The 144179-nt window shown below is 36.8% G+C and overlaps 2 protein-coding genes and 1 long non-coding RNA gene across 6 annotated transcripts; 1 reads left to right on the forward strand and 2 right to left on the reverse strand.

Annotated features, from left to right (window-relative positions):
* Nucleotides 1–41954: 41954 nt before the first annotated feature.
* Nucleotides 41955–107936, reverse strand: LOC120298586. Of its 4 annotated transcripts, none has more exons than XR_005554145.1 (4): nucleotides 107744–107936; nucleotides 70737–70874; nucleotides 64162–64222; nucleotides 41955–44204 (listed from the first exon to the last, which is right to left on the reverse strand). It is a non-coding gene; the product is annotated as an uncharacterized LOC120298586 (long non-coding RNA). The 4 variants fall into 4 exon arrangements; XR_005554146.1 differs by lacking the exon at nucleotides 41955–44204 and adding an exon at nucleotides 57831–58031; XR_005554147.1 differs by lacking the exon at nucleotides 64162–64222.
* Nucleotides 61311–74867, forward strand: DPT (dermatopontin). The gene is made up of 4 exons (XM_039322486.1): nucleotides 61311–61683; nucleotides 65833–65958; nucleotides 72087–72194; nucleotides 73588–74867. The coding sequence occupies exons 1-4, from the start codon at nucleotides 61385–61387 to the stop codon at nucleotides 73652–73654; spliced, it is 600 nt and encodes a 199-aa protein (XP_039178420.1). The 5' UTR covers nucleotides 61311–61384; the 3' UTR covers nucleotides 73655–74867.
* Nucleotides 107937–128889: 20953 nt separating the features above from the next.
* Nucleotides 128890–134134, reverse strand: LOC120298564 (lymphotactin-like). The gene is made up of 3 exons (XM_039322441.1): nucleotides 133981–134134; nucleotides 132135–132252; nucleotides 128890–130224 (listed from the first exon to the last, which is right to left on the reverse strand). Exons 1-3 carry the CDS (start codon nucleotides 134048–134050, stop codon nucleotides 130074–130076), a joined length of 339 nt encoding a protein of 112 aa, XP_039178375.1. The 5' UTR covers nucleotides 134051–134134; the 3' UTR covers nucleotides 128890–130073.
* Between the last annotated feature and the right edge of the window lie 10045 nt (nucleotides 134135–144179).

Here is a 144179-nt window from a genome sequence, read left to right on the forward strand (position 1 = left end):
TATTTTCTCAACTTACATAGATTCAGTTACTTTGGAGCTTCCTGATTCACACTGTAACTTAAGCAATAAGTAGAAATTAAGCTCTTGAAGAAAAGCTTGAGGACATAAAAAGTGACTCTTTTTCAATTAAATAATAATACAATATTTCTGCAGACTATTTTGAATCATTTGAAAGTTAAGTTAGAAAATCATGCTGAATGCAAGATAGGTAATGAGATTTACATGCAGGGATTAAAATAATCATTTTATCTACCTGCATATCTCCTTCTGGGCAGGAGCAAATATTTAGGAGGATTGTATGGACACTTATTTAAAATCAGGAATAGGATTGCCTTTATTTAGTAATATTAGTAAATTCACTATTTTTAAGCCTAGAGAGAAACAATGAAAGAAGTTCTGCTTTTAATATAGAGTAGGGATCCCAGCAGAAATGTTTAAAAATGTATTTGATTTTCATATATCTTACAAAAATATCAGAATGATATTATTAGTATTATGATACTACCAATTTTAATTTTAAATCCTTTCTAAAACATCCTCCTCATCAGTAAATAGGATCTAAGACAACTCACTGCAGCCGACTCTTCCTGGCTGATTCATTGGGGCCATCTTGCCATGACCAACTGTTCCTGGCCAACTCATCATGGGACAACTCACTATGGCCATCTTGCCATGGGACAACTTGCTACAGGACAATTCAGCATGGGATAACTCAAGAGAGGGACAAGTGAATTTCAGCAGTCTTGTCTTGCTTTAGGTTTGAACTTTCTCAAGTTATAAGACCTTGAGGAGATGAGCTGCAATTCTATGAGGGCAATTTGGAAATAAACCTTCATTTGATTATCAATGACAGACACTTGCAGTTATAGAACTTTTATTATACATATTAGAAAACTACAACATTACATTACTTTTCAACATAATCACCATTCAATTAGAGGCACTTGTCATAACATCTTACAAGGTTTGAAATTTCTTAGTAGTGGTCACTCGGTGCCAAATCTGGACTATGGGGGGGGGGTGATCATAAACATCCCAATGGAACTGCTTCAAAAGCTGTTGGGTGCATCTAGTGATGTGCCGGCGAGCATTATCATGATAACACTACCCCGGAACTGGTGCCATAGAAAATCCCACCAAATGTGAAGATGCCAAAGAAATACTGCTAGTGAAATTCATGGAGCATGGTTCAACCATCAATTCAGAAGTCTACTGTGAAACGTTATGAACAAGCGTCGGGACATACTGACTTCCAGTGTGGTGTTGGGTCACGATAATGCTCGCCCGCACACCATTAGATGCACCCAAGAACCATTCTCAGGTAAACATTTCTGCTGAGAAATTTTTGCCTCATATTGCAAAAGTTATCATTTTTTCCTGGTACACTGTGCGTGTCAAAATTTCAGCTCAGCTTCCAACTTCCAAATTTAAAGTTTTTTTTTAACTTTTTACCTCATATATCTAAAGAAACTTCAGACTGTAAACCATTTAATTTAGAGAAAGGCCAGAAAACTGGTTTTCTGAGATTTTTCAATGCAGTACAATTTGTCATTTACCGTAACTAATCAGTTCAGTAAACTACAAACTAAGTCTTTTTGGTATTATTTTTCAATGGAAAAGAAAGCGAAGATGCATTTTACAAGATATTATCCACCAACCTAGTGCTAAAAACCAAAAACAAGCTACTTCTTCCACTTTTTATTATTATGGATTACAATTCTGAGCAAAGTGTCAGAATACTCTGAACTGATCATCTTTGAAGACTCTCTCAAGGTTCAGTTAGGATTTACAAGCCCACAGTAAACTTTGCAGATACTGTAAACATTGAAAAAAAGCTTTCTGATTTAGGCCTTATCCTAAACCAACCAGCTGTAATTTATTATGTGTCATACTGCTTGATTTGAGCATAGGAGAAGTTTTCTACTATAATGCTAAATAAAGCTTCCTATAATTAATTCTTAACTTGCCTTGTCTTACAGAAAGACCATCAAACATTACTTCCGCCTCCTATTAAATAAACCTTTGCTTGATCTATCCCTTATGGTTTAGGAGCCAAATACTTCATGAGAGAAAGAGAGGAGACTGTGGACTGACTAAATAAGTAAACACTTGTATGTTATAATGTACTATATGGAGAATGTTAAATAAATCATATCTCTATTTCTGATTCTGACATTTTGACTAGTATGATGTTATATAGTGGGGCTCAAGTGGAATAATCAATATAGAAGTTCTTCAACCTATATAAATTCTGGAATTTGTGGGTGGGATGACACACAAACATGGCTGATCTATTTACCAGAAAGAAGTGAAAGTCAATGTAACTTTTCTTCTTGATTCTTCCTGCTCTAGAATGATATACTCCAGGAAATCCATACTGGTTCTACCTTATGGATTTTTTCAGTGGTGGGATTCAGCTGGTTTGCACCACTTTGGCAGAACCGGTTGCTAATTTTTTGTTGGACTTCCGGAAGTGGCATCCACACAGAGAACCGGTTGTTCAAATATTTAAATCCCGCAACTGGATTTTTTCATAAAATATTAAAACCCAGTTGTTCTATCAGGCCTTGGGTTAGGATGGAAGTTGAGCCCCTTTGGTTTTTTAGTATTCCTTTGACTTTTTTGTGTCATGGGATTCATTTTTCAGTTACTTGTATTCCCTTTTCTTTGTTATAGTGTGTGTTGTTTTTGTTTTTAATTCTCTTTTAATCTATAACTGCCCAGCATAATTTTGAATCTGGGTGGCCTCAAAACTGAAATGTTGCATCACATTATATTAAAATTAAATCAATACATAAAATTAATACACAAATTAAATAAAACATATAATGATCAATCAATAGCAATTTCCAATTTAAATACAAATATAAGACTCAGCCTTCCATCCTTCCAAGGTCAGTAAAATGAGAACCTAGATTGTTTGGTGATTTTGTAAACTGATTTTGTAAACTGTTTAGAGAGGGCTGTAAAACACTATGAAGCTGTATATAAGTCTAAGTGCTATTGCTATATGCGTCCATATGGACCTATACCTCACTATTTGTTATTGTTGGATCAAAGTACAAATGTAAAAAAACTACATGAACAGCAATGTTCTAAAACTCTCTCAGTCTATTCTTGTAAGACCAGAAAGCCATCTAAAGTGTGATTGCTTTTAAAATATTTTTTCTGTAATGGCTCCATTTCACACAGAAAACAAGAAAGGTTTTTTTTTTTTTGATGTTGATATTTTTACCATCTATGAAGTATCTGGCTGCACACATCTATATTCTGTACAGTGATGGCCACGTAGGGTATGCAAGGTATCATTAATGTCCTCCTATTTGGGGGGTCAATTATGACAAAGGTAAAGAAAATATTTTCCTTCCTATCCTGAATATTCTAAAAGGGTGCGATTGTACATTGGAACGTTTGCAAAAATAAGTTATTGCTTCATTTTTGCTGTAGTACTGCCTGTTCTATGATGTTACTGGCAGATCAAATCTTCTGCAGAAGTATGGAAGTATGACAGTGGGTTTTTTAAAACAAATAACCAAGCAAAAAAGTGAATCTTTCAGGCTGTCCACTGAGATAGTATTTAAATTACAGGAAATGAGTCAAATGGAATTCACCCTGTTTTGACAGACTCATAGCTTACATACATGACTTTGGCATAACACTAGACAGTAGCTTCATCTTTCATCTTATTTATTTGTTTGTTTATAGTTAGTTAGTTTATATGATGCCCATCTCACTATCAGACCACTTTATAAATATACATATTGCTTTTGAAATAACAGGTGCCAAAGTCCTATGACCATATTTATTTGAGGACAGAGTTTCCAAACTAGGAGATCAAACATAATGAACATCTATAAATCACCTCTGGCAGCATGGCCATAACATGTCTTGAATATCAAGCCACACCCAAGAATCTATACTGGCAACTTCAATAGCTATCATGTTAATTGGAAATACCATTTCACTGATGACTATTGTCCAACTGGACTGCAGCAAATAAAGTTCAACTAATTTTGAACACTAAAGACAAGAGCCTATTTAAATTGGTGGCATGGAACTGCAAAACCAATTCAAACTTATGCTTCATCCTTGCTACAGACTGGAAATTTCCAATTTAAAACACAAGATGTTTTTCCATGGAATAACCTCATATGTTAAAGTATTATTCCTGATCAGGGACTAAGCTTGCATTAAGGGAGACCAGTACAGATATCCACTTGAAATAATAAAATAGCGTTTAATAGTAATAAAGTTAATATATAACTCAGTAGATAAAATTGTAAGAGTTACCAGCCAGCCTGGAAAGTTTTTCCTTGCATAAGAATTAAACTCTATTTTTTTTAAAAAAAAAATCTGCATACTCTAGTGCTAATTAATCACTTCACATTAACCCTTTCTGAACATATTAATATTTATTTAAATATTTTTCACAATAATATACCATCCTGAGAAGGAGGAGGAGGAGGAGGAGGAGGAAGAGGAGGAGGAGAAAAAGAAAGAAAAGTGAGAAAAAGTTCAAGAAAAAGGAAGAAGTAGTGACACTGTAAAACCCTGGAGAACTCAGCATTGGACAAAATGCATCAGGAATGTGCTAGAGGGTGCATAATGAAACTTTAATACTTCTAATAACCTTCTTCAAAGATAACAAAACTGATCTATTGCTTTTGCATCCTCATATTCAGTTGCTATGATCATAGTTTCAGCACAGTAAAACACAAGCTGAAGTAATGGGAGATGAGTTTTATAGATGCACTGCATCATTTCTCTTACAATTAATATCAGTACAACTCTAATTTATAGCACTGTCAGCTATAATGGCTAAGTATAAGGAAAGTAGGCAGAGTGAAGCAATAGCCTTGGACAATCTTTGTTGGGGAAATTGTGATTTCTGGTATTTCTGTCTCAGCACAGTATCATGCAAGATCGAATTGTAAGTGCCATATAACTTGATGGTGACCGAGCCTACTAACTTCAAGTTTTTTCTGGACAACCCTTATCCTATTGTCAGTATTAGAAGTGTTGACTTCCCATCTAATTGGGTTTTGTAGAGAGTCGCTTTAGTCTAGTGTTTATGGTACCAGGCTAGAAACCAGGAGACTGTGAGTTCTAGTCCCACCTTAGCAGTGGTGGGATTCAGCCGGTTCACACCACTTCGGCAGAATTGGTAGCTAATTTTTTGTTGCCCAGGCCCAGAATGGAAGTGGCAAATATTTGAATCCCAGCACTGCACCTTAGGTATGAAAGTCAGCTGGGTGACTTTAGGTCGTCACTCTCTTTCAGCCCACGATTTCAGGCTTTGGCGATAAGCTGGTTAATCAATTCTTGTTGCAACCAATGGATCAATACCTGGTTGATCTGAAAAAAGCAGATCCTACACTTGAAGGAAAAAATGCTAGGAGAAAAAAAAACCTAGTTGAGTTTTGTTCATGGAAATGAAAGCACCTTACAGAACTACCATTTAGTAAGTTTATTTATATATTTATTATACCATCTCAAACACTAAGGCAACTTAATCTTCCCAATCCTATGGACCCTGGGTGATGTACAACATGAGAAAATAAAACTGAAAATATACTATAGCAAATAAAAATGAATACATTAAATATATAATTCTATATTTAAAATGGCATCATCTAATCAGTCTGGGCCAAAGATATGATAGAAAAGTATTATTTTAATTTGCTTCTGAAGTGCAAGGTGAATCAAGGTTTCATGTATATCCAGATGAAGTGTTCTCCAAATTGGAGGTAGGGTAGTTAGGAAATCCTTATGATTTTACTTCTTTTGGTATTGAATTAGCTTTCTGGTTGGTTGTGTTTTCTTCTTATGTATGTTGTTTTATCTCTCTTAACTATAAGCTGCCAAGAATCATTAAAAAAGTCAGGCACTTTCAACATTTTATTACCGTATATTCCGGCGTATAAGACGACTTTTGAGAGCGATGAAACAGCCTCCGAACTCGGGGGTCGTCTTATACGCCGAGTCATAACGTTTATTTATTTATTTATTATTTCCGGCGTATAAGATGACGTTCTAGGCATGCGACTCGGTGTTGATCATCTTATATGCTGGAAATTACGTCATTTCCGGCGTATAAGATGATCGACACCGAGTCGCATGCCTAGAAAGTCATCTTATACGCCGGAAATAACGTTATAAACTACGTTTATTTCCGGCATATAAGATGACTTTCTAGGCATGCGACTCGGTGTCGATCATCTTATACGCCGGAAATGACGTTATTTCCGGCGTATAAGATGATCGACACCGAGTCGCATGCCTAGAAAGTCATCTTATACGCTGGAAATGATGTCATTTCCGGCGTATAAGATGATCGACGCCGAGTCGCATGCCTAGAAAGTCGTCTTATATGCGACTCGGCATCGATCGTCTTGCGACCCAGCGTCGAACTCGGGGGTCGTCTTATACGCCGGGTCGCCTAATACGCCGGCATATACGGTAATTAATTAGCCCACTTCTCTTGCCTAACCACCAAGTGGAACCATCTATTCAGATAGGAGAAGAATCATTGTAAAACCATGTTTTCAATTTCCACTGCCTCCAGTTGATCCAAAAGGATATCATGGTTGATGGCATCAAATGCTACTAAAAGGACTAAGAGGATGTGCTTCCCATATCAAAATCCCAATGAGAATAATCCACCAGAACTATCAATGTCATTTCTGCTCCTTGACCAGACTTGATTCCTGACTGAAAAGGATTCAAATAATCCATTTCTTCTATTTCCATAAAACATAGATACATTACTATTTCTACAAATCTAGCATTATTATTTTCAAAGTTATCAGCCATTCTATACTATTTCACTAATAACTGTGTTAACTTTCATATTCTATAGGTGTAAGACTAAGCAGGAATTTTTTCTCACTCTAAGACTTTACATAGCAATGCAATATTTTTCTGGAATCACTGGATATGTTCTGAGTATAAGAGAGAAATCTGATTCTTAATATCTGCCATAATAGCTAGTTAGAGCCTCCCTTTGGGAAATAGTTGAGGGTGTAGAGCTATGATTATTTCCTAGCAAGAACATTAGCCCACATCTTATAATTAGGCTATTTACTTAATATTCACAAAATTTGTCAAGTGAATTGGTCTCTTTGGGTCTTTCAAATGCATCATTTTCTGTATGTTAAATATATCACAGTGGTTTCTAAAGCTGCAATTTCTGACTAGTTTTTGAAAGAATAATTAAACAAGTCTTTTATAGTTTGGAAATGGTTCTTCTCAGTGGCATACAAGCAGTGCCATTCTTTCTTTTCCCTACATGGCCACTTTCCTGACACTTTTAACCTTGATACTGTTTCCACAAACATACAGTACATGACAACACTTCAGAATCAGAAATAGGTTGTATTTTTTTCAAGAGGCCTTGTATAGCATTCAGTGCAATGTTATTCTTATGCATTGATGTATATTTGATCATCCATATCTTAAATGTGCAGTCTTCACATATGTCTTAGCAAAACGGATTTGCAATCCGAGTCTCCTCAAACCATAAGGTCTATTATTTAATAAATAAAAAGGTAAAGGATTGGCTATACACCAAAGGCACACAGGATGCTGTTACCTTCCCACCAAAGTGATACCTATTTATCTACTTGTATTTGCATGCTTTCAAACTACTAGGTGAGCAGGAGGTTATTATTTATTATTAATGAACAATAAATAAACAACCAAACAAGCTCTCTTTACATATTTTTTCCGGTCAGTACAAAGCATATATAAGCCACGTTTCCTCCGCTACTGACTACAGGTAGTCTTCAACTTACAACCATTCCTTTAGAGACTGTTCAAAGTTATATGCCACTGAAAAAAAACTTATGACCGATTTTCACACTTACGACCTTGACAGCATCCCTGCATCACTGATTAAAATTTGGATGCTTGGCAGCTGGTACATATTTATGATGGTTGCAAGGTCCTAGGGTCATGTGATCATTTTTATGACTTTCTGACAAGCAAATCAATGGGGAAGCTAGCTTCGTTTGACAACTATATTATTAACTTATTGCAATAATTCACCTAACAACTGTGGCAAGAAAAGTTGTAAAATGGGGCAAAACTCACTTAACAACTGTCTCACTTAGCAACAGAAATTTTGGGCTCAATTGTGATCATAAGTTGAGGAATACCTGTACATTGCTATTTATACATGGAATCCAAATCCTATATGTGCCTATTCAGATATGAGGCCAACTGATGATGGCTTCTTTAAACAAATTAAAATAATAGAAGTAAAGCAGACAGGGCTGTGTGCATTTGTAGCTGTGCAGAAGTTCTGAGAGAAAAACAAAAATTCCTTCACCTCCACCATCCCCATTGGCTTGTACTGTACAAACAAACTATCATGAGTAAATATACAGTTCTGTTTTGTGGCTTATGCTATATAACAAAGTTAACTAGGACCACTCATCAATCTCATTGCCCCTAGCCATCAATCAGGAAAATAATAAACTATCAAGATCCTAGTTGCAAAAAGAATGGTCAGTCCTAAATTGCAGAGAGGATGCAATTGTCTAAGGTAAGTGGCATAGTGAGTGGGAGGGCAGGAAAAACAGGACTCTTTTTATGTGCAGTCTGGAATGTTTTTTCAGGGTTTTATAGCAGAACTGCACTGAGAAACTTTTGTCACTTGGCTGGAATTAAAACAGAGGACCAAGATGATGGGTGAGTGGATTTGATTAACACAAAACTTCACTGAGGGCAAGTTTTGGTTCTACCCTGTGCTCAGATGGAAGATATACTGAGAATTTCGGTCCCACAAACCCAGTGACACACCTTCTTAGTAGCTACCTGCATACATTGGAAGACCTGGCCTTCTGAACAAAGGAATGCCTTTAAGGAAGAACCTTATAACTCCATTGAGACTCCAAGATGTCTCAATGCTGATGCTGAAAGCTTGCCTTTACATGAAATTGAGTGGAGATTTATAGGTTGTCCTCAACTTATGACAATAATTGAGCCCACAATTGTAGTTGTAAGTCATGACAGTCATAAAGTAGGTCATCACATGATCATGTCCAATTTTATTTCTGGTGGCCATTAAGCAAACACCGCAGTCATTAAGCCAATTGGTTTTTCACCTATATGGTATTTTTTGCGGAAACCAGAAGTAAATGCTGGTTTCTGGAAAAAACATCGAAAATCATAGTCACTTGATTGCAGGAAGCTGCAAAGAGCCATAAATGCAGGGTGGTTTATAAGTGACCAAAACGTGGTGATATGATCATGGGGAGGGCAGATGTCAGCACTTTGAATCCAGGTTGTAAGAAATTTTTTCAGGATACATTATAACTTTGAATGGCCACTAAGCAATTGGTCATAAGTCAAAGAGGAACTGCATTGTGTTTTATTGTTCTCTCTAGAATTGCAAACCAATATACCAAGTAAATGGTACAATTAATCAATAAAATAAAATGTACATGAACTTATGGAACAAGAATCCCTGGAAATTATAACTCATACCCTCATCACCATATGCCTGGACTGCTACAATACGCTCTGTCTTGCAAGGTAACTGCATTTGATGTTTTTCAGTGATGGCTTATGTTTCTTGGAAGTTTATACCATGGCCCTTCAAAGGCTTCCACCATACAGAATACAGAATAATGGAGTTGGAAGGGACCTTGGAGGTCTTCTAGTCCAATGCCCTGCTCAAGTAGGAGACCCTATACTATTTCAGACACGTTGCCCAGTCTCTTCTTAAAAACCTCCAGTGATGAGGCACCCACAACTTCTGAAGGCAAGCCATTCCACTGGTTAATTGTTCTCACCAGTGCTTTTTTTTTTTTTTTAAAGGTGCTGGATCTCACACATATCATACAACCCGCCTTGCCTACCCTACAAGGTTCCATCCAAAAAAGGTGCCGGAACTCCGTTCTGGGCGTTCTATGAGAAAAAAAGCCCTGGTTCTCACTATCAGGAAATTTCTCTTTAGTTCTAGGTTGCTTCTCTCCTTAATTAGTTTCCATCCATTATTTCTGGTCTTGCCTTCTGTTGCTTTGGAAAATAGGTTGACCCCTCTTTGTGGCAGCCCCTCAAATATTGGAACACTGTTATCATTTCACCCCCTAGTCTTTCTTTTCTCTAAACTAGCAATACCCAATTCCTTTAACTGTTTTTCATATGTCTTAGTCTCCAGGCTTAATCATCTTAGTTGCTCTTCTCTGTACTCTTTCCAAAGTATCAACATCTTTTTTTATAATGGATGCAGTATTCCAGGTGGTCTTTAATAAGGTTTTATAAAGCAGTACTACTGCTTCTCATGATCTTGACTCTATCCCTCTGTTTATGCAACCAAGGATTGCATTTTTTCATTGCTGCTGCACACTGGTAGCTCATATTTAAGTGATTTTCTACTAGGACTCCAAGATCCCTCTCATAGTTACTGCTTTTGAGCCAGGTTTCACCTAATCTGTACTTGTACATTTGTGTGTGTGTGGGGGGGGTTGGCTTTTTTTTTTTTTTTTTGCTTTTCCTGCCTAAGTTCATTTTGTTGGATGAGGTCCAGTGGATCCATGATGACACTCTGGCAATTGGAATCTTTTCTGGCCAGCTTTGGAGAATGATGGGCTAGCACAATTTGTGCTTTCATGGCTGTAGTGTTTTTATAAGTTGTATGCCCATTTTGTTACAAGTTTTAATGATGTTAACTCTTAGGACTCTTTATTGGCCATCATAGGGAATAAAAGCAAAAAAACAAAAAACTAAGATTTCAATAAATCAGCTGAACTCGTCAATTTCTTCCTGGAAAAATGCAGTCATCTAATTGACCTGACATAATTTTTGTTGAATTAAGGACAATTTTCAGTCTATAAAAAGGTATGTTTAGATGCCAAAATTTGTATTGCATTAAAATTCATGTGTATAAACTCTTTCTTATTATATGCCTTCCCATACTCTTGAACATCTAAATTATGGTGTTTTAAAAGTAATTTATGCATAATAGTGGATTACTATTATTTTGTAAAATATCTGTTAAATCCTCTAAAGCTAGATGATGATGAAGCTTACTGGCCTGCCAGTCCTTATACAGACATCAGTATGTTTAAACGGAAGATTCAACAATACTTTTTAACAAAAGACACTAGTTTTGTAAATTCTACAATAATAAAAACTTGCCATCTAATCATATTAATTCATCTAAGGAGGTGTTTCTCAACCTTGATGACTTTAAGATGTGTGGACGTCAACTATGTGGTAAAGTTCACACGTCTTAAAGTTGCCAAGGTTGAGAAACAATTATCTAAGACACCCATTCCACATTTCATCTAGGCCCTCCAACAAAAAGATTGCTTTGCTATTTTACCTCAGGATTCCTGAAAATGCTAATTTAGCATGAACATAATGATGAAACTAGTAATAATGTACTATTGCATGGCATGTCTCTCTAGCATTTATTACATTCATGGTGTAATTCCATATATTTCATTTCTTAAACAGGCCAAATATTTCTTAGTTTCTGAGTCCAAAGATGTTCAACCAGTTGCTGCCTTTTTGTTATAATGATCTACAAATGAATCACCATTTAAACTGAGTGTGCAGTATCTCTCTGTACAATGAATGAATGAACGAATGAACAAATGCTGATAAGAGAACTTTGGATTCTTAGACCACAGTCTACAATACCTACATGAGGGTCTTCTGACATGGGATGGGCAATATTTCACAATAACCAAGAAGAATGTCTTTGGAAGGTAACTGGCTCCCCTTACCCAAAGGGCTTTGAACTTATAGTAAATTGGAGGAAGAGAGAGACAAGCTTTTAGAAGTTAATCCCAAGCATAAATCTCAGGACAATCAACATAGTGCTATGAAAGAAGGGGTACTCAAAACAAAACAGGAGATGTAGAAAGTAAACATGGGGTCAGTCAAAAAGGACTCCAGATGCCTATACACTAACACTCAGAGTATGAGCAAAACACAGGGTAAACTTGAAGTCCTAGGACATGAAGGCAGAAACAACATTGTTGCTATTACCGAAAGTTGGTGGAATGAAACACATGACTGGAACTTATAGCTCCAGAGATTTAAATTGTTCAAAAGAAACAAACCAAATAAAAGAGGAGGTGGAGTTGCATTATATATAAAAGATAGCTATGCCTCTATAGAAATGCAAAAAGATAAAAACCTTCTTAAATGCATGTGGGTTAATATAAAAACAATGATATTTTCATAAGTGTATACTACAGAATACCAAACCAAACAATGGAAATAGATGAACTTTTTACTAATCAGTTAGCTAAAGTGCGCAGGAAACATATTGCAATAATAATGGGGAATTTAACTATCTTGACATCCACTGGGAGACAAACTCTACCTAGTGGGACATCAAACAGGTTCCTGATAAACCTAGGAGACAACTTTGTCTCCCAAAAGATAGAGAAAGGAACTAGAGGATCAGCTGTACTGGATTTAATTTTTACTAACAGAAATGAAATGCTAGAAGGGATTAAAGTTGCAGAAACTGGGGGAGAGTGATCATGTCACATTGGAATTCAGTACAATGCAGACACAAGCAATAGAACAAAATCAAACTAGTGTCTAAGACTTTAAAAGAGTTGATTTCAACAAACTTAGAACTTGGGAAGAATTCCATGGATGAAAATCTTTCAGGGGAAATGAACTCAAGAAGCAAGGGGAACTCTGAAAAATGAGGTTATAAAAGCCCAGTCCAGCACAATATCACTGAAAAAAGAAAAATAAGAGATCCAAGAAGAAACCATCACGGTTGTATAAAGAACTCTCTGATAAAATGAAAGAAAAGAAGGACAAGTACAAAAAATGGAAAGAGGGACACATAACTAAGGCAGAAAAAAGTCAAGGAAATGATTGATCCACTAATGAGAAAAGATGGCAAGGAAATGACAGGCAGAACAGGGAGAAAGCAGAACTGCTTAATTTATTCTTTGCATCTGTCATCATGCAAAAGGAAAAAAATAGTCCAACCTCTGAAAAGCAGAACTGTAAAAGTCAGACTAGGAATACAAGCCAAAATAGGCAAGAAAATGGTAAGACAATACCTGTCCATCCTAGATAAGTTCAAATCACTAGGACCAGATAAATTACATCGCAGAGCTCCAAAGGAATTGGCAGACATGATATTGGAACCACTGAACCATATCTTTAAAAAATCCTGGAGCACTGGGGAACTACCAGAGGACAAAAAAAGAAAAAAAAATGGATCAGGGAAATACAGGTGAATCAGCCTGACTTTAGTACCTTGAAAGATCCTGGAAAAGATAATCAAGCAGCAGATCTGTGAACACCTAGTAGCAAGCAAAGCTATTACTAGAATCCAACATGAGTTTGTCAAAAACAGAGCATACCAAACAAATCTTACTGCATTCTTTGGCAAAGTGACTAAGTTAATGCAGTGGACATAATATACATGGGCTTCAGTAAGGCATTTGACAAAGTAGACCACAACCTACTTCTTGGTAAGATAGAAAAATGTGGGATAGACAGCATCACTACGGATGGATTTGTAACTGGCTGACAAACCACACTCAGTGTATAATCCTCAATGGAACTACTGTATGTCTACTTGGAGGGAAGCATGCAAGGTACTGTCTTAGGCACATTATTTTTTCAACATCTTCATAAATGTTTTTGTTTTTTTAATATATTTTATTGATTTTTGACAATAACAATCTTTGGTGCTTAGTGTTGTCTGGGTTCATATATTTGAAAAAACAATCAATAATAATTAATTTCTATAGTTCCATGATCAATATATTAATTAATAATATGTTTTCTTGATCTTCCCTTCTTCCAATGGTATTCTCCTTTGACGACATTAAATAAATATAATATTTTCAATGCATACAAGGTTGGATATAAACATTTTTTGTGTTTGTACAAATAACAATGACATCCATATATAACATCTTTTCTAATTAACTTATGTTTCAATTGTATTTGTAAAAGTCATCTTGTTAGGTCACTATGTGTCTTGTTTTCAAAATTCTTATTAAAACTTAATTTCCCTTCAGTATTCAAACCATTCTTATTAATCATAGTTTTCTCAAAGTTGATTGCCTAAATATCCAAATTTTTCATATACATACACCATCCCAATATTTTCATATTTCATATATTATAAAAATACTGTACTACTTATATATCCTATAACATCCACATATAACATCTTTTCTGAACAGCTTATATTTCAACTTTATTTGTAAAAATCTTGTTAAGTCACTATATGTCGTGTTTTCAAAATTCTTATTTGAGTTTAATTTCCCCTTGGTATTCAAATCATTCTTCTCGGTCATAATTCTCTCAAAATTAATTACCTTTAAATGACCAAACTTTCCATTCATGTACATCATCCCAATATTTTAACATTTCATATATTGTAAAAAATACTATACTCAGTGCTTTTTTTGTAAAAAAAAAAAAAAAAGGTGCCGGAACTCACACACATCATACAACTCGCCTTGCCTACCTTATAAGGTTCCATCCAAAAAAGGTGCCTGAACTCCATTCTGGGTGTTCTATGACAAAAAAAAAAAAAAAGCCCTGACTATACTACTTATATCTCTTATCCCTCTTACTATAGGGTCCCTTTATATCCAAAATTATCTATTCTTGTAACCATATTCAAACAAATATTTAATCATGTAATATTCCATCTGGTAGATCTTTTAAGTCTCACTCTAGCATTCTTCTTTTGCCAAATAGCTTTCCAAGTTAGTATATTCTGCTTGCCAGGAAGTTCCTATATTTTTACAAGTGTTGTTGGGAGTGAGAAGGACAAGTTGAATAGGATATACGCTTTTTGTCTCCCAGACTCTGATGATTTTCCTGACAGCTCTATAATCCATTTTGTTAAATCTTCTTTCTTATCCTCAAAATTTGTTTTGAATTCCTGATGGATAAAATATCTTTTCCATTTTCATTGTTGTGGTAAAATTTTGTAGATTTTTTCTGGTTGTGTTAAGTTGTAGTTCTCTTCATTTGTAACTTCCCTATTTAAGTCACTTTCTTCTAGTTTGTGTTCTGTTATCTGATTTGTTTGTTCATTCTTTATTGTCGTTTTCTGAGAATTTTTTAATTGTAAGTTTAGATCAGTGGTTCTCAACCTGTGGGTTGGGACCCCATTTGGGGTCGACCGACCATTTCACGGGGGTCACCAAACAATGCAATCCACCATTTCCCCCCCCTTTTCCTTAGCTGTGCTACTCCCTTTTATTCTATTGGCTTTTGAAAGCCAATAGAATAGACTCTCTTGAATAGAGTCTAATTCTATTGGCTTTCAAAAGCCAATAGGAATTGTCCAGGCTGTCTCTGCCCTGCTGAGCCCGCCAAAAGTCCCATTCTGCAAACGGTGCTGCACCAGTTGAGTAGTCCTCGACTTATGACCGGTTGAGTAGTCCTCGACTTACGACTGGTTGGGGGTCGCGGCATTAAAAAGGTTGAGAACCACTGGTTTAGATTGAAGATGTGCTCATTTATGTCATCAAAGTTGTTTTTGATCTCATCATGGTTTGATACTATTGTTATCTGAATCTGTCATAGCATTGCATACATTTCCTCCTAAAAAGTACTTGTCTTGCTTTGGAGTATTACTCCTGCAGATCTCTGATGTCCCAGGCTAGATCTTTCAGAAGGGTATATTAGGTGGGGTTTCCTGTCCCTTTTAGATAAATATGCAACATCCATTTTGTATCCCCCCTCCAAATAGTCTTTCACCAGTACCATAGTCTCTGCAACTAGCCTTATCAAACCAGCCAATCCCAAAATCCAAACAACCAAATCTTATATAGTTCTTATCTTTATATATGGTTTTTGTAATCCAATGAATTTCCAATTGTCAAAGCAGTATTTTATAACAATTCTTCTATTCAGGGGTCAATTATCAACCAGTCAGAGTTGCAATCCACCTTGAAGCCTTCTAGTAAATTCCCCCCTAGAAGATTAGCCAACAGTTAAAGTTTTTCTTTTTCTGCAAACAATTCTTGAGCTTAGACAACAGTTAAAGTTTTCTTTTTCTGCAGGCACTTTTTAAGCTTATAGATGGCCCAGTATGCTTTTTTTTCCTTTGTTCCCAGCTGTTTTCTATTTAGCTGAAGGTTATTAAAGTTCAAGGGAACAGGTTATTCTTTGTTTCTGGGCATCTTGCCAATTTCTGAATCAGAGTTACTGCTGTTCTATGCTCTGATTCTCCGCTAGATGTCAGTAGTTATTTATTTTCCCACTTTTTCAAATAAAAAAATATATATATATAATTTCATCGAAGCTCTTTGGGCTCTTTCATCAAAGCTCTTTAAGATTTTCTTAATTTTCAGATTTATTTAGACTATATTGTTATTAATTTCATTTCGGTATATTTCTTTCCCCCTTAGAAGTTAATTCGCCACTTCCATCTATGGAAGGGTAGGGATTTAGTCCCCTCCCTCATGTCAATGCTGCAAATACTGTACATTCTTGCTTTGACAATATGCAAAACTGTCTGGTAATTACTGGGTTAATACATAGCTTAGAGTGGGGAGGAGGGAAAGCCCGGGAAAGAAAGAGGAAGTAAACTTTTGACCTTCACACTAATTGGATAATGTGACTTGTGACTGCAAGATAAGGGAGGGGTTTAGCAAGAAAAGATTGATGCCAGCGAGAGGAAGTCAGATTCTGGCATCAATACGTCCATGATGGTGTCCGGCAATTTGTAGCTCTGTAATAAAGACTTTAGGAAACATGCCTGAAAGTTCTTTGAAGTGCTTCATTAGTCGGAACCTCTGACATCATGCCAGAATCCAACATTCTTTTCAAACGACCTGCGGTCCCGAACTCCATCAGCTGCCCTATGCTTGAGAGGAGCTGGCAAAGTTTCGGGGAAGATCTCATTATGGAGAAAGAAAGATTGCCTGAGACCAGCCCCGTGGTTGCAACAGTTTCCCCGGGGGGGGGGGGAGCGACAGCAAGCAAGCCAGGGGAGAGAGAAATTTGGCAGATTTCCCAGCTGAGAGCGAAGACTTCAAAAGCAGAATGGACAAATAACACAGTTATGGGTGAGTCGTTGGAAAGATTTCAAAACTTAGAAATGAAAAACAGAAATCAGTTCCTACAAAGTGAAACCTACAGCCCTTCTATTGCAAATGTTCCTGCCATGGGCTCCAGCCCTGAGAGAGAGAATCCCAGTCTGAATCCTCTGCAGCAAAGGGGAAATTGAGTTTCCCAGCAAGTGGCTGATCCATGTCCTCTGAACTTACCACAGCTGATAGAGGCCTTGCAATGTCTTGGGGTGGTACAGAAGCCAGGAAATCAGCAGCTGGCGGGAGAACAGCCACAGCAAGGAGGTTGGCCACAGCCCCCAAACGTGCAAGCCCTGGGCATAAATCTGCAGCCAGGTTGGGGCCTACAGCAACTGGGGTGGCCACAAGAGCAGTGGGGAGCCCAGCAGGAAGCCTGTCAGACCCTGCTTTTGCCGGCCAGAGACCCCAACCCTGAAGAGAGGGTGAGTTCCAGTCTGAGGCATCTGCAGCAATGGGTAGATGGGTTTCCCCAGCATATGAATGATCAGCAGCAGCAGAGGGCATCACCACCCCCTGCAGTCCAACAACAGAGAAGACCATTACAACCCCCACTTGCGCAGCCACCATTGGAAGGCCTACAGCAGCAGGGGGCACCATCCAACCCCGCTGGCCAGCAACAGAGGGCCCAGCAGCCATGGAACCAGCCCCAGTGGGGGTCCCAGCAGCCTGTGTTCGCACCACCCTTCAATGCAACCTTTGATGGGGACCCAGAGAAGCTGATTTTTTTTCTCAACCAAGTGCGTTTTCACTTGAAATACTGGGCCTATCTGTACCCGGAACCAGGGGCCATGGTCGATGTTATTGCGTCCAACCTAGAGGGAGAAGCATCTGAATGGCTGAACCATTTATATAGTGAGCAAGCCCCCGAATTGGAAGATCCCCACCGCTTTCTTTTAAGTCTGAGAGAACGATTTGAGGACCCATCCATTGGCCTCAAAGCAGCAGGACAAATTCACAAAATAAAACAAGCTGGGAGGCCTGCCCTGGAGTACGTGCGAGAATTCCGCAAGATAGCAGGTCAAATAGAGGGGTGGCCTGAGCAGTCCCTCGTCCATTTCTTCATTGAGGGATTAGATGATCACCTCTCTCAGGCCTGCATCTATCGAGAAATACCTGATCGGCTGCAGGAGTGGTACCAGACAGCCGTGAAGCTAGATGTTAAGCTCTCTCGCTATAAAAAGCCTCCCCCACATGAACCTGAACAGTAACCAGAGCTACCTGGACAGCAATCACCCCCATGAAAGCCTTCAACTACTGCAAGGGCTGAGAGACCCAGGCCACCTGCACGCCCTTCCTTCAAGTGTTTCCAGTGTGGACAAGGAGGACACCGAGCGGCCACCTGTCCAGTCCCCTACCCTCGACTGCAGAGCAAGCCAGGACCGGCAATGAAAAAGAAACCTGCTCAGCGGCTAACGAGAGAAAAATCCAATCGACTCACGCAAGAACCAGTTGCCCAGGTTACACCCCACACACAGGATGCCAAGACTCCAGGTGGATCTGTCCCTGCTCTTCCCTTCTTTGATAGCGACGATGAAGGAGAAACGACCCAATGGTGAGTCGACAAATCCTGCCTTTTTCACTGGCCGCCAAACTTATAATCCCTAAGTCTGGGGCACAAATAGACTTAAACATACTAATTGATTCGGGATGCACCCACTGCATTATTAGTCTGGCGTTTGCCATGAAAATGGGCATAAGGGCAAAACAGCTTTCCAAACCGATGAGATTTGAGCAAGCCGATGGCTCCCTGATGGGAGGGACTCTTATTGCACAATTAACTGAGCCTGTACGCCTAGAAATAGGTGCATACTGGGAGTTTATTCGTTTCCTGGTGGCTCCAAAAATGACCGAGGCGGTGATCCTAGGACTAGCCTGGTTGGATAAATGGAAGCTGTTTATCTGGTGGGAGAAAGGAATGAGAATTTAAAGAGACTATTTGCCGCTGAACTGGTTCTAAAGCACCCCTGCCCAGGGGAACCCTTTGTTATTCAAGCCGATGCCAGCGATGTGGCGATTGGAGCAGTGTTACTTCAAAAGAACAAAAATGGGATCCTGCAACCCTGCGCCTACACCTCTAAGAAATTCACTGAGAGTGAGCGAAGATGGGCAATCTGGGAGAAAGAGGCCTTCGTAATTAGGTGGGCGCTATTGAACTGGCTAGAAGGGAGCAAGGTGCCATTTGAGGTATGGACAGATCACAAGAACCTAGAGGCACTGAAAACTCCCCGCAAATTGTCACCAAAGCAAGTACGGTGGGCACAGTACTTTAACCGCTTCAACTTCACTCTAAAGTACATACCAGGAAGAAAGAACTTTCTAGCTGATGCGCTATCCCGGTTACCCCAGTACAAAAGCGAACGAGAGCAGGTTAACGAGGCAATTATTCCCAATCCACAAACTGTTGCTCAACTTACACCTCGCAGGGTCCCCAATTCTGATGACCCTGGAATGAACAAAATAAAATGAGAGCTCCTCACTGACCAATGGTTCAAAGATAATCAAGCGTCCCTAACATGCAGGGATGGCTTGGCTTACAAAGGGGGAAGTTATATTTGCCAGAAGTGCTCCATCTTAATGCTCTCAAACACAGCCACGATGTAAAGCAGGCTGGACACTTTGGATATTTGAAAACCCTACATCTCACCCGCCAGCAATTCTGGTGGCCGGGGCTGAAAAAGGATGTGGAAAACTATGTAAAAAGTTGTGTTGTATGTGCCACAATGAAAAGAATCCTGGGGAAAACTCCTGGGTTACTGCAACCCGTGGCAGACCCTTCTCAACCCTGGGAAGAAATAGCTATGGACTTTATAGTGGACCTACCTGAAAGTAGGGGAAATACTGTCATCTGGACTGTGATAGACCTGTTCTTGAAACAGGCTCATTTCATCGCCTGCAAAGGACTCCCATCTGCCCAACGACTGGCCAAATTGTTCCTGAAACATATCTACCGGCTGCATGGTGCCCCTAAGTGAATAATCTCAGACAGGGGGGTGCAATTCACAGTGAAGTTTTGGAGAAATTTCCCTACATGGATTGGATCATCTCAAGGGTTATCATCTGCTTTTCATCCAGCCACCAATGGGGCCACTGAAGCCGCTAACAAAATGGTGGAGCAATATCTTAGGTGCTACGTTTCTTACCAACAGACGAACTGGACTGATCTCCTCCCTTTTGCGGAGGTGGCGTACAATAATTCCGTGCACAGCAGCACCGGCTACACGCCTTTCAAAGTAGCCACAGGGAAAGAATTTAACCCAATACCTGAATATCCTCAGTTGTCCTCCGCTTCACGGACACTTGATCAATGGGTGAGAGGGTGGGAAGAAGTTTGGAAAAACACAAAAACTGCTTTAAAAAAGACTTTTGAAACTATAAAAAGCAGGCTGATAAAAAGAGGGTTCCCCAAAGAACATTCCAAGTTGGGGAAAAGGTCTATCTGTCAACTAAATATCTACGCCTCAAATTGCCCAGCAAGAAATTGGGACCAAAATTCTTGAGGCCTTTCCCCATAGTAAAGGTCATCAACCCAGTCACAGTACAACTAAAACTCCCTAAACTGTTAGGGAAAATTCACCCAGTTTTCCATTGTAGTTTGTGGAAGCCTTATCGGGGCTCCACTTTAAGACCTCCTCCAAAGAAGGCACCTGGACCCCTCGTAGTGGCAGGGCAGACCCACTATGAAGTGAAACGTATTCTTGACTCAAGAATCTTTAGAGGGAAATTACAGTACTTAGTACAATGGAAGGGATACCCATTGACTGAAGCCACCTTGGTGAAATCTAGTGAACGCTGACAGATTGATCAAAAGGTTTCATGTGAAACACCCCAGCAAACCGAAAGATAACCCTTAACATATGCTTTTGTTTACTTTACAGGATCTGTCCTTCTTGTAAGGGGGGCCGGATGTCAATGCTGCAAATACTGTATATTCTTGCTTTGACAATATGCAAAACTGTCTGGTAATTACTGAGTTAATACATAGCTTAGAGTGGGGGGGGGGGTGGAAAGCCCGGGAAAGAAAGTGGAAGTAAACTTTTGACCTTCACACTAATTGGATAATGTGACTTGTGACTGCAAGACAAAGGAGGGGTTTAGCAAGAAAAGATTGATGCCAGCGAGAGGAAGTCAGATTCTGGCATCAATACGTCCATGATGGTGACCGGCAAAATTGTAGCTCTGTAATAAAGACTTTAGGAAACATGCCTGAAAGTTCTTTGAAGTGCTTCATTAGTCGGAACCTGTGACACCTCACTTTTGGAGGATTTCTTGCCTTGGGGATCTTTTCCAGGGAATCAGTTACAAAATGGAAGAGAGAAGATCAATATTCTCACCAAGTTTCAAGCACACTGTTCACCATTGTTCTGGTTCATGGTTTTGGACTCCAGCTGCTGGTAGCTTGGGCCAGAAAGGCAGTTAGCCTTTCTCCTGTCAGGTTGGAGGGCTTCCCCCAGATTGAGCAGATCGACCGCTGTCATTCCATGATCATCGGGGTGCCTCCTCCTTTTTTGTCACCTCTCCGGGGCAACTTTTGACTCATTTAAGGTCCCCTGGCAGGGTGAAATCAGCTGTAAGGTGCAGAGCCCCGTGATCCCTCAGCTGTGTTAATACAGCACAGAACTGGAATGATATAAATAATATAGATGATAGAATAGAAGGGGAACTTATCAAATTTTCAAACAACACAAGCTATGGGGAATAGCCTAGCTAAAAGTAACACTTTAGAAGATAGGCTCAAGATCCAGAAAGATCTTACAGACTTGAACACAGGGCCCTATTCAACAAAATGCAATTCAGTGATGAGAAAAGAAAGGTTTTTGAGAAGAAAAGCCAAATGCACAAGTACAGAATAGATGCTACCTAGGTCAACAGCAGTAACTGTGAGGGGGATCTCAGAGTCCTTGTGGACAACCACTTAAGTATGAGTCAGAAATGTGCTGCAGCTGCCAAAAAAGGAAATGCAGTCCTAGATTGCATCAACAGAGGAATAGTATCAAAGATTACATGAAGACTTTTTACTACCATATACTGCTTGTTGAGACCACACTTGGAATATTACGCCCAGTTCTGGTCACTATGATAGACACAAAAAATATTGAGAGTTTAGAAAAAGTGCAGAAAAGAGCAACAAAGATTATTAGGTGGCTAGAGGCTAAAATATATGATGAATGGTTGCACATCTAGTCTAACAAAGAGAAGGACTAGGGGAGACATAATAAAAGTCTTCCAATATTTGAGGGTGCTGTCACAAAAAGAGGGGAGCAATCTATTCTTCAGAACACCTGAAGCCAAGACAAAAAAAAATAATGATTAGAGAGATCTAATCAAGAACTAAGGAAAAAATCCTTGACAGTGAGAACAATTGATCAGTGGAATGGCTCTCCTTCAAAACTGTGGATGTTCCAACACTGGAAGTTTTTAGGAAGAGATTGGATAGCCATTTGTCCTGAATGATATAGGGTCTCCTGCTTGGGCAGGGGGTTGGACTAGAACAGTGGTTCTCAACCTTTTTAATGCCGCGACCCCCAACCGGTTGTAAGTCGAGGACTACTCAACTGGTGCAGCACCGTTTGCAGAATGGGACTTTTGGTGGGCTCAGCAGGGCAGAGACAGCCTGGACAATTCCTATTGGCTTTTGAAAGCCAATAGAATTAGACTCTGTTCAAGAGAGTTTATTCTATTGGCTTTCAAAAGCCAATAGAATAAAAGGGAGTAGCACAGCTAAGGAAAAGAGGGAAAAAATGGCGGACTGCGTTGTTTAGCGACCCCCGTGAAATGGTTGTTCGACCCCAAGTGGGGTCCCGACCCACAGGTTGAGAACCACTGGACTAGAAGATCTCCAAGGTCCCTTCCAAATACTTCCAAATACTGTGCTCTGTAAATTCTGTAAAGAACTTTATTAAAATAATGGACCAGCACAAAGTAAATTCAAGGGTTCAAAACAACAATCACTGATAATTATTACCAATCTAGGGGTAGAGTTAATTGGCATACAAGTGGCAGATTTTTGTAACATTTGAGAAATAAATGTTATCATCTAGTAAATAACACAATTAAAATTTAAGCAAGAGAGGGGTGATCAACTGAATGTGGATATCCTTGTAGAGCTGGCACTAAATAAGAACGTGGGCCATGTGACACCTCCATAAAGACACCATAAAGACAATTAATTTATGATTCAGTGTACAGAAAAATGGATTGTTGAATACAGGCATGGATCTGCATCATGCCTCTGTAGAATGCATGGCCAATTTCGTTTCCTTCTATGCCAGGATACTTTCTAAGTAAATTACTTCTGGGTGCTGATTTACAAATAGTCTTACACTATTTAACTTTCCTAAAGATCTCTGTGCATATTATTACAGATATTAAAAAATCCCCTAATTTGTTGCAAATTTGCACATTTGTACACAGGAATAGAAACTATATATAGTCAGATTTTAATTGTTGCCAAATTAAATAGCTTACTTCTTATATTTATGTTAAGTAGAAAAGTTAGCCTCAGTTCAATCAACTTTATATGAAATTCCAGGGAGAACATATTTTGTTGAGTTCTTTGGATGGTAATTACATGCAATAAATAAATAAAATCAAAGGTTAATCAAGCATAATCAGTAATATAGCAAGGAACCTAAGTAGATGGCAATATATAAATGAGAAAACCACTGGAAAATATTAACTCAATATTCAGCATTGCGGCTATAAACTAAAAGGTCCTTTGACTGTATATTATATTTGCTGGTTGTTATATCAGCAATGAAATGCTACATGCATTAGAGTTACACATGAACAAAGGGACATATAGCTATACCTTTTTTTGGTAGAAGCCTTAATTTGTCTCATTCAATGAAGTTTGGTAGGTGATCATATATTTATTCAGCACAAATACATAATTTACCACTGTGGAATGTCTCCATACTTCAACCATATACCCTTAGCTAAATTGTGGCCAACGTTTCTCCAAAATTTGCCCCAAACAAATTATAAATCCATTTATCATTTGTCAGATCCAGTATAAGCTATACATTGATTCAGTTAAAAGGGATCCATAAAAACACGTCTGAGTTTACATCCTTTTTTATTTCTGAAGCCAAAGTAGTTGGAATTCAAATAAAGAATGTTTTGATTTTTTTATTTGCTTTTTTTCTATTGTTATTCCATCCAATGTAATATATTAGAGTAGGAAAAAAGAATTGGGTTAAAAATAACTTGGAATGCAAATAGAAAGCTGAATGTCTCTTAATACCATGACATGGATATTGCCAACTCAAATTAATTAATATTTCCCCCCCAAAAAAAAATTTAGCCACCATAGTGTATTAGTTAAACATTTTTGTCCAAGTGGGGAGGGCATAGCAGTGGATAGAAGAGTTGTTTATATTCACTCTCACAGATGCAAAGAAAATAGTATCATTAGACTGGCAGTTGACCTACACTTATCTGTGAAATTGTCTTACAATATCTCAAAATACAGCATTGCTACAATTATGTCGCATATAATTAGGATGGTACTGCACATTAGATAAACTGTAATCATGTTCACTGCTAGTTGCACAGAAAAATAATGCACAAATAGATAGGGAAGTGCTGAGCTTGGTTTGAGGAGTGAAAAGTCTCAACCAGTACTTGTATGGAAAGGGTTTATTTTTATTACGTATCATCAACCATTCTAGAAAAAGGATTCTGTTCACATCAGCTGCTTGAATAACAGTCTTGGCCTTTCTTTTTGGACAGCACACATGCAAAATAGGATTCAAAAATAATATGTGCTTATGTAAATGCAGACAGATTCTCTCATTTACCCCTAGAGAGAAAGAATTCTGAAAAATGTGCATTACATGTGGATTTTCTTGATATTTTTTTTCTCACAGAAACTCTTCCTATTGTGGCTGAGATGATTTCAAAGAGAAACTAAGAGACCCCATCACTATGTCATGCCTGCATTATGTCAAGAAATCCAGAATTATTCAAGCACAGAGCAAAAAAATTCTGTTTTATCAGTGCCATGATGTACTTACACATAATAGGAAATGTATTATAAAGAAACTGAGTCATCATATCATCCAGAGTGAAAGCTTAAGTATTGGAAGACTTAGCTGCTGGACATCTCAAAGTAATAAAGAGGAAAGCTCATTCTTTTGTAATAAGGAAGATTCAACAGTTCACAAAGATTGCAGTGAGTTGCTCAGGTTGCCAACTTATCCAAAAGCTGTAGAAAATCATGTAACCTCATCCATGGAAATGCCTTATGGGCAATGCATTTATAGGGATTACCTTTTTAGTCATAGAAATGCACGTTCAAAGTGGCCAGAGGTATTTTCAGTTCAATAATAAATACAAATATCCGAGATGTTTTGGGAATGAAAGGTTTGGAGCACTTCCTAGGGAAAATAGCACATTAAATTAAAAATTTTCAAATTTTATATTTGCACACAGCAATGCATTATATATGATATCAAAATCCAATGCCAGCAATCTTGTTCTTAAATTGTACCTTACATTCAAGGTCACATCTTCTCAAATCTAATATCAGAAGTAGTATTTAGGGAAAATAACTAGAGCAAGTGAAGCAATCTTCTCATACTGAAATATGATGCTTTAGCATTGGACAAATTGTTAGCATGATAGAATAAAGAAGAGGGTAAGTGGAAAACTGGAAAGATCAAAGGATCTCTTTATTATACTGTTCAAATTACTCCTGATAACACTGGAGACAACGCAAGAAAATAGAGAGACAGAAAGAAATTGCAGATTCAAATACAGAATTACTACTACTAAATAGTAGTCCTTGCAAAGTAGACGTACAGGTTTTGGTTGTTCCATGGTTGCCAGTACTAGTGGATAACCCAAGCATTCCTGTATCTGATAACAAATGTTATTTGTTCCTATGAAAGCCATCATAGCAGATTATAAATATTTTAAATACCATAAGGTCTTTATCCTAGAATGGAGTTATGTAATATATATGATTAGAGTTAATATTGCTAGATCTTGATTGTTGCTTAACTACTTTGAACTGTCCTCTATATAGTATGTTGTAATACTTGCACATTCACTCATTAGCTGTTCTGGTAGTAAAGCAAGAAATAGGAGAACATATTGATAACTTTAACATTCTTTGATCTGTAAAAAAGGTCTGACAGTTATGATGCAACCATGTAGTTCATATTCTTCTATACATGGAATTGCTTTCCAGTGTTGGGCTGCAAAACTGGAAGATACATTCTTTATTGCAAATTAATAGTTGATTCAAATTCTGAACGAGTAGCACAATACTTTTCATGACTCATGCATGGTTCACATGCGGCCTCCTGACATTTTTTCTGCAGGCCTGGAATCCTTATGTCCTATTTCATTGGTTCATACCACTTGCATTTGGCAATAAACAGTTGATTTATAGCAGTGGTTCTCAATCTGTGGGTCGGGACCCCATTTCGGGTTGAACAACCATTTCATGGGGGTCACCAAACAACGCAGTCCGCCATTTTTTCCCCCTTTTCCTTAGCTATGCTACTCCCTTTTATTCTATTGGCTTTTGAAAGCCAATAGAATAGACTCTTGAGTAGAGTCTAATTCTATTGGCTTTCAAAAGCCAATAGGAATTGTCCAGGCTGTCTCTGCCCTGCTGAGCCCGCCAAAAGTCATCTAGAATTGCTCCTCAGGGTTTATAGGGATCCAGTGTCTGTTCTGCAGCTGTATCACTGTTAATGTTCGCTCCTGGGCTTCCTGGATGGTCTAGTAACAGGACCGAGTCTTTCTGCAGCTGTTATTGTGAGTATGTACCAAGGTACGCCTGGATTTCACAGGTTGGACAAGCTCATTCTTCCAACCAAGGGGTATGTTTTTGAATTTTATTGTCTTCTTCTATTGTCTTCTTCTATAGCAGACAAGGTCTTTGGCAGAGGTCTATCAATTGTTTGTTTTTTGGACTGAACATTTATTATTGAAAGTGTGCAATTTATTATTTCTGCAGTTTTAGTGAAATCATCAGTTTTATTGGAGATAGGTTACTGCATGGATTTGTTTAACGGAATATTAGAATCGTGAGGGACCTTGGAGGTCTTCTAGTCCAATTCCCTGTTCAAGTAGGAAACCCTATAACATTTCAGACAAATTGTTGTCCAACTTCCACATCCATGGTTGTCATGGATGTAAAGGTTGCAACACAACATAATATGAGAATCTCGCCTTTAGAGGATCAGATATGAGGGTGACAGTCTTTGTTTTTTTCAAGTATTTTATTAATTTTAATGAGCTAAATCCAATGCATCTAAAGAATATGAATTTCTAAACCAATCTGTTATTATTTATAAAATTTGTAAGTAGACTGGTACTGTACTCTTAGTGGAAGATGATGTTTCCAATTTTATACTTTGTCAACAACCTCATTTTAATTGTATTACATTTATATTTTAATTATGAAAAATCTGTTCTTAAAAATTGATGTTTCCTTCTGTCTTAGGAACTCAAAACCAACAAGCCTGTTCAGGGAAAGGAATAAACGAAGGAAATAACACGAGTGTCTAGTTGCTAAGAGATAATGGCTGCTATAGCAGGAAGAATCTTTAATAGTTTTTCTGTGGCAGCACCCCCTAGAAGAGTACTATGAGTTACCAACCGTCTTTTTCATTGCTAATGATATATAACAGTTGAAGATAAAAAGTAAGCAATTCTATTTAGTAATGGATGGCCTCCCATAAACAATAGTTTAATGGGAAACAAATTATCCCCTGAACAGCTAGGAGACAGGCCAACTTAAACTGGTTGGAGAATGTTTTTAATGAATTTCCCTGAATGTTTTCAATACTAGGTGAGTAACAGCTCTAAGGAATCTCTCAGAATTGTAATGTCTCTGACTTGAGCCTTAAGACAGTACTAGTGTCTTCCAACTGGCCAGTAACCAGGGGTGGTAGGATTTATACACAGTGTTTCTCAATTTCAACAACTTTAATATGTATGGACTTCAAGTCCCAGAATTCCTTAGCCAGAAATTCTGGGAGTTGAAGTCCATATATTGTAAAGTTTTGGGGGCTGAGAAACTCTGTTCTAATATATCTGCAAAGAAGAAGGGTCTTTAACAATTTAACTAAGATGGTTTTACTTAGTTGATAACAATAAGAACTATATTAACTCAATATGAGATAGTAAATATTAAGGGAAAAAGAGAGGAAATATCTGATGTTGTAACTTGAGATTTGTGCTAAAGAGTTATGTATGTTATTGAATTATTGATTACCCAGTCACCACGTTGCTTTTTAAATGTTTAATTGTAAAATTAGAAAACTAATAACATATTATAAAAAAAACAATTTAACTTTGAACTCAGTTTGAAAGCTAACTCTGAGAATGCAAATAAAATGTTCAGGCAAGTCTAATTATTTATATGTATCAGAAAGAAAGGCAGATATTTCAGACCAATGTTTGCCATTGTGCAACCAAAAAAAAACTACTGTATTTATAGTCTGAGTAGAATATGTAATATGGAAAACACACAGCTCTTTGCAAAAGGAAGACAAGATACATCAACAACACAAGCTTGTCAACTTTCTGCATGAGCACTCAGTCATCAAAACAGGTGATGGAACCTATACTTGAGATCCAGCATGCCTTCTCATAATAATAATTATTTTTAATAAATGTTGATTATTGAAAAATGTTTTTGGGAGGTGCTAAGTGGAATTCTGCAAAAGGGGGCCTTTTATGCCTTTGCAGAAACTACATACCATAATTGGATGGCGCCAGGAAGAAGCCAAAATTGAATTACTGTAATACAATTCAATTTGAATTTAAATACAGCAATTATCAATAGATTTATTATTTCCCATGTTTTTAATCATAACATAAAATAATTTCTCCGCTGACAGTAAAATTACAATTGGGTGGCAATCTTTGGAAGGCCAAATCTTTTGGGGCTGCAGATTATAAATTCCCATACATATAAAAGCAAGATTGATATAATTTGGAATGTAACATATCCATCACGTTTAATTGAGGCTGTATGGAAAGATGCCATCAATGGAGGAGGTACATTCAATGCAAAACAGAAAAGATGTGAAACTATACTGAGATTGTGAACTTAATTTGATACTACAATATAGTTTCTGTGACTGATATCTCCTGAGGAAAGGAAGTTCCAGCCTTGGAAAAAATTCAGATACGTTTCTTCTAAGGAACAAAAGTCACTCCAAACCTCTCCAGGCCATCACTATGCTCTTTGTTCTAAACAATTTTCCTCCCATTAATTATGGTGAGAATAGAACATTAAAAAAAAGATTATAATTAGGTGCACAGCTGAATCCTTCTATAAGCATGACATTTAAAGATCAATAAAGTTGTCTATTAGAATGCTAGCTGACAAACTTGAATGGTAGAATATATTAAGCATTTTTTAAGGATATACAGATTTTCCTTCAGATGATGTTTAAACCATTCTTACAAGAGCTTTTCCAAATCTGGTGCTCTCCAAATATGTATAACAGACCCCTTCAAGATGAACTGGACTTCTGGTCACTTCATGGATTTAACAGTGCATCATTTTCATGGGCATAATATAGAAAAAAAATGCTACTATTTTCCTTTGTCACTTTCCTAACATTCAGGTAAGTCCTCAACATAAAACTGAAACAGAGCCTGTCCATTATGGTTGTATGTCATGATGGCTGTTATGTGAAATAGCTTCACTTAATGACCCACCTCCTCTGCTCTCCCTGGGTCACTAAGCAGAGCACTGGATGCCTCAGGGTGGGGAGGCCATAGGAAGCCTAGTGTTGGTTTAGAACCTCCTCTGTGCCTCCCTAGTTGCTCGCATCCCTTAGACTTCTGTGCTCTCTCCCATCCTTTGGGTCCCTGCAAGTGGGATGCGGTGGGAGAGCGAAAGGCCTATGGAGCCGTGGGGAGAGATGGGGGGAGATAGTCAGGGGGCACTGGAGCATTCTTTGTGAAGCTGTTGCAATGACCATATTTTTGGGGACCTAGACATAAGTAGCTTTTTGGGGGGGTCATTCATAACTTCAAACAGCTGTTAACTAACTGGTCATAAGTTGAGAACTATCTATACATCCAATTCTGCTTTGCTTTAAGCTGATCAGCTGCTGCCATTTATGAGGCACCCTCCAGATAGAATACAACAACTTCAATGATCCTATATTTTTACCACAGATAATACTGGAGTTGACCTTCATGCAGTTCGAGGCTTCAGGTTGGAGGCTGAAGAAGGCTATTCAGCTATGTGTGATTATCTCACTGCACAGAAAGTGCAGCCTCAAAGTTTAAATCAGATATTAGTTCTTCCACATACTTATTCAGTTTATTCAATAGTAGAAAGCAATTGCTCAAGTTGCTAAATGCAGAGATTAAAGATTAGGAAGGGGAAAATATGATTAAAGGAACTTCCCTATAAGAATTCTTCACAAAAGGTATCTTGTTTTCACTAGCTTGCCACTGCCAACATTTAACCTTATTGTTGGAGATGTTTAAGCAACTTTTGGCAACTATGGCGGGACTGAAGCCATTGCCAGTTAAGATTACCAAATAGAACAGAAGCAAAAATTCTGAAATGACATTTAAAGAAGTATTTGGGAAAATATTTGGCAGAGAACAACCAGAAATAAAATGGAACTAATGATCAGAAAATATAACACAAATAGCATTTTCCTGATATAAGTAATTACTGTATAACTGACTGACATTTTGCAGGAACGCTACTTTACAGAGCTTATTCATTTTTTTTTGTATTTTTCTGCCTTCTCCTCATAAGCCTCTAATCTCCAGTCTATATTTGAAACACCTTTAAATCAGCTGCTATACTGATTTATAATTAGCTATACTGATGTTAAAGCAGAGTTTTGTTGTGGGTGTAATCTGATATGCTCCATCAATTATATGGTCAGAACCACAATCAATGTTCTTGAAATATGATTAGTCCATCTTTTATTGGGCATTTCAAAATAATAAGACCATGCCCCCTTTCCTCCCTCCTCACCCATGTCCTTTGCTCTCCTGGATATTGTCTTCTATACCCATTCTAGTTTGGGTAATGTAGAAAAGTACAGAAATAGTGAAGAAGGAAACTTTTTATGTAAGCATCAGTTTAGCCCAGATATACAGAAGAGCCCAGATAGACAGAAGGGAGTGAGAAAATAACTCAAGATTGTCCTGTCTTGATTCTCTTTTGCATAAGAGAGGATAGAGAGAAAATAACTATTGGGGTTTTAAGATTTCATTATTACATCTTTTAACAATAAAGTAGAATTCTGGTAGTTCATGTGCTATCTGTTTTTTGACCTGATCTACCTCAAAGGGCTTATAGGCAGCCAAAAATGCTGGTTTTAAAAGCCAACTTTTCCCCTTCTTTTTGCCAACTATGAGATGTCAGGTGTTCCTCTAGTTTACTATTTCAAAAGAGGATTAAATCCATTTTCAGTAGCCTGACTTAATAGGTCCATGAGGGGCATTACACAGTGGAAAATGATTCCCTCACTCTGAATTAGGTAACTCTCCCAGGCTAGAAAGAAAAAAAAAAAAAGAGGAGACGGGTGGTAGCATCCCAAAGCAGAATATTGGTGCTTTAATGTACATACTTGTCCCACCAGATCTGTTGGGGAATTATACTTGGTAGGCCCTGGGAGGTGAACCTTCTCTGTTGTGATGCCTGCATTATGGAATCTTCTTCCCCAGGAAGTAAGGCTACTTCCATCCCTTTCCTTATTTTACAAATCCCTCAAGACCCAGCTGTGCCATCAGGAACAGGGAATCAGGACAATCCTGTGATGGCTTCCTTACTATGGCTAGCATAATCCTTTTTGCTTGTTAGTTTTTAATAGTTTTTTAGAGTCTTTAACAATGACTATTTAATGTATGTATTGGTTTTTCTTTTTAATTCACTGTTGTACACTGCTTCAGAGTCATGCTTTTCGGCAGCAATATACATATGATACATAAATAAGTAAGAAAATAAATTGGTGCATTTTCCATTAATCTTCTGCAACAGGATTGCAGTAGCTACCACAAAATAGGCTTTATATTGTATACATCTTCTTTATTTCAATTTATAAATCTTTTTTTAATGTAAAAATTAAGTTTCACGGACAGTAAATAAATAAATAAATAAATAAATAAATAAATAAATAAGCACTTATAAAAAAGTAAGTTTGTTCTAATAAAGTTTAATTTGACATGGATTCTTTGCCAGTGTAATTGGATTGGAAACTCATTGAGAAATGTTTAAGAAATATATGAACAATATTTTTGATGCTTGTTCAATATGCTTACATTTCCAAATTGCAGACCTTTTAAGTCTCTATCTACCTGATTTTTAAGTTATCTGAGCTGCCCAATAGCATTTTCATAGCATATCAAGCCATTTTTGATAACGCTCATTGAGAGAATGCATTTAAATCAGTGGTTCTCAACCTGTGGGTCGAGACCCCATTTGGGGTCAAACGACCATTTCACGGGGGTCGCCAAACAACGCAGTCCGCCATTTTGTTTTCCCTTTTCCTTAGCTGTGCTCCTCCCTTTTATTCTATTGGCTTTTGAAAGCCAATAGAATAGACTCTCTTGAATAGAGTCTAATTCTATTGGCTTTCAAAAGCAAACGGTGCTGCACCAGTTGAGTAGTCCTCGACTTACGACCGGTTGAGTGGGTCGCGGCATTAAAAAGGTTGAGAACCACTGATTTAAATGTATATATTCTCAAGTAAAAATTGAAAGAGGTGTAAAATTGCAAAATATATATGTGGACCATATTATAACTGGATAATTTGCAGGATCTCCTTTCTCTGAGAGCCTTTATCTATCTCCTTAGGTCCAATAGAAGAGGAATGCTCCATGTCCTGTCTCTCATGGAATTTCATTGAGAGGGACCTAGAGAGAAGGCCTGTTTTGCTGCAGTAGCTGCCCTCTGGAATATCCTACCAGTGAAATCCAGCTATTACTAGCATTCCAAAAAGACTTTAAAACAGGCATGACAGTTGGAGGATTAAGGGAGCCCACGAGATGGATGTTACTGTAATGCTTGTAGTTGCTCTAGTGGCCATTCTGTGTACATTCAATGCAGTTGGAATGGTGGTTTTTTGTTTGTTTGTTATTGTTATTGGCTGCTCTTGCTCTTGGTTTGTTTCTATGGAGTTTTAATTTTGTTAGCTACTCAGGTGGCTAACAAAACAAATAAATAAAATGAAAATTGTCAGGGACAAATTTTTGTCTGTTTCCCTTTTCCTACTTCCCCTCCTGGTTGTGCCATAGTTTACTTTAGGATGGTGTCCAAAAGGCAAGGTTTTTTTTTTTAAAAAAAAGCCTATAACTTTAAAACTAAAATACAACTATGAATAAACTTGCTCTCTTTTTCAAGATTTCCCAGTAGGAGGCTATTGAAACAAATGAAGTATTGCCAACTTTAAAGTGAGTACTGTAGGACTTTTCAGGAAAATTGTATGAGCATTGTAGATCTTGTGGAATTAGCATTACCTCATACTAGTAGCTTCTTCCATATTAAAATACTGATGCAGAAAGAAAGAAGGCATGTGGTTTGTTAGAAACAATCCCTTGTTTGTTTCTTTCTTTTCTTCCTTAAATAACATTGTGTGAGAACAAGGGAGGCTGATTCATGTACTCAGTTGGAGCCTTTTTAACAACAGAATGTATGGGCCAGAAAGTTCAGCATAAGGCCCTACTATACTTACTTCCTACTACATGTTATAGCCATGTAATGTTTTAGTTTCTGCTTTTTTGTACCATGACCCACGGAAACTGGAGTCTGTATGTAAATCTTACATGGTAAAATAATTCTTGGGAATATTTTTTGCAGATTGGTTTTATTGCCTTGAATGAAAAGATGTTCTGTTAATGATTTCAAATATTGAAACTAACTAGCACGTCTTTATATACTGTCATGCCTGAACCCTATTTTCTTCTAGGAAGCTCAAAATATGAGATTATACATGCTAAAATATGCCGTATACATTGACTTTCCCAGGACTTTTTTTCTCATAGATCGCCCAGAACGGAGTTCCGGCACCTTTTTTGAATGGAACCTCGTAGGGTAGGCAAGGCAGGTTGCATGACGTGTGTGAGTTCCGGCACCTTTTCTTCTTTTTTTTTTTTTTTTAGAAAAAAAGCACTGGACTTTCCTATGTTGAACTGGCTCTTAGAAGGAAAGATTTCAAAATGAAATTCCAATTCCAACTTGAAACTATTGGTGTTTTATTTGTGCTGTCAAGTAGATAGAAACATTAATAAAAAATCTGGCTGACAGGATCTAATAACAGGTTTATATATTTTTTTTCCATAGCTGTTATCCTGCAATAATGTATTTTGGTTTGGCTAACAGTTTGGTTTTCTTTAATTACTTCCTTTTAACAGCCAGTCTTATGTTACTATGCTAGTATTTGTTTTTTTCTTTTTAAATAATTTTTAATAAAGCAGCACCTTAAACTATTTTTATTTTTAAATTTTGTTCTAATTTTTATTCTTTCCAGTAACCAAGACATTAACTATTTTGTAAGCCTGCACAAACTCCATACATTTTAAACAAATATGTGGTACTACCAATTTTGCTCTATACAAATTGTTCCTTTTATTGAATCACATCTGGCCTGGAAGAAATGAGTGAGAGCAAAATGAAAACTAACTTGAAATTAATTTAGTATATATTTAGATTTAATTAAATTGAGTAGAGTTAATATGATTACTTTTATGAATCTGATAAATTTTAAGTGACACCAAGACTCATTCATGCTGTTTATATGCTGATTAAGGACAAAATATAACAAACATAACAGTGGAATATTAAAAAACATAATAGGACATAAATATTGAAAGAAGCACAGCATAAAATGTAAAATCTGAAACAGAGGTTTGAGGCCCTGAAAATATTACTTTATGATATTGCCTGATTTTTCTTAATATTGTAGCTAATTTAATATGTCAGAATCTGCCTCGAAAGAATTGGAGCAAGATTCTGAGCTTAATTCAACCAGGAGATTAAAGGCAATACTGTAGCCTAATCTTAAAATCTGTTTCTTATATAATAAGATATTTCAATCTATGTGCTAATAATTCATATTGCTCTTAGTTTCATTACATTTATTAGTATTATTTTTCTCTGCCCTAGATTGACTTTTTTATGGTCTTTATGCACCCGTATAGATAGTAATAGTTCACTCAGACTGATTTATGAGAGGTGTTAGAAATCTGACATTTTTAAAACAATAATCTGCTCTAAGTGTGTTGCTTGCTTTGTTTGTTATCTCATCTCCATGTTAAGATTTAATTCTCATCCAAGAAGCTTCTTCAGTTCATTCAGAACTGAAGACACTTCTTGGATGAGAACCAAAACGTCTTCAAGAAAAAATAAAGAGAGTCCAGTTGCGACAAGGTGATGAAATGTTTCTTTACTTTTATATAGCAGATTTTTATCTCATCTTTCTTCCAGTAGCTGGAAGCATGTAGTGCTCTCATATTCCATTTTTCTCTACATCAGTAAGCTGATGAGATATTTGGCCTGAGAGAATATGACAATCTCCAATGAGCTTCCACAGATAAGTTGGGACTTCAGTCTTGGTTGTCCTAATTCAACTTAGTGGCACTAAGCTTAGCCACTATATGCTTAAGTATCTCTCCACTCTGGCTACAGCATTTTTCTTGTCTCCGATTCAAGGTTATGTCTTCAGAAAAGAAAAGCAAGTGATCCCTGTCTCTGGATATTGATGCAAGTATCTTATTTCTTGCCCTCACTACTTATCTATTTCTTTTCTGCTGCTACTTAGAGACATGTTTTATGAAAAAGGTACCTGGCTTTAATAAAACTTTGAATAAAATAATTGTGGCTACTCTTTATTTATTTATTTATTTATTGATGAGACTTGTATACCGCTTTAAGTGCAAGCACTCTCTAAGCGGTGTATACCAGTAAGCAATGTGTGTGTATATATATATATATATATATATATATATATACATACATTGCCCCCAACAATCTGGGTCCTCATTTTACCTACCCCGGAAGGATGGAAGGCTGAGTCAACCTTGAGCCGGTGAGATTTGAACCGCTGACCTGCTGAACACAATCAGCTAAAGTGGCCTGCAGTACTGCACTCTAACTGCTGCGCCACCTCGGCTCATATACTCTTGATTTACATAAATGACATTCCATAACACCTTGGGCTTGTCAAGATTGCAGGGATCATAATTTAATGGTATCCCTTGGTGTTTATAGCTTATCTTGTCTTGATATAATAAGACCATTTATCTGCCTTGTTTCTTTGATTTTTGTCTCTATGCCTCTTTCTGAGTGCTGATAGTGTTATGTTTGGTGATCGGTGAGGCATCAATGAGGCAGAAAGTGCAACAACAACTCTTTATTAAAGGTTTTAACAGAAGCCTGGCTAACTGTCGCTCCACCCCTATTTATACACTCAGCCACTAGGTGGCGGCCAATAGGATTCAAGTATTAGTTCCTACTTTAACAAAACTTAATATGCATGTAGACAGAAAGTCTGGCCCTTAACAGACATAGTTTTATGACCATTTTTTCAACATTTCCAAATAATTTTCCTCAATACATTACACCCCTTCCCCCTAGATAGTTCATAAGGTTAATTGTTGAACATATTCCCTTAAATGTGTTGGTGGCCTTTTCGCCTGCTCCAAACGTCTCAGAACTGCTGGAGGCCTCCGGTCTGTCAGCTCGCCTGTCAGGCTTGGTAGACTGGGGCTATGGGACCTGTCCATTATAGGTAGAATCGAGTCTCTGTGGCTGGTCTTTCCTGGTAGACCTGAGCCAGTGTCCACAGGTGAAACAGAGTCCACTAGTCCAGAAAATGGAGCCCTCTGCTGGCATTGTTCATCTGTTGAAGTATCAGTATTTGGGACTGACTCACTAGATGCTAGAGTCTCGTCCCTTAGTCAGAGGGTTCCACCTTTGCTGGCAGAATCTAATGCACTATTGCAAACATGCTGCTTCTGAGTTTGACTGTCACTAAAGTCATGAGTTATTGGCTGGTTTGCTGATCTCTGCCACAGTTCGTTGATGTGCCTGCGTAGCATGTGACCGTCTTCCAGGACCACTTCATAAGAAAGTGGCCCAGTCACCTTACAAACCACAGCTACCACCCACAGTGCCCCTTGCCCCTAGTTCCGTGCCCAAACCAGGTTGCCAACTTGCAAGCACCGTGGTATCTTTGGCTGTGTTGTTTGTGATGCAACTCTATCAGGATGCAGGCGATCCAGTTTTGTGATCAAATGCCGGCCACATCTTAATTCTGCTGGGCTTCTGCCTGTGGAAATGCAGGGAGTTGTACATTGGCAAAGTAAGAAATCGGCTAGCCTATGCTGCCAGTTGCCGGTTACAATCCTTTTTAAGGACTCTTTGGTTGTCCTGACCATGCACTCTGCTTGGCCGTTTGAGGCCGGGTGAAAGGGAGCAGATGTGGCGTGCCTAATCATATTAGCCCTCAAAAAGGACTGGAATTCAGAAGCAGTAAACTGAGCCCCATTGTCAGAAACTATCATGTCGGGTAACCCATGTGTGGCAAAAATCCTGCGCAGTTCTTGGATGGTCCTGGCAGTAGTCATAGTAGGGACAGGTGCGACCTTTAACCACTTGGAGTGACTGTCCACCAAAGTGAGGAAGAGTTGCCCTTGAAAGGGCCCTGCGAAATCAATGTGGATTCTGGGCTTGTGTGGTTTCCCATCGATGGACTGGGGCTTGGGGCATCTCTGGTCTATATTGCTGATAAATGTGGCAGCTGTGAACCTGAGCTTCAATGTCTTTATCCAGCCCAGGCCACCAAAGATAACTTTGCGTGAGTGCTTTCATCCGGACTATTCCCGGATGTCCCTCATGCAGCAACTTTAAGATTCTAGCCCTCAGTGAGTTTGGGACTACCACCCGACTACCCCCTGTGAGCTGACAACTCGTCCTTCCTCCTACTGAAACTCTGAAAGTTAGGCCCGGGACTAGTTTCCAGCCATCATGTGAGTACCCAGTTCAACAAACAGCTGAGCGTCATGTCTGAAGTTATCTCGGCAGCCACGTCCCCTGCATTAAGGGGAGACTCAGACAGGACCTAGATAGCCAGGATGTGCGTGGCTGGAGGGGGTCGGGCTTTAACTGCGGCAGGGACAGTCTGCTAAGGCCGTCTATGTGGCCCATTTCCCTACCTGGTTTATGAATCAGACTGTAATTATACGCTGACATATCTCCTCAACATCTAGGAGATATGATCTGGAGTGTTTGCTTGTTCGTTGTAAACAACTCCAGGAGTGGCTTGTGGTCTGTGAAGACCTTGAAGGGCCTACCATACAAATAGTCATGAAACTTCTTTATCCCTGCCACTATGGCCAAGGCCTCTTTATCTATTTGGGCATAGTTATGCTCTGCAGAGGACAAGGTCCTTGAGTAATAGGCTATTGGAATTTGCCTTCCGTCAGCCATTAAATGATTCAGCACAGCCCCAAACCCATATGGTGATGCATCACAAGCGATACAGACAGGCAACTTTTCGTTAAAATGCATCAAAACTGAGTTTGAAGACAGCAATGATTTGACTGCTGAAAAACTCCTCTCGTGGACACTGGTCCACTTCCACTGTGCATGTTTGTCCAAGAGCAAGTGTAACAGCTGTGCCACTGCAGCCTTGTGAAGTAGAAAAACATGATAAAAATTGAGCAGTCCTAAAAAAGCTTGAAGCTCCCCTTTAGATTTAGGACTCGGGGCCTGCTGAATTGCTTTGAGCTTGGATTCAGCAGGATGAATGCCTTTGGCATCTATGCGGAATCCGAGGAACTCAGTTGAAGCTACCCCAATTTTGCATTTTTTCCATTTCAGCTTCAGCCCTGCTTCTCGGAAACGCTGAAGGGCGGCCTTGAGCCGTTCTGCCAATTTCTCGACTGATTCCCTAGCTATGAGGACATCATCAAAATATGGGCCCAAGCCTGGAATATCTTTGACCATGCACTCCATCACTCCCTGGAAAAACCCTGGGGTGACACTGACCCTGAGTTGTTACTCAAGAGTTTTAGAAATCCCTTAACATGACATTTGACGGCTTGAGCTTAACTCTTTTGCCGCTGTGACTACAAATGTGTTTGAAAGTTCCTGGAAATTATGGATAATGCTGACCCCGTATCTAGTTCCATGTTGCATGGAACTCCGTACAGCTTGACTCTGAGCCGCAACTTCTCCCTAAGTGGGCGATGGGCACCTGTTCTATGCACACTCCATCTACTGGCGCAATAGCCAACCCTGTGTTGCCCTGGGGCCCCAGTACCTTTCCGGGGAAACTCTTTTGGTGGGCTTTCTCTCTGACGACCCTGACATACAGCAGCGATGTGACCTTATTTGCCACACACCTGGCACGTTGCTGTGCGGAACCTGCATTCCATGTGTTTGTGTCGGCCTCCACACCCCGCACATCAAGAGAAGGGAACTGCCTTGTCAACTGGGCATTGTGGCCTTCTTTCTGGTGGCTGCTGTAACCGATCAATCTCTTGATCCAATTCAGAGTCTTCAATCCTCTCAGTGCCCTCCTGGTTGACGGCCTTTACACAGGGAGTGCTTCTGGAGAGCCATTAGGCCTTGACTGCTCCCTTGGTGGCTTCTTCGGCTGTGATCTCCCTTAGGGCATCTTGGAATGAAATAGACTCTTTAGCAAACAATTTCTGTTGGAGCTCCCTGCTTCTCAACCCGCACACTAAGCAATCTCGCAGTCTTTGAATTCACAGGGTCAGGCCACGTGGTGCAAGGCGGCTATGAACTTGGCAGCTGACTCGCCCAGTCTTTGGTCTCTTCGTTCGAAGGCATGCCTCCAGGTGATGACTGATAACTTCGGCTCAAAGTGTTCTTGAGCATTTTTTAAAGTTTGGAATAAGCAACAGACTCAAGCGGCACTGGAGCTATTATATTTCGGTAATTTTGAACATCACCTGGCTACAGACGCACAGCAGCGTTGCGGCCTTCAAACCATCTTCACAAACTTAGTTGACTCTCAAATAATTCTCGAGTATGATCTCCACCTCTCTGGATGTGCGACGTCGAATTCTGAGGTTTCCCGAGTTTGTCCATGGTGAGTTGTTTTGGGCGTTTTCGGCCCCACAATGCCTTATGATGCCAAGGCTTCTTTTAATCTCCCAGGAACGGTTCTTTGGGAGTGCTCTTCCTCCAGCATTTTTGTACTGTTAGGAATGGGGGGGACATGGTCCAACCAAGGCGTCTTCGCTTGGCTTACCCCCTTAGTGACTCAGCTCTTCGAGTTTGGCAGCACATCCCACCTTCGTCGCAACTGTTATGTTTGGTGATCGGTGAGGCATCAATGAGGCAGCAGGTGCAACAACAACTCTTTATTAAAGGTTTTAACAGAAGCCTGGCTAACTACCGCTCCATCCCTTTTATACATTCAGCCACTAGGCGGCAACCAATAGGATTCAAGTATTAGTTCCTGCTTTAACACGTTAATGAGCATGTAGACAGAAAGTCTGGCCCTTAACAGACATAGTCTTATGACCATTTTTTCAACATTTCCAAGTAATTCTCTTCAATACATTACAGATAGGTTTTAGTTTCTTATCTTATTAGCATAACTCTATGAAATAAGAATTATCTGGAGGCTGTTAGATGTCATGTTTGCTCTGTTTCCCTATCTGTGTGGTTGCACTTACTTAAATTACAGTTGTGGAGTAACCAAAATATTGTACTTTGAATAGTGATTGTGACCTCATTTATGGACAAAGAAAAGGGGTTTGTTGGGTTAGGAATTTTCACTGACATGTAAGCTATGTAATGTTCAAGATGGAGGTTTAGAAGAAATACTTTCCTGTGGTATATAAGAATTCTCTTGATACATTATAGGATGCATGGGCACTATAGATTCTACTCTAATCACTTGGATCTAGATATTTGAATATATTTATGGATAAAGGAATCTGAATTCCATGTTTGTGTTGACTCTTTATGGCTGGGCAATGTATTATAGCATATGATATATCAGAAAACTGAGTCAATGAACTATTATCTCAATGAGGAATTCTTGGTGCTCTCTGAGCTTGGTTATTTGCTTGCAGATGTTTCATTACTAAACTAGGCAACATCATTGATGTGAGTGAGTGTAGGATTTGCTGTCTGTTAATATATAGTAATTTATTGTGCCCGTTTTGGTGGAGGTGTGATTTTCTCCCTGGTGGCACCTTGGTTTGCCTCACTACCTACATTCAGTTTGATGAACAAAGATACCAACAAATCAGAAGAACACCCAAGGGATCATTACTCCTATAGGATCGTAGCAGAGACTGTAATGCTGTACCTAATTGGGTAATGAAACATCTGCAGGCAAGGAACTATACTCAGAGAGCACCAAGAACTCCACAGTTCAACTCTGAGCTACAATACATTTTTTTTCTATTATACCTGTTCTTGCTCAAGATGAAATGTGATAAAGACAGTTTTCAGTGTTTCTTTTGGAACTATGGTAAACACTACCCTGTCTACCTTGGACTCTTGGTGTCTTCTCACCCTTCCATTTTTCAAAGTGCTATGGTATCTTGCCACTATCGTTTGCATTTACTTTAAGCAATACTACAGTGGAGATTGTCATGAGGTAGTGTAAAATTATTTTTATGGATTTGAGAGATGAGGACAGTGGCTTAGTAGAAGAACATTCTGTATAAACATCCTTCCAGATAAATTAAACCACAAAACCACATCTAATAAACTACTATTCCTAACAATCTCATTTTTAAACAATTCTGCAAATATGAGGACTAGGATTTACTTCAAAAATATCCTCTTTTTAATTTTCACAAATATAACTCAAAAAGCACAAATATGACTCAAGAAGGACATGGCTGACATGCTAATTCCAAGCTAAAAGAAGGACTAGTTTGAATGATTTCTCAAGTCTTTTATAGCCATGCGAGTATATTGTTCCAAGTCAGTAATTTTACTGAAGTGTAGGCTCTAGGTTAAAACCAAGGAAGCATTTTCTCCCACAGATTCTCTTTATTATACAATCATTTATTTTGTAGATAATGTCCTTTGTATTTTTAGAGGTGGAAGTTGCTAAGGCAACCAAAGTAGTTGAACATTATGTTTTGCTGAGAACAATATGTGTTTAAATGTTCAGGGTTTTTTCCATTGTTCAGTGAAATAACAAGATTAGGCATACTAGAGGAGAGAATCTAGGCTGACCTTAAGAGAGAGGAAAAAAGAGAAAAGACAAACCTTCTCTATATGCTGACAGTCTCCCTGGCTATTGTCAAGGCAAATTCACAACTGATTTATGGAAGGTAATGCACAGGATAGAGAGAGCAAAATATATTTATTTTTATTGAAACATCAAGTAATACATTATTAGTAAACCTGGAGAGCAAATTTGTTGTGCTACTGCAGAGGACAAGAATAGAACCAATAAGTGGCAATGATAGGAAAGTTGATGCCAACTTTGTAATGGCATGAGTTGTTGGACAATGGGATAGATTATATGCTGGCTGGGGAATTCTGGGAAGTTGACTCACCTTAAAGTTTCTGAGAATGAGAAATGCTGCCCTAGAAAATAATAAGGATGGATATATTAAGTAGCCATTAAGCAAGGATGCTAGAGTGGAGAGAGTGTAATCTTGTTTGCCAAAGTTTTTTTGTTAGCATTTATCTGACTATTGTAAAAGGCAGTATACTTATTTTGTTTATTTATACATCCATTTATTATTTTTAGTTTATAAGGGTATTTTGGGATCTAGCCCCAGGCATTCCTCCTTTAGACCACCTATTTTTCTTGCATGTGTCACACAAGATTAAATCTGCCCCTCAACCCCATATGTTGGTCACTCTACAGCAGACATGTCAAACTTGCGACATCATGTGACGTCGTGCAATGTATCGGAGCTTTTTCCCCATTGCTGGCAATGGGGTGGGCACAGTTTCCCAGTGACGCATCTGGCCCATGGGCCGGCAGTTTGACGCCCCTGCTCTACAGAATCACCCAAGCCAAGGCTACGTGCACATGTTTTTAAAAAGCAAGATGAATTAAAGATGAAACCTCAGTTTGGGTGTAAGCAGAAACTAATTTTGAAAAGTAGAAGAGAAAAAAAATGCAGTCTCTTATTAGTTTTTCTTACTGTTTGTAATTTCATCTATGTAACTACTAGAAACAACTGTGGGTTTTGTATACATGTTTGTTTATAAGATAATGAAACATACCATCTGTCACTGTCACCGAATATCAGCTGCTACTAGTGATGTTCTCCCCATTGACAGAAAAAGATATGAAAGAATATTGATTTGTATGCCCTGAAATATTCAGCTAAGTACTTTAAAACATGCCTATAGAAAGGATCAGGCAACTACCGTGTGCCAAAATGATGAAGTGATAATCTCCCTCGTATAGAGATAATGGTATGGATTATGGCAGTAGTGTATCAGTTGATTTCTATGGCCTGCAAAAAGGTGTGTAGTCCAAAGTTTCTAGGAACCATGGGAAATATAGCTTGTAATATATCCAGCATCCCAATTTTGCTACATACTTTTATGGTTCCATTGAAAAATACTGGGAATTATAAAGATATTTCTCAGAATTCATTATTGACTTTGCATATCTGGAATTCAACCTGATGTCCGAGCAATATCTGGAATTTACTTATGTATTTATTTATTTAAATTTGTTTGCCATCCATCTCACTGCAAGGTGACTCGGCTTACATCAAAATAATACCATAACCATATTTACAAATGTATACAATCACAATAAAATTGCAACAAAATTCAGTTCAATCTGGACTCAGAGGGCTATAGCTTCTCATGAGTGATCTGCAGCCTAACTTCATGACATACTTAACAATTAACAAAAGTAAAAGCATAATCCTACTAATAATATCAAGAACATTAGAAGAATTTTACTCCCATGGAGAGCACAGGATTTGGGGGTTAGGGGATAATACACTTCTTTACTTTTGATTATTTTCTTTCCAGTGAAACTAATGCAGGAGAAATTATGTTTGATGATGCAAAGATAATGGTGTTGGACGATCAAAAGAGCTTTGGATTTTATTAAACTCCTGCCTTCCACAATATATCTATGACAGTTCCTCTAATCCACCCTCTTTTTGTTATTTCTGGTTTTTTGCTTCCAAAGCTTCAGTGCTAAAGGTCTCCAAAATTTCCTGTGAAGATAAAAGGAGAATCCAAGGTCAACTGTCTCATTCTGAATTAGGCCAATACCTCTTCAACCTTTTGGGAGACCACAGATTTGCAGCTTCAATGCAAATAAAGTGAATACATAGATTCAGGACATATCAATTTCCAAAGTACACTTAAGTTATCCACATACCATCTTTATAAAGTTGAGTTACATTGATTATACTAAAGAAGTCCTGTTATAATGTATATCCAGTGTCCACAATCTGAAGCAGAGGAACACATTCACTTCTCAAAAGGTATTGCTCCCAACTCTTCTCCAAAAGATGCCAGTAAATTGATTTTTAATAATAACAAAAGGGGGAAATACATGATATGTAATCATATTTTTTGCATTTAATTTAATTTACATTATTAAATCACATTTAGTTTTTGCTTTTGTCCTGTTTATTTTTTCCTTTTAGTAGACTCCCTGGAATGCTATTCAAAGGCTATGCATGGCTAAAGCCCAAGAAAAGTTGTGCCTTTTTGTTCTATCCTCTTGTGTCTACATACTTATAAACTTTGGACATAACAGTGTCTCTTAAAAAGTAATATGTGTTATTTATTTCAAAGTCTGGCAAACCATTCTGTTTCCTTAAAGCACCCTTCAGTTTGTTCTGCTGAAATGAGATTCTGAACCTCTGTTTTCAGTTGTTATCCTGGGGATGCCATTGACAGAACAGCTTGTTGCAACCTATGGCTGGATAGTTTGGTCTCCTCAGGCCCTGAATTGACTTTACCTACTCAGAGAGAATGTGAGTTTAAAACCATTTTTTATCCCAGTTACATTTTGGTTAATCATCAGGCCTCAGATGTCTTTGTTGTTTTTCTTTGATTATGTTTTTCAACTTGTTTTGCTTTTTTATCATAATTTTTTGTTTTACTTCTTGATGCTTTCTCATGCTTTGTCATTTAGTGCTCATTTGGTCACTTGGTCTTGACTTGCTTCTTGCTCTTGATGTTTTCTTTGTAATATGAGGATCTTGCTTTCTGCCTTATCTTTTAATATTGATTTCACTTTAGCTCTTCAGATCAATTTGCTTGATTGTCCAAGATTCACTATAGCCTTTACTCTTTAAACAGTGGAAGACAATATTTCTGTTGCTTTTGCTTACTGCTATCAATCTATAGTAGGATTTGGCATAGTCATATCAAACCATAATGATAATAATGATGATATTATCTATTCAGTTGAGTTCAGCTCCTGGCAATTCTATGGGCCAGGTCTCTCCACGTTTTCCAATCTTGTGCTATTCCTTTGAGCTTTTCTATGCTCTGGCTGGTATCAGCTTTGGTAGTGTCTAGTCACTTTGTTCTTTGACAGCCTGGTTTCCTTTTACCACTAAATCTTCCCAACATAATTGCTTTCTCCAGTGAATTCTCCCACATGACATGCCAAAGTAAGTGAGACACAGTTTCGTGATTTTGTCTTAGTGACATGTTATGTGCTCCAGTACTTGTGCTGTCCAAGGAATATACAGAAACCTTTTCCAGCACCACAGCTCAAACGAGTTGATTTTCTTCCTGTCTTGCTTTTTGAAGGTCCAACTTTCAGAATCATAGATAATGGGGAACACAATAGAATGAACTAGCCTACATTTGGTTCCCAGGCTGATATCCTTGCTTTGCCATATTCGATTCATGTTCATCATTGCTGTGTGACCCAGATGCAATCTGATATTTCATGCCCATAACTAAATCCATTGCTATGTTCTGTATCAGCTATAGATTCCAAGTTATCTTCAAGGGCAATCCCATGTAGAACACACTGCAGTATCCATATGGGAGGTGACCAGAGCATGAATGACTATGAGTAAGAACTCCTAATCTAAGAATAAGTGTAATTGCCGCAAAACATAGATTTGTGCAATGGTTCTCCTAACTGCCATCTACACTTCAAGCAGAAGACTGAGAAGATTTTTAATTGTGCACCAGTCTGTCTGGGTGAGTCCTATCTGATTACTAGTGAAGATGGTAAGGCCTCACATGCTGACCTGGCTTTATCCATTCCATTTCAGTTTTGCATGTACTCATTTAAAAGTTCATTCCATCAAATTACTGCATTTTAAAAAATAAAATTTATTTATATATTAACCATTCCCTAACCTGTACATTCTATGCATACTGGTTCATAATTTATAAATTCTGTATAGTGTTCTGTATAGTCCTGATATACTGTACGTATGAACAAAAAATGAAGCAAGGTATATATCATACATATACATGGATAGATCTGGGATCCTCACTGTAAATTTTCTAAATTTGCAGAATCTCTGCACTGCAACATTTTTACTTTTATTGTAATGCATGTAGTACAATATATATGTGTTTCCTGTTTTAGAATGATATGAAATATATTGCTGAGTTTTGACCACTGTACCTTTAAAATTTACTAGTGTAATTACAATGAGTTCTAGAATTAAACAGAGAGCTGTAAAAGATGCTGGGTCCATAGATTGTCATCCCAAGTTAGTTGAAGAATTTTGGGACACATTATGAGCATTTTGGGAGACAATTTTAATAGGCTCCATTTCAAAAATAATTTCTTTCACAAGGGGATGTCTAGTAAAAGCATGACCCACCCATGATTTCTAGAATATGTTCTATATTTTAATTTGGAACTAAATTGTCACTATGTCAGTTGTTTTGTCAGTATTCTCATGACGTTTTAACTCAAGTTGATATGGCTGTTAATTGCCACCAAGGGGTAAGATTTGTCTTCATAGGTCAGGGATTGGCTTTCTTGGAACATTTAGCTTCTTGCCAATCATCTTTCTAATCCCTAAGAATGCCACTGGTCTTAGCTAAAGCTTGCCAATGTTTCTTGTACATCTTATTGGCCCAACTTGCTGAACTTGCAACTCTTTCCATAACACCTCCCAGATCAACATAATATTTGAACACAATGACCTTGAACTGTTCTTTATGACCATTTGGGACAGGCTGCCAAAAATAGTCCTGTGCACCTGTTATCTTGTTTCTGGCTGAAAATGAAATTGTGAAATGTTGTCTAAACTGTGGAGAAAGAAAGTGCATTCAAAGCATCGTCAAGGAAAAAAGTGCATATCAAATTTTAGATCATGCATGGCAAGCAAAAAAATAAAAAAATAAAAAAGAGCAGAAGAGGATTAAACATATATTTACCTGTCAAATTCTGATTTTATATACTTTTCAGTTTTTGCCAGATAAATCAAACAACTCTTGGTTTGATGAATATGTTATTAATCCTATCAAGGTCAAAAGTAAAAAACAAAACAAAACAAACAGTAACTGTTTCATTATGAAAAGGAGATAGCCGAACACTACAGTGATTTTTCATTTAGAATGGAATTAAACTTAGAGATCTTTGAAAAGGCCTTAAAAGTTATGTTCATGAGGGTTTCCTAACAAAAGAAAGCAAAGTGGAGCTTATTATTTACTAAACTGGTTGGAGCTTTTTCTCAATATCATCTTTTGCAGCTGATATTTGTGTAAGATAGAACAAAAGATGAGGCTGAATTAATTCTTCTGCTATTAATTCTTCTGCTTGGTCTTGAGCTCCAACAGGGCACCAGAATATGAGAGATGGAGGGTTCAAACTTTTGTCTTCATCTACCTCAGACTGTGTTTGTTCCAGGAGAAAAGTTTTACTTGAACCTACTGGAAACTCCAAATGCCACCACCGAAATCTTCAATTGACATTCCTGGAAACTGCATCTGACATCAAGTGATGGTACTGGAAATTTAACTAATGTGCTAAAACTTGGGATAAATAAAATACATTCCTTTTCGGATATGATCTAACTTTTCTACTCCCTATATATTTCCAAGCTAGTTTCCTTCCCTATTTATTTGCTTACTGGTCTTGTACAAGTATGATCTTATCTGCATTATCTTATGAGACAGCAAGATTCTGTAAGTTTTGATAATTCTTTGAGAATAAACATCATGTAGCAGGTTTCCCATATAACTCATAAATTTAATTATATGCTTTAAAAGTCATTTTGTCTATGAAAATAATTTGTGGTATGTTGAGAAGTATAAGTCCCCCTGATTAGTCAAATTTCCCAGCTGCTGTAGTCAACAAACCATTATACTGATGAATCACAAAAATTGACAACATAGAAAAACAGACAGTTGGTATATATAAGATATAGTAGCCTCCCCTTTTTTTACTTTATCTGTATACAGAAGTTTCAGCATGGTCAAAGAACAGGAATTCTGAGAACTATAGTCTCAGAATGATCCATTTCTTGGTAGGTGTCTCTACCTTTTTAAATCACATTAACAGAACTAATCAGAGATGAGCAAAACTATTTGTTTTGGTAATAAACTATTCCTGAATAGTGGATCCAAATGTTCTTGAGAAAATGGAACATTTTGGGAAAAGCCTGAACATTCTGTAATTGTAACACAAAGATAGCACTGAACTGTAGATAATTATTACTTCCAAGTGATCAGGGATTCATATCTTCGGAATTTTGTATAGTTTGCCAGGATCATTATTGAAAATGTGTATTAATAATTTCCCTCTCCAATTTTGTTAAATAATTCAGTTTAATGGGAACTTCTGAAGGAACTTCAAAACTGCATCAAAGACTTAGAACATATGCACCTCTGGAATAAGGCATTAAAATGTCAAAATAATTAATTATACAATTTTGCGTATTTGTATTTTTTGTACTTTTTACATTCTATATAGATTATATGTTATATTGCTCATTTTATATTTCAGCAAAAGTCATAAAGCTATGGGTCTCCTGGAAATGTTAGCACCACAACAATCTGAAAAGGTAGAGCTAAGATAAAGTGATTGCAAAAAATCACCCAGTGAACTTCATGATCAAATAGGAATTTGAACTTTGACTTCTTTGGTCAGTCCAATTCCTTAGCCATTACATCTTTCTGCCTCTCAGTAAATTGAGTAATCATTGTTATCCCTCATATTGTGGGCAAAGAGAATTGAAAGTGATTGGCTAGAAAGGCACTTTCTATGGCTGTCTACATATTGCTGAAATATTCAGCATCAGCTGTTATGAGCAATGGTGAAGGATTCTGGAAGCTTTAGTTCAGCAACATCTGGAAAACTACAGGTTCCCCTACCTCTAATGACAACATGCATATAATCCTCTTGCCTTGAACTAATGGATAGTCCACTAGCCCACACCTGTATTTCATCATCCACTCACATTTGAGTCAGCCTAAGTACAACTTCAGATGTTCCGCTCTTGAAGTTCAATTTACCCTCATATCTCAGTTATAAATGCTACATGTTACCAGTGTATGGCATGCTTATACTCAGGAGGAAGTGGCCTGAAATACATTATATATCAGCAAACGTCTTGCTCCAATTTGTTCTGCTGGCTTTCAATGGGACCATCTGGTCTCTAACTTGTTCTCCTGCCCCTATAATCCTCTTTTGGATGTGAGAGAGACTAGAACACTCTCTAGGGGTGCAGTTAGGAAATATGAAATATAAATAAATAAAATATATAAATAAACTTGTTTCTGCATCCTTTTTTAAAACAAATAGTTGAGGGGTCAACGTAGACATATGAAGCCATGAAATTGGCTTAAGGTGTGAAATTGAAAGTCTGCTTTGAATGAATGTTGCTTGCAGAAGCTTTCACCCTTTCTTCTCTCTTCTCTTTTCCCCTGCCCTGCCTTGCCCTGCCCTGCCCTGTCCAGGTTAGTTTACAGCTTCCACACAGCTTCCTTCAGCTTAATTCCTTTCTCAAAATCCAGCTTTTCAACATGTTTACAAAAAAAATGTTACTAGCACAACTACAAGCATTAAAGAGTACAATATAGAAAGGATATAGAAGTGTAAAGCTATAATATAAAAAGCAAAGTACAATGTGTGGGGCAGGCCTAAGAATGAGATTAAAATATGATAGACATTTATATTTTTACAATAAAATATGTATGTGCGTATGAAATAGTACAGAAAACAAATTTAATCATAAATACATAATGTACAAAAGCAGTTGCCAACATCAGAAGAAAGCAAACACATACAGAAATGAAGAACAGAAATCGGAGAGAGGAATTATTTTGCTAACTTGTTGTGGGCACCAGCATCCTCCTGATTTTACATGCTGCTAGACAGCATTTAAAATGATTTTATATCTTTTTAAATCTTTGATTGGGAGCCACCCAGAGTTGACTGAAGGCTGGGAGGCTATATAAATGTTTTAAATAAATAAATAAAATTTTGCCACATTGTATGTTAGGATGGTAATCAACAACATTTTTCCAGTAGATGCACAAACCCAGAAGAGGAATACAAAACTGCTAAAAATATTTTTGCTGATAGTCGGTAATCAAAAGGTCAACTTTTGCTGTTGTTTCAAGAATTTTCTTGGTTGACAATATAAGGGGGGAAAAAAGGAAGAAAAGCAGTACATGGAGCCACCAAAGCATTGTTCATACCAACTGGAAGAGAATTTTCACATGATGAAGGATATTTAGCAGGACCAGTATTTCAGCCAAGTGAACCACCAATAGCTGCCCTTAGAATACAGGTAATCATTGACTTAAAACCACAACTGAGCCCAAAATTTTTGTTGCTAACTGAAACATTTGTTAAGTGAATTTTGCCCCATTTTACAACCTTTCATGCAACAATTGTTAAGTGAATCACTGCAGTTAATAACATGGTTGATAAGTGACCCTGGATCACTGCAGTTAATAACATGGTTGATAAGTGATTCTGGCTTTCTCATTGACTTTGCTTGTAAGAAGGCCACAAAAGGTGACTGCATGAGCCCGGGATACTGTAACCGTCATAAATATGAGTCAGTTGCCAAGCATCCAAATTCTGAACATATGATTAGGAGGATACTGCAAAGGTCATAAGTGTGAAAAACAGTCATAATTCACTTTTTTCAGTGCCATTGCAACTTTGAACGGTCACTAAATGAACTGTTGTAAGTCAAGGACTACCTGTACTATGTGATATATGAATAGCAACACAGAACAACCCCATTAAGTCAGCACTACAGGCAATTAACGCTCCAAGATTTAGGGTGTCATGATTTCTTGTTTGCTCCAGGACAAAAGAGGAGATTCAGCCATGGGATCCATCAGCTTGGGGGGGGGGGAGGGAAGAAATTTAAAATAGTGAGGACTTCCTGATTCATAACTCACTGGTTCATTAATTACTGCTTTTGCATCAGCTCACACAATGTACCAGAACACATTAAATTCTTACAGCAAATGTTGTGACAGATCTCTGCTTCTATATCAGTGTATATCGTCATAAAATATATAAGTAAGCTTAGGTAGAATATTAACTTCCAACTCTATTTGTTTAAAAGCTTTTTTTGCTATCACAATGGTCATGGTATAGTACTGAATTAAAATATATTCAGTCATTCATTCTTAAAGATAAGGTTCTGTGGACCTAGTTACTCACTTGTCAGTTTTACATGATAGGAATGAAGATATGAGGAAGAAAATGATATTGTAACAACTGCAATGTTACTGTTACTACTGGTAATACTATTAGTAAAGCCCAAAGCAGTTCTAAGAACATCACAAAAAACCTACTTGCTGAGACCTAAAGCATGTCTGTTTTAGAATAATTTGTTACACAATAACTATGTCACAGAGCATGGAGTTTCCACAATACCTAGCACTTTCATTATTTAAATCAGTATGATGGTTTAAGAAATATAGCCTAATCCTCTATGAATTGTCCAATGCCCCTTTAAAACCATCCACACTGGTGGCACCACAACACCAGCTGATAGTGAATTCCATACTGCAATTTGCTACAGTTTTACATGTGCTATACCAAGAAAAGAAAGTGTACACTATCATATGCAACATTGTTCTAGTCAAGCACCTTTTCCTATACAACCATATGGTATTTGCCATCAGATTACAGATATTAACTTGCACAACAAATGACCTGAATGTAGTATTCAGATGGGTAACTCAGGAGCTATATATATATATGCATCAGAAGTTTTCCATATGGCTCAGTACAGGTATTCATGCTGCTGCTTAAATATTACTGACATTATTATGATAGAAAAATTGAGTCATCTTTAAGCATCTTCTTATTCATGCTTCTAAAATACAAATTGTAGAATAATGGAGTGTGTCTCAGTTTTCCCCCTCTTTAACAAGGTTCCCTGTTGCATTAGGAAACAGCTTCAGCCCACACCACATTTATGTTGGATCAGATTGGCTCCTTGGGACCAACTACCTCTCACAATATAGAATTAATACAGAAAATAGTAGGAACTTTGCAAAAGGGGAATGTGTTTTTCCAAACAGGTAATAACATAGTTGTAAAATTGTTTTGCTTAAAACATTCTGACACAGAATACATAATAACTCCTTTTAACAATCAAATATAGAGTTTTGTACCCAGGATCTTAATGTTCTATAGAGAATGTGGTATAGCCAGGAACATCAAACTGTTATTGCAAACAGTAAAAAAAGCTTTTGTTATGCTACCTGGAGTGTAGCTGAGAGTTGGGGGAGTAATAAATGTGTCCGGGCAAGATTTGACCCACAATTCTCAAAATATGGCCCAGGGCCTGGACAGCTACGGTTGATCACAAAAACCTAAACAGAGTTGGATCTATTTAGTTCTTTATTGTGAGACAATCAGAAAATCCCAGTGGTCTAGGCTAGACTGAAAAATCAAAAACATCTTGGAAAAAAGCAACGGGAACAACTTTGATATTGCTGCCAAGAAAACTGTAGCTAAGTCCATGATGTCACCAGATGTTTAGTTCATCCACAAGGAGACTTCACTTCATTTATTCAAACTGTGCCAATCCATCCTCAATATTTTTGCTGGCTTTAACTAAATATATAAATGGAAATAAATGCCAAGTGTTTGTCACTATCTGGAGCTACTTCCTTGCCATCTTGAATACTAGTAAACTGATTTTGAAATCTGACAGATAAATAACAACTTTTCTGCCTGCCTAGTATGTTCCAGCTCCAGGTCCCTATCGTTAAATGTTGCCATCTTGTGGGACCTAGGAAACATGCCTTCTCTGTTGCAGCCACTAGGATGATATGCTCTCTCATAGGGTTCTGGAAAGCTTTGAAAACCAAGCTTGGGTTGATATTTAATATTTGTCTAATGGCTCCTGTTTTTGTTTTGTTGGTTTCTTTGTGTAGAAAATAAATAAAATTTGTAGTTTTGCATTCTGCCCAGGGTCCACTGGAGTTGGATGGCCAATTAAATTAAGGACAATAACAATAACTTTTATCTGTGTTGAAAACTTTCCTGCCCAAATGGACATCTGATGCAGTGCTAAAGTCATGACCATGATCACACATGAGCCACATTTTCCATGTCTCTAGTGCAGTAACTGAAGTAGTGAACATGTTGGACTGGCAGAAACCCAAAGAATCAAGTAAGCCAAAGTAAACCCAGGCAGCAGTCCAGCTGAATGCTATGGAGTCAAATGTTAATGTGCTTTGAAATTTTAAGGTGGAACAAGAAAAAAGCTTCAGAAATGATTTGATTCAAGAAGCAAACAGTCTAGTCTTCCAATTGAGCAGATAAGGGTGTAAACCTGTCCCTGTACTAAGAACTAATTATCTATCCACTTCACATTTTGTAGTATTTGCTTTTTTTTATTTTGCACAAATGTATTCTACCAATTTTCTGAATTACTTGCTTTTTTAAAAAGTAAGAGCATTCATATGCTTTTTATATGTGCAACAATTTACACGTCAGTCTATATGAATTGTTATTCGTTAACTGGGTTATCATATTTCTTCTTTTCCAAAATTTTAAGAAAACTTGAAATTTTTCAATAGTGTTGTTCTCTTCCCAGGGTATATTACTATTGGGTGATAATAATAGTGATAGTAGTAATTATTATCATTTTATTTTATTATTATTTTAAGGAACACATTTTCCAGTGTACATTTAATGTGGTTTTCTATACCACTATTTTTGTGTATTATTTATCTTTAAAAAAAAACAAAAAAATTCAGAGTATAAAAATTCATATACAGAATGTTTAACAGATTTCATGTTAAAATGAAAAAAGGATATTAATTTTGTCTCTGTTCTGTATCTAAATTACAGTACTTCCTGGTTCTTAAGATTTTACAAATAGAAAATACACTCATTGAAAAAAATCATATAGAAAAATAGCATTTAAAATGGGGCAAAACAGTCTAGAAGTTTCCGCTTCATCATTAATTTTTCTATGTGCAGAGATTTATTTATCTGTGCAAATATTCTGTTAATTAGCCATTAAGTGGTATGGCCTGAATATGTCTTCTTATGTAAACAATCTGTACAATCCATTATCTCCACTGTTATTTATCTTAACTTTTGAAGTTTTAAACAGAAATATTAGACAAGATACAGAAATTAAAGGACTGGAAATAAAAGGTGAAACATACAAACTGCAAGCATTTGCAGATGGTTTGGTATTTATTCTAGAATCTAGAAGAACCTTTGAAGGCAATCCCTAAGCTACTGGAGAAGATAGAATAGTATGGAGAAATAGCAGGAGTGAAAATAAACACAGAAAAAACTAAACTAATAGTTAAAAATCTCTCAGATAAGCAATTTTTTATTGAATTTGAAAATGGAAAGCGAACAAGTCAAAGAAACAATGATAATATGGGCAAATTTTTTTGGATATAATATAGAATTAGAAAAATGGCAAAACTTCTGGGAAATAAATTATAAATTGACAATGTCAACTCCTTATAAAGAAGACTTATGTAAAATGTTTTAAAGATGGCACTTGCCACCAGTAAGATTAGCAAAAATGTTTAAAAACATGTCAGATAGATGTTGGAAATGTAAACACAAGTTAGGTACTTATTACCGTGTTTGGTGGACATGTGCCAAAGCAAAGAGTATTGGAAAAAAAATACTAAATATGGGGCTAGAAAAGATGTTGGGAAAATATGCAGATTTTAAACCTGAACTTTTTTTATTAGGTATAATGCCAGAAAAGACTGATAAACAAAGCATATATTTGATGTTACTTGTAATAACAGTGGCATACTGGGAAAATGAAGAAATATCATCAGATGAAGAAATAATTAAAAAAAATATTAGAATGTGTGGAGATGGACAGACTGACTTTGAGGTTGAAAGAAAAAGAAGAAACAGAATATTATCAAACTTGGGACTTATTTTATCAATGGCTAGAGAAAAGAATAAAGGATTAGGAATTAAATCTGTATTAGTGCATGTAAAATTCAAGACAACACGTTTGTTGAACAAGTACTACCGAATGTATGAAAAAATCTATAAAAATCTTATAAAAAAAAACAATCTGTTTTTTGAGAAGTTAATATTAACCTGAACTGCCATTCATTTGTTTTCAATTCAGATCAGAATTTTTTACAGTTGTGATTTAATAATAATCACAAAATAGGTTAATCAAATTTAGAGCAATATCACATCAAAAAAATAAGCTTTCTTCACTATGACATCATGGTTGGTGCTTACAAAATTGATTGCTTAAATAATGTGTTCCATTCTTCTTCAGAGTAAATGTATGCGTGCATTATTTTGATCTCTCCCATTTTCCTCTTTCTGTAACTAATTTCATAATGATTAATTTTATTGTGTAAATTTGCATTTTCCTGTGTTCTGATAAAGAATATTTCAGTTTTAACTATGAAAACACACTGTTTAACAGTGAGATAATCAGTGACATTTTCTTAGTTTACTTCATAGGATAGTTGCAAGAAAAAAGTGAAAGGAGACACCATGACTGAATAGGGATGGATGAATCCTATCTGATAGTATTGCTGGTTGTGTCAAATTTTGAATGTGTTCATTCAGAATTCCATTTAAGCAATTTTTCTTTTACAGCTATGTGGTATAAGTTAAGGTACTGGCTTAGAAACCAGGTTAGAGTCCTGCCTTAGGAGTGACAACCGGCTGGGTGCCATGGGCCAGGCATTGTCTCTCAGCCCATGCACCTTTCTCTTCATTTCAGTGAACCTGTAAAACACTGCAATTCTACACAAAGAAAAAACATTTCCATGGCAGAGGTATATTGCACAATATCTTTATTCAGCCTGAAACATAGGACACTCAGCTCAACTCATAAGCTACCCATAGTGAAATGGGTAGCTCTATTTTAATGCTGCTACTTATATCTCTCCCCTGAAACCAATGGAAATAATAATAATAATAATAATAATAATAATAATAATAATAATAATAATAATAATAATAATAATAATAAAAAGTTGGAAGGGACCTTGAAGGTCATCTAGTCCAACCCCCTGCTCAGGCAGAAAACCCTATACCATTTTGGCTGTCCATTCTCTTCTTAAAAACTTCCAGTGTGGGAGCATTCACCACTTCTGGAGGCAGGTTGTTCCACTGGTTAATTGATCTAACTGTCAGGAAAGTTCTCCTTAGTTCTAGGTTGCTTCTCTCCTTGATTAGTTTCCATCCGTTGTTTCTTGTTCTGCCGTCAGGCGCCTTGGAAAATAGCTTGACTCCCTCTTCTTTGTGGCAGCCCCTGAGATATTGGAACACTGCTATCATGTCACCCCTCGTCCTTCTTTTCATTAAACTAGACATACCCAATTCCAGCAGCCGTTCCTTATATGCTTTAGCCTCCAGTCCCCTAATCATCTTGTTGCTCTTCACTGTACTCTTTCTAGAGTCTCAACATCTTTTTTACATCGTGGTGACCAAAATTGGAAGCAGTATTCCAAGTGTGGCCTTATCAAGGCATTGTAAAGTGGTATTAATACTTCATGTGATCTTGGTTCTGTCCCTCTGTTAATGCAGCCTAGCACTGTATTGTCCATTAGGACTCCGATATCCTTCTCACAGTTACTACTATTGAGCAAGGTACCCCCCTATACTATACCTGTACATTTGGTTTTTCTTGCCTAAATGTAGAACCTTACTTTTTTCACCATTGAATTTCATTTTGTTAGACAGCGCCCAATGTTCAAATCTGTCCAAATCCTCCTGTATCCTAAGCCTGTCTTCTGGAGTGTTGGCTATTCCTGCCAGCTTGGTGTCATCTGCAAATTTGATGAGTTCCCCATCTATCCAAATCACTGATGAAGATGTTGAAGAGCACTGGGCCAGAACAGAGCCCTGTGGCACCCCACTACACACTTCCCTCCATGTAGATGTGGTTCCATTGAGGACCACATACTGAGTATGGCCAGTCAGCCAGCTACGAATCCATCTGGTGGTGATGCTGTCTATCTTTTTTTATATCTTATCAAGTAGTAGGTTGTGATCTATTTTATCAAATGCCTTACTGAAGTCCAAGTAAATTGTATCTACAGCATTCCTCTGATCCACTAATTTTGTCACTTGGTCAAAGAATGCAATAAGATTTGTCTGACATGATCTGTTTTTGACAAACCCATGTTGGCTTTTGGTAATGACTTTGTTTGCCTCTAGGTGTTTGCTGATTCGTTGTTTGATTATCTTTTCCAGAATCTTCCCAGGTATTGAGGTCAGGCTGATAGGTCTGTAATTTCCTGGATCCATTTTTTTTTCTTTTTTTGAAGATGGGAACTACATCAGCTCTTTTCCAGTCCTCTGGTAGTTCCCCAGTGCTCCAGGATCTTTGAAAAATATAGTTCAGTGGTTCTGAGATCACATCTGCCAGTTCCTTGAGAACCTTGGGCTGTAATCCATCTGGTCCTGGTGATTTGAACTCGTCTAGGCTGGACAGGTGCTCACTTACCATTTTCTTTCCTCTCTTGACTTGTTTTTCTATTCTGTTTTTTATGGCACTAGTCTTATCAGGTCCAAGTATTTTCACACAAGCAGAATGCTACACTGTCAGAATCTTTGCACTGTATACATAGTTGCATATGCAATGACTTCATTCCTGTGAACAATTAAAAAGAGGATTACAGTAGATATGCTATATAAGGGCCAAGCTAATCCACTAATGTGGTAAACCATAGTGTATTTCTATGTACAGAACCATTTCTATACATGTAGCTGCCTCTATAACTTAGGATGTACATATACTATGAAAATGCAGGCTTTCTTGGTGGCATATAACCCATCATACTAGCTAAATTGTGGGGGGGGGGAAGGGCCCATGCAAATAGTTATAAATTGGCATCTGGCGTCTGTCCTGATAGCATCATTGTTGAAAAGCAATTCTACCAATTCCGTCTTTCAAAATGTACATTATATTCCCCAAAGCCAAATTAGGGATGCATATTGTATTCTTGGTAATAATTGACTGAAAAAATGATTAGTGGTTTTATAAGAAAAGATTTTTGGGGAAAACTCTTTTCAGTATGATTGTTTCAGTACAATTGGTACAATTATGCAGCAATCGCATGATGGAGTTATGTTCATAAATTATATAGCTACTGCCAGATCTACAAATACAAATACATAAGATATGCTAGTACATGTGCCAAGTATATTCCAAAAGATTTTTTCCCCCCTTTTGAACTAGTGCAGGTGTTTCCATGGTTTCAAGCCATCTTTCATGGCAATTAATGCTGGTAGAATTCTTACTTTTCTCTTTTTATTTTCAATTTTTTAAGCTTTGTAAATAATAGAATGTCAATAATTTTCAAGCATATCAAATAAACATCACTGCATTGAAATTTGCATTGAACTAATACGATGTATCAAAATTCACAACATTACAATTAAAAAGATATGTGTCTCCAGTCCTAAGAACTATGTTAATTAATCTCAGGTTTCTTATTTCTCTAAAATAAGACATTCTGTAACTTGCTCATACATTTCTTTCATTATTGAAGTGGACTGAATAGTTTTTCTATATTTAAATTTTATCAACTTGGTTTCTTTGAATATGGTAGACATCTTATAGGAGATCATAGTTAAAGTATTGTTTCTTTCTTCCATGGGCCTGCCTATTCTTGAGACTTTATAGAAGTATTAACCTCTGGTATCAAAAATAAGGAGTCTAGTAACACCTTAAAAGTGTATGCTTTTTAATAAAATGTGTTAATTGGAAAAGATGTTACTAGACTCTTTCTAATTTTATGTCTCTGACAGCATGTAAAATTAACCTGCTGTAGCCTGGTAATCATTTAATTAAGTATAGTATTCAGTAGAAATTGTGTGTTCACATAAAGTTTCTGTAAACATTTAAAAGGCTTGAAGTATGCAATTTCCCAGGACTGAAATTTTGCTATTTTTTAAAATTATTTTCTTTAAAGTCTTTGCTGATGTTAAAGGTTGGGAAAAAAACCCCGTAATATTGACTGTCCATATATACTTGCATCTTAAAGTGATTTTAAAGTACATATATGGAAAAATAATAATTTGGAACAGTACATCCATACTAACCATTCTGGAAAGACACCTTGAAGAGCTATATGGAGAATAAGCAGTCCAATAATATTTGATAGAAATCTCCACCAACTGAAAAGAATTTCCTCCACAAGGGGCCTCCTGTATATGGAATTGGAGCCTTTGGATTTCTCCCTCCAATGAATTACATCATTCTTTATAGAGAGATCATTCTAGCACACATTGGCAGATAAGCATAATGTGAAACTGTCAATATAAAAAATAAATGAAGTGCATTTCCCCCTTGTATAGACAATGTATGAAACTAGAATATGACATGGAAAAATTTCTTCCACAGATATTGGAACATCAAAAATGTGCTTTTGATTCATTGTCTTTACAAGCGAATCAAAATTATTTTACTTCCCAGGCTGTAGATTTGTTTGTGTTTTGCTCATGTAATAACTTTAATGACTACTTGGAGAAGAAGAGTCGTTCAGATCCGATGGAACATGCATCAAGCATTCTGGACATTCTTTCTGCTGAACATTTGGAAGGTGGAGACATGTATAGTGGGTGTTGTCCCATCTATTACCTTCACCTATGTTTCTCAGCCTTTAAGATTTAAGATTTCTCAGCCAGCAAAACCATGCTTTAAAAAAGCAATTTGATAAGTCTTCATTCAAAAAAGTGATAGAAAATTTGGAAAAATGTGGTCACTTTCTCTTCATTTTGAATTCTACTACATAAATCTTTCCTTCTTTAGGAACAAGCAAACAATGGTGCTTACTGTAATTTTTGAAGGTTTTGTCGGACCCATATGAGAGCTACAACCCAAAATGACAAACAGTGTGGATCATAGAATTACCATACATACTTATATTTCTGTGAAGTTTTAAAGCTAAGGGATTTATTTAAATATGTGTAAAATAGATGCTTTAATTTCCATGATAGATGGATTTTTCATTTATTTATCATATAAGTCAGTTCAGCACACAAAAAATATGTTTAATATAGTTAAAATCATTCCGATAAAGTAGCAATTACAAATTTAAGTACCTCAGGGAGGAAAATTAAAATAACACAATAATATTTTTATGAGATTTTACCTAGTCATTTCCAGCCTTGAGCACCATACACAAAAAAACCCATTATAACCTATAAATATGACCCAGACTTCATTTGAATTGGTATAGTAGAGTAAAAGAAAAAGAAGGGGGCAATGCTTTGATGTCCCCTTTGAGCTGGAGAGTGAGATCAAATAATATTTCTGCCCTGCCATCCATTAGTTCTCTACTCAGCCAAATACAGAGTTCCACATATATATTCTTCAGTCGATGAGGAACATCTTGAAATCCTCCTGTGATCTAGAAAGTGCATTTACCAACTGTACATGCAAATTAGCTGGACTTAGTCCATTATTCCTGTTTATTTATTTATTGTTTGCTTGTTTATTCTTTCCCGCTAAATTGTTAGTATTCTTACAGAGCCCATGTGTCCAGCTTAATAGTTCATATAAACATAACAGAATCAGGGATTGTGCAAAACAGTTTTCATCACATCACAAAAAATTGCAACCTGACATTTCCCTGTGATTCCAAGAATTCCATCATTCCACTACTTACAGTAACTGAAATGGCTTCTTTCTTCTCCCACTTTAGCTACTGTACAAACATATGTTATTAATTTCCTTACATATGGGATTATAAATGATTTATAGTCCTAGGTTATCCCAGTCCTGATTATGCAAAGGATAGAGTGCTTATAAAATTCCACCTTAAAACTAATTAAATGTATCTGCAGTCAGTTCTTTTGCTCAGACATCTTATCTAAACAATGACACATAGCATTTGGAGCTAGTTATTCCACATCTGGAATCCAAATGTTAGAGATGATTATAAAAAAATCAGCACAACCACACCACTCAGGCGTTTAGCAGCCAGAAGCTCAAGTAACATGGACCTTGTTCTTCTCTGCATGTTGCTGCCTCTATTCACAGTGGCATGGGGCCAATATGGGAACTTTTACCATTCCTATGATAACTATGGGACTAATGATGACTGGGTTAATGTGTACCGGCAGGGTTTCAACTTCCAGTGCCCTCATGGGCAAGTGATTGTAGCGGTGAGGAGCATGTTCAGCAAGAAGGAAGGATCTGACAGATTGTGGAATTATGCTTGCATGCCCACCCCAGATACGCTTGGAGAGCCTACTGAATGTTGGTGGGAAGAGATCAACAGAGCTGGACTGCAATGGTAGGAAAGTTTAAACGTAGTTTAAACATAGACTCCTTGTCATGTGTAGTTAGGCTGATGCAATGTTTCAGACGATGGATGCAAAACTGCATGTTAACACCATAATAACTTCTTAAGTTAGTATCATCGGTTTTGTGTACTATAATGGTGATGCCATTATTCATTTCTATGAAGCAGTTGTAATATTTTCTTTATCTTATGAGGTAAATGGAGTACATTTATTGCATTAATTTCTAATTAAATAATTAATTGTTAGTTCCTTAATTTATTGAATTTATCCTAAAAGTTTGATCTGGGTAAAATTTTTCATCTTTCTAAGACATTTGAATTATTTTTGTTATTTTTTTTGTGGGGAGAAGAAAAAAAATGCTTGTCACGTAAGTTATTCCCTTGTTTTGTTCCATTATTGGCTCCAGTCAAACAAATTTCTTGAAGCACCAGTAGTACTTGCAAAACTTTATAAAAAATAGCCAAATGAAAACATTATGGCAGAATAAAAATAAATCTATGTAAATATATATAAGCAATTATAGCTTTAATTATATCACAGTTAACTGTCTGCAACAATTATTGTTCTTCAGGCATTTTAAGGACTGGCCCATGACAAACCAAATTTCACAACATGGGGATAGTGGTAGTACACAGATCTGGTTCGTGTCTTGTTTTGACATCACAGGATAACAAATATTCAGTTATTTAATTGACAGTTAATAAACTTCAGTCTTAGATTTTAAGTATACAGATGCCAAGAAAGATGTCTGTTTAATTAAACATGTATGTGTCACTATTAAATACCTCTATTATTCCCCAGGGTCATCATTTTTTCTTTATTTTTTAAAGACAAAAAGAAATTAAATTTTAAAAATGTATATATTTGCAAGGTTCAGATCCCAAGGACTTGGAATTGAATTCTATTATTAATGTGCAAAATATTTAAGAGAACATTGCAAGAATCATATGTCTGTTGTAAAAAGAAGCTTTGAGTGAAAACTGCTGTTTTTGCATAATGGAATTATCTAATTATTTATATGTTTATTTGGTTAATACCCTAACTTTGTTTTGTATAATTCAAGCCAATGTATGCAATGCTCTCTCCTCCTCCTATCTCCCCATCACAACAATCCTATGAGGTAGATTGGGCTGAGAAAGAGAGTGACTGGCCCAGAATCACCCAGATTACCTTGTGGTAATGCTCAAGATTTCCTGATTTCTTGCAAAGCACTTAATCCATTTATCTGATATGGCATTTTAAATTTATATACTAGTAAAATGCTCATTGTCATGACCTTTAACTGGGTGAAACATAGACAACAGTCTTTGAAGCAAGGTACCTCAAATGAACTACAGAATGTGTCCAAAATCTGGGATCCCTTACTCCCCAAGGAATGACATTTGGGAAAGTTGTGGCTACCTTAGTGCTACTGAAGCAAATATATCCTTCCGTTAGAGTAAATTTGACAGCATACAGAGGGCTTCAAGGGAAAGGAGAATGTCCTGCCTAGACTCTTCCTTACCAGTATAATATGGGATACCACCCCAAGAACTGATGTGGGATACTCCTCTCAAGCTTTTCAGCCAACTGAAATGCAATCCATAGTTTTAAGTGCTGTCTTGCATAGAGTGCTAGTGTGAAAAAGGAACTGCAACAAAGAAAAACAAAAAAAAAACAGCTAGCCTCTACTATGGAAGCACGCAAAGAGGACAGCTCATGTTGTCTCTGCAACAGCATATTTTTTTACTTGTTTTATTTGGGGCAGGGGACAGAATTCAGAGGCTATTAAACCATTTTAGTCCTTAAGAATTCTTAGAAACATCAACATTTGGGCTTCTTATTAGACCCACTTTGGAAATACAAATACTGGAATGGACTTCTAGTTTTCTACCTCTATTGCACTCACTAATTCCCCTGATTGTTTGACTTCTATAACAATCTGTCATTTATCATAGTAAAACCTGAAAATCTTGTTATCACGCCAAATATTTATCAGACCAAGGAAGTGCTAGTTCACTTTGGCAAAGAACACTGTGCCTCATCGTCTTATAGTCCATCTTTCCCACCTACCTCAGAATCCCAAAGTTAAGTCCCTTATTACATTCTTGCCAGAATTACATGAGGAAACTGCTTGTGTGGAATCCTGTTTAGTCAGACATTTTTACATTTCTGATTATCAAAATATTGAAATGTAAAATGCTGTAATAAGAAACAATCTCACCTTCGCTTAGCATTTTAGATTAAATGAAGACATTGCAGTATCTAAATACAAAATATTTTCACATCTTAACAATAGTATTTATGATTGCAGAAGATGCAGAAAATGCAGAAAAGAAAGAGGAAAAAAAGAGAAATAAAAAATTCTTTTAGCCCTTTTTGTTGTGTTTTTATGGTGTAATTATAATGATAATTCTTAATATAATTACTATAAAAACAATAGTATTTATGTTTGCATATGTCTTTGGGCTTTGTTTATTGAAACTTACATAGATTTGATGCCAAGGCTGCTGAGAAATGGGATTGACAGTTTCTTTGATGAAGGAAGATCTAGATGAGTGTCATTTAAAGTGAAAAAAAGATACAAACAATTAAATATATGCAATAAATATTTACTTGTATCATTATTGTTAGGAAACAAAGAGGTTTATTCCTAAACAAGGGATATTTTGAACAATTTATCCTCACAAAAACCTTGTAAGCTAAGAAAGTGCCCAGGACTTCCAATGGTTAATAAGGGATTGATGATTTCAGAGGCCTGTTCTGTCTCCATTATATCATCCTTTTCCCTATGGTTGAGTCACAGCAGAGAATTTTATTTTTGCCCAGCAAATCTGCTTAATTAGATAGGATAATGGAGCACAAGTATTTCTATTGTGTTACCTTTAATTCTGTTTTTAAAAATCACCTCAGAAACTGCCTCACTCTGAGTCAGATCTTTAATCCTTCAATTCCAACATATCAGCCTTGAAGGGCAACAGTTATTTAGGATTTCAGGCCGGGATTCTTCCTGACTTCTTGGCAATTTCAAGGACTGAAGCTGGAGCTTACAGAATAGAAAGTCTATGTTCTACAGTCCCTTCCTCGTTACTGGAGATAATCAGAGGGAAATATAAAAAGAAAAATGTTCTCTTTTTATTTTGTCAAAAACATTGGATTTCGTGGTAGGACATTTTCTTCTTGGTGGGAATTTCCATTTTATCTTGGCTTCTCCTCCTCTTCCACATGGCAAAATTAGCTACCACAGCACTATAATTATCTTCACAATGATTTTCTTAAATCAGTGTGGTTTTAAAGATGGCTTTACTGCTTATCTTCAAAGCAGTCCTGGTTGTTTTTAACTGTTAAGGAGGAAAAAAGTATAAGAAACAATACACCAGCATGGCAAATGTTGATTTCTGCACTCCTTATTGCCTAGTGGTGAGGAATGCTGATTGATTCCTGCCGAGTTCTCTACATCTGAAAGATCGCTGTGGTGAGAATAACCCCAAGCCATTTCAAAATGATTCCAAGGGATTGGAGAATGAAAATAGAGGCTTGACGTGCCCAGAGAATATCTGCATATCTATTTTTCTTCTTCCAAATCAAACAGTGCAGAGGATGAAGCCAAGATTTTCTTGCACTGCATTTTTTTAAAAAATGAAAGAAGATGGTTTGGCTTCTATTCCCCAAAAAACAAAAGAGGCTATAGCTTTTCAGGCAAGAAAAATGGCAATATGAGGAAATGTTTCACATGGTTAGATGTTTGACTTAGTAGACTTATTAAAAATGAAATGGAGGAAGGGAGCAGGAAGAATCTCTTTATACTGGCTTTAGGGTGGCCACTTCCATTTTCCCAAAACAAAAAGAAATGCATATAGTAATTTGTAGCTCAAATGTAATTTAAAACCAACCAACCAAACAAACAAATGCTGTAATTTAAATAGAAAGAAACCTATCTGATGGATAGCTTCAATAGCTTCACAATTTTATCTCCTTTCTTATCTTTCTTTAAGAGAAAAAGTTATTTATGAAAATCTGGTCATAGTTAATTCTCATCAGGATGCTGGTCAGTTGTCAGTGGTTTCTAATAATCTGCAAGTCGGGACTTCTAATTATGATTTTTATTTTCCTAATGTTTATGTATTTTATTTTTTTTCCTCTCTCCTCCCCCCGCCCAGGTATCAAACATGTTCAAATAATGGCCTAGTGGCAGGATTCCAGAGCCAATATTTTCCATCTGTGCTTGATCGAGAGTGGCAGTTTTATTGTTGCCGCTACAGCCGGAGATGTCCATATTCATGTTGGTGAGTTCACAAAACTGAATTGTCTATCCATATTAAGGCAGTATCTTTATTATTACAATTCAAGCTCTGGAAAATGTTGTCCAAGTCATTACATCTTCAGCAGACAAAATGGCAAAAACACAAAAGGAGGGAAAAATTGGCAGAGATGGACAATTCCACAGAATGTACACAAATCAATACATTATTTTTTACTATTTTGCCATTGATATGATTACTATGAAACCAATCAAAGAAGAGATAAACTTGATTTATTATATTTGATGAAATGTTAACTTACTTGAACCGTTTGGAAACAATGAGCTCTAAATATAATTTATGTGTATATAGTAAATTACCAAGTCAAAAATTATTAATAATTTGATAGCTGGATTTTATATTTCTTGTGTTTTTATCTTGCTACCAATCCTTGGGGAATCTTTTTATTAGCTGAGCACTTGAATGTTGCAGAGAAAAATCTACACTTCTCTTTCCTATAAGACAGAAAAATAAAATATTTGTAAAAGGCATCTGTTGAAACTATCTTTTCCTAGAGTAAGGACAAGGTGATGAGGACCCAGATTGTTGGGGGCAATATGCTGACTCTGTAAACTGCTTAGAGAGGGCTCTAAAGCACTGTGAAGTGGTATATAAGTCTAAGTGCTATTGCTATTGCTATCTGCACCCTAGTCCTTCCAACCCAATCCGTCTGTTTATGCAAATATTCTTAATAACCTATTTGGATTTAAGGACAATATTTTAAAACCTCTATCAATATGAATTGGATTTTTATAAGCAAAGATGAATGACAGATCTTATACATTTACACAAATAATTTGTGGAACCTAAAAATGTAATTTCTCTTTCTGGATCATAGAGTACATTTATCCATTTTATTATAAAGGTGATTGAGATCATTCATTATTACAAAAATCTCTTTTGAACTCCTTTATTTCATTATCTGTTAAAAATCATTCTAGTCATCCCAGGTAAATGAAAGTATTTATTTGCTACTACATTACTTTTGATATTAGGGGGAGAGGTTGCTCCTTTGTAGGTAGATATGTCTACTCAGAAATAAGTTCCAATGAATTGAGGAGAGAGTATTCTATAATAATTATACATAGACAACTCTGCCAATTAGTCACTGCTTTCTGAAACCTGCAACAAATCACTTAACATCACAAATTCACAGATTGTTAATGCAGCTGCAGTAAAGAGAATCTATGATCCAAATTTTATCTGTCCTGTTAAGAGGAACATTGACAAAATGTGTCCTTAAACTAACTGAACGAAACCCATTCAAGTTACTTAGACAAACAGAACTATTTATTCAGTTACAATGTTAAAAACTGGAGTTTCTCCCCCCCCCAATCTTTTAAAACAGCTTTTGGTACTTAATGGTTTCAGCCATTCAGGAGCTGGGGTAAAACATTTCTTTCTCACTGTGTGAAACAAGTAATAATGTAGGAACTCAGAAAAAAAATACTGATTACAAACATGTTTCAACCATACTCCAAACCAGTAGCATTCTGCATATTACATAAATGTTATAAGCACTGCATATACTATAGCTGGTAGCATAGATTAGGAAGCCACACCTGACAAATGCAAGACAGTTTATTATGTGTGCGTTTTATGCTTTTAATTTGGAAGAAGCATACTTTTCTGAAAAGTGTGTTTAGGAGAATTTGCCCACAGAAAGGAAAGAGATGGGCAATCACTTTCCTGGCATGGAAAATTAGGAAATTGCAGCAGCAGGTAAATTGCCCAATGGGAGCGATGATTGCTGGCAATCCAAACTGAACACCTGGCAACCATACTAAAGCATCCCAATCTGGACAGAATGTTCTTACAGGAACTTAGAATCCATCTGGCATCCTCAGAGGACTGGAGCAGTTAAGACAGCAGTGAAGAAGTGCCCTTAAATCATACATGAAGTGTCAATGGTAAACTCAGGCAATAGTTGATCTGAAGCCTTTATCTAACCATCTGTTAATGTTCATGAAGCTGTAGCATGTATGAATTTGAATAAAACAAACTAAACCTCTGAACATTCTTCAAGGGTCAGCTGATATATCCTATCTTCATTTAAGGTAACAATTGTGCATTATGAAAAGTAGTTTGTTAATATTATTGCTGAAGCCTGTCATAAAGATCTGTGCTTAATATGAAACAGGTGTCTCAGTTCTTTGGTGCTAATCACATTTTAAACAACATATCGCTCCTTTTAGAAGACCTGTGCCAGGATGCATATTCAGGACTATCTAGCTCAGTGATGCCAAACCTTTTTGGGCTCAGTGTGTCAAAAATGCATAAAATGCCTAACCTGATTCTGCTGATGTGTCACGCCACCGTCTTCTTTCCCCAGACACAAGAGAAACAATATGTAACGTACATAACTGGAAATATTTTTCAATTAGTCTTTATCCCTGAGGGAAAAAAATCCTATAGGAGGCAGCTCTAGGTTGCATGAGGCCTGAAAACTCTGGAGAATTCTCTAGTGGGGTCTTGCAGCTTCTAAAACAGTGTTTCTCAACCTTGACAATTTTAAGGCATGTGGACTTCAACTCCCAGAATTCCACAGCCAGCATTGCTGGCTGTGGAATTCTGGGAGTTGAAGTCCACATGCCTTAAAATTGTCAAGGTTGAGAAACACTGTTCTAAAATGAGTGGGAAAGCACACCTTGTTCTCAGGTGATTTTGGGAGGCTCCAGAAGCCTCATGGGAGCACACCCCATTCTTGTGCAGCTTCTGCAACTTCAGAAAACCTCAGAAAACTAAGCAAGAATGGGACATGGTGGCATGTCACCAAACAAAATGGGCAGATTTTGAAAAAAGCAGGAGAAGCTGCTGAAAGGTGATATTAATTGTCACTACAGTATTACCTTTGTTTCTGTTCCTCTGAAGTTCAGCTTCAGGGTTCCTTCAGGCAAATTATTATGTCAGTTGCAGATTCAGATTCTCATCTCTTCTTTGTTAGAAGGGTGTAAAAACTTAGTTCAAGATTGCACTTAGTGTGTCAGTGGATGTAATTTGAAATAATGGTCTATGTCAAATGGTGAAAAGGTAAAAATGTGTTCACAAGCTGTATTCCCTCTATCACATGCTTGAGTCTGCCTTGACAAAGAACAAGCCACTATAAAGCAGCATTTATGCTGCACAGAACTCTGCTATATGGAGACTCTTCAATTGACTATCTGGAGACCTGGTTAAAATGATGAGAACAGTGTGCAATTTTAATCAAATAAGGAAGAAACGTTTTCCCAGATTTTATTGCTTCCATGTGCATTGCATAGACAAGCTGAAAATGCCTGACATAGTATAATCAGTCTGAATTGTAAATAGTTCCAGAATTTCAGAGTTCATTATTTGGTGATTTTTAAACTATTTTTTTCCTCAGAAATGCTATTCTGTGATAATACTTAGACAATACATGGAATGTTCTTTTGAAAAAAAAAAAGCAGATGAAAAAACAGTAATTAAATCACATATGCTGGGTTTATGAAAAAGTAAACTTACTCTACAAAGTTGGTGCCCATATGCTTAATTATGGAGAAATATAGAGTAATTTTATTCTCTGTAATTGTTAGGGAGGCATGGACAGATAGACGCCACTGCCCTGTGCTAACAAAATGAAACTTCACATTCTTCATTTTTGTTGGGCAATGTACCACAATGTACAATTTTTTCCTATGCCATCTTATTGAACACTATAAAGATATGCAACTCTCTGGGGTGATTGGTACATGGTGGAATTTTGTGGATTTTTTACAACAGATATGTCATGGGAACTGTGACTGGCCAAAAACTGACCACTAATCTACATGCAAGCAGGTAATGTTATACCCTGCTGACTCCTCTAACTTATAAGTATTTTCAGTGGTGGAATTCAAATACCTAAACAACTGGTTCTCTTATTTGATGTAGGCCTGGGCTCCGAGGCCTAGAACGGACTTCCGGAAGTGGCATTCACGCATTTCGAGTGGGCCGTTCTAGGCCTGGGAGGTTGTCTCTGAGGCTTAGAACGGAGTTCTAGAAGTGGCATCCACACATTTCCAGTGGGCCATTCTAGCCTGGGAGGTTCTCTGAATGCAGCAAAATTTACCTACTGGTTCTGCCGAACCGGTGCAAACCGGCTGAATCCCATCACGGAGTATTTTGCTATAACTCCTCTACCCCTTATTTTTTTTACTTTTCAACAAGCAAACCCATTACATGACTGTATCAACTGTAAGGAGCTGGGGTGGCACAGTAGTTAGAATGCAGTATTGCAGACTGACTCTGCTCACTGCCAGGAATTTGATCCTGACTGATTCAAGGTTGATTCAGCCTTCCGTCCTTCCAGGGTTGGTAAAATGAGGACCCAGATTGTTGGGGGCAATATTCTGACTCTGTGAACTCCTTAGAGAGTGCTGTAAAGCACTATGAAGCGGTATATAAGTCTAAGTGTTATTGACTGTGCTATTGCTATCTACCTACAGTTATCATTTTCTAAGAATATAGATGAAGCAGTCCCCAAAATGAAGATATGTTAAAAAATGATACAATGTGGATATTTCCAATTTCATTATTAAAAAATTAAAGTCAGATAAGATAAACATCCTGGTAGGCATCATGTTGTCTATTCATGAAATAAAAGAATGAAATTGACCTACTGCAGAAAAGAGTTTTTATTATATCTCCCCATCACATCTTTGGATAATAGTAACCTCTCCCAGATGGAAATTCAATTTCATTATTGAATAAACTGAACACCATTCTACCACTCAGAACAAATCAAGATGTGACTATATGCTTACCATTTTGTTTAGTCCAGTTTTCTGTACTACAGTCTTTAGCTTTCTTTATGATGGAGAAACTGAGGGGATGTACTGAGGCATTCATTTCTCTCTAGAAGCACTAATTGGCTGATAGTTCTCTGTCCTCTGCTATTGTTTCTGAAAAGCAAATGTTGATTAACTCTCAGTTTTTCCTATAGTATCCAAGCATGCTAATAAATGTGGAAATAGATAATCTATACAATCCCAATTGTATTTTAATTGTTAAATCAGAAACATATTGATCACCTTGGATGCCATAGAAATAGGAATCAAGAATTACTAAACATTTGAGTATTTAACTACCATTAGTAAACCCATGTCAATTTTGGTCTATAAATCTAGCCTCTGATTCTCCCTATTCCTTTAAATTTTAAACCATGCTTGATTTGGATTAGGTACTCCTGGTCATTCTGAAGTCATCAGCCTTTCTGGAACAGAATCTACAATATTTTGCTCTTGACTTGCATACATTTCTGACCTATTTGGATTGAAAGCCAATTTATCTGAAAACAACTGCCTCTGGCCCAACTCATTCCAAGGTCTGACTCATATACAGTATAAAGGGAAAAGGACAAGCCTATAAGTGGATTGACAGATGAATTTTGTCCATGATCAAGATGGACATTGTATTCATATGTTGATTTTGGATAGTATAGTATATATATTATTGCATTCACCAAAGACTTAAAACTCCTTATTCTAGTTTTAATGCAAAACTCATTTCTTTGGCTAGCTATGACTAGTGACCTTAAAATACCACTTTAAAGATCACATTTTATGATTAAAGGTCACATTTTTACATTCTGGAGAGAGAGAGAGAAGTTCCCTGAGAATGGGAGCATGAGTTTGAAAGCTTGGAAGATTAAACCTCTGGTCCCAGTGACTAAATTGGATCCTATCACATTTTAAGACACATAATAGAAAATTAAACTGATAAAACTCATAGTTTTTTTTTCTGTCTCCATTCCCAGATCCACAGGAATTGGTATCAATAGGAGAAGACCGGATTCCTAGGATCTACTGACTTGTCTCTGGGGAAGCATTATTTCATGCTTTTAAAAAGTATTAATACTCTGACCAAGGATAGTCATATTCTGTAATTAAAAATTTTAAAATAAGATTGAAACTTCTTTGAAAAAAGAAAGAAAGAACATTCTACTCCTACTTGCTGAAGATTACTTACAATAATTATTTTTCAGGTCTGAGATTTATCAAATATGTGTTCAACAATCTGAACAGAGTCTCAAGTATCAATGTGTTTTGCAGTGGGCTATTATTCCTGTACAAACTGCAGAAATGATTGTTGTTTTCTTTTTCCTGATTTATAAGGATGACATCAGAACATCCAGAGCACTATGGAGAAGATATGGACATGATGTTGTATGCTTATGATCATTATATCCGCGGAGCAGCTACAACTTTCTCTGGTGTAGAAAGGTCAGGTTCAAAAATGCTATTTTAAAGCTGAATCTTTCCCTTAACACTAAGCATGAAATATTAAAGAAAAAAAAACACAAAGATGAAATAATTACCTAGGTGTGATGGGAGCAATGGATATAATAGAAAGCATGATGACTTTTCTGAGAGGCAGAAGGACAATTGCCCTTTAACAGTTAACAATTAGCTAACAGCCAGATAGATATCAATCTTTTTTTACACCCCCCCCCCAATATTATCTTAATAGACCTCCCTCCAGTAATGGCAATTCCAAAACAAATACCTTAAGTGTAGAAAGAGCTTAGCCCTAGACATTAATAGGAAAAGGAGACTTTATTATATATTAAATTCTGATATTGATATTGTAGAGTAATTCAAGTTATTAATTTCAATATTTTTAGAATATAGAATTATAGTTCTGTACTTATTTGGCTGAAGTGGTTTTGGAACTTTTTACAGAATTAAAGGAAGATTCTTTAACAACTGAAGCAATTTAAAGTAATAGTTTGAAGCTGTAAAACCAAAAGAAACTGCAACTGAATTCCTGATATTGTGCTGTAAACTTTTAGAGAGGATAACCTTGTTTATTTAGTGAATTAACATAATAAAAGAATCAATATATGATGGGGCCAGTTCTTGACCATTCTTTACAACTGAGAGCAAAAGGAAGCAATACCAAGCAAATTGTACATTTGCTTTCAGAGTAGTTTGAACATTCTTGAGATAAAAAGCAATTCAAATCAATGGATAATCAATACTGTTATAAAACTTTCTTTTTGGGGTGTGTCTTCAAGTGATGATTAGCACCTGACAACTGCCTGAATAAGTCCCTGCAGTTGTGTTGGAAAAAAATTCTGAAATGGCTTGCCATTGCCTCTTTCCTGGGGCTGAGAGAAAGTGACTGGTCCAAAGTCAACTAGCTGATTCTGTGCCTAAAGTGGGATTAAGATTCATACTTTATAGCCTGGTGGTTTTAACCATTGCACCAAACTGGCCCCACTTAATCATTACATCTGAGCTGAAAGAATATAGCCATAAAATATGCTCATTTTTAATAATGGAAAATGTATTTCTCCCCCTTTTTCAATGCAACATATTTTGCTTTAGTTTGATTACAAGCAGCATTGCTCCTGGATGAAATTGCATTTGGAAAAATTCTATGAAGTATCATTAATAGCCATTCTAAATCAGATTTCCAATTTTATTTAGGCTCAAGGCCCAAGTATTTCAAAATCACGCTAGAGACCTTGCTAGTTGTTTTTCTTTCGCTAGAAAAACCATAATTCAATTTTTTTTTACTGTAAATAAATTTAATTCATAATCTTAATATATTTGGTATTGTTTTCTTATTTACAGTGTATTAAACCTTATTTTTATTTCTCTTCCTTTGCAGAGATCGTCAGTGGAAATTTATTGTCTGCAGGATGACAAATTTTGATTGTCAATTTCAAAATGCTTAAAAATTCTGAATATATGCTACACTTTGGAGTTTGGGTGGGAAATATAATAAAAGGGTGAAAGGAAAAAAAAGGCAAGAAAGTCAAATCAGTAATAAATGCATCAACCTCTTACAGAGGTTTGACTCTTGTATTCAAAAAAGGCTGGTAAGTACAATATTGAGTTATTTCTTCACTTTCTGCAGGGGAATTCATAGAGCTCTTAATTAGAGAATAGAATTTCTGCCTGTATTCTCACAACCTCTGCAGAGCCTGCGCACATAATACTTGAATTTCCATTGCTTTCCAGTCCATTACCTGCCTAGTCAGTTGCACCTGCAGAATTAATGTTAATTTGGGAGTATGCATGGCCAATCTCTCTTCCCATAATAGTAGAACTTTTACCCTTATATTGGTGTCAATTCTCACATATATCACTATTATGACCTGGGCATATGAGTAGCTGCTGGGCAGAGAGCAATCTTTGAGAAAACTGCAGATCATTTTCCTGGTTTTTTTAAATGGTTAGATGGTTACTTGTTTAAACTTGGATAAAGTTACTTCCTTTGTTATTTAGCTACTCTGTACAAATACAGCTTGATTTTGCATAGCAACTTTATATCCACTGCATCCACTTACTTACAAAAGAGCAAAAGCTCCCTAACTTGAGCTTTCTTCATATCTGTTCACACTGCTGAGATTAGCAAAATAAAAAATAAAAAAAAATCACCTTTGCAAACCATATCATTATTATATTATATCAAGGTTGGTTGGTAGCAGTCACTTTTAAAGATTGTTCATCTACATTTTTAATTGTTTGTTTACACTTCAAATGAAATAGATTAAAATACATTCTGAGGACCATAATATCTCCATGTTGAATGGTATCAAATTATTTTTGTTAACTGTTATATATCCGTGTTGCTTCCCTTGTAATTAGAGACCATAATAAATTCTAGAATACTGAAACCCCATGGAAAAGAGCAATGGCAATTGTGTAACTCTGTACAAAAACCGATTATATTCCAGTGGCTTTTGCTTTGTAGCTCAAATGTGAATATAATTTTGTTGAACATTGTTTAAGGCTTAACTATGAAGGAAGTCATTGAGGGAGTTACTTAAGAATAAAATATAAACAAATGCTGTGCAATTTATTCTAAATACCTGTATCTATTATTCAAGTATATTATGAATTATTTACAATTAAATGAATAAAATAAATAAAATTATATGGCAATTCAGTAGCTTTTAAACAGCTTTCAACAATTGTTTGTGCATTTAATAATTGCGAACAAATTAGCTGTAGACATTCTGTTACTAATTGCTTAATATAAATTAGCAAAGTTCTACTATATTCAAAAACAATAGATACAAATGATTGTTTATGGATTTGGTCTCACTCATTATGAAAGTATTAAAATTGTAATCAGCATGCCTTTGAGAAGGATTAGGAAAATTTTAAAATATGAATAAGTTGTACAAAATGCATTTGAAGTGAATTCCATCTATTCAAGAAAGAATTAAAGTGAAATATTTTGTATCTAGCAAGAATAGAAATTCAGGAAAGGGCATCATTTTGCATTGTTAATGAATCAACCCATCCATTAATTAATGCAGCCTAAAGAGCATACTCACATTAACACTTAAAACACTATGCTTCAGTTTTCATGTGAAAACAAGAGAAAGAAAACTTTCATAATTGGGATCTGGTTCCCTTCCTGAAAATCTTTGCATTTCAGAAGGCAGCTTTAGTAACGTCTCTCCTGAGGAATCAAGATTAACTTGGCTGAACCAGTAAAACTCCAGAATTTCCTCTGAAGTGGAATCTTTTGTGAGGAACATGATATTGTAAATCACAAGAACAATTTCTTGGAAGTAAGCAGAAGAGGGAATAATAATGGTGTATTAATTATATACAGGAATGGGTGATCTATATGGAAAGAGTTTATGATCTTTGCAATATTGTATATTGCACAAAGGTGCATGTACACACACACACACACACACACACACACACCTTGATTTAAGATATACTTATGAAACAAGAAAGGATACTGTCTTGAGCCAAGTTTCCCTACAATAGTGCTATGATCTAAATCTTTATCAGAATTGTCCTTAACTGGAAAATGCTAGGAATGTTGAGAAAGCCTTCTAGTATTTCTCTACAAATGCTGCAATTCTGGAATTTGCCAGAGAAATTACCACTAAGAAAAATATTTCCTAGGCCATGTTTCTTTGAAAGAGCAGAATACTTATATATTGTATATTTACAAAAATAATAGCTTTATTATCATTTCCTGGAAAGGTATCTCACATATGAGCTTAATTTTGGCTTCTGTAATCATTGCTATGCAAGAAGTTAGATAAGACTTTTTCTGATCGTCTGGAATTTTTTTGACTAGAAATGGCAAAGGTTGAGCTTGGGAATTTCTCAACATAAAACATATTCAACAGAGATGCAGGTCCTACTAATTCTTCTTAGGATTTTTTCAATCCATCTTGAAACTGTGTGCGTGCAAACATTTAATACTGGTGGGTGAAAGAGAGAGTGATTCAGAACTCATTTGCATCTAAATATGGCACACATATCCCTAGCAACGTTTTTTTTTTTTTTTTGCTGGTTCTTCATGATGTTGACTTCATCTGATCACCATCTCTTAAATGAATCTGTCTTAAAATCATCCTTAGCTGAAATAGTATCAGCTGTATTACTGTGACACAGGTTTCACCACAGATATATTCTGATACTTTTAAGCAATCATTTTGTAAGCGATTTACTGAGTGGTGCGGTGACCTAGTGGTGAAGACACATGGCTCCCACTCAGAAGGTTGAGAGTTCAATCCTAGGTAGTAGCAGATGTTTCTCTCCTAGGGTGCAAAGAAAAAAATCTGCTGCAAATACTGTTTGGCATCAGGAAGGCATCCAGCCTATAAATGCTCAGCTCCATCCAGTTGCCCCAACTCTACCCTGAATTAAGGGATTACAAGGCCTTAAAAGGGAGTTTGTAGATGATTCCTAAAGGGGTATAATAATAAGCCTGATATCTATTGGACATTTTAGGACCTCATTCCTCTACTCTGTATGCATTTTCTTCTGTCATTCTGAAGATTAGATTGGAAGAATAGATCTGGAAGGGACCTTGGAGGTCGTCTAGTCCAGCCCCTCACTTAAGCAGGAGAACCTATAACATCTTAGACAGGTAGCTGTCTAGCCTCTTCTTAAAAATCTCCAGTGATGGAGCACCCACGATTTCTGGAGGCAAGCTGTTCCCCTGGTTAATTGTCCTCGTTGTCAGGAAGTTTCTCCTTAATTCTAGGCTGCTTCTCCCTTTGTTCAGTTTCCAATCATTGTTTCTTGTCCTGCCCCCTGGTGCTTTAGTGAATAATGTGACCCTCTCTTCTTTGTGGCAGCCCCTCAAATACTGGAATACTGCTATGCTGGCTCAGGAATTCTGGGAATTGAAGTCCACGAGTCATAAAAAAGCCAAGGTTGTCTACCCCTAGATTAGCCAAATCCAAGTCCTGCAGCCATTCTTTGTATGTTTTAGTCTCCATGCCTTTGATCATCTTAGTTGCTCTTCTCTGAATGTTTTTCAAACTCTCAACATCTTTTTTGTGATATGGTGACTAAAATTGGCTGCAGTATTTCAGGTGTGGTCTTACTAGGGTTTTATAAAGCAGTACTAATACTTAGCATGATCTTGATTCTATGCCTCTGATTATACAACCCAGGATTGTATTTGCTTTTTTTTGGCTGCTGCTGCACACTGCTGGTTCATGGTTAAGTGATCATCCACTAGGACTCCAAGGTCCCTCTCAAAGTTACTGTTTTTAAGCCAGCTCTTGTCCAGTCTGTACTTGTACCTTTGACTTTTCCTGCCTACATGTAAAACTTTGCTTTTCTCCACATTGAAACTTATTTTGTTGGACAGGGCCCATTGTTCAGGTTTGTCAAGAACTTTCTGGATTCTGAGTTTGTCTTCTGGGATGTTGGCTACTCTTGCCAGTTAGGTGTCATCTGCAAATTTGATGAGTTCCCCTTCAATTCCCTCATCTAAGTCATTTATGAAGATATTGAAGAGTACTGGGCCAAGATGGAACCTTGTGGTACCCCACTGCTTACTTCTCTCCATGTGGATGTAGTGCTGTTGAGGACTACTCATTGAAGTGCAGTTCCCCTGTACCTATTATATCTCTGAAGTTATTCCTGGTCTGGTACACCTTGAACAGCAGCTGATCTGCAATGGTAACAGGGAGTGGGATGCACAGTTTTCTGCAACCTTCCCTGCCAGCTGTCAGATATGTTCAGACTGCTTTTGAACAAAGTTTTAGTACTCTTCTGAAATAGTACTAAACTTTGCTCCAAAAGGAAGTTGACTATCAGTTGACATCAGCTGATAGCCAGATTCCCTTTGCATCAATCTGTGCAAAACATTTGAGAAAAAAAACAGGGCATTCTAGTGGAGAGTTAAACTCATTAGTCTTGGCTTTGGTCAAAATTCCTCCCCAAGCTTCAAATCCAATCTACATTAACAAGAATGATTGGCATAGGCTTTCCTCCTGGTTATGTTTGATGAAAGGGATGGGAAATACACCAGTCCTTGGTGCTGACATTTCCTGTAAATTGTAATCAAGGACAATTGCATTTGTTGTCATTGTGTCTATGAGAGGATAGGGATGACTAGTGAAAGACACAAGTTTTATGCTGGTATAGCTTTTTACCAGTTCCATGTGTATACAATTAATCCTCAACTTATGATTGAAATCAAGCCTGAATTATGGCCACAAATCATTGCAGTTGTAAGTCAAGACATCATGATTTTTCAATATTTTTGCAGTGGTCATTAAGAGAACACAGTGATCATTAGATGAACCAATTTTCCCCAAAGAAATCAGAAGCAAACACCTGAAACCAGCAAATGTTGCAATTTGTGGTCATGTGGATATCAAGATCCTGCATATGGCCATAAAGGTGAGCTGATTGTCAAGTGCCCAAAACATGATCATGTGACTGTAGGGGTGATCCTCATAACTTGGAAAATAAGTCATAAGTAGTTTTGGAGAATCCAAATTTCAAATGGTAGCTAAATGACAAGTCATAAGTCAAACACTACCTGTATTACTTTAACTTAGCTGAAGGAAGAGCTGAGAAAAACAAGAGACACGGAGGAGTGTTTTAAAGAAAAGATGTCTTGTGCTAAGCTTTAACAAATGTAAGCTTGAATAAATCATTGCTTTTGTACCTATTTATAGGCAATGTACTTTCTTTCATTTTAATGCACATAGATTACCCCCCTACTGCAGAGTTTAAAACTGGAAATTGAAGCCCAATGGAAATTACTTTTACAATGTCCATAGCTGTTTACTAAGAAGCTCCCTACTGTGATGTGCCATAAATATTAGATACTCCTGATGCTTCTGCAAAAAGCTATAATGTAATTTTTATTGATGGCATTCTACTGAAAATGGTTATGCTGTAACAAGAGAAGATAGTTTAGATGATGTCAAAGGAAGACAAAAAGTGCTCTTCAACCATGTATGGGGATGTGCTTCTTATTTTCTAAGTGTCTCCATTAAAAAAGATGTTCATTATGCTTTATTTTTAATAGGATTTTGTCCTCTATAAGTATTAGACAGCCACCCTACCCCAGTTTGATGTCATCTAAAAATTTAATGAATAGCAGTTCGATACTATTCTCTAGAATAGATCATTTTAAAAATTGTCAATTAGCATATGGCCAAACCTAAAATCTCCCACTTGATACTGCCCTCTCCAGAACAGAGCAGAACCATTTATGAGTTGTTCAACCAGTTGCAAATTTTCTGTTTTTATGCCTCTTGTTTACAAATGCATGATACATTTTGTCAAGACTCTGACTGAGATGAAAATCATTACTCCTATTCTCCTAGTCTTACAGGCAAGTCATTCTGTCATAAGAAGAGATATCATGTTCTTAACAACATGCAAAATGCCATCTTTTCTGATACCTTGCTAAAGTGATCTGTCTGAATCCTTTCATTTCCCCTTTTGAATAATGAGACTAGTCTCTTCTCCAATGTTTATTTCCAACTCAATTTTCATCAAAAGTTGCATGCAGCAATTCTGAGAAGAAATTTTGACCATTTCTTTAACATCTTGCGATATAATTGCCTTAGCTCTGGAGAAAAGAGTTTATTTAAGATTGCAGAGTTGATTCTAACTATACTTTTATCAATCCTGAAGTGTGTTTTTCCTTGTTTGCTAAATCATATTAGGAAATGCTCTTTTGAGAAAAGACAAAAAAGATGTCAAGCAGTTCCACCTTATCCTCTTTTTTTTATTTATCCTGCCTTTATTAATTTTATATTATATATTTCTAATACTCCTTCCTCCTCCCATGTGCAACAGACCAACAGCTTCCATGGTAACTTTATTTCAGAATGTCTCAAACACCAACAGTTACAGTTTGCATTTTCTTAATTCAACCAAGCCAATTATTCTGCACCCAATTATGGGAACTTTCCCAGCTTAATATGTCTCCAGTGTGCAAGATTGCACTCAAGTGAGAAAAGGCACTTCTTAGAAAATCCAGACGCTGTGACAGAAGGCTGCTTGCAGATAACAAGCTGGAAAAGGATCAGAGAGATTGGTGAGATAAGTGACTGATATTTGAAAACATCTTATCTGAACTTTGTTGTCTTTTACTTCCACCAATGGCTGGAAATAGCTCATGATGAGACTCTTCTCTCTTGAGAGATTGTAGGCAGACTCAGAACTGCCTGGCAGTTGAAAGGACATGGTGACATGCAAATTAGTTTTTTAAAAATAGCTGGATGAGTGGATCAGGATTCCTTTGTAGCCAGGGAGATATACAGTAGGAAACAGAAAGATATGACTGAGCCTAAACTGATATGCCTACTCTTATATAACATATGTAATAAGTCATTCTCTGTTAATATGAATATAAATGAGAATCAGGGTTCCACTGAATGGCCCCCAATTAATTTAAATTAATAGCATGCAATTTCTTTTCAATTTTGTTTATCTAATGTAATTGGCATAATGATATATTTAATGTAAATAGATATAAAATTGCCTTCTCTAGAAGACTAGGTCTAGTAATAGTAATAGTAGTAAAGTTGGAAGAGACCTTGGAGGTCATCTAGTCCAACCCCCTGCTCAGGCAGGAAACCCTACACCATTTCGGACAAATGGCTGTCCAGTCTCTTCTTAAAAACTTCCAGTGTTGGAGCATTTACTGCTTCTGGAGGCAGGCTGTTCCACTGATTAATTGTTCCCACTGTCAGGAAGTTTCTCCTTAGTTCTAGGTTGCTTCTATCCTTGATCAGTTTCCACCCGTTGCTTCTTGTCCTGCCTTCAGGTGCTTTGGAAAATAGCTTGATTCCCTCTTCTTTATGGCAGCCCCTGAGATATTGGAATACTGCTATCATGTCCCCCCTTGTCCTTCTCTTCATTAAACTAGACATACCCAATTCTAGCAACCGTTCCTATATGTTTTAGCCTCCAGTCCCCTAATCATCTTTGTTGCTCTTCTCTGTACTCTTTCTAGAGTCTCACATCTTTTTTACATTGTGGTGACCAAAACTGGATGCAGTATTCCAAGTGTGGCCTTACCAAGGCATTGAAGAGTGGTATTAATACTTCAGATGATCTTGATTCTATTCTTCTGTTAATGCAGCCTAGCACTGTGTTGGCCTTTTTGGCAGCTGCAGCACACTGCTGGCTCATATTTAGGTGATTGTCTACTAGGACTCCGAGGTCCCTCTCACAGTTACTACTATTGAGCATGGTGCCACCTATGCTGTACTTGTGCATTTGGTTTTTCTTGCCTAAATGTAGAACCTTGCTTTTTTCACCATTGAATTTCATTTTGTTAGTTAGTGCCCAGTGTTCAAGTCTGTCCAAATCCTTCTGTATCTTAAGCCTGTCTTCTGGAGTGTTGGCTATTCCTGCCAGCTTGGTGTCGTCTGCAAATTTGATGAGTTCCCCATCTATCCCTTCATCCAAATCGTTGATGAAGAAGTTGAAGAGCACTGGGCCCAGAACAGAGCCCTGGGGCACCCCACTACACACCTCCCTCCATATAGATGCAGTTCCATTGAGGACCACTTGCTGAGTACAGCCGGTCAGCCAGCTACGGATCCATCTGGTGGTGATTCTGTCCCACATTTTTCTATCTTATCAAGTAGTAGGTTGTGATCTACTTTATCAAATGCCTTACTGAAGTCCAAGTAAATTATGTCCACAGCATTCCTCTGATCCACTAATTTTGTCACTTGGTCAAAGAATGCAATAAGATTTGTCTGGCATGATCTATTTTTGACAAACCCGTGTTGGCTTTTAGTAATGACTTTGTTTGCCTCTAGGTGTTCGTTGATTCGTTGTTTGATTATCTTTTCCAGGATCTTACCAGGTATTGAGGTCAGGCTGATAGGTCTGTAATTTCCTGGATCCATTTTTTTTCCTTTTTTGAGGATGGGAACTACATCAGCTCTTTTCCAGTCCTCTGGTAGTTCCCCTGTGCTCCAGGATCTTTGAAAAATATAGTTCAGTGGTTCCTTATACACTGGTATACACTGTTGACCTTTGATTCCTACAAACTTTAAGCAATGAGTTGTAGAAAAAATGGGCTAAATTTTAGTTATAATACCAGCCATTTCTTAAACCGCAATCTTATATCCTCAGAAGAAATATTTATTATATTATGGCCAAATGCTTCTTAAAGATTCATTCCCACATCCTTCTAGCTTTCTAACATGACAATGCCTTGGAAACTATTTTTTTTAAAAAAACAGCTCTCTTGATATTGCTTCCATCTTACCTTCAGCCTGCCTTCAAAGTTGGCCTAAAATCATACTTATTTGTTCAGTAATTGCATTTTTTTGTCTTCTCCTGACACAATCTCGAGCAATCTCTAATTTTTTATGATAGCGATAGCAATGATATCATCAAGAACTGTGATCTGCCCTGCTCATACTTGAGCACTTGAGGCTGCTACAGGTACACCTCAACCACTGGGCACTATTGTCCATGGCTATTTTAGTTTGATTTGCAAGCAAAACTAACCAGATGGCTTGTGCACAGGGATCTGCCTAGTTAATACTTCACCTACATTTAAAAAGTGCTAATTAGGCATTGTGTGGACTTAGCAGTCTTGTGGAACAAGAGCAGATTTGTCTTTTTTTTAAAAAAAATAATGGAGCTTTCTTGATTGAACTTGAAAAAAAGATCAGGATTCTGCCACTGGGTTCTTAATACTTCTGTCTTCTATAAATTTTCATCTGCTTCTGTTCATAAAGAGATTCATAGAGTTCTACACTTAATTTTATAACTTTGGGAAGTAGCACATTTTGATTAGCTAACACCATTTTGCAAGAATAGTTGGGGGTGGGGGGAGCTACCAGTAGTGGTCATTCACTGCCAGCCTTGTGTTTCCCATGTAGCACTTAGTGATTTGGCATCTACGAAAGTGGGGTGAAATTCTTCTGTGTGTTTCCCTTTTTTCATCTTGGACTTTTCCTGAATATGACTCTACTGATTTTCAAGATCGGGATTCCAATGATAATATCCCAGCTCATAGTTCAGTGGATCATACAAAGGGCATGTGACAGGATAAGAGGGAACTCTGACAATATGCCTGTGAGTTTATTCAAGCATCAACCACCCTCCACCCTCCATACACAGCTATATTCCTCTACCCCACAGACCTGTGAGCTGGGATGTTTTTAAAATCCTTTATACACCTATGCAATGGAAGGTGACTACATCTTCTATCTCAAGCACACACTTGAAGTACCCCAATCCTGCCTCATGATTTATAATTGGTAATTACTTTTTCCACTAGCAGATAACATAGAATGGAAGGGGAAAGGAAGTTGACAAATATATCAATTGCTGCCCCAAAATAATCCCATATGTTGTGTAGCGGAGCTAGGGTAAGAATGGGGCTGGCTGAGAGGTTTTGCGGGAGCCCTGCAGATCCAGCAGGAAAATGAGGAACTCCAGCAGCTGCTGTGGGTCTGGTGGCTTGGTGTGGCTCTGAGGAGGGAAGAAAAGGGAGGAGGAAGCCAACAGGAGAGGGGAGAGAAAGAGACTGGAAGGAGGGTTTTTTTGGTGGGAGATCAGGTGAAGCCAGCTGAGGAAAAGGAGAGAGAGCTTAGCTTAATAAGCCTGCTGTCCAGAGCTAGCTGAGCAAAGAAATAGAGAGAGAGTAAGAAGGCCAGACAAAGAGAGGGAGAGAAAGTAGGTTGGGGAGTTTTATTTCTTCTCCCTTGCTGGAGCCAGCTGGGTAAAGAGAAAACCAGGAAAGAGTTTGACCAGATTGAGGGTATGTCTTTTAGTGGGAAGTAGAGGAGTTTTTATAGGATCTGCTGGAGGAGGCAAAAAGGGGATAAGGAAGAGAAAGGAGGGATTACATATAGTAAGGGCAGAGAGAGACGAGAAGAGTGGATAAAGGAGGATCCCTGTGAGCTCTAGAGAGGGACTGATTACCATCGTCTTAGACAAGTCGCTGTCACCAGAGACTGATTACCATCGTCTTAGGCAAGTTGCTGTCATCAGAGACTGACTAACATTGTTATAGGCAAGTTGCTACTATCCGAGAATGGCTAACATCGGCCTAAGCAGGTTGCTGTTACTAGGGATCAACTACTCAGCTGCTGCTACCAGGACCTGACTACCATCGTCTCATGTAAGTCTTACTGCCTGAAGTCAACTATCATCATTCCACATGAGTTACCGTCAAAAGGGATCGACCATCTCTTCCCTATGTGCATGGCTGTCAACCGTGACTGGACATCACTGTGCTATGGGCCCTGTCAGGTAGAGATTCCAATGTGAGAGACCCCTTGGATCAGCAGCCAGCTGAAGAGGAGGCCAGGAGGGCCTGGACTTTAGTGGTCCCTTTGGGGGTGGCGCTACAGTTGTCTAATAATTGTCAACTGCTCATAGATAGCTTTAAGGCTCTACTTTTCCTTCCTGTGTTAATGGTTTCTTTGTCAATAAGTTAAATAGATTTGATGTCTCTTTGCTCAGGGGATAAAAAAGTAACCTTCATTCTCAACTTTCCAGGAAACTCAATGGTCTCAGTGATGGTAATAACTGAAAGAGATTGAGAGGCCATACTTAAGTATTATTTCATCCATCCAGTACTGTTGGCTTTTTCTTTAGTCAGACATCATGAAATTATTATTTTTTTCAAATTGCAGTTAATGACAGCAAACATGAAACAGAATTTATCACAATGCTTGCTTCTATCAAAATAGAGAAGAGGTTTTCATTTGCATTTTTCACCAATAAGTCCTAGAAATATTTGGTTTGGGACCTCCTCCAATTTAGCATTTGAAATGTTGAAATTTGAGATAAGTCTGCCAAGGAGTTACTGTAGTAAGATTCTCAACTGGCTGAAAAAAAGTGAGTACCTGGCACTAGGAGGCCTTTGGCAGAACATCAGCTGGCTCTCAGGAGAAGACTTGATTGCAAGGACCTGGCCCTCAGCTCTCTGTTGGCTGTAAGTAAACAACAAACCTATTTCTACTATGGGTCATATCAATGGGAGGTTCCAGCTGGCCTGTTTAAATAACTACAGTTCTTTTTATTCTTTGAGGAATCTGAATTAAAAACTGAAGACATATACAATAGCAATAAAAATCGCACTTAGACTTCGTAGTGCTTTACAGCCCTCTCTAAGTGGTTTACAGAGTCAGTATATTGCCCCCAACAATCTGGGTCCTCATTTTACCAACCTCAGAAGGATGGAATCTGAGTTAACCTTGAGCCAGTGAGATTCTAACTGCTGGCAGTTGGCAGAATTAGCCTGCAGTACTGCATTCTAACCACTGCACCACCATGGCTTTTGTCAATACAGATAAAGGAAAATGTACAAATAAAGGAAAATGTTTGTAGCTCAGGGTTGAAATGAATGTTCCTTAGTGGTCTCTGAGTTTGGTTGCTTGATGATGTTGCCTAGTTTGAGTAATCTGCAAGAAAACAACCAAACTCAGAGACCACCAACAACCCATTAGACAAAAGTAGTTCCAGTCACTGCACTGAATCAAATTTCCAGCTCTATATTTAAAGCAATTATTTCTGTTCTATAGAATAATTCTGTTAAAAGGTTATTAAGCCATTCTGAAGCTAGGTTTAACATATATTCTCTATAATTCCTTATATCCTAATTGTGCTTCATTGAGGATATTGTATATATGTGTTAACTTTTTTGTTTTAGCAGCTTATACAGTTCTCTCAGGAACATCTAGGCAGACATTTCCTAGCCGACAATTGCCCATATAAGATGAGCCTTCTTCATTTCAATCATGTTCTTAGTTATACTTTTGAAACCTGTGTGCAGAAATTTTAATATGAAAGAAATGATCAGCTAGCTTCTCTTCCTTTCCTTTGAATTCTTTACTCAAAGCTTGCATTCTGGGAGAAGTATACTTATCAATTTCCATTCCATTCCTTTCAGTTTTTCATTATGCAACTGGACAGGTTTGTGTTTTCTTGTTTGCCAAATTGTGAATATATCAAGTTTGGTTGACCAATTTTTTTAAAAGAACATACTAAAAGGTCTATGTAGCTTGGTGCACATTTCCTCAAATGTATGCTTTATTCTTGGTCTTTCTATTTAATATATTTTTTCACACTTTACTACATAAGAATTTGTATATTGTTTTCATAAAGACATACACATTTGCACAGCCTTTTCTTTAATAAACTTATTTTATTTGGCAAACTATTCCAAAATTCTAGAAAGTGTCCATTTTGAAAGATGATTAAATTTCACTTTGTATCAGTTAACAATGCAAAATTAGAAAAGTTATCATTGCAATATTGGTCAAACACATTCCAGACAGCTGAAACTTTGCTCTGAAAATCCAATTAGACTAGTACTGGCATTGACATGACCCAACAGTTGGGCTAGAGATTTAAACCCAAGCCAATAGGATTCCATTGCTGTGTAGCATTGTGGAAGATCTCCTTAAATACTTAATGTATTCTTAGACACTGAATAGCTACTGGAATGTACCAGAATGTGTTGCTGCCAAGGTTCCATTAATGTTCAAGCAAGGCATTTATCTGAACTTGTGAGGAATGAAAGTATCTAAGGTATAAATGACAATTTCACATATTGTTGAATCACAATTCCCAGCCTACTTTTTCACTTGCCATTGATGAATATCTGTAGTTTTCCTTAACCCCCCACTGCTTGATTTTGTTTTATCTGTCTTTCGTTTTCCCACATAACCTCTATATAATACTAAACTGTCATCATTTTTATTTTTAACTGAGCAAAATAGTACATTGCAGGGCAACTATTTTTGAACCAAGGTAGCTCAAATGAGCTAACTTACAGAATGTATCCAGAATCCAGGTCCAATGACTACCGAGGGGATGAAATCTGGGGAAACTGTATCTGCTTTAATTCTTCTGGCTGTTGCTGTAGTTACATAATCTTCATTTTCAATGCTTTTTGCCAGTCTTGCAATCCCTCACTTCTTACCTCACCCACCAGCTACTCCTCTCCTTGCTGGGAAAGGAATGAAAGGTTTAAATGCCATAAATACATTCTCCAATCTAATTATTGGGCTGGATATCATTATATAGACCTACATAACAATAAACCCAAAAACAAATAATTAAAAGGAGTTACCCCACAATTCCATTGCAACAATGGAGGCATCAAGACTGGCCTAAATACAAAAGTTTTTATTCAGAAAATAAAACAAAATAAAATAAATTAATACAGATAAAACAATGTATATTTCTCCAGGAAGTGTATTCGTCTATTAGCCTTGTAAGCCTTACTAGTAAATCATGCATCAAGATCTTTAATGTCAATCTTAAGGCCCAGACAAGTTCAGATAACTTGTTCGTTAGGTAAATTGATAAAAAACTATTTTGAATTTTGAAGTTCAGACCTAGCCCTTTCAATGGAGCTTGGAAATGAATAGCAAACAATTCATCTAATATGCTATTAGTATTAATACAGTAGTAGTGTATTGTGTCTCAAATACATAGTAATCAGCTGCGTTTTAAGGCATGGTAAAGATTGGTTCTCTTCAGAGTACAGTGTTAAATATTCAGGCATCCCCTGTATTCTACATGGAATTATTGCTTCCCTGGGACTTGTTGGTTAATTGGTGGAAACTAAAAAAGGATACAAGCAACTTACACCTAAGGAGAAATTTTCTGGCAGTAAGAACAATCAATCAGTGGAACAATTTGCCCCAGAAGTTGTGGGTGCTCCAACACTGGAGGTTTTTTAAAAAGAGATTGGACAACCATTTGTCTGAAATGGTATACAATCTCCTGCTTGAACAGAACGTTGGACTAGAAGACCTCCAAGATCCTTTCCAACTCTGTTATTCTATTGTATCCATTACAAGAACAATTAGTAGTAGTAGTAGTAGTAGTAGTAGTAGTAGTAGTAGTAATAGTAGTTTTGGTGGGTGATACTAGATAAGCCTGTCCTGCATATTATATTGATACACTGTAGTCTCATAAATAAAACCAGAATGGCATCAGTCTGGGAGCTGAGAGAATACTGGGAATAGATGACTATGACTAATTGGTTAAACAGCACTTTGACACATAATTACATAGCTGAGAAAAACTAAATGCAGATATAAAGGATGCTTATTGAGAAGTTTTGAGAAAAATGTACAGTTCCCATAATTTTCACAATCATCCATGTACACATTAAATCAGAGTCAAAACTAGTTGCTCTCATTTTCCCCTACTTTTTCATTTTCAGCACATGGGTCAAGTAAAGAAACCAGAATAAATTGAAGGCATTTTAATTAAATTCAATAGATGGGAAATCATACTGGAGAATTCCATTTCAAGATTTCATCCTTCCTGTCAATCTAAAGGGTAATTTTATATTAAAATGAAACGCATGAAGAAAAGAAAGTTATAGAAAATACTTCCCTTAATTACCAATTGTCAAATCCTAACCAACTTTATTCTTAAATCTGGATTCTTGTCTTTGGGCTAAACCAAAAAAGCATCTTATGGCATCTTAAAGACTTGCTGATTTCTTATCATATAAACTTTGATTATTCAGAGGACACTTCATCAGTTCAGGCTTAATCAGACTAATTCATCAATTAATTCATAACCAGAATATCAATTGCATCATGATATCATGGTGGAACCTCCATTATTTCATACTTGTGTCACACATATGTAAGTAAGGGACTGAGTTTGTCTTGTATTATTGTGATGGACATAATATTCATTTATCTCATATTGTCCAACTCTTCATATAGCTGTGTTCATTAGATGCATGGGGTTTGCAATAGAGGTATAAATAGGAATATAAAGTAGAGCATTCTCTACACACATCTGTTGCTGAAAGAGATGAAGATAGCGAAAATGCTCAAGAATGACCGTTAAACTGAAGGAGTTACTAACAGACAATGCCTGGTGAAATAATGTCTGTTAGACTGACAAGAATCAAAGCAAAATGAATGACTCAACATCAATGGGGAGACTCATTCAAGTCTATCCCCAGTTGTGGAAGTTCATTGGGTGACTTGGAACCTGACCTATTTCAAAAAGTTCTTGTGAGGAAAATGGGAGGAGAAAACATAAAGTGTGCAACCTTGATCTCCCATTGACATATAGTAAATTATTCCTGGGAAGCAGTATGACCCTGTGTTTAATTTCAATGAGATATCATAGTTTGAGAAACTTTGAATTTAAATTCAGTCTTTTGTCAAGCAATTTAAATAAATCCAGGTTCCTTGTATGTCTTGGTTGTAAATGATAGTTTTTGTGGTGGGTTTTGCTAGAAATCTGTAGCAAGTAAGCCTGTGTGGTGATCCATTGGTTGCCTATATCAGGTTTACATGCTTTAACATTGTGCAAATACATGGCATGATTATTACATACCAACTTCCAAATTTTACTACTAAATCCATCACTATTAATATTCTTGTTATTATTATCAATGTTCAGTTTCACAGCGAACAAGCTAAGTGTCACAAATTCTGTTTTCTCTTTGAACCAAACTTCTGAGCTTCAGCTGAAGAAATGAAGACAATTTACCAAACAAAATATTGTACCACTGACTGTGATTGTCTACTCCTCTACATCCCTCCATCCCAGACATATTAGGGAAAGTTAGGCAGTGACTATCAAAGGAGAAAATGTTGTAGCTAAGGAATATGTGAGCATACGTTGGAAGCCAGAGTTCTCTATATTTGCTCTATATGCAAGCTGTTGCTCTCAGGAGCAATGGAACATGCATTCCTCTCTCTAGTTTTGGAGTAGAATTCACCCCTCCTTCTGGTCAACTTTCATTTGCAGCATGCAAGAAGTACCATTTTGTATTAGGATGGTACAGTTCTTGAAATAATTTGAGACCTGCATTTTCTTTCCAAAGAAAATAGAAGAATCCTTTTCAGTAAAGCATACCCTTAGAACAGTGGTTCTCAACCTTTTTAATGCCGCGACCCCCAACCAGTCGTAAGTCGAGGACTACTCAACCGGTCGTAAGTCGAGGACTACTCAACTGATGCAGCACCATTTGCAGAATGGGACTTTTGGCAGGGCAGAGACAGCCTGGACAATTCCTATTGGCTTTTGAAAGCCAATAGAATTAGACTCTATTCAAGAGAGTCTATTCTATTGGCTTTCAAAAGCCAATAGAATAAAAGGGACATAATGGCGGGCTGCGTTGTTTGGCGACCCCCGTGAAATGGTCATTCGACCCCAAATGGGGTCCCGACCCACAGGTTGAGAACCACTGCCTTAGAAGAAGAAATCTGGGTACTGTGCTACAATAAGAAAAATGTAGAGTTTTTTTCTCTTCTTTTCTTTTTGTGCTACAAAAAAATATTTGGAAAGATTCTTGGTAATGTCTTGCTGAATTAGTGGGTGTTTCAGTTTCTCTTGTACAATTGGGAAAGAACAGAGGCAGATGTCAGACTTTTTATAAGATATTTGTGCTACAACAATGTGATATGACATTCAGCAGCTGTTCTACTGGCCACTTTCTCATTTTTACATTCTTAAAGTAGGGAAAGAACAGATGGCTGAAGAAGAAATCCAAGATTATGTCTTTTTTCTCCAACATGTTTTTATTAAGTTTATCATAGTGCATATATGGAAAAAAACAACCACAGTAAATTTCAGCAACATTGCTGAAATTTCCTTCAGCAATGTTAGTTTTTAATCCAAAATTCCAACAACTTTTGTGCTTAAATTTAATGGAATGTGGGTTTAGTTCACATAGAATGGATCATAGAACAAACCAATCCAGAATTATCATTCAAGGCAGAAATGACCAGCCTCAAATTATTATGTGAAGATCCAACTCCTTTGAGAAATCCATCATGCTGAGAAGGATAGAGAAGTCCAGCAACAAGGCAGCCTTACAAATGGATAAAGGAAGGAAGGTGGGTAATGCCCATGTACACACTATTGGAAAGATAATAGTGAAAAAATGAGCCGAGGTGGCGCAGCAGTTAGAGTGCAGTACTGCAGGCCACTTTAGCTGACTGTGTTCAGCAGGTCAGCGGTTCAAATTTCACCGGCTCAAGGTTGACTCAGCCTTCCATCCTTCCGAGGTAGGTAAAATGAGGACCCAGATTGTTGGGGGCAATGTAAATATATATATACATTGCTTACTGGTGTACACCGCTTAGAGAGTGCTTGCACTTAAAGCGGTATATAAGTCTAACAAATAAATAAATAAATAAATAAATAAATAAATAAATAAATCTGAAGGGCCAGGCTGGAGAGAAATCATCTCAGAGATTGTTTATCTGTGTGAATTTGATAACAACTTAATTGTACATTCAAAAAATACTCCCCATGCATAAACATAATTTTATATTTTTAAATTTTATTTTAGCCCTAAGAAAATCCTTACTGAAAGTGTCTCAGAGGGCTGTCATTATTAATTTAATAATAAATATATATCAATCTCCTCTGTACAGAAATTCTGAAAGATTTCTTCTTTTCTAATATATAAAAATATGATTGTGGAATGCAGTGACAGGTAAGACTAACATAAATGGCTCACAAACCTTCTTAGCACATAGTCTCCTGAATGTATTTTTAGTTAGTTAGTTGGTTAGTTTACTTTGGAGGCCACCTAATTTTATGATGATTCTAAGCTGTTTACAAATAAAAGGGGGGGGGAAAACACATTCAAAAGAGAAAACAGCCAACCAGAAGAATAAACACCCAGTTTTAAACAGACTAAACAAAGCTAAACTAAAAGGGAATTTTGTTTATTATATGATTAATTATTTGAGCAAGTAACAGGTATGTGTTATTTGCTCAGCATGTATTTGGAATTTCCTGACATGAACCTGGTCTTAGCACAAGTGCTTCTCATCTGTAAACATTTTCAGAAAGTTGTTTTTCTGGGAAGGGTGACATAAGCTGACCTGTAGCTGGTGGCTTGGCTGCTCTTTGGATTAATCTACTCTGTATGTAAATGGATGTAGCATACTTTTAAGCAGAATTTGTATATGATTTGTGTGGTTCTAAATTAGAATGAGATACTACATAGAGCAATAGCCCCTAATCTTTAATACATGTGTAGAAAAGAGACTTTTAGCTGTCTAATACCACACCTGCCATCTTGCATTATTCATATGCATATTGAATAAAATCTTCTTTGGGTCAGGAAGATTATTATTCCAAAGATCCTATCTTTGGAAAGTACTCTATCTAATGCATTATTAAGAAGAAATCTGGAACTGGATACTTGGCAATATATTTGAAAATGTCAGTGATAACTTGAAAATTCAGTCACTGTTGTGTTTTTAAAAACCAGACATAAAATCTACTAGTAAAACAAAAGAAGAATGGAATTGGAAGAATTTATTTCTGCTACTCAGTATTTTGACTGAAGTATGGCATTAAATTTTGAGGTGAGTACAATACAATTTTCATTCTTTTCCCAACAATGAAAAAGAAAGAATTATATCAACAAAAAATAAAATTAATACCCAAATACTTTTTCTATTTATGAATGATTTCATATACCTTTTCTTTTTTCCTTTTCTTCTTCCTCTTTCTTGTGTTCCCTTTTTTGCTCCTTTTTCCCAACTTATTTAGCAGTTATTCAAATAGCTATTGTTATGCATACAGTATTGGAAATAACATTTGTTTAAGGTCTCTTCTTTCAGCTAGCCAGCCAAAAACTATCTCATAAAAATCTCTCACCAACGAGGGTTTCAAAACATGAAATCCAATCAAGGAGCATTCAAAGAGCAGGAGATATCTCTACTTTGTCGAACAGTATTAGTTACTATATACATACAAATTTTGTTTCAGTTGGTGGCTTCCCATAAATCACAACAGTTTCACAAGAGTCAGTCATGACCACAAATTTCCATTCATCTTGGAAGACAGGTACTCTCTGTACTTGAATTACAATTAGAACTGCAATGCAGCTATCAGTTATGGGCTGAATGCAATTTTTGTTTAATTTTATTTCCTGTTTTATTAATTCAACTGCTGAGCATACCTTTATTGATTTATTGCATAACTGCTATTGCCTGTTGGCATTAGGGATAATGTTGGGAGATACTTTGGGGGAGACAATTTGTTGTTGTTGTTAATTGCGAAGTCGTGTCCGACCCATCGCGACCCCATGGACAACGTTCCTCCAGGTCTTCCTGTCCTCTACCATCTTCTGGAGTTCATTTAAATTCACACCTATTGCTTCAGTGACTCCATCCAGCCATCTCATTCTCTGTCGTCCCTTCTTCTGTTGCCCTCAATCTTTCCCAGCATTAGGCTCTTCTCCAGTGAATCCTTCCTTCTCATTAGGTGGCCAAAGTACTTGAGTTTCAACTTCAGGATCTGGCCTTCTAAAGAGCAGTCGGGGTTGATCTCTTCTAGGACTGACCGGTTTGAACGCCTTGCAGTCCAAGAGACTCGCAGGAGTCTTCTCCAGCACCATAGTTCAAAGGCCTCAATTCTTTTGCGCTCAGCCTTTCTTATGGTCCAACTTTCACAGCCATACATTGCAACTGGGAAAACCATGGCCTGGACTATACGCACTTTTGTTGGCAGGGTGATGTCTCTGCTTTTTAGAATGCTGTCTAGATTTGCCATAGCTTTCCTCCCCAGGAGCAAGCGTCTTTTAATTTCTTGGCTGCAGTCCCATCTGAGGTGATCTTTGAGCCCAGAAAAATAAAATCTGTCACTACCTCCATTTCTTCCCCATCTATTTGCCAGGAATTGAGAGGGCCGGATGCCATGATTTTGGTTTTCTTAATGTTGAGTTTCAAGCCAACTTTTGCACTCTCCTTCTTCACCCGCATCAAGAGGCTCTTTAGTTCCTCTTCACTTTCTGCCATTAGAGTGGTATCATCTGCATATCTTAGGTTGTTGATATTTCTCCCGGCAATCTTAATTCCAACTTTTGATTCATCTAGCCCTGCCTTTCTCATGATGTGCTCTGCATATAAGTTAAATAGGCAGGGCGACAGTATACAGCCTTGCCGGACTCCTTTTCCAATTTTGAACCAATCAGTGGTTCCGTGTTCGGTTCTCACTGTTGCTTCTTGACCCGCATATAGATTTCTCAAGAGACAAATGAGATGGTCTGGTACTCCCATCTCTTTAAGAACTTGTCACAATTTGTTGTGATCCACACAATCAAAGGCTTTTGCATAGTCAATGAAGCAGAAGTAGATGTTTTTCTGGAACTCCCTAGCTTTCTCCATGATCCAGCGTATGTTGGCAATTTGATCTCTAGTTCCTCTGCCTCTTCGAAATCCTGCCTGTACTTCTGGTAGTTCTCGATCCACATACTGCTGGAGTCTAGCTTGTAGGATTTTAAGCATAACTTTACTAGCATGTGAAATGAGTGCAATGGTGCGATAGTTTGAACATTCTTTGGCATTGCCTTTCTTTGGAATTGGAATGTAAACTGACCTTTTCCAATCCTGTGGCCACTGTTGAGTTTTCCAAATTTGCTGGCAAATTGAGTGTAGCACTTTTACTGCATCGTCTTTTAAGATTTTGAATAGCTCAGCTGGAATACTGTCACCTCCACTAGCTTTGTTGTTGCTCAGATTTTCTAAGGCCCATTTCACTTCACATTCTAGGATGTCTGGTTCGAGGTCAATGACCATCTCATTGTGGTTATCTGGGATGTTAAGCTCATTCTTGTATAGTTCTTCTGTGTAGTTTTGCCATCTCTTCTTAATCTCTTCTGCCTCTGTTAGGTCTCTGCCATTTTGGTCCTTTATCATGCCCATCTTTGCATGAAACGTTCCCTTCATATCTCCAATTTTCTTGAAGAGATCTCTGGTCCTCCCTATTCTGTTGTTTTCTTCTATTTCTTTGCACTGTTCATTTAAGAAGGCATTCTTATCTCTTCTAGCTACTCTCTGGAATTCTGCATTCAATTGGGTGTATCTTTCTCTTTCTCCTTTGCCTTTCGCTTCCCTTCTTTCCTCAGCTATTTGCAAAGCTTCCTCAGACAGCCATTTTGCTTTCTTGCATTTCTTTTTCTTTGGGATGGTTTTAGTTGCTACCTCTTGTACAATGTTGCGAACTTCCATCCATAGTTCTTCAGGCACTCTGTCTATCAGATCCAGTTCCTTAAATCTATTTGTCACCTCTACTGTATATTCATCAGGAATATGATTTAGTTCATACCTGAGTGGCCTAGTGCTTTTCCCTACTTTTTTCAATTTAAGCCTAAATTTTGCAACGAGAAGCTCATGATCTGAGCCACAGTCAGCTCCTGGTCTTGTTTTTACTGACTGTATAGAGCTTCTCCATCTTTGGCTGCAGAGCACATAGTCAATCTGATTTCTATGTTGACCGTCTGGTGATGTCCATGTGTAGAGCCGTCTCTTGGGTTGTTGGAAAAGAGTGTTTGTTATGACCATCCTATTCTCTTGACAAAATTCTATTAGCCTGTGCCCTGCTTCATTTTGTACTCCAAGGCCAAACTTGCCTGTTATTCCGGTTATCTTTTGGCTTCCTACCTTAGCATTCCAATCCCCCATGATGATAAGGACATCATTTTTTGATGTTAATTCTATAAGGTGCTGTAGGGCTTCATAGAACCGGTCAATTTCATCCTCTTCAGCACCAGTGGTTGGGGCATAGATTTGGACTACTGTGATATTGAATGGTTTGCCTTGGATTCGAATTGAGATCATTCTGTCATTTTGGGGATTGTATCCCAGTATTGCTTTTCCTATTCTTTTATTGACTATGAAGGCTACTCCATTTCTTCTGAGGGATTCTTGCCCACAGTAGTATACCTGATGGTCATCTGAGTTAAATTCACCCATTCCTGTCCATTTTAGTTCGCTGATTCCTAAGATGTCGATGTTCAGTCTTGTCATCTCTTTTTTGACTACGTCTAGCTTGCCTTGATTCATGGATCTTACATTCCAGGTTCCTATGGAGAAAAAATCTTTACAGCATCGGACTTTCCTTTCACCACCAGATATATCCACAGCTGAGCGTCCTTTCGGCTTTGGCCCAGTCGCTTCATTCTTTCTGGCGCTACTAGTACTAGCCCTCTGCTCTTCCCCAGTAGCATATTGGACATCTTCCGACCTGAGGGGCTCATCTTCCAGCGTCATATCTTTTTTCCTTTTAGTACTGTCCATGGGGTTTTCATGGCAAAGATACTGGAGTGGTTTGCCATTTCCTTCTCCAGTGGATCACATTTTGTCAGAACTCTCTGCTATAACCTGTCCGTCTTGGGTGCCCTGCACGGCATAGCTTATAGCTTCATTGAGTTACGCAAGCCCCTTCGCCACGACAAGGCAGTAATCCATAAAGGGGGGGAGACAATTACAGTATTTAATAATGGTAGGTAACATTCTAAACTAATAAGAAGTAAAGTAACTTTGCATATATTCAATATATGTAATTTATTTTACAATGAATACATTTATAAATGCATATTTAGTGAGAAAATATATTCAAAATAGGATAAATGAAGAAAAATTATGTTTTGAATTTTCTATTTAATTTGGAATAGTTTTGAAATGTAATGTTTAAAATTAAGGAAGATGAAATAGTTTTATAAAATAACCCATCTTAACTTGAAAATCAACTGATCATTTCAGTCATAGATGGTTCAAAGCTTGGCTACTAAACTTTAAATAAATAAACTTTAGAACAGTAAAGAAAATATAACTATCATATGATTTTTGAAATGGGCATACTAGTTCCTTTATTATTGCAGATTGCAGGATTTCAAATTACTAATTACTGAATTAGTCATACCTTCTTTTTGACACATATTCACTGTTTTAATGCTCTCACTGACCACACATTCTTCAAAATAGCATCCGATTTGTTGTGTTCCTCCTTTTCTACTCTGGTGAGCTTCTTCCAAGTAAAATTATGTTTGGCAGACACAGTGGGCTGATTTTTAGCTCTGCCAGCAGGTAGCAGTTGTGCCAGAAAAGGAAAAGACACTGCCTCAAATAAAAAAGGGGGGGAGGGGGATGCGGCAAGGAAATGGTGAAAGAAGAATAGTAAAGGAAACTCCAGCAATAGAAAGCAAATGAGATAGCATCCCTTTTGTCTGAGAAAAAAAAGTTTCTAAATATTACATAAAATGATGAAGAAGAAATCCTTTCTCCCTGGTAGTACTTCTGTTTTCACTTTTGCTGGTGAGCCGTGGAAGGAAGGAAGGAAGGAGGGAAGGAAGGAAGGAAGGAAGGAAGGAAGGAAGGAAGGAAGGAAGGAAGGAAGGAAGGAAGTTTGGTCTTGTGGTAAGGCTTCAGACTAGAAACCAAGAGAGTGTAAATTCTAGTCCTACCTTAGGTATAAAAGCTGGCTAGGTGGCAGTCACATCCTTTCTGAACCATAGGCATCTCAAAGGGCTCTTGATATGGGGATATTGGAAAAGGAGGGAGTTTGGGGTATGCTTGTTGCCTTGAGTTATTTAAAAAAAATGAAGTTGGAAAATAAATAAATAAATAATAAATACTTAGAGTTTCGTTATCAATATCACTCCAGTGACTGACTGCCTTTAGAAGTAGTTTACCTCAGAACTGTTTCTCCCAGTTCCTCATGATTCTTTTTCTATGCATTTTCCTGAACCCATGTAACCTCAGTCCCCCACTACTGACATCAACACTCTTCCCTTCAGGCAGTTTCCACTGAAAATGTTGGGCTCCATTCCATGCTCACATTCTTCTTCTTCCCTTCTACCCTTGGACAATCATCTCCCTGTTCTTTCACCTTGCTAGAAATCAGAAAAGTTGAGAGAGTCTCGTTTTCATTCAGTGTGACCTATAAAGATTTTGGCACCTTTGTGATTATGAGAAACAACAGCTGCAAAATCCAAAACATGGGAGTGGATATATGTGTTGTCCTTGATCCAGAAGGACTTTTCAGATTTCCTGTCCCAGAGACAACAGCTTCCAAGTGGAATAAAAATCACAGGAAACTGAAAAGTCATGAAGGTTGTATAAGGTTTCTTTTAAAATATCAAAGAGGTTCACATTGAAGCAAAACAACTTTAAAAAAAGGATGAGCTCATTAGCCTTCTCCTCTGGCATCTAAACAACTGAATTATAAGTCCTGAAACAGTTACTTTGATATCAGCTAATAACGTATTGAAAATTCAGACAATATGGAACAGGATCCTGCTGCATCATCCATTCCAAATGTTAATATGTGTTCCTTCAGATCTTGAGCTGGCAAAAGTATCCTGACATAAAATTTTCTACTTTAATTGTTGTTCCCTATTATGCCTCACTAAGGAAAATAATTGGACCTTGTAGATTTGATGGAGGAGGAAGTAAAGAAAATGATTGTTAGATTCCTTACCTTTATTTCCCCTCCCATAAAACATCACTGGCTGGCAGAAAAACATTCACCAATCACTCTCCTTAATGTAGGAAGGAAGTGAGTTTTGACAGATGGCTAGATTTGGGAGTTTAGACAATCTGTCAAAACTGCCTCTGGTTTTTATATCTTTTGTGTAGCTGCCCTCGAAGGAAATCAGCTAATAGTGAGGCTCCTTTTGAACATACCCTAATAGTGCTATTCTAGAATGGTTTATTGTTTTAAGAACCTATGTTTAAAATAGCCCTTAAAACTATGGGGCAGATAGAGGGGGGTGTCAGAGACAAAAGTAAAATAGGAAGGATCTCTCCCACATTATATACCAAACATGTCCCATGCCTGCTAGTTCTTTTTGGGTTAATTGATAAGCATTGGTAGGTCATCTGCACATGCCACCTCTTCCACTTCTGTCAGATGTTTGGTTGCATGAACAGATTGTCCCAGAACAGAAATAATACAAGAGTTACTTACTATCTTTCAAATAACCTTATGCACAGTCCATGAAAATCAGTCATGGACTCCCCCTTTCCTCTAACATGCATAGGAACCAGATTGTCTCATCTCCACTCAGATAAAGTAGCCTTAATAATATTATGATTGAGGAAAACTTAGTCAACCGCACGTCAGTTAGATGGCTCAAGAAAAAAATTTTGTACAGAGGACTCCTGGTCTCTTTCTATTTGCTCAGCATGAGTCTGGTAAATGAAAGGATAAATGTGGTATCCTCACATACTGCTGCTTTTCAATATACAGACTTTTGTATATTAGAGAAGAGATGCTTGAGCTTCACAAAAAAAGGACTTTCAGAACAGCTTAAATGTGTGCACATAAGGATCCCTTTATATGACACTTCCTACACGCACAGATCTCTCCAGAGAAACCAGTTATCTAGTCTTTCCTGCAGGCTTCTCCAAAATAATAATAATAATAATAATAATAATAATAATAATAATAATAATAATAATAATAATAATGCATGACAAAGTAGCAACAATGGTGCATTGGAAGATCTGCAAAAAATATCATTTGCCTGTAAGCAAAAACTGGTGGGATCATAAAATAGAGAAAGTCATAGAAAATGATAAAATTAAACTGCTCTGGGACTTCAGAATTCAAACAGACAAGCACCTGCAACATAACACCCCAGACTTAACAATTGTCGATAAGAAAGACAAAAAAGTCTGGATAGTGGACGTGGCAGTGCCTGGAGATAGCAGAATAGAAGAGAAAGAACTGGAGAAGATAACAAAATACAAAGACCTACAAATAGAAATAGAACGACTGTGGCAAAAGCAAGCAAGGGTAGTACCAATAGTCATAGGCTCCTTGGGTGCAATCCCAAAACAACTGGAGCACCACTTGAACACCATTGGCATTGACAAATTCGCTATTAGTCAATTGCAAAAGGCGGCCTTATTAGGAACTGCTTCCATCCTGCGACGATATCTGTAATACCATCAAACATCCACATCTGCCTATCCCAGGTCCTGGGTAAGGACTCGATAGGTAGACAAAATGCCAAATCCAGTCTGAACATCTGGCTGACTGTGCGATGATCAATAATAATAATAATAGTAATAGTAATAGGAAGAAGAAGAAGAAGAAGAAGAAGAAGAAGAAGAAGAAGAAGAAGAAGAAGAAGAAGAAGAAGAAGAAGAAGAAGAAGAAGAAGAAGAAGAAGAAGAAGAAGAAGCGCCTCGATAGGTAGACAAAATGCCAAATCCAGTCTGAACATCTGGCTGACTGTGTGATGATTAATAATAATAATAATAATAATAAAGTTGGAAGGGACCTTGAAGATCATCAGGTCCAACCCCCTGCTCAGGCAGGAAACCCTATACTATTTCGGACAAATGGCTGTCCAGTCTCTTCTTAAAAACTTCCAGTGTTGGAGCATTCATCGCTTCTGGACACAGGTTGTTCCACTGGTTAATTGTTCTAACTAAAATAATTATGAACATCTGTGTTGTTTAGCAAAATACATTTGACCATGGTGTTCAAATACCAAAAATGATTTATGTGCTTACTAAATGCTTTCAGCTATGTTCACCTGCATTGTAAGACAATGATACCTTCTCTACTACCAGATACTGATAGATGTGGGAGTATGTGACATGGTGATTGGAGATTGGGTTTGGTGTTGTGGAGATCATTGGATATAATCATGCTTCCTATCATATCAAGGGAGCAAATGGACTGAATTTGGGATGGGCTAATTTAAATATTGCTTTTAGAACTTCATAGAAAGAATTTAAATGAGACCAGCCTAAATCAGATCAGTGGCTGATCTTACTGCTCCAAACCTAAAATAACAATTGATTACAATGCAGTTTAAATCAATCTTGAGATGCAATGGATGTGAATGTACACAAGAGAATCCCACAGTGAAAATGTCTCAAAATGTACAACTGCATTAATGAGGATGACTCAAAACTAAGATGTTACATAAATTTCATCCAAACTTTTATAGTTTTTGAATTCTAGTCTAGCTACCTACCTTAGTATAAATAATTCCATTTGTATTATTCTAATGAAAAAGAGTTACACACCTTTAGAACAACATTAAAGGGGAATTTTCTAGCTGATCAAATTTGGTTGATTTATGGAATTGCTAGGTTAGGACGTCAGCCAGATGACAGCATGGCTAACCTTTTGTAATAAAAGCTGGATCTTATAGTATCGGATGGAAATCCCAGGGTTGTAGATTTGATTGGGGGGGGGGGAATCCAAGGAGGCAGTAATGGTAACTTATTTCCATAATATCACTATAACAAAATTACATGTTTGTGTACATGGAATAATTTGAACAATAGGCATTATATAGGGTTTGCTCCCAAAAGAAATTGAACTTCATTAAATTAGGTAGAGACATGTTTGTCATGAGACATATCCCATGATTTTCACAATACCAATCCACAATAACTGCCCACACCACTGTAGTGTGGACTTATTGCAGTTTCCAGATGTTCTTCAAGGACAGCCTCCTGCAGACTACACTGCAGTAATCCATTAGGAGGTGAGTAGAGTATGAATGAGTAATGCCTTTCAATCCAGAAAAAGGTTATTAAGTGCACAAGACTAAGTTGTGCAAGGCCCTGGCGACAACTGCCACTTGTTCCTCAAACAAGAAATGTGAATCCTGGAAGACATCCATATTGTGTACCAGTTGTTTAGAGTAAAGCAAACTCATCTCGGACTCCCAGACCCTTGTTCCTTAGGAGAGACCATTTTGCTTAGGTGATTATGTGTAGATAAAATAAGGGCAGATAAATACTGGTGTTTTACTGATCTTACTGCTGCAAGGTCTACCTTAGTAATAGCTCAAGCTATTCTATAAATTCTTGGCTCATGTAAAGTTTCCAAGATGGCCTTTGGAGCTAATCTGGAAAACATTGCTGAAACATAGCTAATAAGTCAATATTCTGAATCTGGAGTTTATGCAACTCATTGAAGAATACAGTGAGTTATGAATCATGCTATCATCTCTTAGTTAAAGCTCCAAAAGGAAATTCATGAACAAACTGGGAGCTATTAATAAATATACAGTTCAAGAAATAACAGAAATCATTCAGTTAGGAGGTGACATAATGAATATAGATATAAGACCCTGGAGCACAACAGGCTTGATATCAATATTGTCATCTAATTAAATAGATGTAATCTTGCCAACGGCTGGGGAAACATGCAAATATTTTAGCTGAAGATGGAAATTACATGAAGTGATTATATAGCATAGGAAATGAACTCTGAGCTTTCATGATATATGTAAATTGCAATTATGTTAAGGTTACTTTGATTATATATTTAGTAAACAACCAACAAACCAATCTTAGAAGCCTTATAATGGAACTTCTGTTATTAATTCAAACTTGATTTAGGTTTTAATGATTGCGGGGAAAGTCCTGGATCTGGAGGCAAAACCAGATCACCAATGGGATGAACTGATCACTATTCTTCTGTGCCTACACCAGCTAATGTTACCATAAGCAATTTGTTAATCTGCTGCAATATTTCTTGAGTTTTTCCTGCAACAGGTTAATATAATTATCCATTTCAAAACAAGTATCCAGATAATTATACAAGCAATACATTGCCATTGAATTTACACATCCTATTATAGTTTATGGGTGGCTATAGTTGTCAAGTGGTGTAGAAACGCTGATTGTGATCATACAAAATTGCACATTTTGCGCATCTTTTGCTATACCTATTCAGAGAGATATAGCAAGAAAGACACAAAGCTGCCCAGAATCACTTGTTTGAGTTGGACAACTATAGAAATTGACTGACTGATTGATTGAAATCACTGACAGCCGCATGTCACTTATAACCAAGATCACAGCCACCTCTAATTAGGCCTTAACTCAGTAGCTGTAGAGCACAGGTATCAAACTCGCCATGTCACATGACATGTTGCAACGTATCGCAATTCTTTTTGCATTGCCAGCAATGGGGTGGGCATGGCTTCAGTATGATGAAACTGGCCCGTGGACCGGCATTTTGATACCCCTGTTGTAGAGGGAAGTCTCAGTCAAGCATCCATTATTTTGCAAATTGTCAGAAGTGTTGATGTACATGGAAAGAGGATCATGTACAGTTTAGTACTTCAACTTCATCAGGGGGCACCATCCATCTAGTCTCAGAAACTGAGCATGGTTGAATATAGTTAGCATTGGCTGGATGGTCACCAGAAAGTAAAGAGCTGATGGACTAGACATCCTTGAAAAAGGTAGAGGCAAACCATATTGCTGTCACAAAGTCTGCATGGGCATGGGCATGGAGACATCAAGAGCTGAATGCAACTTGAAGCAGCTAGTAGATTTTCTTTGAACAATGTTGAGTCTTATTTTTAATGTGGGAAATATAACTGAACAATTATTCCAGAAAGCTGGATTAAGGTACTAGGTTAGAAACTGGGAAATCATAAGTTCAAGTCATTTGTTAGGCATGAAGCCCATTGGGTGGCTTTGGGCCAATCACTTTCAGTCCTAGGAAGGAGATAAGGGCAAACCACTTCCAAAAAACTTACCAAGAAAACTGCAAGCTGCCCAAGTTGTCTCTGGGAGTCAACATTGACTTGAAACTCCCTGCCCCCACACACAAATATAAAACACATTCTGAGGCTGCTATGATTAGCTTTCTCCAGCACTGTATGATTTTATCTGGCTGATAAGCACTTTTACTGTAAAAAAAAATAGCCAAAGTATTTTATCTTATTTTAAAAGCTATGCTGCTGAAGAACATTATGTTCTTTTATCTGTAATTTATGTATACTTACAGTTTTATATGCATAAATACTTTTGAGGAACTTTCTGTAATTTTTAAAAAATAGACTACTTTCACTGTGATTGTAGTCTCATTCACATACCACTGTGCACCATAATTTAGCATGAAAAAGTAAGCTTTGGATTAGTGTACTCCATTACCTATGATGGTGCCAGAAAAAAAGTTGGAAGGTTTGTCCCAGTTTTAAAAGACACAAACTATAATTAATTTATTGAAATGAAGCAAAATTGGATTGAAAAAAGATGAAAAAGCGCCATTCTACAAGTTTAATTTTTGTTTCCTCTTCCCTTTGAATGCTTCCCATTTCAGCTGTTTGTGCTAAGAAATTCAGCTGCTTTCAGTACAGTATAAGAATTTTATAGCATAAGAGACAGATTTGTCTTCATTTTCTTTTTTTTTTAAATCATTCCATTTTTGCAGGACTGCTGTCTTTTTATATTCTAAAAGAACTTTTCTTTAAAAAAAATAAACTGCTCTGAGAAACTATCTACTGTGAGATTGAGGTACAGCTGCTTTAAATAAATACATACATGAATAGTGAGGGAGATGCCTTCTTTGTTAACCTTAAGCACAGTATTGGGTCTAAATATATATGAATTGTGGTTATTGGAAACAACACAGTATTTATGTGTATCAAAAGTAGAATGGGGAGGAGAGCACAAAAAACAAAGGTTTAATTACAGTTTATTCAGGTTTAAAGGCAACCTGTTTTCTAATTTTTCATTACAATATTTCAGGTTCTTCACTTCTAGGAACAATAGAAATCTCAAGACAGCTTTTTGCAATTTTTTTTGAAAGAAACAAGAACTGAAGATTTATATGTGCCTTGTGATATATATTTTCAGATGCACAATTTGAGCAGAGGGGAAAGTACCAGTACTAATTTTTAAAGCAGCATCAGCATTGCTCAAAAACATGGCCTTTGGAGGCTTCTCCACAGCTCTGTCTTGCCAACCAGATGCAAAACTGAGAATTTAGCCTTCACTGGATACAGTCAGACTGCCAAAGTATTTATCTATACATCCCATATAATCAAGTAAGAAATATATTCAGTGCTATAAACCTAAACTATCAATCAATATCAATAAATCTAATCATCAATAAACAATATTTATTTTTTAAAGATCTTTGACAATTAGAAAATGAGAAAAACAGTCCATCTTACATGATGGTAGGAAAAATCCAGAAGTATATTGTGCAATTATTTGGCTAGTTGAAATGGTGAGTCAGAAAGACTTTGAGCAACAGAGTGAGAGATGCTGCCTAGGGAATGATCAGATAAGAAGCCTGCAGTTACATAATGAGTGAAAAAAGAGGCTCAGAAAGGATCCTCCCTAACAGCTCAGGCTGTAAACAAAATGGCAGGAGATTTGTACTTTCTGACTTCCAAGATTCTGTTAATGTAGCTTTTCAATAAAGTAGAATGAGTCATCTGATCTGTTTTGTATCAGGAATACCTGAGAAGGGTGACACTAGTGTACTGAAAAGCTTAATATATAGAAACCCAGGTTGAGAGTTGTCCTGGAGGCATAAAAGATGCTAAGAGACATTTGAAAATTGTTTTCACTTAAGAATGTCATTTGTTCACAGGAAATGAAAAAAAAGAGGATATATAATCATTAGAATTAAATATCCATATTTATAAATAGACTAGAGTAAAATAAAATAGGCAATGCAGTTACTACCTCACTTTATTTATATTATTTCATTTCATTTTTTTAAAACAGAAGACAACATGGCAAATTCTTCCTTTGGAGGTGATTTCAATTAATAACAATATAAACTCCCAATCGGAAGCACTTAGGCTAATTCAAAAAGTGTGAAGTGCTGATTTCTTACACCATATGGATCAAAGGGGGCACATACAGTATCATATCCTCCTTTCATTTTTGTAGCTAGTGAGCTGATTGTTTATAAAATTCCCTCCTAATATAGAAAGGGGAACTTTCTTCGTCTTGCATGCTTTTGTTTACAGAAAGGTCCTGGGCTATTTTGATCTATTGCAGATATGCCAGGAAATGCAAGGCTATTGGCAGCCTCTTAAGCATTTGGGAACAAACATCCTTCTGGAGAGCCTTCAGTGCTGGTAATGTTGGCACTGAACAATCACCTTGACATCTCAACAATGTGTTTATTGGTTGGATACAGTTCTTAAAGCCTTTTTATGAATGCAGTCTTTTCAAGGTGTCCTTAATACAGTTCTATGTCTATATAGAAAAATCACACAATCATAATTTTAATAATAACCATTTAGCAAAATGAGAATGCATATTTAAATATTTGAAGTTGAAAGGAACTCTTCTCCAGATAAAAGGAAACCCCACTAGAAAATAGCAATAAATATGGCTAACTATACATCTCCTTATAAAAAAAAATCCATAATTGAAAAGCCATTACTCTCCATCTTAATAGAGCATGGCTCTGCAAAATGTTAGGTTAGCTTTTCCTAGCTAGATTTCAGCTGATTACCTGATAAACTTATAAAAGGGAGCAGTGAGTGACAACTGATTTCTCCTGTTGAATAAAGAAGTACTCTAAAAGTTGATTCTTTGGGAACTGTACAGCCTCCATCCAATATCAAATGAATCTTTCTGTCCAGTTAATAGATTTCCCACCCACAATATTTCCATTTCGTCTAGAAAAACGTCAGTTTATTTTTCTTCATTGATCTACAAAAATTTGAAATCACTTCCTACCATCTTTTATAGATTATATAGTTCCCCAGGAACTGGTACCTAGTAAACAAAATTAAGGCACTGCATCATCATGGAAATACTCCAGCCTATATCTATGCAGCATGCTATTAAATAAGAGAAAATTACAAATCAAAGGATGAATTTACAACAATAGGAATAATAATAACAGGGCAAACTATCTGTGGAGATTCAAACATAGCAATCTTGTCATTCCATATGTTGCAGGAATATTTGAAAAGCTCAGGAGGATTTTTAACCAAGACAACATATATGTACACTTTAAACCCAAGAATATACTAAGGCAGAAGCTTGTCCATCCCAAAGATAAAACCCCAGACAAAAACTGAGCAATGATATATATGCAATACGATGCAGTGAGACACTGAACTATACATTGGTGAAACAAAGCAACCACTTCACAAACTCATGGCACAACACAGGAGATCAAACCCATCAGGAAAAGATTCAGATGTCCATCTGCATTTGAAAGACACATTTTGTGTCTTGAAGATACATTTTGGATAGAGAGGATCATTGATTTGAAAGAGGTGTAAAAGAGGCCATTTATGTTAACATTGAGCAGCCCTCTCTCAACAGAGGGGGAGGGGATAAGGCATCACCTATCTCCAGTCTACCATGCAGCAGTGCCAAGAAGATTTCACAACCAACTGTAAAGATAGACCCCCAAGAGCTCTCACAAGAGTGCTAACGGACCAGATGACTGCAAAGAAATACAATCCTTCCATTCCTCCACCACCACCATCAGGTCAGAACCTATCCTCCATCCTTCCCCCTTATCACAACTGGTGAAATTTCTTGGATCAGAAATGAAATGTTTTGTTCTTCTTCCTCAAGGAAAAAAACAGTCCAGTTGCCTTTTGAAAAAGCACTTTTGAAACAACAGTGCAAATTATTATACTATGTAGTAACATCTGATCAGGCTTGGCTATTACATAGAGTTGTTAAATGTGAGTGGAACTTGTTTGCTTGCTTGCTTGCTTGCTTTTGCCATAGTATATCTTCATATTTTTCTATATGGAAAATCTAAGCTATTATCTGATCGCTAATTTCTTCTTGTTATAAAGCTTGGTTTATAGGCAAATAATAATCCGTAGCATTAATCTTGGTACTATGGTAAACAATATTTAATAATTCTGAGTTATCTTAAAGAATAGCTCTTCCCAGAATTATCCACTCTGGTATTTCTTAAGTTCACAACTTTAAGATGTGTAGACTACAGCTCTTAGAAGGCAGCCTCTTAAAGCTGCTGAGAAACACTAATCTATTTGAATTTAGGACCTTTTTCTGTTAAGCACTTACCTAGCCATTTTAGCTTCCGTTGTACACCTTTGCCAGTCCCTTACTGCAGAATTTGAGAAGTCCTTTTTACCTAGTGCTGCATCAATATTATTGCCATTTTGCATTACAAAAGGATCAAGTCCAGTCTTCCCTGAATCGAAACCTTTATATCTTGCCTGAAATAGTAACTCTGGCCTTACATTATATCATTGGTTGTTTGGATCCTCTTCCACCTGGTCTTCTTTCTGAGCCTTGAACTTTAAAAATACATGTTGGAGAACAGTTATTCCTTGGCATGACAGCTGCTCAAGTTAGTCACTATGTGCTGCACTCATATTACAAAAGTTTAAAATGTACAGCTGAAGTAGGAAAATAATACTGATGTAAACTTGCTTAACCTCACTATTGTTATTTCTTCCTTATTTTTTTTATTTCTTCACTGGGAATCTGGAGGATCATATGTAAATAATGTAAATGATTAATGTAAAATATTGTAATGTAATGTAAAATATTTAGATCCAGGACTCAAGAGCAGCTTACAACAATTAAAGCTGCAAACTAAAGAATTTCTATGCTCAAATCGCTAGATTAGGTAGAATTAAAAATACAGTGAATAAATATTTAAATCAAACCTGATATTTTAACATCTATTTTTATAGATTTGGGGCAAGCTGCAAGAGAAAGTGCCAACCTTTCTATAAATCTTGGGCATCAGATAGATTGGTAATATCAGCTTTTTATCAACTGCTGAATAACATGTATCATGAGTCACCTTGACTCAGAGTCACTTTGTAATCGAGATGGGTGGCATAAAAATTAAATAAATAATTAGATGATAGATAGATAGATAGACAGACAGATCACACAAGCATTTCCAAAGATTTTGTTTTAGGATTCCATGCGCAAGCGTCTCCAAATGTCAATTCTATTCCTTAAATATTTCTATAATTCTGTTGCTGTTGCAGTCAGGTGATTCTAAGAATAGGGGAGTATTTATTGGGCACTTTAGGCTGGTAAGATCCTCTGGGCACTGTCCTCCAGGCCATCCTGCTTCGGCCCAGGGGATAATTAAATGCAATCCAGCTGGGCTCTTTCCCAGTAGTAACTAAGTTTCCAAGCCAATTTCAGTTCAAAGGCCAGATCAATCCAATCTAATCAAAGCTGAACATCAATGGTGGTGGTAGGAACAGCATACTGAAACAGGAGAGAAGAGTCGGCTATCTTTTATTTGCTTCAAACACAATTCTCCTTGCACGTATCACCTGATGTAGGGGCTACTTTTGAAAATATTTTATTATCCCAAAAGAGACAACCAGCCAATAAATCCTTTGAACTCACCTGTGCAAAACCAGAGCATTTCTCAATCCCTTTATATCTTATGAAGACTTACTGGAAATGTTCTCTCACTGGCTGAAAATACTCTATTTAGTAGAAGAGGGGAAAAGCAAAACTAGAGAAATCCGCAATCTCAGATCTCAACATAACTTTGTACAGCATAAAAGAACACCACCATTTGCCAGCATTGTGCCTTTGGCAGGATAGGAATCATTAACTGGGGCAGCAATGCTTTCTTGCCGTCTCAAGAAATTACAGAAAGTGTTGTAAGGAAGAGCCCTGAGAAAAAACAAAACTGATAGGATCACTCATTCCTACCTTGTACAATTTTCTTCTAGTTGATTAAGTTCAGAGTAATTGTTTTGCTTAGAACTAGTCCCTTGCACTTTGGTTTTCTTAAGAACGTTATATGGCCTGAAACTAGGAAAATCCTTCATAGCTTCCATTTCTGCCACTTTTCACTCAAGAGATTTTAATTTTGGGATGGCATAACTCTGCGTATGCCTTTGACTATGAGGGTAAAAATTTCCCCTATTTTACTTTTCTCTATATTTTGGGATATATATGCAGGTAGATCCAGAAATACTTTTCTTACAGGAAAATCTAGTAAGCCAACTCCTGACTATAAGATGTTTTCAAACATATAAAGAAAGATTGCTGCTCTGACCAGCGTTGCCTTGGCCTGTCCATGCCTTTCCAGCATGAAACTGGACACAGTTTTTATTTTCCTGGTGCTGGTTGAACATAGACCTGGCTTCTAATCCACTCATTATTTACTATTTCCTGTTCATTTGCCTTTGCATCCCTCATCAGGTAGTAGTCTGTTTGATTGTAGCTTGAGGTTCAATCCTAGTTACATGGCTCATTTAAGTTAGCAGCCAAGCAAGTTGTCTTCTATATATGAAATAGAACTGGAGTTCTTTTTTCTTAGTTGTTTGAAAGACTATTGTCTTAAACTAGCCTTGAAAACCCATTCATGGCCTTCGTTTGAAACATTAATTTGGCCTAAGCAACAAGGCACATGGCTTGCACTAAAGGACCTTGTATTCAGAGAATAGAAATGGAAAATCCCTTTGCTTTTATCCTGAATAGCGCCTGTCTCTGTCTGCAGTGGCAAATATTAGCAAAACCCGTCCTTGCTAGGGTGATATAATGTCCTTATGGCATAACACTATAGTGTCCTGATTCCTTTTTTCCCCTCTGTGCAAGGAGTTTTATGACTAATAGTCTTGTCTGCCTGGAGATCCAATGACTACTTTGAGAGCATAGTTTGGTGAATAAAATGGCAGTATGCCTATTCTATCCTCTTTCCTAAACTATAGGTATCTCCTTTGTGTCTGTGTTATCTGGATGAAAATATTTACCACAACCAAGGCTGTAGAGGTCACATTACTATACTTCCTAAAGGGGAAAGAAATCTTTCCAAAGTCTGTATATCATATAACTGTGCTGGGATTATGGTGGCTTAAGGAGGACGGACTGGATGACTGGTGGTATAGTGAACAGTACGGAGTGTTTGCATAAATCATGGTTTGGGACCAAACAGGGCCAGCATCATGGAGGCAGTAAATAAATGCTGTAACTAACTAACTAACTAACAAAGAAAGAGTCTGTATTAATAAAAGACTGCTTCAAAGGATGTGAAAGGACAGGATGAGAGCAAAGTAATATGAGAAAAAGAAACTGTGTTTATACCAGGAGGAAAAGTAGAAATAGAAAACACTTTCATCTCTGCAGTTTTTTTACTTAAGTGAAAATGTAAGTCAGCATCAAACTGGTGATGACTCATGGCTTGTTCTTTCCCCTTTCTGGTAAAAGATGGGCGTAGAGGAAGGTCAGTCGGAGGACCAGTACTGAAAGGCAAGCTGCTCAATGCTGTGATGAGGAATTTCTCTGCTTCTTAGCTTCTCTCTGTGTCAACACTCAGATCTGTGAACTGTTCAGATGAAAGCAGTTTGTATAATAACCACAGGAGGGAGGTAACTAAGGCTTCTTTCCCTCCACCCACTTCTTCCTGCCACAGCAGCTACTAATAGTTGTTGCAGTCAAACTGTTCTGTGCAAATGAAGAAATGTAATATACATCAGATGGTATTCTGTTAGTTGCCCAGGGTAGAAAATCTCCTGCGGCAAGAATAGCTGGTTTCATCACAAATTAGTTGATACTTTGTCTTTTCTTGATCTCTGGGTCCCTGTCTTAAAAAGAAAGCTATGCAGCAACATGAAAACCTTAACTATCAGACAGGAGAAGTTCCAAATTGTCTGTCAATGTGATTAGCCAGAGGAGAAATGGAGAAAACAGAGCACACTGGAGGAAGATTTATGATTAGCTGTGGGCATTAGGAATGGGAGCTTTGCCTTTTAGGGACTTCTCTTTAAATGGGATCTAGCCAATCAGTGCAACTAAGTGGATGGCCTAGAATAATACCATGATGTGGACAAAATGTTGCATCCCTGCCGAACACCCATATCTTAACTCCCCCTTAAGATCCAGTTTAGATGTTTGGTATGGTTTATTGATCTGAAAATCATTCACACATTCATTTCATAAATGTGGGCTGACATATCATTTGATATCCTCCAAAATAATTCCCTGTGTAAATCCTACATTTTTTCCCTGTCCAATTATATTCACTTTTTTTCTTGTTGTCCCATGCTTTTTTAAAATATATATATATATATATTAATCTTTTTCCTCATTGCCTTGCAGCTTTGTAAAATATTTTAAGGATCACTTTTGACCAGAAACCAAGTAAAAATGCTTTAGTGTATTATGATCAGTGTGATTAGTTTCATTACTACTGTCCTTTGTTAATGTAACATCCATGGAAAGTACAAGATATTCTTATTTTTTTAGTTATTTTACTCCCATTATAGCAGCTTATTTGTCTGTCTCAGAAGAAAGCAAGAGGCACCAGGATGAATCTTTTGCAGGGTTTACTTAGAGAATTGGTGGTGCCTTGTACATAATGTAGTCATTGGTTTGAAAGAGGTTTGTATGAAGACCTACAAATATATAGAAATAGAATGACTGTGGCAAGCAAGGGTAGTACTAATAGTAATAAGCATCTTGGTGCAATCCCAAAACAACTGGAGCACCACTTGAACACTGTTGGCATTGACAAATTTGCCATCAGTCAATTGCAAAAGGCACCCTTACTGGGAACAGTTTCCATTCTGCGATTTCTGTAACACCATCAAACATCCACATCTGCCTGTCCCAAGTCCTTGCTGAGCACCCAATAGGTAGACAAAAATGCCAAACCCTAGGTGACTGTGCGAATAATAATAATAATAATAATAATAATAATAATAATAATAATAATAATAATAATAATAGGTACACAGCTGGAATAGTGGACTGGACTCAAGCAGAACTAAAAGCAATGGTTAGGAAGACCAGAAAAATAATGACAATGAATCATGCCCTTCATCCACGCAGTGACATTGACAGACTTTATCTACCAAGGCAAATAGGTGGACGTGGAATGCTACAAGTACATCAGATGGTTGAAGAAGAAAAAATGGCTTTGGAAGAATATCTGAAGAACAATGATGAAGATGCACTGAAATTAGTATATCAGGAAGGCTTACTGACTACTGGAGAGACCAAACTGGCCTACAAGAAAGACCAAATGAAGAACAGAATAGAGGCATGGGAAGACAAAGCATTACATGGCCAATACATTAAAAAAATAGCTGGGAAAGCAGATAATAACAAGATCTGGCAATGGCTAAGAGCAGGAAAATTGAAGAAAGAGACCGAGGGACTAATTCTGGCTGCACAAGACCAAGCCTTAAGGACAAATGCATACAAAGTCAAAATTGAGAAGACAGCAACAGACAGTAAGTGCCGCCTATGCAAAGAAGCTGAAGAAACAGTGGACCACCTGGTAAGCTGTTGCAAGAAGATTGCACAGACTGACTACAAGCAGCGGCATGACAAAGTAGCAACAATGGTGCATTGGAAGATCTGCAAAAAATATCATTTGCCTGTAAGCAAAAACTGGTGGGATCATAAAATAGAGAAAGTCATAGAAAATGATAAAATTAAACTGCTCTGGGACTTCAGAATTCAAACAGACAAGCACCTGCAACATAACATCCCAGACTTAACAATTGTCGATAAGAAAGACAAAAAAGTCTGGATAGTGGATGTGGCAGTGCCTGGAGACAGCAGAATAGACGAGAAAGAACTGGAGAAGATAACAAAATACAAAGACCTACAAATAGAAATAGAAAGACTGTGGCAAAAGCAAGCAAGGGTAGTACCAATAGTCATAGGCTCCTTGGGTGCAATCCCAAAACAACTGGAGCACCACTTGAACACCATTGGCATTGACAAATTCGCTATTAGTCAATTGCAAAAGGCGGCCTTATTAGGAACTGCTTCCATCCTGCGACGATATCTGTAATACCATCAAACATCCACATCTGCCTATCCCAGGTCCTGGGTAAGGACTCGATAGGTAGACAAAATGCCAAATCCAGTCTGAACATCTGGCTGACTGTGCGATGATCCATAATAATAATAATAATGTTCTTTCTTATGTGCTTTCTGATCATTCTAAAGTAGAAATGCCTTGGCTGAACTAAGCCTGGGACTAAGAAGATAAAGACAAGGAAATACATTATCCTCCCCCAGAGTCATAGGGGTGGCTCTATTCTGTATCCAGTGCTCTTCAACATCTTCATCAATGATTTGGATGAGGGGATAGATGGGGAACTCATCAAATTTGCAGACAACACCAAGCTGGCAGGAATAGCCAACACTCCAGAAGATAGGCTTAAGATACAGAAGGATCTTGACAGACTTGAACATTGGGCGCTATCTAACAAAATGAAACTCAATGATAAAGTTCTACATTTAGGCAAGAAAAACCAAATGCACAGGTATAGTATAGGTGGTACCTTGCTTAATAGTAGTAACTTTGAGAAGGATCTCACAGTCCTAGTGGACAATCACCTAACTATGAACCAGCAGTGTGCTGCAGCTATCAAAAATGCCAACACAGTGCTAGGCTGCATTAACAGAGGGATAGAATCAAGATCACATGAAGTGTTAATACCACTTTACAATGCCTTGGTAAGGCCACACTTGGAATACTGCATCCTTTTGGTTGCCATGATGTAAAAAAGGTGTTGAAACTCTAGAAAGAGTACAGAGAACAAAGATGATTAGGGGACTGGAGGCTAAAACATATAAGGAATGGTTGCTGGAATTGGGTATGTCTAGTTTAACGAAGAGAAGGATGAGGGGTGACATGATAGCAGTGTTCCAATATCTCAGGGATTACCACAAGAAAGAGGGACTCGAGTTATTCTCCAAAGCACCTGAAAGCAAGGCAAGAAGCAATGGATGGAAACTAATCAAAGAGAGAAGCAACTTAGAACTAAGGAGAACTTTCCAGACAGAACAATTAATTAGTGGAACAGCCTGTCTCCAGAAGTTGTGAATGCTCCAACACTGGAAGTTTTTAAGAAGAGACTGGACTGGATATAATGGCACAACAGATTAAACAGATCAAAGAGAACTTTTTTGAAAATGCTAACAAACTGGGGAGATGGTTAGCATATAGATAGAAGAAAGAAAAAGGAAAAAGGACAATAAATAAACTATAAGATTCAAAAGGAGAACTACAGTTCCACAGTGATGCAATGGAAAAAAATCATTAAAGATTATTATAAGACACTTTATAAGGCAGAGGTAGAGGAAATACAGACATATCTGAAAGAAACAGATTTGCCAAAAGTCCCAGAAAATATCCGAAATATATTAAATGAGAATATATCAAGGATGGATGTTATAGAAGCAATAAAAAGGCAAAAAAAAGATAAGACTCTTCTTGGCCCAGACAGCCTTCTGGCAGAATTCTATGTAGCATTTCAAGATATACTAAGTCCGATGTTGGAAGAAATATGTAATGAAATCTTTTCAGAGACTAAAATACCAAACTTGTGGACTGAAGCCAATATTACTTTGATACCAAAGAAGACACTGATTCCACAAAAATAAAAAATTATAGACCAATATTGTTACTAAATGTGGATCTTTGCCTCGATAATGGCAGAAAGAATTAAGAAATTTTTGACCGAATTTAGCCATACAGACCAAAATGGTTTTCTACCTAAAGGACAGATAAAAACAATTTAAGGATTATCTTGGATGTTCTGGAATATTATGAAAATCATCCAGGGAAACAGATGGCATTAATATTTCTTGATGCACAAAAAGCTTTTGATAATCTAAACTGACAATTCATGTTCCAGCAGCTGAAGGAAATGGACTTTGGGAAATATTTCACAAATTCAATTCCAGCAATCTGCCATAAATAAACAGCCAGAATAATCCTAAATGGAGACTACACAGAAAGCTTGGACATTAAAAAAGGTACAAGACAGGGATGTCCATTATCCCCACTGTTATTTATACTTAACATTGGAAGTACTGGCCAGAAATATCAAGCAGGACATGGAAATTAAAGGTTTGTAGATAAAAGAGCAAAAATACAAATTACAAGCCTTTGCAGATAACTTGCTCTTCATTTTGGAGGACCCACTAGAAACGGCTACTAAACTGTTAGAGAAAATAGAAAAGTTTGGAGAAGTGGCAAGTTTGAAAATAAATAGAGAAAAGACTAAGGTATTAACAAAAAATCTAACAGATAAACAGAAAACTCAACTTACAACAAAGACAAATCTGCAAATAGTCAAAAAAAGATATCTAGGAATTTATTTAACAGCAAGATGTACAACATTAAAAGAGGACAATTACGAAAAACTATTGAAACAAATAAAACTAGACTTGGAAAAGTGGAAAAATCTTCAACGTCATTACTAGGAAGACTAGCTACAGTCAAAATGAGTGTTCTGCCAAAATTACTTTTTTTATTTCAAACGATTCCTGTAAAATTGGGGAAAAATTTTTTTAATGACCTAAATGCAACAATACTGAGATTTATTTGACAAGGGAAAAAAACACAAATTAAAGTCAAAATGTTACAAGAATCTAAAAACAGTGGAAGATTTGGACTCCCGGACTGGAGACTATATTATCAAGCAGCCATTCTACCATGGCTCAAAGAATGGATAACACTTATAAACAAAAGATTACTGTACCTAGAGGGGCATGACCTACAAATTGGTTGGCATGTCTTTCTGTGGTAGGGGAAAAATAAAACACACAGATATTTCCAAAACCATGCTATAAGGAACGTACTTTTTTTAGAATGGGAAAAAATAAAACAAAAAATTTATATTAAACTACCTGAGTGGCTTTCAACAATGGAAGCTTTTGCTTACCCAAATTTAATTAACTATGACAAAGTCATTACTTACAAAGACATTATGGACAACGAAGAAAAATTAAAAGATAGGCAAGATTTACATCAACAAGGTATTGACCTAGCATGGTGGCCTTATTTGCAAATTCAAACAAGATATCGAAAAGATGCAAACACAATGGGATTTTATAAAGAACAGATAGAATTTGATCAAATACTTCTAAAAACAGATGAAAACTTGATTAAGAAACTGTACAGATTTCTTCTAAATTTGAAGTTGGAAGAAGAACAAGTAGAAGAAACAATGATAACATGGGCAAAAAACTTTGGATATTCTATAGACCTAGAAGATTGGCAAAAGTTATGGGATAGAAATATTAAACTGACTAAAGCTGCTTCATATAAAGAAAATTTGTATAAAATGTTCTACAGATGGCATATCACTAGTAAGACTAGCGAAAATGTTTAAAAACACTTAAAATAATTGTTGGAAATGTAAACAAAAGCTAGGCACCTACTATCATATCTGATGGGTATGCCCTAGAGCAAAATATTTTTGGCTTAAGATTCATATATGGTTGGAAAAGATGACTAAAATACAGGTAGAATTTAAACCAGAATTGTTTTTGTTAAGAATACTAGGAGCCAAGTATGAGAAGGAGAATGAGTATTTAATACTGCATATATTGACAGCAGCGAGAATAGTATTTGCCCAATATTGGAAAAATGAAAATTTACCATATGAAGAGACCATAATTAAGAAAATTTTAGAATGTGCAGAAACTGATAGACTAACTTTAGAGATTAAAGAGAAGGCAGATTCAGTTATTTTAAAACATGGGACAATTTTTATCAATGGCTAGCCAAAAGATAGTGAGAAATGAATGTGATACCTTATTGTGAATATATATTAATAAGATGAGGGATATGTACTGACTAACTGACATTGTTTATGATTATTGTTTCTCATATTGACTATAGCTATTTACTATTATATTAATCAATGTTACTGAATACATGTACCCAGAAAATAGCCTGCTTGCTAAAGCTTGAGAATGTTTATGTCAAGGGGGGGGGGGTAACCCCATTGTCTTTCCCATCCCTGTCCCAACCCTAACCCTGATCCCCATCCTTAACCCCAACTCTCACACTGATCTCATTCCCTTCCTAACCTTAGAAAACTCAATAAAATTTATTTTAAAAAAAGAAGAGACTGGACAGCCATTTGTCTGAAATGGTATAGGGTTTCCTGCCTGAGCAGAAGGTTGGAGTAAATGACTTCCAAGGTCCCTTCCAACTTTATTATTATTGTTGTTGTTGTTGTTGCTGCTGCTGCTGCTGCTGCTGCTGTGTTATTACTTGAGCAACTGTTGGCAGTAATAGATTATACTTCAGAACTCATTCGAGTAACAGAAAATTCATTAGAAAAATTAATGAGTTGACTTGCAATAGCAAACACTTGGTTTTGTCCAAAGTTTGCTGGTTGTTGCATATAGCCATCTGAACAACCATCCAAATATTTTAGTTTATGCCCAGGATGTATTTCCTGCTCAAAAAGAAAACAACAAGAAAAAGCTTTAAGAGCTGTCAAATGTATAGAAATGTCAGAGACTAATTGGATTCCTTATAAATGTAAGCTCTTGTCTCCTGGAGTCTGCTAAGATATAATATATATAATGATATCTAAATAATATTATAAATAAATAAATAAATAATATTAAGATATAAATAATATCTAAAATGATTCTGGACAGCTTTTAAAAGCCAATGATGCTATAGTAAAAAGGAGCATACAACATTAAATAAAACACAACAGATGTATGAACATACCATGAATCCCAGCATCACACACACACACACACAGACACCCAACTAAAAGGGTGAAGGAGGCTAAAACATTCCAGTCCAAGTTCTAGGAGAAAACCCAGGCTTTTAGAGACTACATGGAGGCAAGCATGAGAGGCACCATATGAATTTCCTGGGGAGTACTTTTTCAAAGGTAGGTGCAGCAACAGAGAAAGCTCATTTCCTTGCAGATTTAAAATGTAATAAAAAAGGTGATAATTGGATTAGAATTCCCAGGTAGATTCTTTGGGCCCGAGCAGAATGATGGCAGAATGAATATACTTCCAATAATCAATAATTTTCTTCCTTATTTGCCTCTATCGCTCTGTTCCCCTCTTTCTTTCTCTGACTGCTAGAAACAGCAGCGAAGTATAGCTCCTGCACAGCATTCTTTGGATTATTGCTTCCTTATTTATCTATATTTTCCAAGGGAGAATATATTACACTTCATACATCAGAGAAAATCTATGCATGTGTGAACTACAATAAATCTTTTAGTCTTTAATGTGCCACCCAAGAGTGTCACTGTTAAAATAAATACATAAATAGAACATACCTCCCACATTACTGATAGTGCCATGCAGGTTTGAAGCTTAGCCTACAGTCTAGTGACCATTGCAGCTTCAACACAGCAAATTCTGTAAGGTTGCAAGCAGATGAATCCTGACAGCTTAGATTGAAGAGTGTATTATTGTATACTTTAAAAGCCTATGCTTTCCTTTGCCTTTTGTACATTTTGTCTGTCTTTGATAGGGTTATGATCACCATGATATCTGCTTAGGTTAAGTTAATTAAGTTGGAATTTTTTTTATTTATCGCATTTAATCGTATCTATCTCTACCTGTTACTGCTCTTTGTGCCTTTTGGGGGAAGGGCAAAGGGGAGGGGAGAGGGGGAGCTGGGGTCAGAGCTGGAGGAGAGGAGGGCAGTGGAATGGAAGGGAGAGGAGAGGGCTGGGGGAGGAGGAGTTGGAGGAGAGGAGAGGAAAAGAGAGGAATTTGTAACTTTGTGATTATTATTCAAAGAGCCTTTGAAATTATCTAAAATAAAAATAAAAACAACAACTCCAAGAATGATTGATGCAAGTGATAGTACTGCTAGTAGTACTGGTCTATGCTGCACTGGACAGCACACTAGGAATATGGTGTCCAGTTCTAATACAGTATAAATAGGATGCTGAGGAACTAGAAAGAATGCAGAGATAGTAAGGGACTTGGAGGCTAAATCCTATAAAGGGCAGTTTAAGGAATCTGGTAAGTTTAACTTAAAGAAGGGACACCATTACACAAAGGGATGTCACAAAAAAGAGGGAATAGATTTATTCTCCCTAGATCAGAGGTGTCAGACTGCCAGCTCATGGGCCAGATGCGTCACCAGGAAACCGCGTCCACCCCATTGCCGGCAATGTGGAAAAAGCTCTGATACGTCCCGCGATGTCATGTAATGTCTTGAGTCTGACAAGTCTGCCCTAGATTATTCTTACCTACAGGTAAGATAAGAATCAATGTAGAAGGTTTACAGTAAGAGTTCCAAATTTGAACAAAAGATGAATTTCATGACTATGAGACTATTAAGTAGTGACAGCCTGCCCCCCTTAAGTTGTGGGTACTCCATCACTAGAGGTTTTCAGGAAAAGACATAATTTGAGCAGCTATTTGTCAAGAACGGCTGAAGAATTCCTGCATTGGGCAGTGCATTGAAATAGAAGATCTCCAAGATCCCTGCCACTCTATAATTCTATCTTGAGGCTGCTTGTTCAAATATCTGAAACATCTACTTTTAAGAACTGTACATGCATTTCAGTTATTCAAATAATTACATGTAAGAATATCAAGAGCAGAAACTGTGGTGTGATTCCTTGTTAAATATTAGTGGGAAGTTGGCCCATGCCACAGTAATAATCAGCAACTTGATTACTTTTCATAATAATAGGTAATGATAAAATAGAGGCCAGAAGTAGAAAAAAGAGGGTGAAGTTGTTCATGCAATAAGCAGGACAGCATGGTACATAAGCACATAAAGCCAATCTCCCCATGCATACTTCACTGTGTTCAGAGAGTGATGTGCTGAATCTCTGGCACCCTGACAGCCTGTCATATATCCTATGAAGTTGGGAATCTCCTCCATCTCAGGAAGAAGTTTGATTGAATCAAGCTCATGTGGGGAAACAATATAATTTAGGCCCAGCATATCTTCTTATTATCATATATGCTTGCATTGGTTTCAGGCAAAAGGTACCTTCCTAATAGTACTTTGAGATCTGACCCCTGAAGCAGAGTTTAATTGAGTTTTGTGCTGAACGTAGACTTTTGGAGTTCTATATATAGAAAGGAACTCTTCTGCAGATGTTATATTTAGCTCTGCTACATCAGCAGAGGAGATAATGTAAAGTGCCATAGAGCAGTAACAGCATTGTATTGTTATTGACCGTAGGAACAAATTAACAGTAGGGACCTCATCCTAGAGATGCTGATCCAAACTTAGAGTAACAACAACTGTCTAGTGTAATTCTATTCAATAGATTGATTCAGAAAGCAATTCAGTGGAAATTAAACTATATTATATTATATTGACTGAAAATCAGGTGGTTTATAGAAAACAAGTTTCATAAGATTTGTAAAAGGTATGTCTGCATACATATGTCTAGACTTTAAAAGGAACACAATGAACAAGAACCACCCAGTTTCACTTCATTAGTTAAATTTTGCTCCTATGCATATGAACTGAACAATTATCTCTGTACTGATTTACACTAGCTGGGAGATGTTACTGGATTGCCACAGGAATATGTCACACTGTCATTAGATCAGTTAGTTCACACAATGCACATACAGAAGAACCACCTGTGTGAAGCAATGAATGAACAATTATGTTTTTTCAGTTGCTGAAATCATAGAAATTTTATTAGTCATGTCGACAATGTAGACATCAAATTGTGAAGATTCCAGTTCATTAGTCGGGCAGAGATGGTCAGTCAATGGCTTGACGATTATGTAATTTTGGTATACATATGCTTGGCAATGGTATCCAACTACTTTTCCTAAACCCTAGATCAGAGTTTCTCAGTCTTGGAAACTTTAAAATGTGTAGATTTCAACTTTCAGAGTATTGACTGGGGAATTCTGGGAGTTGAAGTCCACACATCTTAAAGTTGCCAAGGCTGAAAAACTCTGATCTAGATAGTTCCCCACAGAAAGTTCTTTTTTGAGCCATGGGCTGTTTCATATTTTCATTCATGACTGCAGTGAAAATCAGAGCTGGAGACATATCTAATATAGTAAAAGTCTGAAATTCAAAATTATCTTGACAGGCTGGAAACCTGGGATCAAAAAAAAAAGACATCCAAATTTACGTCTTTTAATAATGACAGAATAGGAAATTAAACTACACTACCTACTACAAAATTTTACAGCTTTAAAAACAGTGGTAATGTATTAAGACCACATTTCTCCCCGCCGGTCTTTCTTTTTTACTTACTTATCTCTATGGTACAGTACACACTGTCCACCCTGTATCTTCAGCCCTCTTTGAATCTCAGATATTCATTTCAAATCAAGGTGGGTTCAGGCAGGCCTAGTTTTTATAATCATGTTCGTTATTTTTACAAACAAGCAAGAATGTTGTGTTTTATTTACTTTAGTGTATGAAATAAACCCATGAGGGAATTATATATATATATCAAATTCCCTCAAATAAAGTGGCTCAAATATATATCAATGCACCATGGTACTTTTAATGTGTTCTGGGCACAACCAGAGATCCCTTTTGTCCTCCCTAAGGAAGTGACTATATGCCCTCTGGTGGTCATAAGCAATCACTTTCCTCCTGAATTTTAATTGAAGCATGCTTGATCACCTTTGGAAGAATATTGACCTTGTTCGTTTGTCAAATATGGTCCTCAGTGCTTCTAAACTACAGAAAATAGAAGGGTGTTAATTCCATAATGTTGAAGAGTTCTGGGTTTTTAGAGCCTTTTGTGTTTCCCGTGATATGAATAGATGCTCAGAGTTCTTTCTTTTTAGCTAGGTCAGCTGCTTAGCTTTATCAATTTTATCAGTGAAATCCCAGCAACATGGTAAATATACTTCAGGGTAAAATTAGCAGCAGTGTATGTGATTACCTTTAAATGGATCATCAAACAAAGGATACCAAACTGTCTCCAGAAGCATTAATTGGCAAAGGAATTTGTGGGTAGAAATCAAGGACATTTTCAGTCTTTTGTAAGACTCAGAAAAATGCAAAGTTCAGTTACTGCAGTGAAGCATCACTAATGTGCTCAAGAGTTTATGTATTAATTACACATATATGTGTACACACAGACAAAAGATCAAGCAAAGTACATGTGCTAGTTATGAATAAGAAAACCAGTTCTGAATCATCAATGTTTAGCTTCTTGTATAATAGTTTTATATAAGAAGCTTCTTGCACTCCTGTGGTAATAGAATATCCAGTTCTTAAGTGGCAAAGGTTAATCTTTAATTTTTAAAAGGAGAGACTTTGAGGTTCAAGCATTCCTGAAACGTGACATTTATCCTAGAATCCCTGCCCTTGATTTCAGAAAAATATAGGTCAAAATAGCATGTTTAGAATGGGCGGAAAATCCAACATGCTTTTTTCCACATTTCGGCATTTAGCCACCATGGGTATCTCCCTTTTTACTGTTTTTTTTTTCTCCTACTCTTTCCCTCACTGCTTCATCTTAGTCAATTATCAGGAACATATAATAAGTCATATGATACCACAATGTCAAATAACCAATCAGATTTCTTTACTGGTATTATTTTCAATCTGCTTTTTGTCTGAATGTATGAGAAAACACTACAATTATCAAGGGTTAGGTTTCAGTACAAGTTACTGTGGAGCAATGGAGAAGAAGAGGATTATATTTTGGCCAACATAATGGGTACAAGATATTGGTATGGTCCACTGAAGCTTTACTTACGTTCTTGTAAAATTCCTGATTCAGCAGAGTGAGCCTTTTAGCTATAGTGTTTTACCCAGAAAGGTAGAGATTAACATACAATGTTAATCTTTTCACATACAGTGAAAATCATAGGTATAACACAAAAGTATAAAAATATATACAATTGACAAACATTCCAAATAAAATTTCATATTAATCTATACAAAATTGTCTTAACTGACTTAATTTGATATTTTACAGTTCACAAATTAGACTTAAACACATTCTTCCTGGGTTAAAAAGAATCCATATATTCAAGTGAATATATTCCTTGTATGAAATTGGTCTCTAGGAATCAGATGGGATGGCTGCTACTATACCAATTTCTCTGCTTTAGAGCAGCTTCCTTACTTGCTAGAAGCCATATCTGAATGCATTAATCTGACTCACAACTCTAGTTACCTTCAAACTTGATTTTATTTTAGAACCATGGAAATATGATCTGAAATTGGGGGATATTATCATCAATCCCCTGCAACACTCTCTTTTAGCCCTAAAGTTCTCTGCAGCTATTCCTTGCCACAGAGAAGAAAGGGATGTTTGATTGTTCTTCTTCCTGACTCTGTTGGGTTTCATAGGGATCTTGGGATTTTTCCTGAGGCTTTGATTCTTGGCTCTAGGCACCACTAAGAATGAGGGGGCAGCCATTTCCTATGACTGAATTGTATCTATGCTCACTAGCTCTGTCCATAGATACAAGGCAGCTGCCTGATTTTCTGAAGAGATGAAGTGACAGAAAAGACACTCAGAGCATCAATAATAAAATAATTTATAAAAGCAATAAATTAAAAATAATAAAAGTGATAAGATGCAGCTACTTCTGCACTCTAATTGTCTTCACTGAAAGCCATCCATTGACCTTGTTTATCCAGTCTCTCCTGAGGAAAGAAGACAAGTTCATTGAGAAGACCTCTCTAGGCATCTGTCAATTAAAGTTGTTCCCCCGAGAGTGTAGGTCCTTTAGAACAGACTAGGAAGCAGTCTAATGTAGTTAACTGGGAGAATTTAAATCCATTTGCCCCAAGGAAGTAGATAGGATCCTCAGTCCTATGATTATTTCCACCTGTGTTTAGAGCTATGTCTCTCCTTGTAAGTTAAAAACTCCCAGGAGATGGCAAGTAATTGGATCAAGGTAATGCTATATGAATGTTTGAAAAATAGAGTGGTCCTTGTAGTTCTTTAAAAGGCAATAGTTTCCATACCCCTCAAAAAACCACCTCTAGAAAAACAAGTTAGAGAGAAAGGAATGTGATATGTAACTTTGAATATATATTAGCAAGAAGAAGACCATCAAGTTAATTAACATATTGTTTATGATAATTAACTACTACTCATTGTTTTTTTAAAATACATGAACCCAGACATTATGCTGTTTGCTAAATATTGAGAATGTTATTTAAAAAAAAAAAAACCTAACCCTAATCCTAACCCAAATCCCAACCCCAAACCCGACACCACCTTATTCCTAATCCTATAAAAACTAATAAAATATAAAAAGCCATCTCTGGATAAAATTGTACTGGACATTTTTTTGTTGTTCTCAAACCTTGCCTTTAAAGAAAAGGTTGTTGAGAAAGTGATTGGTTTACAGCTGCAGAGGACCCTGGAAAAATGGATTATGTGTATCTCTTTCAATCAGATTTCAGATTGGGACATAGTACTGAGATGGCATTGACCATACAAGTAAGTGACTTTTGGCAGGACTAAGATGGGAGTATTGTATCAGTTCTAGCTCTCGTTGATCTACGTGAAGCCATTTAGTTAGATCATTCTTCACATAGGGTCAGATATGAACAATACACTGATGATATCCATAGAGAGAGATAAATCTACATAGGCCAAGCAAATGTTGCAATCAAGGTTTTTTCCCAATGTCTGGAAGCTGTGTAGTCTGAACAGAAAGAACCAATTTTGGCTCAATCCAAGCAAGACCAAGTAACTGTGAGTTTTAAGGTTTCTCCATTCAGGATAGCCCCCCCCCCTTTCTGAATGAGGTTGCACTCTCCGAAATAGGACTTGTGCAAAATTTAGAGGTCCTCTTGGATTCTTACTTCTGAGTTGAAGAGCAGACTGTAGCCATGTTCAGAAACAAACTTTTCACAAACCCATCTTGTGTACAACTGTCCTATTCTTAGATCAGGAAATTCTGTTCAATGTTACTAAGTTATGTCCTGGTCACATTCCCCTTTCTATTACAAAACTATGTACATAAGGCTGCCCTTGAAAAGCACCCAGAAGTTGCAATTGGCTCAGAATGTGGTGACTGTATGTAGTTATAGATGCACCTTGATATGTCTATGTAACACCAGTGTTGTAGAAGCTGCAATGACTCTCTATAGACGTTTAGTGCAATTCAAGGTACTGATTATTGGTTATTTGCAGGATTGCCTATCTATCCCAGATTAAGTAGAAAGGCATACCTTGAGTCCCTTTCCCCCTGCCCCAGGCACTGAAAAATTGTTCTTTTCTGGGACTCTTGTTTGGAGCACAAGATAAACATCCAGAATGAAAGGGGTTTTTTAAATCATTTCATGAACTATAGTATGGTTGGCCTCAGTTATTCTGTTTTCCTTTTCTTTTGTTATTCTGTTTTTCTGAGAATAGAAATACATAAAATGTTGCCGTCTTTCAATGCCTTCTTTGCTATTCCTGGTATTTATTTTTCAAAAGAACAGATCTGAAAATGGTATCAAGCTATGCTGTCCCATCCCATATTGATGAGAAATAACTGCTTCTTTTCTGTTTCACTAATTTCCAAGCTCACTTCATACAGACGATAGAATATGCAAGGCCTCTAAGGCAGTGGTTCTCAGCCTGTGGGTCGGGACCCCATTTGGGGTCGAACGACCATTTCACGGGGGTTGCCAAACAATGCAGTCCGCCATTTTTTTTCCCCTTTTCCTTAGCTGTGCTACTCCCTTTTATTCTATTGGGTTTTGAAAGCCAATAGAATAGACTCTCTTGAATAGCCAATAGGAATTGTCCAGGCTGTCTCTGCCCTGCTGGGCCCGCCAAAAGTCCCATTCTGCAAATGGTGCTGCACCAGTTGAGTAGTCCTCGACTTACGACCGGTTGAGTAGTCCTCGATTTACGACCGGTTGGGGGTCGCGGCATTAAAAAGGTTGAGAACCACTGCACTAAGGCATTCGTTTAAAAAAAAAAGTCCCTTTCAGGAGGCAAAAGTCTCTGACATTTTGCTTGTATGAACTCAAATTTCCTTCCTCAGAAGAAAGAACTTGACAAAGGTCAACTAAACTGGTTCCATGTTGGCTCAAACTGGCTTGCATTGCACAGTTAACAAGGCATGTGCTTTTCCAGAGAACTTAAAGATTTCAGGGCAGCATTAAAAACAGATGAGTATCAAGTCAGAATTGCTGCATACCAACTGAGGAATGTTTAGCTACTTGGAAATGTTTCATTGAGAGAATTACTCTCTCTACTCTTGGCAAAGTTAATGGATGGTACTTTTAAAGTGGAGATGCTCCCCTGAAACAAACCCAGGTCTTAGTACCCTTATTCTCATAGCCCATATGATGATTGTTCCCAAAACATAACTCTTAGTGGGACAGAGTGGCTAAAATTATTAAATGCAAAAGAATAATCGTGTGCATCTGCAATTAATATTTAATTTTAATATTTAATATCAATCAAATCAAGTTTACCTTTTGTTATAGCCTCATCTTCTTTCCTATTCCCTCCAGTCAAAAAGATATTTTTTTGTTTTGTTCTTGCAATAAATTGGTGCATTTTCATTTAAAAGAGAGGTGCAACATTTAGTTATGATTTATCTCAAAGAGATGTCTTGCTATTTTTGTTTTTGTCTTACTACAGATAATCCTCAACTTACAACAGTTTGTTTAGTTACAACAGCACTGAAAAAAGTAACTTATGACCCTTTTTCACCCTTACGACCATTGCAGCATCCTATGGTCACATGATCAAAATTCAGATGTTTGGCAACTGACTCATATTTATGAACGTCCTGGGGTCACATGATCACCTTCTGTTACCTTCTGACAAGCAATGTCAATGCGGAAGCCAGATTCACTTCACAACCATGAAACTAACTTAACAAATGCAGTGATTCACTTCACAACTGTGGCAAGAAAGATTGTAAAATGGGGCAAGATTCAATTATCAAATGTTTCATTTAGTAACAGAAATTTGGGCTCAATTGTGATCATAAGTTGAGGACTATCAGTACAATTTTCTATATGTATTGACCTGTATAAAAGAAGCTCATTCACAGAGCTGCTTTGTATCATTTTCAGCTTCTTCTGACTGTTGCCAGTGATGAAAGAAGCCAGCACAGGAAAGGGAGAAATGTCTCTGCTTCATTTTGTTTTTCAAAAGAACGGGATCAGATACTCCCCACATATTACAGTGTAGCCCACATGCATGAATCCCGGCTGCACATAAATCCCTTACAAAACAGCCAAGTGCTTACACTTGAGAAACAGAACCATGTTTCAATGGCAGGCAGTGAATTCTGTCTAGTATTGTGGGAACTTGCAGAGAACAGGCTCAATCCAGTTTGAGGCACCTGTGGGGAAGAACCTTTGGTAGGCTGACTGAATTATAGGGAATAATATTATTTCTTTGCATATTGGAAGAGTGGTTAGTATGAGGTAGGATGGATGATGGGAAGTGCATTTTTGGAAATAATCAAAACAAAAATGTTTATGAAATAAAATAAGAATATATTCAAGTAAGTAATAGGTATATCTTAGGTATTATAATTTTTTATATAGTGAAATAAAGGAAATTTGGGTTACCCAAAATTTAAATACTATGGATGTTAAAGGTTAAACTGGAACATTGTAATTAAAAATTAGGTAAAATTTAAATACAGGATATGGATATTTATAAGCAAAATATAATGATAAATGTTTTAACTGAGCTAGTTGTAATTAGAAATTTACTAGCTTAAATATGATATAGCAAATGTTAAGGGAAATAGAGAAGGAATATTTTGATGATGTAACCTGAGATATGTACTAAAGATTTTGTTATTGTACTATTGACTACCCAATCACCACGCTGCTTTCCAAATACTCAAATGTAAAACTAGAAAACCAATAAAACTTGTTATAAAAAAACTGCTTTTCATTCCATCTTTTAGTTTCCTGATAATAGGCTTTAAGTAATTGAAAACTGAGCTTAAGTAAAATGAAGCCAGAATTGGGGGGCGGAGATATAATTTATTTGAGTCTAAAGGATTTTTTATTGGAGATCTTCCCATGAATTCTACTCACTGTTAGAAGGAATAAGGCAGTGGTGGTGAACCTTTGGCACGGGTGCCAGAGGCAGCACTCAGAGCCCTCTCTGTGGGCACACATGCCGTTGCCCCAGCCTCACCTCCCCCCTCAACCCCCTCCTCTTCAGCAGCCCCCCTGAAGGAGAGTCACCTCAAGCGTAGCCCACACGGAGCAGTGCAGCCAAGGACATGGCAGCCAGGCAGCGTAGAGAAGACTCTGCCCTCACACCCCATCGTGCACAGTTGATGCTACAGGGCCCAGGCAGAGGGCGTAATCACCATAACGTTGCTGGGCTGCCTGGGCAATGTGCATCTGGCCCTGGAGGTGGTGAGTGGCCTTGCAGGCAGGTGGGGGAGGAGGTGGGGGGGCCGGAGCAGGGGGGGCAGGGGGTGGAGTGGGGCGAGACCAGGTTTTGGGCACTCGATCTCTAAAAGGTTAGCCATCACTGGTATAAGGTATAAAATATATTGTTTCAAATGCCTATAAAATAGTAGGTTTATTTAAAGGTATGATAAAAGCATGATAAAAGTACATTAACCTTAGATGTTGTAAAATTACGAATTAAATGAAAACATATTCATGTGACTATTTCACATTGATATACAATATGCATAGTTCTTCAATGAACCAAGATTTAAATATCTTTAAATATCCTCAATATATTATATCTATTGAATTCTGTGATATTTACTTTAATAGCAAATTGGACAATGGATAAGTAAGTTAACATTAAATATTAAATCATTAATGCAATACAGAAAGGAATAACAATCCTAGTTTAAATGCCAACTGATAAGTAAGTTAACATTAAACATTGAGGGACTGAAAAAAATACATCATCAGAAAAGAATGGCAGTAACAGGCAATGAACCATACATTGTGGTAAACAATAAAATAATTTGTTTCAATCTAGCTTATTGTAAGATGGCTTATTCAACAAACCATGGTTAAATCAAACTATACATTAATGTAGTATTATCCATTTATGAAGTGTTCTTAGCAATTTTGTTCAAAGGAACACACATATCTGTATACATACTTATTTTTAACCTTTTTGCTGATACTGCTTTTTTCCATTTATCTTATAAACAGTAGGCAATGCCTGAGTCTTTTTTCTATCTGCAGCCTTCATAATACCAAAATTATTTTGATAATTGGAATACTAAGGAGGAAAAAAGTAGTGATTTACTGATAAACTATTCAACATGGTGATATGGCATAGATATTATCTCTGAAAGAAGTTTTGCAATGGACACATTCATTAAGAAAAACTCAGATCATTCTCTAAGTGTGACATTCTCATTATTTCCAGAGCTTCTTCCCATTCTGTCACAAATGGGTATTCCTTCATACCATTGCTTTCTAATTGTGGGAAGCTCTCAGATGATCTAGCAGAGAAATACAAAAACTACACAGAATAATGCTTTTGCTAAATGAATCTGCTGGAAGAATCAAAATTCTATTAAGAATCCAATCTGGAAGAAATTCTGAAAATAGCGATAGATTTGGTTTGCATAATAAATATAAACCACACATATCTAAAGTAATTAAGCCCATGGACAGCACCAAAAAGTCAAAAATCAATCAGCTCTTGAGTGTAGCAGTGAATTTATTCCAGTGAAATTTTAATGGTTTTGAACTTTTATTTCCTGTAAGTAATTTCAGACATTATATAGTTGTTCTGTTGGTCAGGTTATCAGATCCATGTATGTTTCTATGGTTTCTTGTTTTAGGCCTCCTGTCCAATTTTCTGATGACCTTATTCACCCAGGGAGCATCAGGTGGCACACAGATCTTGATTTTTTTTCTGGTAATTAAGCTACAAGAAAATAAAAATCGAGTCAAAAGCAAGCTTCCATAAATTAAACAGTTTTTGCAATTAATGCTGAATGCTGAAATATAAAGAATGTTGAAGTAATATTCTAAGGTCTATACCAGCACTAGATTGTGATGGAAAATAATATTATTGGAAGCCAATAAGATAGCCAGTAAGTTCTGATTTTAGCCTCTGCTGTTGATGCTGAGATATTAAATAATAGATATGAACTAACTACTGTGCAGTAAATGGAATTGACAGATTTGGCAGTATTTCACATTCAGTCAAACATTTTTTTAAATCAATTTACATATTTGTTTTGAGTACTTCATGCCCCTGTTCTATTGTGGTCCGTTTTCTAACATCCTTAAAATCTTGTGTGATAATAAATTTATTCATCTTTAAAATGCCACAAAATGGTATCTTGGTTTTACTGCAAAAATCTAGCAAATTAAAAGAATCAAGACTTCAAATATTATTAGATTTATCAGATTTGTTGACTGAAATCAAAAGAAAAGATTGACACATTGTAAAAGAATTGTTATTATTATTATTCCAACTTTTTGTCACTGCAATCTAGTTTGCTTGTCACATCTGCCACATTATTATTTGCAAAATTTCCAAATTATGACTAATTACAAACATTCCAACAACCTAAATTGGACTGATAAACATTACAATTCAGTGCATAATTTCACAGCTGTTTTACTACACATAAGATTAAAACAGCAATCTTGATTTTGTAATAACTATCAGGGATTTGAATAATGGCTGAATTATCGTCCTATATGAACCTGAAATGAGGCTACCAACTTCTGTGCATTTTCTTGGCTCTTACATTGACTAGACCGATTACTACTACTACTACTACTACTACTACTACTACTACTACTACTACTACTACTATCATCATTGTCATCATCATCATCTAGCTTTGCTTAGTTCCTAAAAGTAGTAAGCAGTGAAAAAGCACTTGGATTATACCAAGAGGTTTGTAGAGCGTGCCTGGGTAAACCTGTCAGCCCTAAAGTCAATATGTGGTACCAGATATAGATTAAAGGCTGCGTAAGCAAAGATATAGGTACACTGTATAAGTATACTGTACAGTATATATGTGGTTGTCTATACAGAGACTTTAACTGGCTGGATTAAATATTATCAGAATGCAGCTGACAAGTACTGAAGAACATAGCAGCTAACCTATCTTTCTCCAGCTATTCTGAGCTCTAACTCTCACAAACTTCAGTGAGCATAGCCTGTGATTAGAGATGATAGCAATTGTAATTTAAAATGTACCTTTGAACACCAGATGCTAGAGACAAATTAAAAAAAACCTTTAATTTTCACTGTCAGCTCTTAAATTATTAGAAGCATTTGACTAGTCTGTTGTAGAAACACTTTATAAAGCTGTACTAAAATAATCTGAACAACTTTAGTAGCACCTTTTCTGCTATTAGACACACATTTTATTAAAAAGAATAAACTTTTGTAAGTTGCAGCTCACTTCATCAAAAGCATAGAATGGCATCTGACAATAGGAACTAAAACTCACAAACTGATGCTTTTTAATCTGAAAATATGCTACAAACTCCTCCTGATTTTTGGTACCCTAGACTAATAGGGAGTACCAAGGTGTATTCAAATATTCTTTGGATGTATATAGTGTATTCTAATTGACTTGGGAAACTACATTTTTTATTTTGTGTTGCAAATAAGAGAGGATATAAAGGCAATAATATGTGTTCTTGCTTATTTTTCTCCCTGCAATCACCAGAAAATCAATTTTGGGATTAAATGACTCTTCTGTCTATTAATACCTACACAATTGTACTCATGTGTGTTTTGCTATCTCTTTCCATTTTTGCTGGTGGAACATTCTTTTCCAGGCCTATGACTGAAGATTAGATACTCACATTACAACTTTTTTTGGATGGTGATGTATTTCATAATCAGCAAGTTTTTTAATTCCTATTTCTTTTGTATGTAGGTCTACACAAGAGTTATGTGGCAGAGCTTGAGTCCCTAGGGTTCCTAAAAAAAAAAACGCACAAAAAATTTGTTGAAAGTCTTTTGTTGTTGTCAAATTTTCAAATCTTAAATATGTACCACCTAATTCCTGAACGTCTTTCCATTCTTTAATTTCCTTTGCAATAAATCATAGTAATTCATGACATGGATTATGGCATCTTTGCTCAAGGTTGCACATCTGCAATACATTATATATATTCTCATTTTTTTCAATCCTGTCTGTTCACTTAGATGCACATATTCCTCCTCCAGGTATCAAGATTATACCTGAACAGCATCTCAGACATACATACATACATACATACATACATACATACATACATACATGTGTGTGTGTGTGTAGTTAAATATAAAACTAATATCTAGAGAGATTAACTGCCTACTCTAAAAGCTGTCTCTTTTCTTAGTAATCATACCTTAGCAGCACAGGTACATTTATTTTTCTAAAAAAAAATAATGCTTATTAACTGCAATTTCCACCAATTACTGTAGATAATCAATATCATTTGGCATTATTTTGCAGAATGTTCTTTCCAATTCTCCAACAATGCAGGGACACATACCGTACTTTAATTTATTTAAAGAATAAGAACAATGAGACTATATCCCACACAGTAAGTAGATCCCCAGATCTATTGGAAAAAGTAACCATACCCAAGGTACTGAATCAGAACTAGCGACAGCACAATTGTGAAATTAAAATTCAAGCTTTTTCAATATAGGAATCATTAGATTTAAAGCATCCATTATAGTTTATCTAAGGAATGCTTCAAAAATGTTTAAGTCAGATTTGAGACCTAATAAAAATGGAAATATTTTATCCATAATCTGTAAATATCATTGTAAAAGGATCAAAATCCTACTCATATAATTGTAAGGATCAAAAAGACATTCGTTTAATTCATAAGGGATTTTTTTCCTTATGAATTAGAAAAATTGCTCATGATATTTCATGAACATTGGGGCAAAATTCCAAGATATCTTTATTTAATGGAAGAAAGAAAAAGAAGATTTAGACATAAAGATGGTTGCCTATACAGTTGCCTAATTTGGTATCCATTTGCAACCAAGAAATCAAGGATCTGCTTGCAGAATGGGTTACCAAATATACACAGTTCTCTATGCATTCAAGGAGTTGTGTACACATATGAAACTGGCACTACAACATCCTACCAGAGCATGCAGCCTAATAGCAATCTGATAGTCATGAGGAAAGAGAGAGAGAGAGAGAGAGAGAGAGAGAGAGAGAGAGAGAGAGAGAGAGAGAGAGAGAGAGAGACTTTATTGTCATTTTTTACTGTGGGCACAATGGCACACATTAAAAATGAAATTTAGTTGCTTGCTCTCAAAGTGTACACATACATAACACACATTTAAACATACTATATACAACATATGTATAGATCTACAGACCTACATTTTATATTTTGCATACTTTAAAGGTGTTGCACAGCTAATTATGAGAAATATTTGGAGAACTTCCAGGAGATCATGCCATCTTAAGAGACATTAAAGACTTAAAAGGCACAACAAAATCAACTCTTTTATACAATAAAACATCCATAAAAATGTATATCTTAAACTGACAGAAAATGGATCAGGAAGAAATTAAGACCTCACTGAAGGTGATTTTACTCCTGGAAGAGCATGTAATACAATTATTATCCCAGCTAGGAATAGCAATTCAGATATTACTCTTGAATTGAAAAAGAAAGAAAAACCAAAACATACCTTTGATAATATGGACCTGAAAGTTTTCCAGAAAAGAAATAGCTAGAATGACTGTCAAGTAAAGTCTCATGGTTGATCTTTTTCTTAGAACGATGGGAAGATGAATATTTCAAGGCTCATTTCAACACACTTATATACTCCCTGGACATTCCGGAACAAGAGATGTAATGGTAAGATCATAGGTGGAAAATCTTTTCAAAAAGCCCACCTATTCATATCTTAAGATAGAAGGGGGGAAAAAACCCTCTTCTGTTCTAGCCCCCAATCTTGAGCTTTTTCCTGCCACAATGTGGTTGCTCTGCAAGAATGTCACCGTTGGTTTTATTCTAAGCCTAAAAGAAAGTTTTCTTCTGTCCACAGTGGAAACCAACAGTGTGATTATGGTTTTATCACTAAGTTGTGGATTTACAGTACACTGCACAAATCAAGAAATCAAACTGCTAGATCAGAAGAAGACCTGAGTGTAGTAATCTAAATTTGCTATCTGTTTAGAGAGACATAAAACAGGCATTATTTTCTCAGGAACCTTCAGTGAATAAAATATGAAATTAAATTACCAATATGAAATTAAAATATATGTCTGTATGTGTATCTCTATGTATCATTATATCTTCAAAATATCATATGCTGAACTATTGATAAATTATATTTCTTCATCAAATTCCTACATATGATACCAGTTGATATAGAGAATAAGGAGAATTTGGAGATACATGCTTATCCATAAGGCTTTGTAGGTAGCCTAAATAATCTTTCAAACTTATTTTGTATATTGAATGGCATAACTTCATGGATAATGTTTGAATTGCTTGAAGGAAGGACAATATAGGCACAAAGTATATCATTAAAAATATTACTTGTTGGAATAATTAACCCAGTATATTATTTTCTGTAGGGTTAGCTAATCTAAAATACATGGCATGAGAATAAAAAAAAGGAAGACGGAAAGAGAAAAACACCAAAACCAGCAGTTTCTTTTTAGTTATGACTCTTATATTACAGGGAACCAACTTAATAATAATTATAGAGAAGATGATTCTTAAATCCAGTTCCTCCTTCTATAACCAGACACAGTATTTGCACAAACACAAATACTAAATAGTTTGGGAGACACCTCTCACCATGTAAGCTACACTGAAATATGCTACAACTCCTAAAAAATTTTCTATTTTCAGAAATACAATGGACCAGTTGAAGGCACCTGCAATGAAATAGGAGAGGAGACAAAGCATTTGTTCTCAGAAATGACATTGTGAAAATAACCAACCCTAAAATCCCATAGAAATGGCAGAAATAGCTTATTTTTTTCTGGCCCCTAGTATGATAGCATTTTAAAGAACTGCCCTAGGAACCATTTCTGCCACCTTATATATCATAAATGTATTGCAAGGTTTTAAACTTGGCTGAGAAAGGGAGAAGGAAAAAAAAACATGAATGTTGGAGGCAACCTCTCTGCAAAATCCCTTCAGTCCTTTGGGAAATACACAAATATTCTGTTGGATCTTGTTGGCTAGGCAGATACAAATGAAGGTAGACAGTGCCATAAATAAGCTATATATAGGCCTTTATAGGTGATAACTAGCCCCTTAAATTGTATCCTAAAGCCTATAGAAAGGCAGTTTACATATATATTTTTTTCTAGAATATTAGTTTTATTTGTTTATAACATAAAATGTGAAAATACAAAAGCAAATAGTAGGGGACAACATTAGAAAAAGGGACAACAAAAAAGGTGTGAAGAAAGGGAGGGAAAGAAACAAAAGGCATTGACTTCCGATCTTCTCTGTTGCAGTAAAATCAGACATTAAAATCAAATCTCAACTTTTTACATTTCTATAGTAGTATGCACTAGCCATTTATGTATCGGCAAATCAGTCTAATCGGTAAAACCCAAAATCATGATATCATTTTTTTCCATCTCAAGAACAAAGTCCAGAAGCGGTTTCCAGGTAGAAACAAAAGTATTTATGTTCTTTTCTTTTATCAGCACAGTCAATTTCACCCTCTCTGCTAATTCCATCAGCTTTTGTAACCATTCGTCCATAGTAGGAATCGAGGCATCCTTCCATTTTTGTGCATAGAGCAATCTTGCTGCCATCACCAAATATAAAATCAGAGTTCCAATTTTTTTCCCCCAGTTCTCTTTCCATTAGACACAGAAGGAAAGTTTCTGGTTTAATCTTTATGTTCACTTTAAGAATTTTCTGCATTAATATATGAATCCTACACCAATATTTCTTTGCCTTATCATATGTCCACCATAAATGATAAAAAGTCCCTTCTTTACATTTACATTTCCAACATTCATTTGAAATACCTTTATGCATTCTAGATAACTTATCTTGTGTTAAATACCAGCAATACATCATTTTTAAATACATTTCTTTTAGGTTATAATTTAATGTTAATGTAAAGCCTTTTATCCATATTTTATCCCATTGTTCAAACATCACATTATACCCCAAATTTCTTTCCCACTGGATCATACAGTGTTTTATATGTTCATTTTCCAAATTCAATTTTAATAACATTTTATAGACCTTGGCAATTATATGATCATCACTACCACATAGTAGAATTTCCAATTCATTTTTAGCAAACTCAAAACTATGGCCTTTTTTGTCTAGTTTAAACCTTTCCTTCATTTGTTGATATGTAAACTAGAGACAAGTGTGACCTCCTAATTCTAATTCTTTCCTAGATTTGAGGATAGGCTCTCCAAAACTGAAAGATACTATTTTACCATACGTCCACCAGTCCTGCTTCACCACTATTTCTTTTCTAAAAAAAAGATTCTTGGAGAGACACCCATAGGGGCAATTTCATAAAAAAAATCTTATTTTATATTTATTTCAAAGAAATCCACTGCAGTTTACAACGCAGTAGTTTTACATAGGTGTACTGTGGCACGCACATGACTTCTAGCACTGAACCAATTTTAACTTCCCCAGATAGTCTGAACTTCTGAACCAATTTTAACTTCCCCAGATAGTCTTTGAGAACAGCCTTAGGCAGACCCTGCTGTGATAATACAAGCAGGAGATGAGTGAAACACAAATGACTTAGAGCAGGACTTCCCAGTCTGGGAGTTATGCAAAGACGGTCCTGGTCAGAGCTCTCACTGCTCTTCAAGCAAGAGCCATGAGTCCTAGACAACCCCCCAGTTGGATACCAGTTCTGTCTGGGGAATTGCAATTCTATCCAGAACTAAAGATGAAAAATCTCCAAATCTAACCCACACATCATCAATATGAGTCACAGATCTGTCATTTATAACATCAGCAGGCCGGATATAGACCTGAAAAGATGTGGTTCTTTTGGGGAACAGGCAAAAAGTTGTATTTCCTTTAGTTTGAAATACTAGAACTCTACAGATTCTCAAAGGGATTTGTTGGGTCTCTGTATAATGCACCACTGAAAAGTGAGGTATAAGTTGCTGTTTATTTAAACAGCAGCTCAATATTTCTACATGGTGCATGTGCAGAAGTTACAATTTTTTTAGAAGGGACTTCTGATTGATGCAGATTTCCCCACCAAAGGAAAGCAAAGTATCTTCTGAGATCTTCTTCATGTTTAGGGAATGTGACACATCTCTGTGAGCCATGTCCAAAGAAAGGGCATTGTTGTGATATATCATTTATTTATAGATATGCACCTGCAAGGATTATATGGGAATTCCCATTTTAAATATTCAATAAATGATGCTCCTACATTAGCATTTCTTTAAACAGGTTTTTATCATTTAATTTTCAGATATTTTTTTAAAAAAATACATATTATAAAGAAAACAAAAACAAACTAAAGCAAGGAAACAACAGAAAAACATATTATCATACTGCACTTGCAATAAATAATTCAGTTTTAAATTCAAGCCTACATCTTAAGTTTTCTGATCACTACCAAGTTGTTCCACAAGGCAAAAAAAAGGGGAGCTAAGTGATGTAGATCCATTTAGGGCAATTTCAACTATTGCTGAGACCTCCAAATTTTTAGTCTGCAGGCTCAGCTATTCCACTATAGGAACATTGATCCTTGGGCAGAGAGAATCATATGGATTCCATTTTGTTGACAGAGAATAAGCTCAAAAGTATAAAGGCATCACAAGGGTAAACCTGGGATGGTACAGTATATCCATCTTAACAGAACAATTCGATTTGGTACATGCCTATTAAATCCAGAGTTCTTGATATGTAGTTTAAAATTTCATTCATCCTATCCAGTAATTACTCTGTCCACTTACTCATAAAATATTTCTGAATTACTTTTTTTTCCGTTTCTCCCGTTGTTCTCCCCTGTTTCAGATATCAAGCTAAATAAAAGAAAATAAAAGGAATCCTTGACAAATTCCATGAGATATCTTAATAGATGAAGACATGGTTCCCTTTGTAATAATTGTAGCTGAAGGTTTAGAACATCACATTTTAATCCTATTAATAAATGAGTAAATTAATATTTAACCAAAATCTTCTCCATAAATTTCAGCTACAGCTAAGCTTAGTCTATTGCTGCAGCCAAATAAAATTACAAGTGCTGATTCTAATTCATGTAAAAGTATACCCAGATTGTCAACCATTAATCCAATATTGTTTCAAGTTTGCCATCCTTTTATAAAGCCAGTGTCATGGTTCCGACTAATGAAACACTTCAAAGAACTTCCAGGCATGTTTATCCTATATCCTTTATTACCAGTGTTATAAATTGACGGCACATCATGGAGGTTTATGCCAGAATCTGAATTCCTCTTGCTGGCATCTAACTTTTCTTGCTAAACCCCTCCCTTATCTTGCAGTCACAAGTCACATCTTCCAATTAGCCCAGAGGGCAGAGATTCACTTCTGTTCCTTTTCTCTGGCTTTTGTTATTTCCCCTCCCTTTTCTCTATCATCTGAATTAACTCTAAAAATGCCAGACAGTTCTGCATATTTTGTCAAAGCAAGAATATTCAATATTAGCAGCGTTGACGTCCAGATTGCCAGGATGGTTTATCAAGGTTGATATTGTTAAGTCCTTCGTTCGCTTGTGAATGATGAAGACACATGGCAATTGATGAACAAACACTTTATTCTCCTTCTACAACAACCAAGCAAGAACAAAAGGCACACAGGCCTTTTTATATGGCCAGAAGCCCGGACAGTGTCAACCAATAGGAACAGAGCGTTTTCGTGCCTTGCACATGCGCTCAAGGCTGGCACCGCTCTGTCTGGTTCCAGGCAGCTTTTGGAATGCCCGGGACCAATGCAATGTCCCGAGCCTGCTTTTGCAGGCTCAGGACACAACAGATATCATCTGTAATATTATGTGCCAGGGTTGCATTTAAAATTTAGCATCTCTATTTAATACAGAAATTAAATAATAGTTGCAGAAAAATATACCAACCTTTAACATCACAGTTCTGTGTATACAGTTATAAATACTGTATAACACCTATTGATGAAAGTTGGAAAACAATTCAAAAAAGTATGTTCATAAACCTCCAATAATATAGGAGCCAAAAAAGCAATATATGTCTAATATCATTCATAGGATAACCATCAGGACCAGATTTTTACAGTTAACTTTCCAAAAGATGCTTTCAGTGCTGCATTTCCTCAGACTCACTGACTGAAACTGCAATTCAACGAGACTCTTGTTTACATGGCTGAATTAGCAAGTTCCTTAAATAATGGGTAAGAATAGAGTGTCATTCTGACAATAACAATAAAAATCTAAGAAAAGATTTGACTGACTTGAAACTACTCAGGTTTTTTTTAGCCCTAATAACAGTATCACATTTTAGAATGAACTCCGCAACAAATCATCAAAACTTTCCCAAACAGTTGCTTTCCAGATTTATTGGATTGGCTCTGTTGGCTGACAATGAGGAACCTCTAATGGTGAACACAATTCCCCTCTTCCCTTCCTATGAAACACTTCTAGGAAAAAAAGTGGAGCAGCACCAGGGAATGGCTACAGTGACGTGAATTCTTTTTGTTACTCTGGTAGAAACCTAGATTCACGGAAATGGTAAATCTTATAGAGGCGATGCTACTTCTCTCCATCAACACCTGTGTCTAAGATGTGAAACCTTTTGTTTATGTTTAGGTTATTGTGTCATTTTTGTTCAAGATAAGTGCTAGCTTCATTTTGTAAGTGATTAAGGAGAGAAAAATTAAATGAGAGAGGCATATAGAAAAGAAAACAACATGATCAGAAGTACATTTTGCAAGGGATTAATTCTTTGGGCACTTTTTAGTTCACTATATAATCTTCTCTACTTAAGGAACAACTTATTTTAATTTTCAGGTAAGTTCTTGGAATGTGTTTCCTCTGTTTCCAAACCATAGCAATGTAGCCTTCTTTATTTTTCTTGGCAAAGATTCAAGAACTATTCATCTTAATGCAGCCATTGTCCTTTTCTTTACCATGCTTATTTATTTTATTCATCTCCTGGTGTGTTGTCAAAGGCAGTGGCAGAGATTTTCTACTTTTTTTGTTCATTAGTAGACAGTGCAGTTAAGATTACACATGAAATCACAAAAACATTTACATAAAGCAAACCAACATCTACAAGAGTAGGGAAATTTGACAAGCAATCCAAATTTTATGAATTGTTCTGCATTTCCAAGTAATATGCTGAACCTAACCTGAAATGTGTTCTAAAATGAACTTCAACACATTCTAACCACACTGTGCTATGATACACCTTGCATTTCCTCCAGGGTTCAATATGCTGGGCATTTAACACCCACATCCTGCCTGACCAGAGATATGTGTATTAAACCAAGAGCAAGCAATTCTTTCTTAGATGACGTTGCTCAGAATAGCAAATTGCATTGTAGAGACAAAGGATTTTTTTTTCTTTCAGTGGGCTTTTTTTTTTTTTTTTTGCCTGCACTGTCTGTATAGTAAGGAAAATGTGATGTTTTTTCTGCAGAGAATCAATCCCCCAGAGTGGCCAACACACACCCACGTTCTTGCAATATTCCATTTTGAAAGGTTTCCAATGGTCAATTTCGAATCTGACTTTTTTAATAATCTTGTCTTGCTCTATCACTTTGGGAAGTGTATCACTGCAGGGTTTTTTTCCCTTTAGGACTAAGAAAGTATCTAAGAAGACGTAGCATGCCAGCAAAACAGCCTTTCAATATATTTAAAAGAACTACTTTTTGACCATGAAGCAAAAAATAAACTCTATCCAAAATCCACTATGGTTGTCTTATTAGGTGAACTGGAATTTTCTAATAGTTGAAAGCTTTCAGGTTCCTTATTAAGCAATAGGATTAAAAGCCAAAAAAAAAAAAAAAGAAAAAGAAAAGGTGGGGTCAGCAGAGGCTGATCTTAAAGCCAAATGTGAACCAATTTGAATTCTTAGCTGAGATTGTCCATATATGGAAACTGGAAGAAGGAATATGGAAATTGAATGATTGCATTTTTAAGAGTATAAATTCCAACTGTTAAAATCAAAATTATTTCTATTCTATTTATGTTTTTTTCTTCTAAGCAGCCTGGCTGGCTAGGGAATTCTGGGAGTTGAAGTCCACACATATTAAAATTGACAAGTTTGAGAAACACTAATCTAAGAGTTTATCTGCACTGCCAAATTACCAATTGTCAGTATAGGCCACCAACCATTTTTTAAAGAGCCATAATAGAGGTCACCTGTTTTTGCTCCAGCCACTGCCAATGCAACCTCTAGTTCCTACTCCACTTGCAAGTAATATTTTCATATTTGGTTGATGACTTTCATTAGTTCAAGGTTAACCGCAGCAGTTCATTGGTTGATGCACATAGTTCCAGCAGCAGCATCACCAACATCCAATTTGTCTCTTGACATTTAATTTGCATATTACTATTTGTGGAATTTTCTTTTATTTTCTTTTTTAAGAACTTCATATATCCATCATTTCAACAATGAATTGGTTCCACAATTAAAAACTAAATTTTAAATAAGGTATCACTTCTCCTTCTAGCTTTCCCTGTGGATATTGTATTCCTCAAAGAACCCTTTATTTGTTTCATATTTTAATTCTCCCAACAGCATTAAAATTGTTTTTCTTCCTGCTTTAATAAAGAATATTCAGATCCATTTTGTTCTCAGCAGCCAGGAAATTTTTAATACAATTTTTTCTTCTTCTGCTTCCTGGATTGCTCAAGTAACCAACAACTTTGTGAGATCATCAGAAAGTGCTGATGAAGAGAAAGATTCCTGGAGAAAGACTCTGCAAATAAACAAGCCATAAATCTGATATTTCATTTCTCAGATAAGCAATTGAAGTCGCCTGGTTAACAAAACATATCTAGAGAAGCCATATGTTGTTGACTGAAGAACAGTTGTTGGCAGATCTTTCTTCCCCTTACAGTTCCGGATACATGTACACCTCCAATTTGTCATATGTCTTTTCAGAAAAAGGAACAATTGTGCAATGTTAAATGTGGCTCAATCCATCTGTGCCAAACTCTGGATATCCTGTGATAAAAAAAACAGGGTATAGAACTAGTAGGATTAGTTTTTCTCTATAATCAGACTATTGTTTCTGAAATCACATTCAGATACTGGTTTAGTTAGACTTTTCTCCATAGCTGGGCTATTACTTCTGTATTCACACACTGCTTTACTTACTGCAATTTTAATTAAAAGTAATTAAACTATGTTTTAGAAAATTAAAGGATACTCAAATCTAAAGTGTGCATATTGGAGGGGGCTGGAACATTCTGTATTCCACCATATTTTGCATACTATTCCTTGTTTTACTGCTTTTTTGCCTCTGGAGTAAAAACCCATATAATTCTTCATACTTTTTTTAGCCATGCCTTCTCTCTTGCTAAAACCAGAACTAACAAGCTTTTCTTTTCTTTCAAGTATCTCTTCCATGTCACAAAACAAGTTTAGGGAAGTGGTGAGGATTAAATAGCAGCAGCAGCAGCAGCAGCAGCAGCAGCAGCAACAACAACAACAATAATAATAATAATAATAATAATAATAATAATGTTGGAAGGGACCTTGGAGGTCATCTAGTCCAACCTCCTGCTCAGGCAGGAAATCCTATATCATTTCAGACAAATGGCTGTCCAATCTCTTCTTAAAAACCTCCAGTGTTGAAGCATTCACAGCTTCTGGTGGCAGGTTGTTCCACTGATTAATTGTTAATTGTCAGAAATTTCACCTTAGGTCTAGGTTGCTTCTCTCTGATTAGTTTTCATCCATTTCTTTTTGTCTTGCCTTCAGGTGCTTTGGAGAATAGCTTGACTCCCTCTTCTTTGTGGTAACCCCTGAGATATTGGAACACTGCTATCATGCCACCCCTCATCCTTCTCTTCATTAAACTAGACATACCCAATTCCAGCAACCATTCCTATGTTTTAGCTTCCAGTCCCCTAATCATCTTTGTTGCTCTTGTCTGTACTCTTTCTAGAGTCTCAACATCTTTTTTACATCCAAAACTGGATGCAGTATTCCACGTGTGGCCTTACCAAGGCATTGTAAAGTGGTATTAACACTTCACGTGATCTTGATTCTATCCCTCTGTTAATGCAGCCTAGCACTGTGTTGGCTGTGTTGGCAGCTGCAGCACAGTGCTGGCTCATATTTAAGTGATTGTCCACTAGGACTCTGAGATCCCTCTCACAGTTACTACTATTAAGCAAGGTAACACTTATACCTGTGCATTTGGTTTTTCTTGCCTAAATGTAGAACCTTACTTTTTTCACCACTGAATTTCATTTTGTTAGATAGCGCCCAATATTCAAGTCTGTCCAGATCCTTCTGTATCTTAACCCTATCTTCTGGAGACTTGGCTATTACTGCCAGCTTGGTGTCATCTGCAAATCTGATGAATTCCCCATCTATCCCCTCATCCAAATCATTGATGAAGATGTTGAAGAGCACTGGACCCAGAACAGAGCCCTGGGGCACCCCACTACACACTTCCCTCCATGTAGATGCAGTTCTATTGAGGACCACATGCTGAGTACAGTCAGTCAGCCAGCTACAAATCCATCTGGTGGTGATGCTGTCTAACCCACTTTTTTCTTTCTTATCAAGCAGTAGGTTGTGGTCTACTTTATCAAATGCCTTATGGAAGTCCAAGTAATCCAAGTAGTTCTGTTAAGAAAAAGAGTTGAAAGTTCTACCTGGTGCTTACTTCTAAAGAGGCAAAGTCTATGCATGAAGTATTAATAGTTTTATTAATACAAACTCAGGATAAAGTATAATTCATATT

The sequence above is a fragment of the Crotalus tigris genome, unplaced genomic scaffold (assembly GCF_016545835.1).
Source record: "Crotalus tigris isolate CLP2741 ecotype Arizona unplaced genomic scaffold, ASM1654583v1 scf7180000024115.3125172, whole genome shotgun sequence".
Classification (NCBI taxonomy): Eukaryota; Metazoa; Chordata; class Lepidosauria; order Squamata; family Viperidae; genus Crotalus; species Crotalus tigris.

What these genes read in the sequence shown, in the direction of transcription:
- DPT (XM_039322486.1), top strand. Translation starts at nt 61,385, where the DNA reads ATGGACCTTGTTCTTCTCTGCATGTTGCTGCCTCTATTCACAGTGGCA. An exon ending in AACAGAGCTGGACTGCAATG is followed by an intron (nt 61,684 to 65,832) that starts GTAGGAAAGTTT and finishes CCCCCCGCCCAG; the next exon opens with GTATCAAACATGTTCAAATA. An exon ending in ACTTTCTCTGGTGTAGAAAG is followed by an intron (nt 72,195 to 73,587) that starts GTCAGGTTCAAA and finishes CTTCCTTTGCAG; the next exon opens with AGATCGTCAGTGGAAATTTA.
- LOC120298564 (XM_039322441.1), bottom strand. Translation starts at nt 134,050, where the DNA reads ATGAGACTTTACTTGACAGTCATTCTAGCTATTTCTTTTCTGGAAAAC. An exon ending in TCAGGTCCATATTATCAAAG is followed by an intron (nt 132,253 to 133,980) that starts GTATGTTTTGGT and finishes TTTTTTTTTTAG; the next exon opens with GAACCCTAGGGACTCAAGCT. An exon ending in CATCCAAAAAAAGTTGTAAT is followed by an intron (nt 130,225 to 132,134) that starts GTGAGTATCTAA and finishes ATTTTCTTGTAG; the next exon opens with CTTAATTACCAGAAAAAAAA.